This window comes from Homalodisca vitripennis, chromosome 2 (genome assembly GCF_021130785.1).
Source record: "Homalodisca vitripennis isolate AUS2020 chromosome 2, UT_GWSS_2.1, whole genome shotgun sequence".
NCBI classification, from domain to species: Eukaryota; Metazoa; Arthropoda; class Insecta; order Hemiptera; family Cicadellidae; genus Homalodisca; species Homalodisca vitripennis.
Window position 1 is genome coordinate 62205283 of NC_060208.1, and position 142158 is coordinate 62347440.

A 142158-nucleotide genomic window follows, 5' to 3' on the forward strand; every position below is an offset into this window, starting at 1 on the left:
AACCCAGAAGTTGTAAGGGGTTGCTTTTCATGTCAGGGGTTAAAATTGTTCACAGCTATGTTAATAATGCCAGAGCTTATATTGCTCTTAGCAACAAGTTGATCAGCATTCCTGTTCCAGGGATCTCTACACTGTCAGGCTGATTGGGGATGGCATTGGACGAATCCTGATGAAGTCATTATATCTCCCATGTGATGTTATAGATTCCACACCCTCCAGAGAGATAGGATAGGATATGAGAGATAGATATGCCTGGGTAGATCATGCTGGGAGAAGTGGTGTGGAGTTGATGATTGGCTGTGACGCTAATTTACACAGTGTTTCGTGGAGCAGCACCAACACAAACAACAGAGTTAAGCCACTTCTAGCGTATATAATGTTCCGTAGTCTAGTGATGGTAAACGTGGGTAAAGTTCCTGCGTTTCGTACATGGATATGTAGGGAGGTGATAGATGTTGGCATGATGACATAGGATATTCTTAACCAGGAACATGGTTGACATGTGTCTAACGAGCCTTCCCTTTCTGATCATGCTGACATCTGCAAAATAGTGTGCAGGGTTGTACAAGGCTTCAGAAGCTATTAGCAAAAAATCCCATCTCGCCATTTGGTGGTCTCAAGGAAGATCAAGGTAGTTATTTTATGAAACCGGAGGGAGTTCTAAAACTTATGATAGGAACACACTTTCTGGACTGTATCATTTATGATGAGGCTCAACTACTCAGCAGTAGAGAGAGATCTATGGGGTCGCTACTCACTCATAATGGAGTTTGGCGTGTTATGTAATAACCTTCACACACAAGGTTTCAAGGGGGTTGTTTTAATTTTGCTCGTTATTATGTGAACGATTACATCGTTTAGTCCTTATAAAGCTCCTGGGGAAGACGGAGTAAGACCGGTTGGCTAGCATCGGGGGTTGGATTTTCTCCTTCCCTGGCTGTTCAGGACCTCTGTGGCATCCAGGTATATTTCTCTGTCCTGGAGAGTATCCAGGGTAGTGTTTTTACCGAAGCAGGGGAGGTCTAGCTTGGATCAGCCTGTCTATATCAGTCCTCCTTTCTTCTCAAAACCATGGAGAACATGATTGTGAGGGCTTGTTTGAGAGGGATCTCTCTTGGAGCGCTCTCTACATCCAAGTAAGTATACTTACACTCCTGGAAGATTACGCGACTCAGACCTGCATTATTTGGTATGCAGGATTGAGAAGGCACTAGCAGCAAAAGAAATAGCCATAGGTGTCTTTCTGGACATCAAAGGAGGTTTTGACAATACACACTCAGGCGATTGTCAATGCGGTCTCGATACGTGGTATCGATGGACAAATATGTGACTGGATAAGCCCTACTCACAGATAATGTGGTTACCACCATTCTTATGTAAGCGAGCATCAGTACAAGGACTATGAGGGGCTGTACCCAGGGTGGCGTCCTTTCTCCCCTCGGAATCTAGTTGCAAACAACATGTCTTTGAGTAGCAGAGGTGTCTTCGCACAGGGGTATGTAGATGACATTGTGATTTTTGTAAGTGGCAAGTTGAATACAACAAACATGGAACTGACTGACCAATGCTGCTCTGAACATGGTGGGGAACTGGTGTGATGGGATGGGCTTTAGTGTCAACAACATCAAGGCAGCTGTGGTTACCTTTACAAGAAGGCATCAGTTGGAGGGTATTAGTCCATTATTATTGAGAGGCTCATTCCATTGAGTTAAAGTCTGAGGTCAAATATCTTGGTGTCATCCTTGATAGGGTTCTGAACCGGGGACCCCATCTGGAAAGGGTTGTCGCCAGAGGTCTCTGAAGCAATGCAAACGTGTGATAGGAGGGTCTTGGAGACTTTTGTATTGGGCTTTAAGTCTTCATGGTTAGACCTGCACTAATGTTTGGAGCTGTTGTTTGGTGGCTAAAAATCGAGGCTAAGATGGCGGTAGCTAGTCTGGCTTTTATCCAAAGGATGGCTTGCCTTGCTATCACTCGGGCTTTTCCAAGTGTGCCAGGTGTGGCTCCAGACGTTTCAGCATCACCTCCCTGGAGATTGTCATTCGGGCTATGGCCAGGAGGAGTGCCTACTGTCTTCAGCAGGTGGGGCGGGGCTTTGGTCAGCCTCAGGCTTCAACAGAGGGCACTGCAAAGTTACCATCCTGATTCAGGGGAATGCTCTGCACATGGTGTCTGATTAAATGCCACAAAGATTTACAATCAACAAATTCTTCAGGATTTTATACCTTCTAGGGAAGCTTGGTCGGAGGGAATGGCTCTTCCATCAGCGGAGCTTGAATGGTTTACGGAATTTCACAGTCTTTCATGCAGAAGTCACACTTAATATGGAATGTGTTTCATTGGTACAGGAGTAACACAATTAGCATTTTCACAGATAGCCAGGCAGCATTAAAAGCATTGAACTCTTATGAGTTCAACACTAAACTTGTCTGGGATTGCTATCAAGTCATTTCTTTCCCCGGCAGAATAAACAATGTGACTGTTTGTTGGGTTCCTGGTAGTATTGGGATCTCTAGGAATGAAAGAGCTGATGCCCTGGCCGAGGCTGAGAGTCCAACAACATGGGACCTCAACCATTCTGTGGTATTCAGATGTTTATCCTTTGGGGCTGTCTCGAAATAGGTTCATGATGAACATGAGAGAAGGTCGAGGCTGCATCTGAGTCCGAGAATTAGCAGTATGGTCCTACAGTCGCTTTCCCCCAGGGTGGCATCTGACTTTCCCTCCTTAAGTAGATTGGCGTCTTCTTGGATTATAGGTCTAATTACGAGACATGGTCACCTGAGGAAGCATCTTCACAGAGTCGGCATTCTTCAGGAGGATCCACACAGTAGAACGTGTGAGAGCAGGAGGAACCTGCTGAATATCTGCTCTTTGACTGTTCTGCAATAGCAAGGGAGTGCTACGCCATCTTTGGTAGTCTCTACAAGGGTGATGAATTTCTCCAGGAGGACCTGACCGGTTGTTTTTGTCAGTTTGCAGAACTGCTGAAACCATAGACCGATTGGCTTCATGGTATACTTCCGAGATGCGCAAAAGGCCCTTGAGACTTAAGTGCATAGCAATAGGAAAAAAAAGTTTACCAGGCGAAGTTAAGGCTAAGTAGCCCTTTCTCCTCCCCCTACCTAGAAAGAAAACAGGCCCCTAGGGGGGCTTAGTTAGGCTGCCCTTTAGAAAAAGAAGAACAATCATTTAGTGTTTCCACTAAAGAAGGCTGCTTTTTACACATCTAAATCCCTAATAGTATTTATAAAATTAGAAGTGAGTGTAAAAAATACGGTAGTAATTCCTCCTTTTCAATCCTAGGAAAGAAAAGGAAATATCCAGTTTAGTGGGAAGTAACAATTGACAGTTTTGACAAATGCATAATCAAAAATGATGTTAATTGGAGAGTTAAATATCTCTAAGTAACCAACAGCTGAGAAGTGACAACAGGAACATATTGTATATGGATGAAAGTTGGGTAAACTCAAATCTAACTTTCCAGAAATGTTGGTAAAGTGAACATGTAACAGTGTCCTGACTACTAACAGAGGAAATAACAGACTTATCAACATACACGTTGGCCCTAGTGATGGATTCTTGGACAGAGCAGAACTTGTATTTCAGGCTAACAGGGAAGTACCATGAGTAAATAAATAAAACAAGTTTTCATAAATGGGTAAAAGAAAAACTCCTGCTCCTGAACAACGATCCTTACAATAACATACAAATTAATAATAATAACATTGATAGTGTAAAATAAGTTAAAATGCATAAATATGTACACATAAAATAATACTTGCATACACTTAAAATAATTTACATTCATCATATTCTTTCTAGACTATTTTAAATCAAGTAACGTTCTTTTTCATAGAGAAGGTATTATTATTATTACATTACATAAAAAAATTTAAGTTTTTACTTCACCATAAACTGTTGTATTTAAGGATGGCAGACTTTTTTATAAAAACTTGTTAAATAAAAATGAGCGAATTCAGTATATATTGAAGTAAAATAAATGTTTTAATTATTGCTTACTGTACCGTTACGTTTATCTGTGAGTATTGCATTCCACCGTTTAAATTAAGAATATATTACAAATATCCATATTATTAACAACATTTTTTAATATTTTACGGCAATTTTAGACATCTAAAATTATTATTTTACAAGCATATTTGGTATCAATTTAAAGCGTTCACACTCTAATCACACTTTTATATAAAAATAAACTAATTTCTTAAAATTAACAAGCATGGTTACCTGAACTTGTAGTTTTAAAAATTGCAGATAGATCTCCAAATAAAAAAAATATTGGGATTGAAATATTAAATAAACTAGTGATTGAAACAAAACTGCCAATTGTTGGAACCAATTGAGTATAAACTAAACAGCAGTGGAAATAAACCATCTTTATTGTTCATCTTTAGGAAATGTTCAATTACCAATGGTTATTTTATTTTAATTTTCAAAACTTATCCATTTCCATAACAGATAAAAATTGTTTGTTGTGATCAGTTAAGGAGAGTTAAAATGAGTTAAGGAGATCAAACAAATGTTTTACTGTGTTTAAGAGGGAGTAGTGGAAAACTTTGAGAATAAAAACAATTTTTAAGGATATCCAATTATGGAGAGCCAATTATGAAAAATCATTGCTTGGCTATCTTCAACTTAAATGTATTTTTTATCTCATAAGTCATTAATTGCTACTTATTTATTATTATCAGCGGAAAGTTTCATAGATTTTTGGAGATAAATCTCATCTAAGATTCTGTGTAAAGATGAACAGTAGAACAAATATATTCCACGGCCAATGGTGTTGAACCCAGGGTGAGACCTTGAGAGTATCAGAGACCAGATACGAGTGACTAGAGGTAACATAACACGACAGGTGTGGACCAAGGCCTCTCTGATCGGTGGAGAAAGTCGTTCTCTGCTACTTGCGAAACGTCATGCCTGCCTCACCCGGGTCAAAAACAAGTCTGAATTCTTCTTTCTAGACTATTTGGTGATTTATTCATGCATCGGATGATAAACCTTACTTTCTGTAGGTGAACCTGTTGTCTCTTGTACTAATATTGTGAAATTGTATCATTAAACTGGAGTGCAAACCTGAAGATGAAGAATACAAATCCTATTGATAAAGTCTATGAACTTAGTCTGTATCTTTTTGCTTTGAATATAAAATAGCACTTTACAAACACTTCTATTCTCAATATGGTGTTCAATGACTATTTTTATCATTATCTTGTTGTTATTGTTCCTTTTGAAGCTCCAGAACAAACTATGTGCTCTGCCTCAAAAAATTCTTAGAATTTTACAAAAATTCATTGACAATAACCAACATTGATGACATTTCCTACCAATATATATATTTGTTATTGGTGTTTTTGAGAAAATATAACACCCTTTAAATGTCGGAAATATTTACTTTTGTTCTTGCTTAAATATTTCAGTACCAAATCATTAAGGCTATTAACTCTATTGGCGACTGAAAAGAGAATTACCATTAACTTTATTGGCTGAGCATTAGTGAAGCTTATCGCTCAAGGGGCTGGAAAAATACATATCTGTCTGTCTGTCACATATCTCTAGAATAACTGACCTACAGACTTGAAATTTTGCATGAAGCTCCATTTCTATATAGATGTCATCGAGATCAGTGATGGTGCATGGCACTCTATGGGATTTGGCTGAGTGTTAGCGAATATTATTACACTGGTCGTTTTGGTAATCATGGTGATAATTATGAAATCACACAATAAATCAATTTTGAAACAAACTGAGTTGGTTATATATTAAATTTCAATATTTGACAAGTATCACATGTTGCCTAAAATCCACAATATCTACAAAATATATATGGAGAATGATCTCATCAGTGGATTTTGCATGAAACTTGCATTAAATTTGCATGAAAGTCATTTCTACATAGAAAGTGTTACAGAATGTCCTAGTAAGAATCCTTTTAACAGAGTCCTTTAGTTATTTCTGAAGAAAGATGATATTATTATTTTCAGCAATTAATTATGCTTTAACATTTTTTTACAGTCTGTTTACAGTCATGAAGATCTTCATGCCTCAACAAGAAATGTTTCCCAAATATTAAGTATATCTCAAACAACATGTAAAGTTTTACATGACAGTGGTTATAAAGCATATAAAAGTCATTTAGTTCACGCGTCATTAGTTGATGATTTTGGTCATCGAATAGAATTTTATGAAATAATCATGTGGAACATTGATAATAATACAATTAGATGAAGCAAATTTCGTGTTAAACAGTAACTTTAACAGACACAATGCTCGTTATTGAGCTGATGTTAACCTTCATTGGATGAGAGAGCAATCAGCACCCTGAAAAATTAAAGGTTTGGCTTGGAATTGTTAGGGATCAGTTTGTTGATGGAAATCTTAATGCGAGGTATACCAGGAAATGTTACAAATCAGGTTTATCCAGCTATCGAAGTAGCAAGCAACCAACTGTAATGAAGTTTGGTTCCAGCAGGATGGAGTGCTTCCACACTTTGGCCTGCATTTCCATGAGTATTTAAACAAAATTTTTCCAAATCGCTGGATAGGCAGAATAGAGGATAGAGGAAGTATCGAGTGGCCACCAAGATTGCCAGATCTGTCTCCACGTAACAACTTAGTGTGGGGTCACATTAAAAAAACATCTATAAAATGAAACTCCAGTATATTAATAATGCAAGGGACATAATAGTAGCGCAAATCCCACGTGAATCCATACAGTGTGCCGTTTCAAGTGTCTACAATAGGCTTGGACATTGGCAAACTGTCCTGTGACAGCAGTTTGAACATTAATGTATAAAGCACAGGTTATTAAGTTTTAGCCATTTAATTATTACTTCATTAATTTCAATAGACTGCCATTTTGTACTGAGTTGAGATAGAAAGCTCTTGTTGCCACTGTTCTTCTTTTATAAAGGCCTTTCAAATGAGGTGTCACTTAATGGGTCTTTATATTTAAAACTTTTGAGCTGACATCCCAAAATCCCATTTTGAGGAAATGGGAAAAGGTGTAACATTGACTAAAAATTTCACATCTATTTCCTAGAAAGGTGTCCCAAGTTCCATCCCTCCATCTCTATCCATGAAAAACTAAATATAGTGTATCCACTCTTTGAACTCACACTGTATATTTATTTTCATGTTGAAATTTCATTGGGAAGAGAAATTTCAAAGTTGTATGGGGCAGGTGGATTTTATTGATCCTTTTAATATGAGTAAATTGTGTTTTTTATTTATTTAAAATGCAAATTTAATTTAATTGTTCTTTACTTAAAGTTGATGTTTTACCATTTTTCATGGATAAGAACAGTCAGAAATCAGAGCTAAAGTCTTAATTTTTAAAATTTAAAATCTTATAAGTTTATCTACAATCTATTGCATGGATTAAGAAGAGCTTTATTATGAAATATTGTTAATAATATTGTATTTATTTTACAGGTATGAAAGTATTTTTTAAATCATTACACTTCTTTTTAGTTACAAAATATTATCATTGTCCATACTTAATTTTTAAATGATATCAAGACTAAAATATTGAGTAAAATAAAAAATATTAACCATTTTTCCAACTTAATTTATGATTGTTAATCTAATTGATGTTTTAGACTTCAGTCACACATCAAAAACAAGGATTGAATTTGATCTTTAATGTTAAGACTACAATTTTTTAGGCAAACTTCTGATACAAAACTGAATCAATATTAGAATTAGCACGTCTGACTGGAAGAATAAAACTTCACATTTTCTCTCTAGGTTTATTCTAAAATCACTCGCTCAGTATTGCAGTTTTAGGCATCTTTGGTTACTTTTGCTCATTTTTCTCCACTATACACTAAAGGAGGAAGATTTAGACATTTTAAGACATCTAAATAAAAGGTGGAAGGGAAAGTAATGAAGCAATTTCATGCAATTTCCAGCTGTATTATAAACATCACAATGGATAACAACACTTACATGCAAGATCAAAATTACAATTTTACTTTATTTATACACTTTAGTTTTACGTACATGTATTACGAGAGAAACTTTACACAATTTACAATAATCCCATTTATCTATGCAGTTGAGGTACCGTGAATTGCTAAATAAATCAGCAAAAAATCTAAATAAAAATAAGTTATTTTTAAAATACAGACCTACTGGTTATTATAAAAGTAAAATTATTATTAACAAATACTATAAAAATACATAATATTTTGTCGTTTTATGAATTAAAATTATTGTATTACATTTAAAATTTGATATAAAAATGAATAGCACCACAAAATTAACATTTTTGTAAGTTTAGTTTGTTATTTACTGTAAAAGAGGTATAAAGCTATTGACCAGGGTGATATTAACATATTCAATATTAAGTGTTGTTTAATATAACATAGATTAAGGGTTGAAAATATATTTATTAAACAATGAAATAAATATAACAGGTTAAATTATACATCATAGACAGTACAATTAATACAGTAATATTTGTATATGATAGAATTATAGCCAGCCAGTGGCAAGTCAAAGAAAGTTGAATGCAAAGAGGCAAAACATCACATAAGATTTTTCAAAAGCTATTAAAACTCGAAAAAATAAACTCATATATAAAAAACTGTTCTATATTCTCAAAATGTCACTACAGAAAAAAAATTAATATGATATTGCTGTGTTAGAGAAATTTTGTACGACAAGGCCATTTTTGAAATAAAATAAAATAAGGTAATTTATACATATATCTAAGTACTATTTTTACTATGAAAATTGTATAATACAAGATAAGATTATTGATAATAAGGAAACATATATAATAAAACTGAATGAAACAAATTTTTAAATTTTTAATAATTGTGTTATAATACAAGAAGCATATTTTGTAAACTCTCTAACATGTACCACGAAATCTACTATTAGATATGAAATACTATTTAGATAACATAAAATATTTTTATATAATTATGAATGTATTCTTCCTCAAATTTATATCTGAGAAATGTGCTACATGAGAGTGTACTATTATAAATGTTTTATGGTCACATAGCCAACTAAGTCTGTGCTTTTCCATTAAATCAGAAAAGTGAATAGTTAAAAAAAAAATTAGACTCCTAAAGATTTCATTTTTAAATATACATTTACATATATAAAAAAATGAAAATGCTCTATAACTTTGAGAATAAATGTTAAGATATTTATTTCAATGTCTAAATAATGTGATTAAAAGGAGATGTTAATGTTCCATGGAATTAATTAAAAACAATAATAGAGTGAATACAAAAAAATAGCTTAAGAAGATTGTGCCAAAAATAGAGAAAAATGCATTCAACCCCCTAAAACATCTAAATACAACAACAGTAAACTATAATAATAACTACAACAGCAAACAAGATAGTTCAACAAGACAACAACAAAAGTACCCTAACACAAAGTATATAAACTCTCAGGTACTAAAATCCTGATCGACAACAAAGAAATAGTATTATTATTGAATTAAATATACACATTGTAAATAGAAAATACTCATTTTTGACATATTTATTTTTACTGATTTTATATTTATTTTACTTTTGTTAAATCTCTTCTACATAACTATTTTAAGATTTTAATCCAATTATTCCTCTAGAATATAACTATAGCTAGCTAATACGAGTATATTCATTTTAGAACTCTGATTAATAAATATTATTTTTAACTTATTCAATACAAGTTTGTAATTGAATTGGTTTTATATTTTTACTTGCAAACTACTGTTTCCTATCAGAAGAGTACATGCAAGAGAAATATATTTATCTGATATGGTTTTAATTTAATGTTATTTCATTTTATGTAAATTCAATAGATGCAAAATGCTTTAGCGATTTCTAAAATCTTAAAATTTTAAATTTTATACTGTTAAAGCTATTATTCCATAAGCGAAAATAAAAAAAGTTTGTTTGATCCTTACTAATATATTCTAGACTAAGTTATATACATTAAATACTATGGTTACGTAATACTTCAGTCTCTTTGGAGAAATCTCCTTCGCCAGGATGTAGAGTCTGCCCAAGAGGTCACCCCTTGGCTGTAGGGAGGGTAGGGTCTCTGTTCCTCAGGTTTTCGATGTTCCGGAGACCGATCCTCAGATGAAGGCCATCCTTGAATCCCTGGATATCGCTGGACCTGCCAGGATGGCCACCAGATCCTTGGTCTGTCTTCTTGAGGACGAGGAACATCCGGGAACCTCACATAGGATTGAATTTTGCGCACAGGAACGTAAGACTCAGAGGGAAATCTCACATGGGTATTGGGTTCTAGGAGAGGTAAACTGGTGGGAAGAGTGGAATCCGTAACCTCCTTTTCATCAGAGATGGTGGAAGTTTCTGGCTCACAATCACTAAAATCGATTAAATCGTCTCTTAATTTTGAACTCTCTGTGCATTTAGGTCTAACTGTGGTTGACAACCTAGAAATTACAGTGGGTCTTAGGGAACTCTCGTAAACGTCTCTTGTTTCACTAAAACCTTCTTCGTATTTCGTTGTTCTCAATGTTGTCGCCTCAGTGGTGAAGCTCGAAGTTTCGGTCGTTCCTTCTGTCGTTGAAGCGATTTCTGCAATAGTATCCTCCCTCTCTGTTGTCAGTGGTGTCACTGATGTCGAAGGGACGGTTGTCTCTTCGGGCCTTGTTGTAGGCTCATTGGTAACTATGATCACAAATGGTAGTGTCAGATTTTCTTTCTGGTTCTTTGGTGTTTCAAGGATTTCAGTACCTGAAGTGTCCTCTGTGCTAACCGGTTGGTCGCCCAGCATTACATCAGGGTCAAATATACTTTCAGTTGATAATTTTCCTTCTGCTGTATTATCTGTTGTAGAGAAATTCTCAGTACTTGTCACCTCCGGAGTCTCTGCAAACGTCGGAAGTGTGACTTCGGTCATTGTCGTCATAGTAGTCGGTGGCAGAGTTGTCGACAACGGTGGTGGCCTGATAGTTTTTGTCTCTACAATCTTTGGTGGTACTCGCTTTTTTATGATTATTTCTTCCTGGGAGCCCTGACTGCCGATAGGTAAGCTGATGTGGAAGGGTCCAGCCTCTTTCTGGGGATTCTTACTCGTAGATGACGGAGCGTACATGGAGTTAAGTCTCTCAAGAAAGAAGTTCCACTGTGCTTGTTTGGTCACCTGAAATAAATAATATAAGTTAAAAAACTTAACAGGAGAGTGACTGCAAGTGATTAATTACTGGTAACAAGGTCAATGTATTAGCTTTTTGAGGGGAAATACCTACAGTTTTCTTAATCTCTCATAAATATCAAAGTTTTATACACACACACACACACACACACACACACACACACACACACACACACACGTGTGTGTGCGTGTGCGTGTGTGCGTGCATGTGTGTGTGTGTGTGTAAAACTTTGATATATAACTAATACAGCTTCTTTATATATCTCAATGTCTCGATATATATATTATCAAGACTATACATAGGTTTAAATTGATTTTGATCCAAAATATAAATTTTATCTATAAACACTATTAAAACAAAAAATATTTAATGATTCTTCCTCATATTTTGGCCACCAACATGTTTTAAACATGAAGTTGCTGCAAATGTATGTAGTATTTCTGGGTTACAGAGTCATGCAACATCTTCAAAGATATTCTTATAATATTTGAGTATATTAGAATAGAAGATATAAATAGTTCAGTTTCAAAATAATCTAGGTATAGTAGGTATAAATAACATAGTCAATGTTCAGTTCAGCAGTTTAGCCTGAATATTAATTAAACAATGATTTTTTTTCACTCCGGAAATGGCTACTGATCTTTAAATAGTAATTAATAAATTACATCCATCATATATTTAATTAATAATTAAAATTATTATTTAAATTGCTAAATATTAAAAGCAATTGATTTAAACCCTCTTGATACCTTTGATTTCAAGGGTTGGAAATTTTCATAATAAGCACACTTGCCAACTAAACTGACCTGGACCAGTTTAACACAGCGGCCCAAAGCGTCCTGCTTGTAACCTTCGGAACAGCCGTTGAATGTAGGTGCGACGAAGACGGACTTGGGAGTGATCCTGCGTAGAAGGATGCTGGTGCCAGCCCCAGGGTCGTTCTCGTCGACAATCAGCCAATCCCCCCACGCCACCTAGTGTCAGACACAACACTATAGTATCTTCACAATTGCAATATACAAGCGTACATTAAGTTACAAACTTTTCAAGATCTAAATGATAAAAAAAAAATAACGACAGTTTTAGTTCACTGTTCACAAGATTTAGGTAGATTTATATTCTTAATTTCTAAAGACATAGGCTTTAGAATACTAAAGACAACAAACAAACTGGCTCCTAAAAGACTAATTTCTGAATGTGCATCACCTCTGGCGCAACTAATCTTTAAATTGGAATAGTCTCACTAGGATTCTCAACCTATATCGTTTATTGGCTTCTGGGATCATCCAGTAAAGATACCATCTGGTTACTTAAGGTTTTCAGTTTCTGGGGTGTTTAGATTTAGGGAATTTCTAATATAACCCTTTCAATGAAATGTTTCGTCGGAAAATACTGATAAAATATTAATATGATTGTGAGTAAATGTTACTCACATTAATAAGCCAAACATTTTATATTTGTTACTTACCGACAAATGAATCCCACACATTGTTTTAGGATAGCAAAGGCTACATAAGCAGTTTTATACAATATTGTACACAAGTTTTTTTTAGAATATTCAAAAAATTATCAAAGTTGAACATGACATCAGAAAACTACATATACTTCTGAAAGATAATGTTTAAGTTCTCACTATACCAAATTATGTTTTATATGTTTTTTGTATTATATTAATTTTAAAAATATATTTCATTCGCAAATTCCAAAGCAATGTTTTTTTTTTACTATGTGTGACTGTGTAGTGATATTTTCTTGTTAGAAATAATCCTTAGTAAATGTGATTGCACTACTTGCTAAAATATGTTTTTTTTATGACAAACCATACCTTGCTGCTGTCGGCAAGCGTCGTCGCCAGGAGAAATAGCACCAGCCAGAGCGAGAGGCCCCAATACATCCCCGTCACCTCGGAGCCATCAGACTGCAAAAATAACATAAATGTACATTTATTTGCTTACAAATGATAATTAATTTTAAAACACACAACAATATGTTTTAGACCAGCATTTTATTTACAATACTAAAGTAATAATTATGTTTTTATGGTGGCCTTATGGATCAGAGTTAGTTTCACTGCTATTTACTAACAAATTCTAATAGAACAGGGCTTTTAAGGTTGGTCCCTTACATTCATAAAAGATTATTTGCTAAAATATAAAATGGTATACTTCTATTTTGTTCCCAATAATAAATGTGTTTTAATGCAACAAATAGGCAACAATTTAATTCGGAAGGTAGATAAAAGCACACAATTCCTTTTAAACATAGCATGAGAAAACATGGAAAATTGTTATTTTTGCAAAGAACCTCTCTGGAAAATCAATCTTCTTCTTGAATTTACAAAACTAATGTCATGATTATCACTACTCTAAGTTTGCTGGGTTACTGTACATCACATTGAATAAATTGCTAATAAAAATCAAATTTGGAGATACTTCAGCTACACTGTAGATTAACACAATGTTGATTAAAAGCTTTAAAAGAACATGATTGGTCTTGAATAATGTGCATATTCAGCAAACAAATACAGTATCTAGTGGTTAACTCAGTCTACATAACATTATGAGGATGAGCTGAGCTTAGTAATGTACCTGGTTATCACCCTCTGGTGACCTAAGTTCAAATCCTTGTTTGGCAATGTCCTACCAAGTGATAATTTGAGCTTTGCATAAATTAATGTGATAAACAGATTCAGAATTTTTTTAGATCATATGCCACAAAGAAATAAGTTCCTCGTCATTATAAGGTTGAATATGAAATTATAACAATAATTAGTAGCTCATTATTAATTACATTTTCTTGATAATTGAGCTCTTAATTAATTATACTTGCATACATGATAAATACAATCAGATTATTTACATATAAAAGTTCGTCCACAGAATTAACACCAAACATTGAACATTAAGTCATGCTAATTGCATACAATTTTTATGGAAAATATACATTATTAATCACAAGGTGAAAAAAATCCTAAAATAAATACCGTATATTTTATTATTTTTGAAATAATTACTTATTACTGCATACTTAGCAAGAGAAAATGATCTATTGTTTTGCATCCTTAATATCTGTCCATTATGTTATTTATCTCATATATCCCTGTCCTGTAATACCAAATATATAAAAACAGTTATGTGTTCCACAAGATTAAGAAACTTGATATTCTTGTGTCTCATTCACTAAGGTTATTTCCTTAAAGACATATTATACACAGCAGAGACTATAGGTTACCCTTTGTGTGATGTATGGTAAAATTCCCTGTTTACTACTCATGCTTTTCCTTGACCTTCAGTTTGGAGAAAAGGTCAAGCCATCTGGACAATACTGGAAGAATGACTCAGCATCAACCTATCAGCAATTCTATACTAACCAATCAATACTAATGTATTTTATACTTTATTTTGCAACAATTTAAGCGTATATTTTAACTCCCCTCAAATAATTCTGATCAGTTCAGTGTTGACATACACTTGCATACATCTGATACAGTTTGTTTGTACCAGGGAATTAGTAACTTACGATTTGTAATTTAAATTTAGTCAGAAGCCCTTTCTTGTCATTAGTTATAAACCACAAGGAATGTTACAAACACATTGATTAACACATCACAGAAATATGTACAATTGTTTGTACATATTTTTTTTTAAATTGAGGTAACATTTATTAATAATCTTGGATATATAGGAATTAGTTTTATGTATCCAGAAATCAGATTCGAGGTGTTTCCTAAGAAAACCAATATTCATATGTGTTAGTAAAAGTGAATCAAGTACCTAGTCTTGTTCAAGTTTATATTACTGCAACACAGTAGATATATAAGGCAGGCTTAATAAATAATAATTTAGTGAGTTTGTCTTAAGAGTTAAAGCATTTGTTCTAACAAATTTAACTATTTCCCGAAATTTTAGTCTTCATATTCCAAACGACTATATCTTTGAATAAATAATTAATATTCACAAGAGAATACCTCGTCCTTAGCGGATCCAAAAGTATTGATAAAAACACATGTAAATACAAAATGTATCATTCACACACTCACTCTTATAGTCAAAATTAGCTTTGAATCAAGCCGTTAAAGGATTTTAGGAAATATTTACATGGTACATTGCCAATAAGTACACACATTAAAAAAAAGGTAACCCGGGGAAAAGTTTTAATTGAGAAGATATTTACAAAGTCAAACGTGTTTACACTTTTATTGTTTGAAAGTATATTTCATGCTAAAAGTAAATTTCAAAATTTGATTAGAAACTCTCTCATGGAAGTGAAAAAATAACCCAAATTTTCCACCATTGCAGACTATGACTTCTGATCGAGTATCATTCCAGATAGTTATATTTTATACAGCGTATAATATACAATATATGCTGGATCGTATATTATATCAAACAATTAAATTTTAATAGGATAACATTATACCATTAACGTAAAATTGAAGCAAGTAGCCAACCAGTGTAAAATTCTGGAGTATTACAGTTAGATCCACCACAGCCGACAACTTCATTCTCTTTGAATGGATATTTGTTCTAATCGCATTTCTCAAATGATGATTGTGTCCAAACACCATAAACAAATGACATTGAGATGTTTTAAACTACTTGGCAGGAAATATGAGTCACCATATATGTTGAAGTCAACGAACTTTTACATAAATGATATAAGTATGATGAAGCTACCATCTATTAATTGTTTGGAATACTATTTTCTCTTCATATACAAATATTTTAGCTTCAATTTGTTTGGACAGATGTTTTACTCACAAAATTTGACACCTAGAATTACTGCAGGAAACGCCCATTATTGTATTGACAAACGTTAACATACAAGATAGTGGATTAATATTTAAGAAAAATAGAGGCTGGACAAGCAGCAATGAAAATCGTAGTGAATCGTACAAAAACATCGAGGTTTTGGAAATTCCAGAACTTGGTTTAGGGAAACAACTCCTGTATCTGAATAGTAATTAGTGATAGTTATGCAAAGAAAAAACATATCTTACCAATAAAGTGGTCAACCTAACATTTTCGTCCTACTCGTAGGTCTACGGTCGAAAATGCGATCGGTGACTGAGTTTTCTCAGCTCTCCGGAAATCACCATTATCGGTAACCCAGATCGTGGAGAGGCGTTGTTCAAGTGTTTGTAACGCCAGAGACGGTTCATCGGCCCCCGTGATTGGGCATTATCCACGGTTACATCACCAGGAACTGGTTATCTGGTTGTATTCGGGCTTCTCTTTATCTTCGGGGATATGATCTTCGGTAACACTCATGTCGGTTTCGACAGGTGACGCTCAAACTTCGCCGTCGATCCCAGATAAGACCACTCGAGGAGGCATCACCGGCCGGGAGATTAATCGGTCTCTAATGCTTACTACACATTGTGAAATTTCCGGTTGGGAAAAGGGAATTCGCCGCTCAGGAAGTAATGGAGCAATTGACTTTTGAAGCGATTGGTGCGTGTTGAAATGTTTGAAACCATCGAAATTATTCACTGAAGAAACTTCTACTCGCACATTGTAGATATGTGGGGTGCGGAATCAAGGCTTAAGAGTAAGCTAGGCGAAAGATAGTTGACATTTTCAGGAAAATGGAATCTTAGAGCCGAGATTTAAAACGTATCTTTTAACAGATAACGTTGATGATTAGTTTCTTTCTACCTAATACAGCAAATACGTGGTCTGATACAGGTTTATTGCAACATCTTGACCTAGGAGAACCCAAATTTGGTGCTTGTATTGCACTGAAAACAAGGACCAATGAACAAAATTGGAGTGTTGCGCTATTTGCATTAAACGTTAGTACGTAGGTTTAGCCGTAGGATGGCGCTATGAACTATGTTCCAGTGAGACTTCTGTGTTTTACATTTTTTGTGATCTTGACTGTTTTAATAAGTAATTGTTCCCCGCGGCTCCCCCCCCCCCCCGCAATATTGATAGAGGAGGCGTTGGAGCCAATCTCTTACGGCGGCATCCGAAACTTTATGAAATTACTGAAATTAATTATTGTGATTGGATGATATTCCTGTCCTTGTATCTACTTCCCCATTTTAATTAAAGCCCTGAAATAGGAGAACAAAAATTTTCTATGGTTTATGTGCAAGGTAACATGTCTATGCATACTTTATGGCATTTTGTTGTTTAGGTCTTAAGAATTCAGTTGTTGTGATTAAACCATTTTAAGTTATATAATCAGTGTAAGTTCAGTGCCCTGAGGTCAGAGATTACTTATCTACGCAACATTTAATGGCAATTGTTTCAGTGTTAACTGAAACTGTATTAAGTTCTAACTACAGAGGCTAGTGAGCGCAGGCCTACAATCGAAGTGTGCAGAGCAGTTTGAAAGTGAGGAATATAAAGTGACATAAACGTCAGTGCACCATTTCGAGGTGTTTGGTTGAGTAGTTACTGATATTGTTTTTGTGTCATTCGTTCCGCAAATCTACCACGAAATCATATATAAGGAAACAATATTGCAATATCGAAGTTATGTGTCTTGCGAAACTCCAATCTCCTCTAGACGTAGGCTATTTAGACTCGAGTGATCCAGAACCATCACCGACCATTACATCTATAAGATGTTGGATCAAACAATTTTTGTCGAGTTTTGTGTCATTCAAAGTCGCGCTCAACACACATTCGTTGGAAAATCTTAAAACTTCAAATTTAATTGATTGGGGAAGCAGCCATAATACACACTTCTAACCATAACACTATGCGATGGAAAAGTAAACATTACATGATTTTTCTTTTAATAACAACTACATGTATTGGTAACCGTTGTGTTTTGTGCCCTTAATAAATGACAAAAAGTATTGCCATTCCAATAAGGAAAATTTATTATTACAGCGCAAAACAGGTAGCCTAGTAAATTAATTAAGGATGAAACAAAAAGGATCGTACTCGTATAGGTGCTAAAATATAATACACCTTGCATCCGCATAAGGATTGCCAGCAGAAATTTTGCGCGGATAAGTTAGTTCTGAGCGCTGCGCGACAATATTAGTTGACGATGAAACAATGACGAGTTTAATTTAGAGTTATAATTAATCTTCTACTAATGACCCCGTTTCGATGAATGAATAAAAAATGTTGGATTATTTTATTATTATATCAAAGTATACACAATATAACATGTACTTTTCTGTAATATATTTATAATAATATATTATAATATTATAATATAGTTGTTATTATAATATAGTTGTTTCTTCTGTTTGCTGCTAGATGGTTTCAAGTGGCAAAGATCATAACGTTGGATGGAAATCTGAAATATCTTCTTATAACAGACTGTTACATAATAAATGGTATAGAGAGATAAATATTTTTTTAATGTGATTTAAACGAAAACCGCTAAAGCTAGTCAAACTAATTTCTGCCTTAATCGAGAGACGTTAAGTAAACAGGTCTAATAATTTTACAAACGTGTGTGAGATTTAATCCAAGATACGAGGGCAAACAGCTGTTCCATGCCGACTAAGTGGTCTTTGTGAATACATAACCTCGAAATTTTACGATGTGGATCGTAATCATAAAATAAAACACGTTCTCCTCTAACCTTCACAGACGCTCGGCATAGGTGTGCGCTATTCTGCATTGTCCAAACTTGACCTAGTCCTTTCGTCCGTCAGCCTGCTCTGTTGTACGGTCATCTAAGATAATAAGTTTGTCAGGCGGTAAATGTTAAGGACAGCTGGTTCCTGTACTAGATCCGTATCGGGTTGATCTAACAGCCTAGATATTTTCGATTAAAGTCGCCGACTCTAAAGTTTATAACCGTACTATCTTATCTTATCTAAGAACACTCGTGCCAGTCGTTAACTACACACTAATTACGGCTACTGAGGTCTGATAAGCATAAGCAGAGAAGCAACATTTTTGAACAACAATTACTTTATATTTCTTATTTTATACAAATATGATTTAACAACAGTATACCGGCCGACTCCCAATCCGCTATATTTATTAATGAATATTTGTTTGTTTATAACATTATTTACTTAGTAAATAACACAGTAATTTACTTTCTGACAGTAAATTTGGTAAACAACATTAAAAAGATAAAGGAACAAAGTGGTGGAGGAAAATAATACACGAAACCCTTTGAGAGTTATTAAGTCTTCTTCTGTGCGCTTCTCAATGCTTGAGTGTAGAACAGCAGGATTTGGGATTTAATTTTGGAGAAGCCTATTTATGCTATTGCATAGAATAGCAATTTTTTATTGACATTCCCCTAGAAATGTCCTGTGGTCTTTGGCGATTTTTAATGCAATATTAAAGGCAATTGCGATATTAATATAACTAGATTTAAATAGTAAGTTTGTTGTTTGATATCAATATTGTACATTGCCTGTAGATTACTAATACTTGGGAGAGAAGCAAGAAGAGTCCTGTAAAACATTCACCACTGATGAACAGGATGTCCAATAACAAAATATAGCTTGTCTCACGAATGTATAGATAATGCGATGATAATATTCTCGCTCGAATAAAGAGGGATTTTACTCGTGTATGGCTACGTAAAAAATAGTATTTATTATGATAAATAGTAATTTACGAGCATTTTATATTAGAACATTGAAAACTGTAAATACAGGCCTGAAGGCTAACCGAAGCCACCAGTAGGAAAAGGAAAATGAGCTTTTTGTGAAGTAAAAAAATATTAACATTACCCCCTCAATTTAAGCCAGAGCTGAAAAACGGAGCCAACAAATACTGTCACACGTTATTAAATTCTGTTTTTGTTTTATTAGAGCATTATTCGTGTTGGAAACTTTCTCCCTGTGTTGTCAACAATACATGTGAATTGTCGTTAAAGATCAAGGAGTGTTGCCAACGGTTTTTGGCAGTCATGTTGACAGGTCTCTGAGATTTAGCTCATGTTCATAACAATCAGATCAGTTAAAACTATTTACTCGCGTAATTCATATTTTACAAATTTATGTTCTGTCACTGTGTTAAGTGTTCGAAGTCACACTTACCACCTGAAAGAAGTTTTCTTAATAATATCATCACACTTAATATATTCTGATTTTAAGTATGTAAAAAGGTAGACAGTCTACAACTGTTAAACGTTTCACTAAGGTTTAGTACTAAGACCAGTCAGTACAATCCGCTAGTTTTCCGCGAAGTCCCAAATTTTTTTATTAGGCCTGTCCGTTGGATCGCTTTGTGAACGGTTGTTTCAGCAATAATTCTGTTTGGTTTCTATGAACCAGTAAGTCTATGCCAATGTATTTTGCTCTGGCATTTAGTGAAAACCAGCCTAAAATATAAAACTAAATCCTCTATTTTTGTCTAAAATGACACGATTGCTGCGGCGAGCACAATGTTGCCTTTCATGCTTTCTTATAAAGTATATTAGATTGCGAATGTGGAATCTCTTAATCACTTTACCCTTTAGATGACATTGATCACGGAGCAAGAGAACAGCAGCATAGCCTTACACATCTTATGAAGGGTTAAAACTATCTTTAGGATATTGACACTGACATGATAGAACGTCTGGAAGTTCCGACCAGTAAACTCTATATTCCGTCCACACGCGGGCTACGTGATTCAGGCTGGCGTGTCGACAGGTAGTTAACACTGTTTAGATTTGCGATTGCGAACCACTTTCGATTCTTACCGGTACAAAACAAAGCTCCTGCTTCCAGAATAATTAACAGTGCTTAATTAGAATGTTTTACGTTTGAGCATTTCTAAATCAACAAACAGCTGGTCTAAAATAGTATTACAAAGCTGATAAAAAAGTGAATTAAACGAAACCACGAAACAGTTACTTTCAAAATGTCAGTAACATAACCTAAAAATCAAGCTTTAATTTATTTTTAAATTTTTAAGTGTACCAATGCCTAAATCTCGTGTTAAAAGACCGACGTTCCCAGTAGCATTGAAAGTGAACGGCCTAATTTTATCAGAGAGCTACCAGAAATGTAAAATTTACGTAGAGAAACTACGGAAGTATCACAGAAACGATTTCTTGGTACCGTCGGTTAAAGGGTTTCTCGAGGTCGACTGGCTGGAGTACCTGGCTCGGCTAAGGAAGGACATTGGAGGTCAAACTTGGGCAGTGACAAAGGGTGTAGTTGTTTTCGTAGATGGCATCTTCATAGGAGGCGAAGAAGAATTATTTTCAAGGTTCTGTTCTGTTTACAAGTTCAAACTCCCAGGAGCCGAAGCGATAAGGGCCGCTGCGAAGAAAGAATATTTACATTATCTTGACAAGGAAAATCTGATTTACGTGTATTTAGAGATAGCGGTTTCGGGGAAGTTTGCAGGTACCATGCTGTTTGAATTGAGGGCTGACATGTTGCCGAAGACAAGCACATGGTTTGCACTGCATTGTGACCCCTCGAACCACATGGGGTACAGTTATAAAGGGAGCAGTATCCATAGGATCTGCAAGAGTGGATGGTTTCAAGCAGGTAGGGATCAGGTTTATAATCCAAAGTTCATGGAAGATGAATCTTTCTGCTACAAACACGACCGAAGAGGAATTCTCTCATTCGCAAACGAAGGTAAATGTACAAATAGGACTGAATTTTTTGTTACTTTCAAACCTTCCATGTGGATGGATCAATATTACGTTGCTTTCGGGAGGATGGTAGAGGGCAGTAGTGTCTTGAATAGGATCGAGAACACGAAGTGTACTTACGAAACACCCGATGATCTCATTACCATCGAGGACTGCGGTTTGGCTAAGGTGGGGATGGGGAAAAGGATGCCTGAGATGCAGAGAATGAAGGGATTGACAATCGGAGAGCCTCACATTGATCCCGAGACCTTTATGGATCTCATCTTTGAACAATTCTGTGCAGTTCTTTTTGAGCGCTTGGATACAGAGGTGAAATTTAAGTTTCATCAACAATGGATCGGCGAGATGCTGTGGGAGAGGGTTCACGCAGTTCTCTACACTAAGATACCTCCTCCAGACGTTTTAGACTTGAAAGACCGATCTTCCAAGGAATACTTTATGGAACATTATCTCGCTGGTCTCTATGGACTCAGAGACATTCCTGACCACTACATCCACAAGATATTGAACCAATTGGTCGAAGACGCTGTGGAACGAAGTGGCATCATCGAAATGGCTGAGAGCATCGTGGAATTGATTCTAGATTTGGTAAAGAAGAGATCAGAAGCAATAACTCAGGGAATGGTTGATGATCTAGTGGAATATGTGATTAACAACGTTTACAGAATCGTTTTCGGACAAGATGAAGCAATAGACAGACCTCAAGAAGGTATGATTTCTAAATCGTTATCAAAAGTTCTGAGCGAAATTAAGTACACTGAGACGACTGTAAATGATCTGCAATCAACTTTTTTGCAAGGGAGCGAATTGGAAGGGCATTCAAGCACTAAAAAAATAGTTGTTGAATACATTTGGGAATCTCTTTTGAACTTTTTGGAGAACAAAGACTAGCACTTTAATGTTTACTTTTGTTTATTAAACTCACTAAACATCTGTATAGCGTATGTGGTATTTTTGAGGTTATAGTCTTTCCAATACTATCATAAATAGATGATTGAAAATTACGATAATTCTACAGCTTAACTTTATTAGTTGTAGATGTAAAACATAATAAATGAAGCCATCATTGAAGCGACAATGAATAGGCAAATCTGCAACACCGGTTTGAAAGTGTGGAGAGCGACGGAAATCGGGAAAGTTGTTTTCGGTAAACGTCAACAAGAGTGGCCAAACTTAATATTCTGTACAGAAGGAAAAGTCTTCGGTCATGACCTCGTATTGTGAAACCCATGGAAGTGTTAGATTGATGATGCATTGATCATTTGGACAAATTATAGCTATCGCAAAATCATTTTCATAATTGTGCGAAACTAATGGAAATTCTGCTAATCCTAGGTAGTAATTTTAGGTTGGCTAGCCATTCCATTGAAACGGTTCACGCCAAACTCACAATTAGAGTGTATTACCTTGATAATCGATTCCTAACGTTATTAAATTTTAGTAAGGTGGAGAGGGAATAGAGTGGAAAATACATTTTTCTCATTCTATTGTGTGTGATCCTTACTTGTGGGACTATATCCACCTCTTATATAAATTGCAGATACTTTTATTATTTGTGTTTAATATCTGGCTAGATGTTGCATTTACAAATTTTATGTAGGTTCGTTTGATTCTCTATCATAATTCTCTGGCTAAAAACCTCTACATACGCATTAAAGGCCTTTCTTGTCTTGTTTCGTACGTATTGTAGAGGTTGTACAAGCCTTAGGGTTGACAAAAAGGTATTCATCTTCTTATTCATTATTTTGCTAAGTTCTTCGAGCCTAGCGGTCAGCATGAATTTTAAATCTTCCTTCAAGTATTTTTGGCGTGAGTTCACAAACAGTTTTTATTTATAATATGCATTTACAGAACCCATGTGAGTACGATACTATGTTACATTCAGGCAGAAGAGTCAAGTTTATTAGAATTTCGATCAAATACTGTATATAGATTTCTGCGCTTCGTCAAAAATATCTTAAGCATAAGGTAATGTTAACTCAGTGTCATAGTAGAAACTCTAGTTACTCACACACAAAATATAAATAATACTAACTAAAATATGATAGAAGCCCTCTAGGCATCGGGCACTTCACGCCAACCTATGACACGACTGAATGTAAACTATTGACGACTAATGATAAAATTGACGAACTATCAGGCTGAACACGAGCAAAAACCAGATTTCACACACTTCATCTGGGGTTGAATATTTATGTGTTCAAACTGATCGGCCTTAAACCTACACATTTCATATATTATAGTTTACAATATTATCCTCTTTCTTTTATTTTTATTTTCTTCAATATAAATTCTACTCAAGTCGACTTAACTTCGTTGCGCGTGATTTTAATTTCATAGAAGTACAGTATTGATAAAAAAGAAAAGAGAACGAATAATTAGTTTACAATGATATAATATATTATTTTTTATGAAGTATAAATGCTTGCCTCTTACTCAGGTCGTATCGGCAAGGCGCTTTGCGGTACACATTGGTTCTGAGTGTTTTCTTCTATTTCTTTGCTAAATTTTGTAGGATACAAATTATTTGATAGATCTATACCGTGTGTCCCAAAAATGTCGGCCAACAACCTCAACTTTCGAATGGGTGAAAATATTTAAATCTTATTTGGTGATAAAGCTTAAACTTAAACGTTAAGTTATATTTTGAATTAAATTACTCTATCACTATTTAATAACACCACCTGAGGGTGTTTTTGGTAGATTTAAAAATACCCCCCCCCCCTCAACGTGACAATTCAAGCATTCTGAACGGATTCATCGAGCAATACATCGAACTAAAGGTCATACGACAAGAAATGTCTACAAGTTGACTCATAAAAATAGCATTCAGTAGTTCGATATTAAAATTATACACATTTTTGAAATAGCTGTAAAAGGTTATTTTCGTAATGTCATGGTTGTATCTCATGTTCGCTTTTATTCGGTGGGACACTATTTAAAATTGTCGAGATATTCCCACACTCCCCATTTCGGGAAGATGAGGATGACTTTGAAATCTAACAGATTCCCTAAAGGATATTATATAATTTCCCACCCTTCAAAAAATTGAGTGGTGCCCACCAGGACTATGGCACATCCATAATACGGTTCGGATCCCATATAAAGAATATAGTTCTATCTTAAAATCTCTGTTTGCTTCATTTTGAAACTGTATATTTTAGCCATTGTTTTTTAAAATCACTTTTCAGAAAAAATCTCTCAGTACGGAAGTACAGCAGATGTTGGGTGACTCGTGTGTATAGAACACCGACTTATCTGACAGATTGGCGGAGAATAAATCAACGGCTTATCGACAGACGGAGTGGTCCCAAACAATCAAAAGATATCGTAGAAACCGTACAAAGTCCAATGTGCCTTGTCTGACTCACGGTGCAGCGGTATAAATACCACCGTGCTGTAAGTTGCCTTCACTTAACCTAGGCTGACTGATCAATGGTGGCGGTCAGGTGCGGAGTTCCCCAGGGCGTTGTATTGCGTCTATTGATATTTAAAACTAAATATCACTCTTAATTTAATATACTTTAGAACATTTGAAATTCTATGTCAAACATAATTTAATTAAAAGTGTTTAAAATATCGAATAATATAATTTTAAAATGTCTGAGGAGAGTACGACTTTAAGAAAAGAACGCCTTTGAAAAATTAAATTAATCCTATTTTATAATATATTACATACAATTAATAAAAAACCCGCTTTTTGTTTGTTACTTATGTTTGTATACTAAAGTATTAACTATTGTGGAATACCAACCATAACTATAGATAAAACGATGATCACGAATATCAAAAAGATTGTGTTATATACATTAATAAAGATAGACCATGCATTGTTTATTATTAACTGGCATTACTTTTTATTTTTACTTCAGTTTATTACTGTATGGCGGACATAACTAACCTTAATAGACGAAAATGATAGCAAGGTTAGAATGAATAATCATTAAACAATTTTAAGATTTTGTAGGTATGAAAATAACCTTTTATTTCCTACAAAATTGTAATAATACAAAATGACGATTGTTTTAGAAAATTAAAATTAAACTATGGTGAAATGGAGCACAAGAAAACTCCTCTTTAAAAAGGGACATTTAAAGTCCTCTCGTAATATTCATATACCCCTTTCATCAAATTCTCATAAAACCTACATGCATTGTATTACACAATTTGGGAGTTTTGAGATATGCAAATCAATGTGTGGTTTCACGCTTTGGGTGGTTCAAGCTAGTATTTTGAACACTCAATAATGATATAATACACCTGAAAATGTGAATCAGTTCCTACAAGATGCTAAACCCGATACGCAACAGTACCGTAATTTTTCAGAATTTATGCGAACTGATCCTTTTTTTCCTTTCTTCATAGGCGATTGAGGCTAACCAAACATATCTATTGTACAAACAACTTGTTCATTCACTCTTTTCCACAAATAAGTTTTCAATGCGGAAACACTACTTAGGTAATCTTTTTAAAATCATTCTTAAAAGAACTGAAATCAGAAACATTTCAAACCTAGATATCTCACTGAGGTTAATAACTACGGCCAGTCAACAGAACTCGCTGGTGCTGCGCTAGTGCTTGTTAATTATAGTACTAGACCTAACCATCGGATCACGCTTTGAACAATTTTCTTCAGTGAGAATTATGAGTTTTATCTTTTCCGAGGCCGACATGTACATTTAGGCTACTAATTATCTACATTTTTATTAAACTGGATTGTAAACACTTAATTTGAACTGGTATTGATTTCTAAGTCTAACACACTTTGAAACTACAATGGAAGTAACAAATAAGAGTGCCATTGTGCCCAGCACACAACTGACTTAAGCCTTCCGCTTGGCGATCACCGGTATTGTGTTAAGATCGCATGTTCTATTTCTGAGTATGGAAGCTACATTTGGACGTACTTTTGTAATCCTGTTGCGAGACGACAGTGGTTGAGGAGATTAGTGGAATCGCTAAATAGAGGGGTTTAGTTCCACCTCACCTTCCAGCTATTTATAAATGACCCTTCTAAAGGGACCATAAACTGTACCTCAGTGTACTTTACACAATTTTGCACTCACAGATACGGACTTCTACAATAATACTATACACGGAATATAAATTTACACTTTTTGTGTAAACAGTGTAATAGCAACTTTTCATTTGACAAGAACCAATAAGTCTCCAAAGTGAGAGAAACGAAGTGCTTCCCTTATACAAACTGAGGGCTCAGATATATGTATTTATGTGTTTCTATGATCTTTTGTTCACTTAAGCACGTATTAATAAAATATCCGTACTATTAATATGTAAAAAATGTATTTATGATTTGGTAAAGTATATCTGTAAAGTCTTGTATTTCTATTAGATTAAATGACACATCGATAATTATTATTATCGATATGAATAAATTTAAGCTATTGTACTACTGGGTAGAAGGAAGAATACCAGAATATATCCTGTAATAAATATCAAATGCTTAAAATTTATCTAGTACCGTACTCGCCGCCGATACCTACGGTATTTATTCGGTACTCCCAAAAATAATTCCTGGGTACAGAGCTCGTGCATACATTTTAATAAAGTTTCATTTAGAACATGTCCTTTATTATGTACCTGTTAAAAATATTTTTGCTTTACACAATTGAAATTAACTACAGTTGCTAGTCTATTAGCGAGAAAGCTAACAAATGAACTATCGTATCTAGAAATATAATTGCAGTTTGCCCACAACGATGGCTATTTTTTCATTATATATTTTAAAATGTACTTACGTTTACATACTGAATCTGCTTAGCGATGATGATTTATATCCAATGCACTGTCACAGTACGCGCACTATAGCCACCTAACGTACAGGGATTCGCTCCGTGCCTACGCGACGAGCGTACTGCAGCAACTGAGCTGACTCCACACTCCACACACTGCCAGTGACAGTGACCGGGAGACTGCGAGCTCCGCGCCGGTCAGCTGCGCACGCAATACTGTCCTGCCATTGGCTGAGCCGCCAGTCAGCCCTACGACAATGACTACCAGGAACGGCATCCTTGGTTAAAGGGCACAATTGGCAGCAATAACTATCATCCACTTAATACCTAGGAAGTAGCCACCGGAATGGCGATGTACGGAAAAAGAACCAAAATAAATAAACCTAAATATTTATTATTTTTACTCCATGTCTTATGACAAGTTTGTTTAGCCAGTTTACCGTAAACTTAATATAAGGTAAGTCTAATATTCGGCTCGGATTCAAGGAATGTATATCTTGATTGGCACAAAGCAGTTCCTTGGATAACTCACAATAGAATAAACTTTGCATTGAAACAAGCAGCAGTTTGGCGGCTTACACAGCAGTGGTTACACCATATTAAAATCCGCTACGGGTAAGAAAAGCATCAGTGCTGTGGGAAATACAAACAAGATTTTAATTCGTTTTGTTCTATAAATAAAAACGACTGGCCATTAAAGAAATTGCTATACCCCTATCCTATACATATGAATAGAAGGGGGGGGAGACATCATTATGCCCCCTTATCAGACACAGCAATGTATTTGTTTCAGACATTTTGTTGATTAAAGAGAGGAACTCTCAGAGAAAGGCGGAAACCCCGAATATCTTGCCTTTAGGCCAACGACATCTCTAGGCTAAGAAAGCCAATTAGCAACTTGGAAGCTATGATAAAAACGAACTGATAAGCTCAGGATAATCGGCAGAAACAAACAAGCGTAATAGATGGGTTCAAACCGTGCTCAATGAGCCCCTGAGGAAGTCTGATTGGAGGGGTGGCTGCATATCTTGCAGAGCTGGAGAATTCGATGTATTGATGCCTAAAACTCTCTCAGATAGCGTCAGTAAGAGAACCACTTTAAATTAAGTTTCAGAAAGACCTGTTTGGAAACATAATGAAATCCTCTGACAAGATTGCTTCTATATTTAACGTTAAATAAAATTGCACATAAAACAGAATTTTTGGAATTTAAAACATACATACATACATATATATATATATATATATATATATATATATATATATATATATATATATATTGGTTTTGTACAACAAATATTATGACCAGCGCGACGCGATAACTCCTGAGTTGCAACCAGAAGCAATAAGCTACTAGGTATGTAACTGGTACCGACTCGTGGTGCTTATAAGACATATAGACTCGTATATTTAATTACACGATCACAACCCCTTTTGTACGTTATTACGATTATCTGTCTAAATGAATTTGTAATCTGGCCTAAATTAAATTAATTTAAGACTCGGGTTTTCTATTGACTGATCAATTTATATAGCTTGCATTGTTTAGAGTTTTTATGACAGCTGTAACCCTGCTCAGATATAACCACTAATACATGATTAGACACAGTAAACACCCCAGTTACTCCATGTTATTCATAGCAACTTAGTAGATAGAAACAAACTTGACGAACGTCACTAACTTGATATTGTGATGGACATACAGAAAAGAGAAAGATATCTATCGGCATGACAGAAGAAGTTTGTTTAATAAAAACAATTTAATATTTTCTCTAAGTTTAGGTCCACATTATCCAAGCACCCTATATTTTAATATTACTACACTAATGATTATCCAATTTTCCAGTACCAGAACCTGCCACTCAAACAATAGGTCAGCCTGTTTGTAGCAGACTCAAGGTGAAAAACATACAAACACGGCTCACAGTACTGCAAAAAATGCGCCAAAAGTCTATCATTATTTAACCATACGAATTCATGAAATGAAATTTTTACAATTGTTTATTATTAGCAGATGCTGGCTCTACCATGATATAAAAACAATTCGCTAAAAATAACTGTGTTTACCTTTGGGGTTTTGCAGTTGAACATACTTATTTGACTGGAAGCAATGCTCCCCTGGCTAAGAACTTAAAAATGTAAATATATCACAAATTCGAGAAAATTCATTTCAAAATAACAATTACAATTGTTAAGATGATTTCTATAAGCACTAAATTTACCATCGTTTCTTGCACAGAAAACTACGCTTCAAGACCTGTAATATGATCTTTTCTTTTCAAATTGAAAACAAGATGCAGACAATGGGAGGGTAGGACTGGATAATTAGTCCATTCTCTGAAATTTTTGGCAGAGAAAGGTTTCAGAAAATAGGCCACGGTAAGGGTGTTGAGGTACATATTTGTGCCATCTAAAACCATCAACGTGGCCAAGAGAATAATGCGATAAACCTTATCAATTATGACGTAATGACTGTATCCGATGGACAATTAACTTGGGAATTGGTCTAATTAGCTGCAGCTTATCTTCACAGTGACAAAGAAAGCAGTTTCGCGGCGTTTATACTCTTGTGATTTACCATGTATGTTGGATTTGAAATACCAAACTGATGAAGGAGTATGATTGCGCAACTATAACGTGTTACAATAGATTTTTATATGACTTTTATTAAAAAAAAAGAAAATGCTTTTTTGAAAAATGTTTCAATTCACAAAAAATAGGATCAATCGCAATATTTTTCAGAAATAATGTAAACCGAAATATATAACATCTAAACCCAAAGGATAACTCTGGTGGCAGTTATAACCGAGGACAGAGGCAGGACTTTAATCAATAAGCTATGACAAAGGCTGCAATGATTATTATAAACGTCTAAGCTGGCTTTGAACGAAAGTTAAAACACAAAAGTAAAAGTAAGTAACGTTAAATGTAAATTAATTAATTTGGCTAAAGATATTAAGGAAGAGCTAGGCAGTTGCAATTTTCAAATTAAAATAAAAAACAAATATATTTTTGAATTACGAAATAGTTACTTAGATCCGGTTTAGATTCACAAACTAATCATCTTTTCATTTGAAGACATCAGAAGAAACACTCGTTAAAATAATAGCTAGGCATAAAGTGAAGTCATGATTTTATATATAAAAGATGACTACTTTAACCTGCGGGACGCAATTATAGATTCAACTTTATATGTCAGGGTCAAAGAGTAAGGACATGATATGCCCTGCCCAGCCTGCGTGTAATTGTATGTATTAAGGTTCAGTTCTGGGCCCACCTGTTGTACAGCCTTGACTTGTGAGGAATACAGCGATCTTGTAGTGTTTGTTAAATCCAATATGTCAATATCAATGCTTTTACTACAACATTTAGGTCAAAATGGGTATTGGCCTGAACTAAAAGAATATCCACATATTGTTTTACCTGTTGTTGAGTTATCCTTAGAAAATTCTCATGGTTGGCTAACCAAGACATTTGCACCTTAGGAATGTATAAGGAAGCAAATGGATTACCTGCGATAAGTGGTTTACACGTTGCGGATTTTGGGTTAAGTATGTACATTCTCTTATATTTAAACGTTGGCTTACAACTAAATTTTATGTATAATCGTTTTTTCAATGAGAATAAATAGTTTTACAATAAAAACTGATTTGATACTTTATTTTAGACAGTAAGTACACATCATAATTAAACCAAACAAATTAACAATTTTAAATTTTACAGTTTTATAAATATTTTTAACTTATTGGGCCAATGACACAAAACTGTCTATCCTTATATAAAAAGAAAATACCAAAGCAAATGGGATTAGAGGAAAAAAGGTATTAAAACATATTGATCGTACATAGATAGAATATGGCAGTCAAAAAAACTGGAGTTTGTGGATTGTGTTTACAAAATTTAGTAAGCCTTACAACATCTCTCATATTTCAAGGAATGTCCTATGGGCAGCTAATCTACAAACCTATTTTGCATCAATTTTCAGTCCAGCAAAACTTGTAGACTGGTTCTGCAGTCGAGGTCACAGCAGGTCGCGCTCTAGTACGTCATTGGACACAGTCGCAGTTTTGCCACAATTAGGCGGGGGTGTAGTGGCACCACTTGCACAATAATGGCGTTCAATTGACGGGTAATTGCGCCACCTCGCCAAGTTTGAGGTTATGTGCGTTACGCCGGAACCAGCCAGCCTATTATTAAAGGCCATAAGTCACATTTCTCGCTGGTTTCACTGATAAATTCCATCTGTTGGAACATCAAAGGAGAGCATTTTTACGTCTATGTGTTGCAAGGCTGATGGTCCAGGAATTGAGGAGTAGTGTTGGATCTAATGATGTGTGATTGTGGAGACCAGTCAGCATTAAAGGCTATAAGTCACATTTAAACTTGCATTTCAGTGATATATTACATCTGTTGGAACAGCAAAGGGGAGCATTCTTACATTTATGTGTTGCAAAGCTGATAGTCCAAGAATTGAGGAATAGTGTTGGATCTAATGTGTCATTGTGGAGGCCAGTCAGCATTAAGGGCCATAAGTCTCATTTATATTTGCATTTCAGAGATACATTACATCTGTTGGAACATCAAAGGGGAGCATTCATACATATATGTGTTCCAAAGCTGATGGTCAAATAATTAAAGATTAGTGTTTGTTCTAATGTGTGATTATGGAGGCCAGTCAATATTAAATAAGTAATGTGTTTAAAAGGCAGAAGTAAACTAATTAATGTGTTCGTTTAGAAATTCTACCAGATATGGTATAAATCCAAAATGGGAAGATTTTGTCCTACAAAACTAACAAACTAACATACAGTATGCTTTCAATTCCTAGACAATATTAATAAACTTTACGCCAGAACCTATGTAGGCCCTATACGGTTTTCTAACAACACTTATTCTACTCCATCTGTTATTATTCTTAGTGCAAAATTTTAAACTTTAGTACGATATATGCAACTAAAAAATTCATAACTAAATTTGCTTCGTAAGATTAATCTATATTGCCTGATATGTTAATATTGATCCAGTCTATGACATTGTTGATATATTAACATTCCATTTGTCATAGGTCTAACTACAATATTTAATTATCATTTTCTACAGTATTGAAACGAATACTCTTTAAAATTAATTAGACTGCAGCGGTTCTCAACCTGGGGGGCGTGCCTCCCTGGGGAGGCGTAGAATATTTTCAAGGGAGGTGTCAGTGTATTTAAATAATAGGAAAGTGTTGAGGAACACGGCTTCCAAGCGATTCTCATAATGCTTACGAGTCAGTATGTTTATTGTGTGATTGATTCTTGACGGTTGCATGGTTCGTTAGTAGGCTAGTGTACTGAAGTTTGTTGGATCGTAAACATAAAAAGTGGGACAGACTAGTTTGTTGTTGTAGTAGGTCAAGTTGTGTATGACATCGTTTTTTGAGCGTAGAAAGTAAACGAAGAAACTAATAATTAACTTAACCGCATTTATTTGTTGGTCTTGTTATTGCACACAACTTTTTCCATTTACTCTTAGCTGTATCTCTTTCAGTTTCTAAGATCCCTTCAGTGTGCATAAGCTTTAGAACAAACTGTATACGTTAATAGGCTATAAAAATGACATGATTAAATATCTTTTGTAGAAATAATATTTTTATCACCGTATTCATCGATTTATTAAAAAAAACTCACTAGCGCCAATAAAGTATTTAATTTTTAAACGTGCTAGTCTGACGTATACCTAACCTACAATTGAAACTTTACTACTGTATTGACCATATAAGATGATGATGGCAGAGGGGACGCATAACTCAATTTTAGTATACTAAGGGAGGCACAAAACATGAAATGTCGAGAACTACTGAATTAGAGAGTGATAAAGTTCTTGAAACTTGCCATGACACTAATTTACAATTACATTTACAAAGTGCTATCCTAAACTACTTTTTGATTGGTTCACAGTGGGAATGCCATCTTCCATAGAGCAATATAAAGGTTCTTTTATATGATGGACATAGAATAAAAATAGTAACAGACATGAAGAAAACATTACCAAGCAAGCACAGAGGATAGAAACAAGAGGTGCCCAACCAGAGACCAAGTGGAAGTGGTAGGCTACAATTATTGGCGCTTGGAATGCTGGAACACCTGTTACCATCAAGGTGGCACTCAGACAATCACCAGCGGTAGCGAATAACTGCGACTCTCTGTCGCCTACAAGTCTCGATTCCACTTTCACAACGTCGACAACTAACGAGAACTTTGTCAGGACAGGTTGGAACAATTACAACTAAACTAGCAAAACCGTACTTTCTATGTAGAAGTAGATCTTCTATATTTAGATGCTAAGATTGTGTAAAACGTAAATACTTTTCAATTTTGTAAGTGAAACCAAAGTCTTAATTTTTAGAATCTAAAAATAAAATCTATCAATGGCAACATATACTTTCGGCCAAAAGAAAATGTACTTAAAAAATTACACAACTGCATTCTACAAGTGGCTGTAAACATTTTAATGGATCTCACATCATAAGAGACATTAAGTCAGTTTGCCTCTGTGTTAATGTAATATCATAAACCAAACATTTTCAAGAGACATGTGTCCATTAACAGATTACAACGTAATACAGAGCTTAGAAGAATTTGGTGACGAGCGCAATTCAAATCCCAAAAACATGAATTCTTAGAGGAGGACAAAAGAGTAACCGACACAACAACCATCATTCCTGGACCGTGCCTTGTTCTCGGGTAATTATATTCATTGCCAAGGGCGCCCGAACAAAAATAAGAGCGGGCACCAGAACAAAAGCGAAACAACCAGCAGGCCGCCACCTGCAGGCCAGCCCGTCGCGGCCTTGGGCTGATAGACTGATTGTGGAACGTCCTTGGCCTTTAGCTTTAGCGGGACAGTTACAGACACTCCTGTGTTTACGGTACTGGTATATACAGAGGTTGTAGTAATACAGAGTATGAGTGCAAGAGGTTACGTCACGTCGGCTCTTCTTAGGTCATTGTTAGGTGTGACTCCATTGGGCGTTCGACCTTCAGACGTTTCTTATGGAATTCGTCGATGATCTTACATTTAATAATATATTGTTACTGACTTGTTCTTATTTTAGGGGATGAATTATCATTCTGATGTTGCATGACATGATTCTAATGTTATTAACGAGTCTGTACCGTTAAGGCGTTATAACTGCATTGTTATAAAGAAGAACATTATATAGACTTAAAATTCAATTGATGCTAGTCGCTGAATAATCGAACCACTACTTTTAAAATAATAATCTCTGATTTTCTTATTTTATTCACTTTTTCATAAGTAGCTCGTATTTACGAATCGTAATTAACATAATAAAAAATACATCCTTTAAAGAAATTCAAAGATGTAAGTCAACCAATAGTCCAAGAATTGTAAAATGGGTATTGCATGCTTGAATTCATAAAAACCTTACTATTAGGGAGCATTCAAATAATCTACTTAAGGAAGCTTTCTTCTACAATAATAACTCCGTAACACAATTTGGAGTAAACGCTGTCAAATTTGTTTACAGCGTAATTACTTTCAGGAGGGTAATTTTATGATTTAAATATTTATAGTCTATTTTGCTTCTGTCCATTTGAATACTTAATCTCTCCATTTGAATTTTAATTCAAAATATTTGGCTGAGCGTTAGCTAAGCTTATAACTCAAGAGACAGGAAAAATTTCATTTTTCTCTGTCTATCCGCACGACATCTTGAAAACGAACTGATCTGTAAACTTGAAATTTCGCATGACCTTCATTTCTTGATGGCAACAATTAGTTAGACGATGGAGCACTCATTGCATAGGATTTAGCTGAACGTTGACGAAAATTTTACATCGGATTTTTGGGTAACCACGAGTGTAACCAAAAAATAGCAAAATAAATAAATATGTAAAATAACTTAGATCGATTATATATGATTTTAACATGACATATCTAACACATGTAGTCTAACAACTCCAAGAAATAAAACACCTTTTGGTGACATTATTTAAACGCTGCTATGAATCCAAAATTAATGGACAAAATGTGGTTGAATCATGTGACAAAATATCTTGACAAAGATTTCATCTGCAGACTTTACATTTGTCACGTATCTGCATTACCACATAGACAAGGATGCGTTCTATGATGGTGCATGTCCGACCATGGAGTTTGGCTGAACGTCTGTCTGCAGGACGTCTCGAGAATGGAATGAGCTATTGACTTGAAATTATGCATGCAACTTCTGTGAAGCCTGTACGCCACACGTGGACTCCTCTGCCTTGTAATGTTCTGGTGTCTCGATATCACCCATTCAATCCTGCCAACCAAGGTGTTAATTGGCCTGAACGTCAAGGCTCGCCTAAAGAGGTGTAACACCAGTATACATTCTACAACTGGAGATGGATGATTGTAAAATTACTCAAAAGCACGTAAGAGAGGAGTAGACAGAGGATGCCACTATGTTGTGAAATACGACTGTTTCTTGCATTAAGGCCATTGGATTGTCGGTCAACATTTTATTACTGCTTGAACGTCCCCAAACGTTTCTATGTTATTTATGACTGGTATAAAACTATTTAACGGAGTCCGTGGCATACGAAATTGGAGGCCACCTTTAAGAGGAACAAGGACACCTGACACACTTGTGACAAAGAATTGGGGAACACAAAAAATATTATTTTTACACGTAGCCTACAAACTTCGTTAAAATCTTTGACCGGAAATGTAAGAGAACCGAGTGCATTGAAAATAGTCTAAGTATTATGCCTTGCAATAGTTTAAGTTTTTTATGATATCACTTGTTTATTTTTGGACGCGGAGACATTCCTGGGAGATGCCTCTTTTTAAGGATATATTACTTACATTTGATATATATCTAAATGATTGAGAGTATATAAAATAGATTGCATTGACTGCCATTTAGACTATTTCGAGATTTTTGTACGCCACTTATAATAGGAAACAACTTAAGAAAACGTTGAGCCAACGCATTCGTTGCGTTTCACGTTTTCCACGGTTTTCACTTTGGACCTATGTCACGTGTTTATGACACGCGTGTCAAGTGCTTTAGAATGTATTGCAATTGTAACTTTAGATAATTAATTAATAGTCTATAATTAATTAAGCTCTTACATATTGTGGAAACATATGAAGAACGTCCGATATCGTTCTTCCAGGAAGTACGATGCTTTGGTCCTGGAGTGGACAGCGTGATCCAACGCACCGGCAAAATATAGTACAAAGATTGAAAGGACCCAGAGAAACAATAGCGAAATCTGTTGTCGGTTCTTATTAGACGCCTTGTGGTGTATTGTCTTTGCACTCATCTTAGCGAGTAATAAAGTTACAACTCACACGTCCATTATTGGTCCCCACACACACGAATTCCGTCGTCTAAAATTAAATCTTTTAATTGGCATTGATTGGCATTTTAAATTGTAGGACCTCACTGAGAATAGTATTACGGTTCCAGTAAGACTTCTCTACTTTATTCTGTGCTTTCTGTTATTTATGTAAATTGACGCAATTAGAATGAAAACAGTTTTATGTGTAAAACATTTATTTCTTCTAAACCCTCTGATAAAACCAACATTTAATCTGTTAAAATCTTGCGGAATCTCAAATATGTATATGGACATTCACCTGAAAGTGTTTTATCGTATCGTGGGAAAGATGATAAAACAATCTACAAAATGAGTGTAGCTATAAAATAATACAGCAAATTATTACTAGCCAATATAATTATATTAACATGAATCTAATGCAAATTCGCAACTCTATATACCATACAAGAAGATTGAGCCGTACGGTTACAAATTTAACGTTAATCTCTGTTATCCGGATATTTACGGTTGTTTGCTAACGTGTCGCCGAGGAGTGCTAAGCTTTTACCGGCCGGGGCTTCTGTGGGTCGAGATGTTTGACCACTCCATCCGTCTGTCTGTCTGTCTGTCTGTCGTCAGTCTAGTCTCCAAGTGGGTCATTTAAGACTTGATTTGTCCTCATCCGGACGTGCCACGTAGTGTCACAGGATCCGAGTCCAAAACGCCTTCCTCTAACTCCTACGATTCAACAGCGCAGGAACGGTCATCTTTCCGTGTCCAAGGGTTAGTAGAATTATACTTATCCTTTTTACTATTCCTCCGTTTTAACAAACCAATCAATGGAAATGCCATGCTGCTACGCTTAATATAAGATACGACGAAATGAATCCAAACCTCTCTTCAAAAAAGTTAACCTTAATTATCGAAAAAAACACATTCATTCGCTTTAAAAATCCAGAAAAAAATTATTTTTTTATTTCCAATTAACATTGTATAGTGCGAAAGCATAACATTGATATTACATTAATACATAGTAGTAATAAATCATGCTTCCCTCAATCGTCGTGTAAGGTTCTTCCCGTGCTGAACTTCCACGTCACGTATATAAAAATTATGCAAATTATGCTGGGCTAGTTTCAGGCTTGGGTGGTTATTGTTTTCTATAATCGGGATAATAGGACCTATGTACATTTAATTTAGAGTAATCCTTCTGTTGTTTTGAGATACTAAAATAATTTGTGCTCTCAACTGAGCGTACATTTTTTTATTTATATGCCACTACCCTAAACTTGTACTGTTGAGTAAAACATGGGAGTTAGTAGCTACACCATCCCTCTCTATCAGTGGACGTGATTGTAAGGGTGTATACCACCTGCTCCGGTGGTCATATTTTTAATACACAAGTTCCGCTGCGCAGCGCTTTACGCTGCTTGCTCTTTTAGAAAAAAAAAAATTAACTCGAGCTTGCAAAGTCCAAGCCCAGATCAACTCACCAGGCTAAAACTCAGACAGAACTAACGCAGGTTACATTACAGGCAAAAGATAAGCGGCGCGCGTTTATCACTGATGAGATAAGACGAGTTTATACTAGAAGTAGAGGTTGAGGTTGAGTGGTAGAGAGGGCTAAATAGCCCTAACTCCGCCTCTTGAATAAAGGCATATTTCATTTCATTTCATTTCAAGTAGTACCTGGACTACTGCCCTACGAACTAATAACACCAAAAAAAACGATAAAATGCACTGTCAGTCAGGTATGGTATGTTTGTAAGGTGCTGGCCCTTAAACGAAAAAGACCCCATTAATGATATCTTAAACAGTCTACATCGATGAACCACACAAATCTATGATTCATATCGGAAACATTTATAAGTGATAACCTTCTATAATCCAAGAAGTGTCCAAAAGAGTAAGGAGGAACTGTGCACGATGATAGAATTGTCATCATGACTCTCTAACTTGTTCAATTGATTTTATATAATGTTTATACTATTTATATATATATATATATATATATATATATATATATATATATATATATTTGTTGTTTCACGATATGGAAAGTAATGATAAATTTTACTCATGATATAATTTGTTAAAAAGTCGTATTAGCTCATTCTTTATTGTATTTGGTTTTGTATAGTATAGGGTTTATACAAAATTTAGTAATTGGAAAATAGAGTCAGAGGTTGTGTTTGTAATCAAATTACTCACGATAAAATAATGCATTATTGTGTCATGACCAAGTTAAGAATGAGAATCAACTCACCAGATCAAAAATTGTAGTGTGTGAAGAAATTGTGGATACTCAAGTCAGAATGAGGTGTATCTGAGGTAACCATAACAGCGGCCAAAACAAAACCAGCAGACCAGACTATCGCCACACCACTGACACCGACACGAAAACACGACTGAACAAGTTGGGGAGGGGTCAGGGGTGGGGGAGTTGAAGGGGCTCTAGAGAGTAGTTAGGGGTTAGGCATGACAGGTAGACAGACAGACCAACACGATCAGGGGTTCAGGGCCGGTCGGGGGTGTTAAATATTACAGCAGTGGAGGCAGTTGTGGGAGGGCTGGATAGAGGGGGTAAACATGAAACCGTTATCCCCCAGCGGATAGAGTAAAGCGGCCGAGAAGAGTAAATAATTGAAACAGCAAAACGACACGCTGCGCCGGTGAAGATCCTGATCTTGTTTCCAGGAATAATGGATTATTTATATCTGAATAATTCCAAGAAATATCCTCATTTCATCCTATAATTAATTTATACCAAGTTCATCTAATTCCACTGATAAAAGCAAGTCTGCTAATAAACTAGTAAAACTTAAAACTATAGAACTAAAGTCTAGTCTAAACTATAAGATCGTTTACGTCCCATCCAAACATAATTTCAACAAAACTAATTTTTATGCTACAATAAAATTCTTGGATTGAATTAATTTAGCCTTTAATACTATTTATTATAGGTTTTCTAAGAAATGTGTTTAAGGAATATCTCATTTATTTCTCTTGATTGCTTTACTAATTTTATTGCTGTTCTCCTTTTCTAATGATCATACACTATTCATTTTGATTTCTGTCGAGAGTACAAAACGCTTCTCGGTTTTTCTTCGTAACCTATTTAATAGAAAAGTCCCTACTTCGATTTGTCCGAGTAGTGCATATAGCGTCACCGGCGTATAATCTGCTGTTACAGGAGGACACGGAGTTGAGAAGGGTGAAAGAAAGTTGAAGGTCAAAGAAGAGAAAGCAAGGTTACAAAGCAATGAGTCCACCAGTTCGAATTATGACACCGGCGAGATAACAATAACAATAATAGGTAGAGTCCCAGCCTCGGACTTGTCCCGACCTGAGAGAAGATAACTGAGAGATATTTAATCTACAAGTTTTAAGTAAAAAATGAATTTCGCTTATGATTTACTTAAGATTATGAATAATACATACATACGTACATACAGCTACGTTTAGTGGTTTAAGAATAATCTGAATGAGAATAAAACTTATACAATCTAAATCATCGCTATATTACAAATCATAAAATACAGGAGCGGAAGGGTTTCAATTGAGATTTCAATGAGTTGAATCCTTCAAAAAATCAGTCAAAACAATACGAAAAAATTAGAAGAACTGAAGAATTATCAAATAATATTAGAGCTGTAGACTGCAAACCAGTAAAACGTACTAATGCTAAACACGATAATTTGTTTGTTAAGGTAATCCCCGAGGTTTACTACTCCGCCCTTTTTCCTTTGATGCTTTTTTACTCGAGTATCGTCCAGACCCTATATGGCGCGACGGGCAACTGGCTGTTGAATGGGCGACCTCGTCTCGTGTTATGAATGAAACTTCTTTAGGGGGGAAATTCTCTTAATAGGTACCTATACAAAAACAAGAGAAAGACGCCTGGAGTTTCCAACGTGATCTAGTTATAAATTAGTACTACACTAAATGTTAATTAGAACTTGTACAAGATTAAGCAGACCGATATTCTGTGTATTTTTGCGAAAATATAGGTTCAAAAACTCCAAAGAAGATAGACAAAAAACACAATCCACCCAAACGCATTTGATTAGATGAAATCAATTAATTGGGTAGCCGTAATAAGACTTTCGTAAGATGGTGTAATACTATACAGAGGATTAATTCGCTAAAGATTAAAAAATTATAAGAAATGCCAACCAAAAACAATTAAGTCAATTAACTGGGTAGCCCTGATAAGATGTTCAAGAGCGTAACGATCAGTGTAAGTATGATTGTTACAATTGTGTGTTTTTTATATATGTATACGGTAAAAAAGATTGATGACTTAAGGAAAAGATTAAAGTGATCAAGTCTTTCATTTTATATTAAAGAAAACCTACTATTGGACAGCAAAAGCGTACATATTCACTTTCCGTTGCTATATTGAAAACAACAAGTCTTCTTCGGTTTTTAAAACAAAGATTCTGCTTTAAATTCCAATAGAGAGCTACATTTAGACATTTTTGCTAGAATTCCGATTACTTTTAGGTCCATTCTCTTAGATCTTTCATCAGTAGTTAGTTATATTTCCACACAAGCCACTATGTTAACTCAGAGACGACGTGATTGGGAAAATACTCGTAGATGATCTCACCACCTGGTAACCGGGTTTGCTCAGTCGCCGCAACAGTGGCAGATCGAGTCATTCCGCTTCCACCTGCGGTTTCGACAGAATCCTTGACCTTCCGTAGACGGTAGACGCCGTGTACAAACAGGTGTTCTGCAATGTGAGACTATATCCGTTCCACTACCCACAGTTCGCAGTCCTGTTGCATCCTTGTATCACTTCGCACTCACTTCTTGCCTGTTTCCTTAGGGCTTAGTGACTCTCAAGACACTGATTGACGCGTTCACGTCTCTTAACCATTCCAGAGTGGACTTAATATTGACATGTGTAAAACAAATTAGGAAGAGGAGTAAATATCTGGGAAACTAGACAGGATCCTTGCGGATTTCCTGGTTACTCTTTTTTTTAGTTGCGATACTTATTTTACGCATTAAATATATTCTTAAGGACAATTGTTACACGAATCATTACTTATAAAATTACCAACTTATTACAATTTACCGATGTGAAAAGCTTTGAAGATGTTCCTAATGCACGCAACAATTAGAGTACTATATAGTTAATGTAAAAATAATAATCAAATATTGATACCTCACTAAATAGTTTGCAAAAATATAGTGGGTTGAAATGTCTTAAGATAGTTAAAAAAATGAATAAAATAAATCACTTAGTGCAACTCGTCCTTTTTACTAAATGATCAGCTAGACAATCTCATAGCTGTGCGAAATATCCTTTGTGGAATTTGTGGCCAACAACCATTATTAGTTGCTCTCTAACTAAAAGTGCCTTTACAACAATTAAGCGTTATGAACATCTCTTTTAGGATGACCTGTTTAGTAAAAAGTGACATGAGCCGTCTTCAACAAACCGTTAATCTTAAGTGTTCAGAATCTCCCATGGAGTTCCCATCTCAGTGTCCCTTGTGTTAAAAGCCATTTCGAACAAGAGAAAACGAACGGGATTTGTTCAAAAAACACAGTGATATGATTGCCACCAATTAGAACGTCTCTGGAGGCCGTGATACCGCTGAGAGGCAGAATCCAGTTCGAAATTGCTGGTGTCGAGCAGATCCTTGAGGCCTTGAGGTGTCGGGCGACGCCCTGCCGAGGCATTCTGGGTACAGAACCTGGCGGCTGTCGCGACTAATGGCCAGATAACTGTGGGGTCGCGCTGTGCTGCAAGCTGAACCCTGGATGACCGATAGGCCACCCCTAACGAAGTTGAAGGTCTCCGGAAAAGCCAACCCGTTATGATTATGGAATCGCAAGGCCATAAGGCAAACGAGAGTTTAATTAATTTTTGATAGGGTCGAAATCTATATTTAGCAAAAAACGCTACTTGACTCAATAGAAGTGCACTCGCGACTTCAGCGTGCCTTCTATGAATATTTAATGATTGAACTTGAAATACATCACATGGTCCCACTGCCGATAAATAAGTAGGACCGACAGTACGTGAAAATTTTGAAGTAGTTATTATACCAAGAGGCACGTATACTGATTATAATGGGTTTCCTCATACTGATTCGTCATCTCTTTCTTTTTGACATTGGCGGTATTACCGTTGGAGTAAAGAAAGTGCAAGTAACTAAATAAAAAGCTGAAATTGGAGTCGAATTCAAATCGTATAATTAAAGTGACCTTAGTAGCTTGCATTTCTACCAATTCTTGTTGGGAAATGATAAACGTAACATACTATTTTTCGCAGTTTTCTCCATAACTCCGGTAAGCTACGAGCAGCCAAAGCCTCACAGAAAGTGATGAGGTAACGCAGATAGTCCCGGCTAAAGGTCACAACCAATGGGAGCGCTTATTTCTGGCTCCCGGCCAATCAGAGCACACCTGCCCGACCCACGTGACCTATGACCCCTGACATTATACCTGCTGTTTCACACTGCCATCAATCACACGCACTGAACAACTTCTTAACATTTTCTACATTTCCAGTAAAACTAAACGGGTCCGTAGTCATAACGAAGAAATTCCACAAAACCAAGAATGTTACATTTCTCGTCTAGTCCTTAAACATATAAATTCCATCTTGCAGCATAAATGTGTTACCGCTCTGCATTATGATTGTGCAAAAGTTATAACTACATAATAAAGTTCGTAATAAAATTTCGTAACAGAATACGCAAAAAAACCTATTTTGAATACAGGTGCCATATTGCTTTGCTGCTGTATAGGCTATATATCGTACACATTTTACAATTTTATTTAAGGCAAATTTAACATGTTAATTATGTATTTTATTAAACCCTAAATTATTATTCAAAGTTAAAAAATAAATAAAATAAAAGTATGACAAAAATAATACATAGAGGCAATAAAGTAAATAGATGACACACCGTAAAATTATTCGGTTAATTGTTTATTACAATCTGATTAAAATTTCCCATATAAATTAAACTACAATTTGTGTTAAGTAAATTTGTGTTAAGTAAAATTGTGTTAAATTTGACATAAGAATCGTCATAATTTAGCTGGTTTTCATAAGTTGAGTGAAACAGTGCTTGAACTTAGCACTGGAATGAATTAGTGGCGGAATGTATTGGACTTAGCTTTGGGGGAAATCAGACATCTTTGCTAACCTTTCAGATATGATGCAAGTACTTTTTGTACTGAAGCAATTTTAATATTATAAGAAAAGATTTAGTCCGAGCCTAATCAACAAAATTCGCGATTCCAGCCAAACATAATTCAAGCTATGAGCGCTTTGGTTGTTTTCCAGATGCTGTGTCAAAGCTTATTAAAGTTGTAGGGTCTCCAAACAGGAAATGGAAATGGTGGCTCCTCACGTCATGTAAAATTGAGATGATGGAACACGTAATTTGCCTGAACAATATTATTTTTATTCCGTGACTCTAAAGTTGAACGTAACAACCATGTTCGTTAAACATATCATATGCAGTAGGCCTATACATGAGCCTTTCTTTGCTTTCCTGTAGATGAAAGTTTGTTACTACCATTTACAACAACGATTCCACCCTCTTCATTCATTTGAGGTAGGTTACCCTTTTAACACCTTTGGTAGGAAAACTGCACCTCTTCCTTTTATTTGGCCGACCTGTCACCAAAGCCGTAACTGATGGGCATATTGCCAGTTCCAAGCGCAAGCTCTCCCGCACTCGGGTTGGGGGCGTTTGTACAAACGAAAACCAAGGATAGAACTTTTCACAATAATTTATTGGACAGATAAATGTTAAGGCAAATGTGCATACTACACCGAATATAACAAAAACCTAGTCAGGAGGCTAAATACTATAAAAACCTAGTCAGGAGACTAAATACTATAAAAACCTAGTCAGGAGGCTAAATACTATAAAAACCTAATCAGGAGGCTAAATACTATAAAAACCTAGTCAGGAGGCTAAATACTATAAAAACCTAGTCAGGAGGCTAAATACTATAAAAAAAGTTTACAAACTTTCATATTAATAACTATTCCTTGAGAAATACATACATACAACGTTAAATAACATTTAATACATTTCGAGAGGTCATCTCTAGTTGTCTTAACTTGTATTTTAATTTGCATTTTAATTTGAATGTTCAACAAAATATCTAAAACCTTATCAACAGACATAACAATTTATCTACTATACTTTTAAATTCTTTAGATTTAAGATAACACACGCAGAAAGATAATTAATATATTATTAGATGATCAAGAAATGATCTTCATTCGTGCAATATCTGGAGAAACCATACTCTGTGCAATTAAAAACAGCTCAAGTAACTACATTTGTTAACTACTAAATAATAATGTTAAACAGAGATTCTTGTCAAGATAATAATACTTTAACCTAAAATGGTTTCACATAAAACAAAATTGCGCACTGAAACAGGAAATAGGGAAAGTTGTAATGTCTAGTATATAGGGCAAATCTGTATATGTTCTTGCACACCATTACTTTGATTACCATGTTATCTAGGCCCAAAAATTAGAAGTTTGATTTGAGACTTTACTAAATTTTATTATTTTAATAATTAATAATTACTACTATTAAATAGAAGCCAACCTGGCTTACACAGCACCGGCTTGAACTCAAATCTAATCAGCCAGTTTGGTTCAGACTACAGAAATCTAGTATCTATGCGGGAGGAGATATCGTTCAAAGAATTATACTATTAATTGATCTTCCTAAGGATGAAACGTTAATAATTTTTAATCACACAACACACGGCCACATTAATTTAACGCGTAATTAATTCCCTAGACGGGAGTTTACGGTATCACGGCCGAAACGAAATGTTAAAGTACCATTGAACAAAACCAAGGAGAGATCATCAGTCACCATGCAAGCCGAAAGATAAGACAATATTTAGGTGGAATGGTAATGTGACCCATTTATCCAAACTCACTTCCCCGTTTAATGTATCGATAAAGGGGGAGGGCGGAGCAGTAGATGGTTCCATTAGAGGTTATTTTACATGCAGATACAAGACCTGGCTTTTAGCTCGCTTCGCTCACTGGTGGGTACTCGGTGTTATGCGGGAGGTGGGGTGTTCTACAACAGTGGAATGGGATGGAGAGGATTATGGCATTTCAAGTGATTCATAATTTAACAGTGTAGAGCTTCCGGACTTTAATTTTACGGGTTTACCACCTCCCCGCGGGTGTTTATAACGAGGCTACGACAACAATTATTGTCTTTAACAGTTTTTAGAAAATATAGTATCATCTTTGTATGATTGGCCGATGATATTTTAGGCAAATTTGTAAGGATATCCAAAAACGACTTTCGCAATATTTTTTAAATTTGGAATTAATGAATATATATACATACATACATATATATATATATATATATATATATATATATATATATATATATATACTGTATATATAAACTGATATAGGGTATCATCAAAACGCCAACAGTTTCTGCTTAAAACTAATTCAAATCTAAAACCAACACTGAAACGCTAAGCCGTTGTTTGACTTCATGGGACAATATACATACATTCCTTAAGCACTGAGGGGATTTTCTGAAGTAAAAATCGATCGTAGGACCAAAACGTGTCCAGTCTTGCAGTAGACTAAGTTCACGTCTGTTTCGTGCTAGGAAAATCCCACGGACAGAAATAGACCTTGTGTGTACACATGGTGGGGGAGGGGGAGCGTTAAACAAATATCTTAAGGGTAGTGGAGTGATTCACCTTGGCGAGACAATAGAAGATCGAAGAGATAGCCTAAATACTGTTCTTTACTGTCTGTTCTCAGAAAGTCCAATATATATGGGTCGTAAATTAAGTAGACCTAGTTGTACAGGCACTGTCTTGAATTTTAGGTAAGAAAAGTAAACAGAAGCTTGAAAGAAAGGAGCCGCGACTTGAACATTTGAGTGTAAAGTATTCGCTTGAAATCGAAGATAAGAAAAGTAAATAGACGCTTGAAAGAAAGTCGCCGCGATTGATCATTCTAGTGGAAAATATTTCCATGAAATCGGAGATAAGAAAAGTAAATAGACCCTTGAAAGAAAGTCACCGCGATTGATCATTCTAGTGTCAAATATTTCCATGAAATCGAAGATAAGAAAAGTAAATAGACCCTTGAAAGAAAGTAGCCGCGATTGATCATTCTAGTGTCAAATATTTCCATGAAATCGAAGATAAGCAAAGTAAATAGACGCTTGAAACAAAGTCACCGCGATCGATCATTCTAGTGTCAAATATTTCCATGAAATCGAAGATAAGAAAAGTAAATAGACCCTTGAAAGAAAGTCGCCGCGATTGATCATTCTAGTGTCAAATATTTCCATGAAATTGAAGATAAGAAAAGTAAATAGACGCTTGAAACAAAGTCACCGCGATCGACCATTCTAGTGTCAAATATTTCCATGAAATCGAAGATAAGAAAAGTAAATAGACGCTTGAAAGAAAGTCGTCGCGATTGATCATTCTAGTGTCAAATATTTCCATGAAATCGGAAATAAGAAAAGTAAATAGACGCTTGAAAGAAAGGCGCGGCGATTGATAATATAAGTTTAAAATATTCGCTTGAAATCTGAGATAACAACAAACAATAAACGATTAATAGAAAGGCGCTGCGGTTTTTCATTTTAGTGTACAATATTCACAATAAATCAGAGATAAAAAAGTAAAAAGACGATTTAAAGATAGGCTCGTGGTTCATAATTTGAGTTTCAAATAACTGCTTGAAATTTGAGATAGAAAATAAAATAGACGATTGAAAGAAAGTCGCCGCGTTTGATCATTCTAGTGTAAAATATTCGCTTGAAATCAGAAATAATAAAAGTAAATATGTGCTTGAAAGTTTGGTACTCGGTTGATCATTTGAGTGACAATATTGGCTTAAAATCGAAGACAAGAAAATTAAATGGACGCTTGAAATAGTCACCACGGTTTGATAATTTTAGTGGAACATACTTACTAAATTGTATATACAGTTAGAATCATATCTGAATAGGGTTAAAGTCTCACACAGGAGGAGGGTGAGGATCCTCCGTTGTGTAGAAACGCACAGAAAAGCAAAGTGAGATATGGTTGTAACAAAACAAAAACATTTTACGCGCTCTACCATTTCTTCATTGATGCGTGCTAACTTGCAGGATGATAATTGTGTTCAATGTCAACATATAGGATTTCCTAAGAACTTTAACAAACCATTGACTTAAAACTAAAATAAAAGACTTATTATTTATTCCTTAGATGAATAAAAAAAAAACTTATTTAAAGTTTCGTGACTATGTATTACCGAAAATAGTCAGAATTGTATGTAATATGCTTTGTGGAAAATATAAACAAGTTCTGGATATTTATAGAATCGAATAAAAAATCCTCAAAACGATCAACCATTTAAAATATAATAGAATATATTCTAAAGGAAGAGACTCTGCAAGAACAATGAAAATCCAAAAACACGCTTTAATAAAATGCATTGGCGAGTTATAATGTTTGTCACGGTTGTAAAACTATTATAAAATCATAGTTTGAATGCATTAATCCTGGCATCAGGTACCGCAACCTATAACACAATTTTTAAAAGAGTTCAAATACACAATTTTATCTGGTTTTCATGCAAAATATTAACTGATTGTCAGGTGCAAATACATAATTGCTTGAGTACCAAATAACCAAGTCGTTATCACAAGGAAAAACCCCTGGACAGTTAGTTATTGTCGCCAGCTGAGGAGACATCTCAGAATGATGCAAGACAATATTGACAAATACGGCACATGTAAGAAACAAATACGTAGAATAAAAACTCACTTTTTATGCAAAAACTTGGTTTTATTTTTTCTTTCAGGTGGGGATGAATTTAAGTCTTGTGATCAATACAAAACCTATACTCTTTTACGGACATACCCCTTTACACAGTGTCTCCCAGACCCTGAGATTTCTGCAACTATCACTCTAGCCCTGACCATTGTGTTTTATGCATGCAATCCTTCTTACGGTTTGTCCTGGCTGCCCGAAATCGCAACTGTCCGCAAGTGTCACTGTATGCAATCGTTCGGATTCTGCTCTGGGAATTCCAATTTGTTTTCTCTCTCTTATGGACAAGAAGCTTATAAATTGCACTTAGTCCTGTAAGAACCTTAGCGTTGCTTCCGGAGTGACAGGATATTCAGGATGGGTAAGGTCAGGGGGTAGGGGCCGCCTCCTATCCAGATCCATGAGGAAGAATTAGGGCACTAATCTCAAAGTCATGTCTCCCCGGAAGAAGGGAAGGTCAACTCTGAACCAGCCTTTCCAGTCAAAGTAGGCAGGGGGGGTGGCACACTCTTGTTGAGGCTAGCAAGAACCTCTGAGGACCCCACCAACTTCAACAGTCATCTCCCGCAATAGACCAGACCTATCGAATTGCCCTTGAACCCAGAATCTCGACATTTGCTGTTAGTAATGTGCCGCTTCTGGAAATCCATAAGGTTGCCCAGATTTAAGTGACCCATCGGTTTCCCAGAATCCCAACCTACGGGTGTGGTGACCTGACCTGATGGAGTTCGGATCAAATTGAAATATACAATGGTATCGAAGTACTATATCCATCTTCAATCCCGATTAACCAGTGTTACGCTAAAATAGAACACGATGAAACCATATGATCAATGTTATTGTTGCGCAATATACGGGCGGGCGCACGTGTCATGTCGCCTACCTACCAAGTAGATGCGGGCTGCTGTAGAGGAGGCACGTGCGACTTGTGTGCAGCGCCGATCTTGATCTGCCGTTCGTCAATCTGCGAAAGCGAACCCACCAGAATCCGTACAGACTAAATAATGCTTTGGCAGTCAGCCAGAACTGTAACGCTCAGCCAGAACTGCACGCGGAATTGGCACGAGTCAAACCTTATTATTTAAAGACTTCAATTCTTTACACGTAACTAACCACACACTACTCTTCCACCTGTAGGCTGGATGTACATTCTCAATTTCATTGTGTATTATTTTATGTAATTAGAAATCTACAATGAAACAAATTCTCATTAATAGTATTTCTGCAAAACATATTCACAATTAACATTATATAGGTATTTAGTTTTAATACTAACGTTTCATTTAGGTTTTTATAAGCTATAAATCAATACCCATATGTATTACATAACATTCAAATAATATAACTTGCTTTTTAATTAATTATCAATTTTTAGAAAAATATGAACTGTGAAAAGCTCAAAAGAGCTGGCATTGGAATGTTAACAAAACACATCACACCAGTCGTAACTATTAAATGTATCTATGTAAGAAGCCAAAGTTAAATCACATGCAAAGAAGCCTTTGGAATGGTAACCAAACATCAACCCCAATAACCTTGATCACACCTCTTCTGTAGAGACATAGTGATATCTATCGTGTGTGTTTGACAGAATGGTCACCTCTACTAAATATCATTATGCAGCTAGTAATGTTTCTAAATATTAGTACTCCTCAGTTTATACACTACCACCGTTTGTCACTGTTCTGTAAGCTACATGGCACTGAGCACAACACCTGGTAGAGGAATCCTTTCATAGCTTTCATTGTAGAACTTTTATTTATATATATATATATATATATATATATATATATATATATATATAATATAACTCCAAAAAGCTCTACCCTTTCCAAACGTCAAATTACGAAAGTATTTTTCAAGTAACGTAATCATACAAATAGACGCTAATCTCAGCTATTTACAAAAATTATTCATGAAAATATCGTTGACATCGGGGCAATGTAATATATAATTAGATCTAACCATGTAAAATGAATTAGCTAGATTATACAAACAGACCACAGCTTCTACCATGTACTCGTATTAGAGTACCTAGTGGTATACCGCCTGTCATCTCCCAGTGTCCAACCACCTCTTTTGAGTTTTAAACTAGTAAATTCGTAAAGGTCGATTCACTTCGAAACTACAAACATACAGTAGGAATGCAAGTGAGCATTGCCTTATTTGAAGTGCTTGAAATATCTTCACATAAAATGTGACAGTTACAGCCTCTCAAGCATTTGGCAAACAATAATAAAAAAGTAAAGTGGGGGCGACATTTTGTCTAATCCAACATTATTCTACTTATATCAAGGATTAGCGATATTAGATTAATGTCCTTTCTTTTCCAAACAGAATTTTTGCTCTTTCCCAGAAAGTCTATTGTGATTCATGCCTTAAGACTCCAAAATCAAAGCATTAACTGTAGAAATAGCTGTTAAGTACCAATTAAGTTTTATCAACACACGGAAGAGATTATAAAACTGTACGAGAAGAACCTTGATAACCTCAGACCGAAGAGAGCAGCCGTTCATTGATGAGTAGCCTACCTTGGCGTCTTTACAAGGTGCTGGAGCAGTGGATTAATTACAGTGTTTATCACAGTCTGAAGTGAATAAAACGAAGAAGAGCCGATAGAATCATCTACTGGCTTACTGGCTGTATTAAGAGAAAAGGTAGTAGCATATACAATGAAAAATCTGGCCTTCGTACTGGATTTTTACCGGTCTGTTGATTGAAACCTGAATACTGCCTCAGGATATCAGGATATTTAGGACAACCTTGTAGGTAAAGAAGACCGAATAGGTAACAGAGCAAACCAGTGTCAAAATTTTTTTAGGTCACTTACAGATGATGCTCACGTGATTACCTATTAGGAGTGGGCAGGTTAATGCAATGTTAGAATTAATAATATCCGAACATGGTACCGCATGAACAGTTCAAATCTTTCCTTGCTCGGTGCCATGATCAAGAAGACAAAAGAAGGCACAATACCGCACTAAGAATACCTTGATGTTCTCTCACGCCATCACCTGGCCTAAACGGAGTTAAAAACAGAAACTTCCTTTGGTATAGATATGTTAGAACAGCTTTTACAGTTTTTATAACTGAAATAAAAACAGGATTTCGTACATCTGTTATCGTCATGTAAATGTTTCCTTGAACCAGCTTGTACAGAAGAGTATACCATGATGTTGTCTCAATGGAAGCAGACGCAGATTGTATCGCTTTTGAAGGGCGGTCACTGTACTATTGCAAACTAACTACAGTGATCCTTATAACCTACGAGAGAAAGTACAAGCGAACAATTACTATCAAGGCAAATACGTGCTAAACCAAGAGACAGCTCAAAATGACAATATACAGCAGATAAACTATGCGGATGACCTAAGGATACAATATTTGTGACGATACCATTCAGTCTATTCCAACTGTACGTTTCTGATTCTAAAGGGTTATCGTAAGGTTCTGGTGTCTCTTGTTTTTTCTGTTTTTCTTTTTTTTTTAAGAGTGTCAACTCAAAAGTCCATTACAATATTGATGAAACGTGCTGATCTGCTATACAACAAACGCAATTTCAAGTTATGAAAGGGATGTAAAGCTATCGAAAAAGTGTTATATTTATCCACGCTTACTTGGAAAATAAATAATTTTCTTGTGTCAAACAACTATGTTGAAAGAAATCCCTAATATAATATATAAATCTAATGGTGTATGTCTGCGTGTGTCACTCAATCACGTAAAAACTACTGGATAGAATGTACTCAAATCTTCTATGGAGATTCTTGGCGTCCCTGGATAACAAATAGACCTATTCATATTTGAAAAAAACCTTCGGGCTACGCCCCACTGGTCTTGAAAACTTCCTTAAAACTCCATTATATTTATGAACTTGGCTTAGTCAGCAGATAGTGAATGTGTTTTTAATCACCTGCCAAAGTCAAAAATAATATGTATAATAATTTTATACACATTTAAACAGGTGATTAGTAAATGTTTGTTGTTATTTGTCTGTCAAAATCAGTTATACTTTACAAATGTTCTGTGCAGAAACTTTTTGTTGTCTGGGTTTGTATTTGGATTTTAATCAACTACAGTGAAATGCCATACTTTATTACATAGTATGTTAACTAAAAGCTAAGGACTTCAATTTTAGCCTCCCTTAAGACTTATGATTTCTCCTCTCTGGCCTAAAGTAATTCAATTGTTACTGGAGTCCTCCAAGATATTCAATAGTCATGAAATATTGGAGAGTAATCCTAGAAATTTCACAGATACTTATAAAAACCCAATTCACTCTCCGACTTCAGGTCCCCACCTGGAAACTTATATGCTTATGGATGCTTATGGTGTCCCTGTTTTTCACAATGAAGCGTGCGAAGCCGCCAGACAGTGGTAATATTTGATACAGTAATCTTTTTTGCAGCTGATATTATACTACTTAACTATAATGTATAATATATTTATAAGTTGTCTGTAAGTAAATCACTAAATACAGACTTTAATGTATTGCATAATATATATTATGCCAATTTTGCTTTCTTAATTTAAAATTATAAGGTGATAAAACTAACATTGTAAAAATTAATTATCAATATTTACTTACAAGTGAGTATTTTGACAGTGAGACTTACCTGAAAAAGATGAAAAAACTATTAATACATCGTATGGTTGGATAAAAGTACAGATCGTTAACTTAGAAGTTACGTGTAAGAAGAGAACTTGTATGGGTGGGTTAATATGTATTTAAACGTAATCTTTTATTAACCTACATTTTAATGGCGATATTATCGATGATTTTACTTAATTGTTATTAGTAATATTCTTTTCTCAAAGTTTAGTTTTGAATAAATTTTTTCGATTAACCTTAAATTACTTTATAATGAGGCCCGTTTCCATTGCACGTTACATGAACATGTAAAATGTCCATTTTGAGTGTCCAACATGATATTGAATGGACACTGCTTCCATTAAAGTTGCCCAGTGATGTAGTAATTCTATATTCTCTCGTCATTATCATCATCTTTTCTTACAATAAATCAAAATAAAGATAATACTGTTAATATTTATCGGCTTCTAGTTGGTCATTGGTCGTCACCATGATTGAATCAAAATCACCAATTAGGCTACCTGGAACGCTTTTCTGCTCCAGTTGTATAATCGAAATAGATTTATGTTAGTAAGTTTAATTTATTTGAGGACACTTTAAATTCAGATTTAATTCGCAAATAAGAGATTAATGTTTAAGATGTCATAGATAAATTATTAATTTTTAGAAATATTTTACGTTTTGAGGAAATACATACCAAAAAAATAAGGCGACTGCATACTGAACTAGCAATACCTCATTTACGACATGCCTGCAGTTATAAAAGTAACAGTGATAAAGTAATTTCGAAAGAAATTTGAGATTGCGCATGATGAATGAATTGAAATTAATTTAATGCCAACTGAAGTTAATTTAATTTACATTATCCTAACTTAACATTAGAAGAGAACGAGAACACTCGGGAAAAGGCAAACTACGTCAGGTCCAAAACCAAATTTAAGATAAAATTGGATTTTTTTATGAATTTCGACTCTACTAGATGATTTTCGATTAGATCTTTTTGTTTTTTTTTTTTACGATATTGAATGTGTTGCGAGGAAACTGAAACTCGCCGGATTTGATTATTTATTTGTTACTAAAAACCTCCTTTCATTACATTTGCTTGTTCAGATCAGCGTTATGCAACCATAATTTTCTTTTTTCCAAATGTAACTAAAGGGAACATTTCCATTTTGCTTAAGCAAGTATGTTAAGCAATATCAAATAGAAAACTCCGATTTATGCCATAATATTTTTAAACCATTCCATTTATATAGGAGAGTTGAGTTTTTGAAAGTCTTTTTGAAACTCTCTTACTATCAATTTTGAATGAGCAATAACGTAGGTTTCATTTGTCTAACAATTGCAATGATCTGTTTCACTTTTCTACCTGTTCATAATTAGCAGGGGAAAGGATCTTCACCGTAGTTTACAAAGGGTAAGCATGGTAAACCGAACAAGTCACGGGTTCGGTTCCCGAGGACGTGAACGAAAAAATCATCAAAACTAATTTGCACCATTTCCGACAAAAACGTGTGGCTATTACTAAAATAGTGTCACCATTGTGGATAATAATCTAGGGGAAAAAATTAAAAGCCGTTTCCTTAAGTTTTTTTTTTTTTTTTTCCCCCAACAAAACTAGCATATATATTTACATTCTTTCTGTTTAAAAATTCTTCTTGTTTAAATTTTACTCTCAGATGAATCTAAATATAGAACTATATCAGTACTTTTTTCCTGTATTAGGCGTCAAAGTCCACTTCCACTTATGATTATATCGTACTACAATTTTGACATTTTTTATTTTGGTGGAAGAAACCCGTGGATGTCCATAATCTGGGACTAGCCCAAGACTTTGGCTGTTATCTAACAGAGTCAATTGTATCGCTACACAAATGGCTTACTGCGGTCGTCTGGCTTCTGCGTGTTTTTACACATGACTTGAATGGATCAAGTGAGGCAAGCCTATTGATGGTTGGGAAAGCGGAGGAGGTGAATCTGTCTGTCTACACTCACATTTTTAGAATTCACCTAAATAGAAGTTATCGTTTTAAACAAAGTATTAATGTATTATAGTTTGGATTCTATAAAGATAAAGTGCGTCATTCAATGACGGTTAAAACCAGTACGGGTAAAAACTACCATTTCTATCGCATCCGTATGGATTATTCAAATCTGCCAGATCTAGTGACAACCGACCGCGATATTTGCTTCCGCGTTAATCATGTACTCGTGTTTATCGATTGGTTCGAGCCAGACATAAACAAACCTTTCAGTGCCGTTCAAGGATATGTGAATACGTCGCCCTGTACTTCCCACAATCCTTATGTAAATAGATGTCAATTTACTCCAACGAATTTTCCAAAGGACGTGATTTTTTGCCATGTCGCCACTCACAAATGAGTCAAGAAATTTTTCTTGATGTCGACCGTTCCTAAAGTTTCTTTATTGCCACTAAACAATAAAAAAAACTGCGAGTATCGTCACTGCTGCGTTCTAACCCTGTAAAAAATTAAATTAAAAATGTACATCCGATGTGAGTTGTACAGACGTCTGCTAAATGTGTTGATTTAAATCTAAAAAACGCCCGTAAGCACCACCATTTATTTTCACCACTAATTCTGTATGGACATTAAGATTTCGGACATTTGACATCGTTATATGTTACAAAAAAGAACACCACGTTTCAAGGAATGAAATCCAAACTCCTCTTCAGATGACCTCTGCATAATATAAAAATATACAAGATATCCTAAGCTTTCGTTGAATAGTTGGTCCTTGTAATAAAATAACAGAGTTTCACTTAGAAAGACTAAATTTTGTTTAACTCCGAAATGAGATATTTGCTGATATATGTACACAAAAAAGCTCTAATTTACACGTAGAATCTTCACAAAAAGGTTTTTATGAACTAGAAACACTATGATTGTATTTTCTATGTTAAATTCCTTGATAGTGGTGATAACGTTTTTGGTATGACGTCTACCTGAATAAATAATAGAATAACAGTATAAATCTACTTTAACAATTTAAGCTAATGTTAGATGATGACAATAACACTATTGGTAATTTCATGTCTCGCGACAGTTTCATAAACAACACCATGATGTAGCGATTAGGATTGTAGTTTCATAAATAACTTGCATTTAATTTGTAAATTGTTGGCTGGCATACGGATATTTAACGGCATTATTAGTTAACTCACCCTGTCGTTATCACTAATGAATGAAACCGGCTGTAGCATTAATGGCGGAAGGAGGGAGGTAAGCGGCGTCTCTCTCCTCTAATTAATTTATACTGTTAAACAGCTGTTACAAACACAGACCAGCTGTTCAATCTTTTACTTTTCTGCCGCCATATTGGCGACTGCCAATCTCCAACATAACCTCAACCTTACGATCGCGATGGTTCAACTCATTGTTTGTTTTCCCCACTTAACGATGTTTGTCAGGACGGCGGGCGAGATGAACCTGTTTACAAGACTTCGTGACGGTCGTTAATAACTTATGACAATTTTATTTTTAGAGTTAAAAACACATAATGCCTTGAGCGTGAACTCCTCAACAACATAGAGGGAAAACAATAATTAAATCAAATTATATTCTAAAATCGTAATTGACGATAATGTGATAGCATAAACGAGGTACTCTAATTATGAACATTAGTTATGGTTGTATTGCAAACAACTGAAACACGACATTAGAAAAGACCATCTCAGAGTATAAGACCAGTCAAGGTAAAGGCAGGAGGAATATTTGTTTCAATTGGGAACTCCGATTAATTTAATTTCGAAATTAAAACCCAGAGAATCGTGTAAAATTGCCTTCAGGTAGCTTGGATTTTTGACCTTACCCATATTCTCGACGTCACCCTGTACTGACGATTCAAATGTAAACTGGTTCAGGGCAGGGACGTCCACTAGTGCGAGACCAGAGGCAGGAACAACTTCAGAACTGAACAGCATAGAACGACTATGTTCGAACACTTGCCATCTCAAATGGGTGTCAAGTTAATCAATAAACTCCCTGGAGATCTAAACGAATTAATGAACCCAAACAATTCAAATCTCAATTAGGCTAATACACTTTTTGTTGTCAAAGGCATTTTACTCCGTTTATGAGTTTATGATGGGCCGCTGGGATGAAAACTTTAGCACTTTCTTATTATTCTATTTATCCTTTTCTAATATCCAAAACATGCCAAATACAATGTATTGTTAGGTTTACACATTAATATGTGGCCTTGACTGTGCCTATGATAAGATAGGTTTAGTTTATAGATGCTTTAATCAATATGTTGAAATGACGCTTGCAATGTAATTTTGTTAATTGTTTTACTGAAATAAAGAATTACTATTATTATAGAACAGCCTCTATTATGAAGATATTTTCGTTTAGACGAGTACCGCAGGAAGAATACCGCAGATATTATCTTGTACGTTTCTTCCTAAAGATCCGCCCTTAGATTTCAACCAAAAAGAACTTTTGCTTGGAATTCCAGTTTGAGTTCATTCAATTCGTGAACGACCTAATTAACCGCCCCAGCAGTTCACCAAAGGTGGCACACGTTTCCAGTACCGGGTCGGTTACCACAGAACTCATTGTGGTCACATTAAACATCATTACGCGCCACAGTAGCTGTGGTTTTGTCCGATACTGGAAGGAATGAGGCATAGAAGAGGTCATTCGGGTTTGATTATATCGCCTACAAAACAGGATCTGCACAGTCAGTTAAGTTCCTGCGGTAAGTGAATAGCACCCTAAGGAATTAGCCACATATTGAGATAAGCAACTAGCCTTTAACCTTGGTTCTGTATAAAAAGTGTAGTTTCGGAACAAATGTCATCTTCTTATCGCGCACGATCACTCAGGGCGGAATCTGAGTTCGCTTCACGTCTTGGCTGCGTTATGGAATCATGACTGGACCTTTTAGAGTCAGTCATGTGAACTTAAGTAGCTGGAAAAAGGTGAATACCATCAGAGCTACAATGGTTGTACGAGTTAGGTATTCCGTCTAACCATTCTACGCGTAATGATTGAGTAAACTTTCCATAATTTATTCCCTTTTCTTTTTCATCGCATGCTTCAGTTTACGTTGCTGGCCATGTAATAATGTTGGAGTTTTAAATATTAACACAGCATCAATGTTGATGAACCAAAATAATTGATAGAAAAAATTTTCAATTCACAATCTCATTATCCCAGCAATCATCACATTATGTCCACAGAGCGATGAATCAAAGAGAGCGCCCTACGTAGAATATCTTTGAAAATCGAAGTCTAAAATTACCAAGATTAGTAAATCTCATCTATTTTGAGTTTTAAGTTCAAAATTAAATTTAAAAAACAAAAACCGGGTTCTCAAAGTAATAGATGTTGCATAGGCTTTGATCAACAAATGTTTAACATTTTGATGCGTTTTACAAAATATCGAGGGAACACAATTTATTCAAAGAGTGATTAAGCCTTTTTGTAAAATCTGTATAAATTAATACGAGACAGTTGGAGGTTTTAAGCTATCATATTTGACTTTCTAATAAGATAAACTTCAGTTTCAGATTCTGCATGAGCCATACAACACAGAAATAACTTTATTAAGAGATGTCTACAGGAATAGTCGGTATAGTACTACAGATTTCTTATTTACAGTAACTACGATATACTTTAAATACTAAACTTGAATACCCTCCCAAAACCTCACAATTTTTTAATATGAACTATTATACTTTTGTGAATATTTTCATTGACACATTACTACAACTGCCAAAAAATGTTTCTATCTTAATAAAACAGCCACATTTAAATCCAGCGTAGCGCATCAAAAACTTACTTGAGTTTTAGAATCGACATGGAGTACCAGTAGGTAAAACTAAACAAATGTAAATTGATTGTTTAAATTAATTAACTAATCGTCGTTTACGGCTGTATGGAACTAAGTGTTACATCGTGGATGAAACTGATAAAGGGATTATTTATTATTATTGTAATGACAATAAGAAGATTTAATGAACAATCAAGATATTGTTCCAGGCTCAAGGATAAGTGATTATAAGATTGACTACTCTGGACTACATGCAATTTTGAGAAAACATCTTTAATGTTGCATTATGGATTCACCACCCCCACCCTTATTAGCGATGATGGATAGACCGTATCTAATGTATCGTGCTTACTCAATCACAATCAATCAAGCATGCTGGGCGGGTTGGCGCGCACCCTTATCCGGTCATTTATAACCTCTCTAAGGGGAAGAAATTTGAAGAATTGCCCTTGTCATGGGATTATTCCACAGCAATTTTTCTTCTAATATTCAGGACAACCTTGAAGCGACTTTCATGACTCAGATATGGATGGTTACATTACTCCATACAATGCTCTATTATAAAGTACGGTAAATAAATTATTAATGAAAAATGAACAGTGGCAAACATAATCATTTCTTAACTTGCTGCTGAAAATTGTTATAATATTTATGAGTTCAAACATTTTCTCTTTACAAATATATATTAAAAATACAATTAAATTCTCCATTCCATGCAGAATACTTTATTCCTACGTGTTGCCATATACCCAAATTAGTTTTACATTTAAATTTCACTTCCCTCACAGTCGAACCATCTAGAAGTGAGATATTAATTCTGGTTATGGCGGACTGAACGTTACATGTTAGAATGGTGGGATTAGAAAAGACAGCGACGCTGTTCCACCTTCCTTGCAGGTAAAGTATTGCACAGTCAAACAGGATATTCAGTCCCAGCTATGGGATACCTGCGCAGATAGAAACCTTTCAGATGGGAAAGGTGAGACTAGAGTCGATCAGCAGGCCCATAGGCCAACAACGAATGGCACCCATACCACCGAATTGGCCTGTCACATGTAGTGCAGTCGATGAGGAATCCATTCTTTTGCAGCTTCCAAAGTAACAACTCAGCTTGTCAGTGGACTACCCAAGCAGGCAGCACGATAACACAGGTGTGATATATCTCGAAATCACCAACCAAGACCGCCAAAGATCGACCTGTCAATCTGGAGCAAACTCAGACAGCTCCGAGCATATACTGAGTGGCTCCGCTCAATCACTATCAAATATCTTCTCAAGAAGCAGTCATTCTCAAAGAACATCTAATAGTTAATTGAAAGTGCTGTAGGAAAAGGCCAAAGCGAAGTGTGTAGGACGAGCAGCTCTGATGTGGAAACTGGAAGCAGATACAACACAGTTTTTTAACTGTTTCAAAAATACATAATTGTTGCCACGGCCGTTAGTTGCGCAGGAAGACAATTAACCCTACTTAACCCCCTCTTAATTCATATTACAAAATACCAAGCTGTGCCAGCCACACATCTAATTCGGTGTATTGAATAAACGTGAAAGAACAATTATTTTAAAATCTTAATAATAATAAACGATAATGATAAAAGCGATCTTGTGTTTTAAATGTAGGCTTACATTCCAACCTATCGCCAGTTCGAGTAATACATTTCTGTTCTGTATAACTTTTCTTAGCTCTTTCATAATTATTCCTAGTAATATTAAATTAGGAGAAATATTATATTATGACAGATTCTCCGAACCTAGATTAAATAAGTCAGTTAACGTATAGAGTTCAACTGCCAATATTGATTGTCCTGTAATGCTTAGCAGCGGAAATATGACAACAATCCGGAGTTTTTGAATGGGACCTCGTATACATCACAATACAGTACGAATATAAACTAAACCGGACGCTAATGTAGATAGGCGAATTGTTACCAGCCGTTCGTTATCTCTAGTGAAAGGGTTCAATTCCTGCGGATGGGGACGGTCTGGAATGTGGCCGATACAGTCGAAAGGGCCTAACCTCGTTGTATACAACTGAAAAACAAGCAGTTGGTTACTAATTAATACTGGATTAGTTACGGATTAAGGATGTGTGTATATGTAAATGATTGGTTTCTTTCCTTTCACACCATATCTACTAATATAAAAGTTCTGGACAGCAACAAAGAACATCGAGTTTTGGTTGTGTTGATATTATTTAAATTCGAATAGAGACAGTCCTGAAGATGCCTTTTGAAAACTAGAACAAACATTTACTAAAACATTTCATAAAAATTTGTAGCTATTTCTAGTAGTAATTTAGTAAAATAATTGTAATTTTTAAAATAAAATTTCAAAAAACATCATTCATCACCCACGGACAGAGGAGGCGTAACTTTTGAAAGAGAAGGGGCGGTTAGATGATGTTTTAAAATTTTTAGTATTCAGTCTCTGAAATATCTTTTACATTACTGTATGTATGATGCAACTACATATATAAACACATTAGTAAAGGGAAAAGACATTATTGTTTACACCAATAGTGGCAAATGTAAAATATATTGTAGAGACTAAATAATAGTAAAATTTTAAAAACATAACGCCTAAACGTACTTCTCCCCATGAAAATAATCCATGTTATTAAAAATGTATATAATACATAAACAAACACAAGAAACATCAGAACAGCATTCTTCATAATGTACTGATCACGTCATCTTAAGTTGTCATTTCGATTAGTGAATATAGACTACATTGATACGATTGAATATCCACAATGAACGTACTAAATAATCTAGCCAAATTTAGCTAAAAAGCCTTGTTAAATATTATGTATTTTTTGCTGTGTTTCCACAAACATTTTCTTTCAAATTTCAGAGGTCAGTTTGGAGTTTGCAGCTGGCATTCTTCAACGTCATCTATGAGACGCCGAGGAGCGCAGATTCGTTTGTTATCATTTCTATTCGGAAGATTTCTTGGCATTCGGTGGGCGAAATGACCTAATAGAGATTGGATGAATTCTCTCACGTAGCCTCGCTATTGAGACATGAGGAGCGGAGCTGACATGCGATAGGTACGTGTGCCGCGACATCCAGCCAGTCACACAGGAAAACCCTAATCGCAACGTTCTCTGTTCTGTCGGCGTTTCCTACTGACTATCTGTGGCTACTTCCGAACAGGTGATTCTACGCTCGACTTCCTCCAGAAGGACTTCCGGTAGACGGTCAGGCGGCAGCTGTAGACCCCAACAAAGACAGTTCCAGTGCTGTAACCAGCGGAGCGGTCCAGGAGGGGCGGTCATAGAAGGGGAAAGGGAATGTGGGTACTTCTTGACAACTATTGAGCACAGTTGTGATTTCTATAGTTTTATTCCACTGATATTTTGCTTTGTGTTTTCGCTCTATAGAAAGTACACTCGAAGAAAGCATTATTCATGTGCAACGGCTTTGGGATCTGTACTAATACTTCTTTTTATGTCAAATGTTATTAAAGTCTTTAAGAATAAAGATGGTGTCTATTTATGTGCCAACGTGTAGACCTATGGTATCACTAAACTCATTAGTATCACTAAACCGATGTTGCTCGTATTAAGACATGTAAATATATCATCTTTCTCACATCCCAAGGGATTTGTTTCTTTCCTACAATCCCTTTATTATATTGTTTCCATTATAAACAGATTTCTCTCAACAAATAGTTGTTTTGTCTAGCATGTCTATTGTCAACAAATGTTTAAAAATGTATTTCTAATTGAGATAGAAATGTAACTTAAATTATGACAGATATAGTCAAACGTAGGCCTAAAGTAATACAATTTTAAGAAAGTTTGGAATAAGTACAGTTTTTTGTGTTAAATGTGTTCTCTTGTTAAGTGTATGGAATATTTGCTCGATGCATCATATATTTAAGCAACAAATGACACCTTATTTTAAAACAAACAAAAAACAACAAACATTTTGTTTAAAACTTTTAATTACACATTCCCTTTTCCTGTATGCAAATTTAATTAAACCCAATGAAGGCCAAAATGTGCTTCAGCCAACCTGTAGGTTCCCAGAACTGTCTATCAGTGGAAACCTATACTGCAATGTGTTCTAAATTAAGAAGAAATGTTTAGTATATTCTCGCTGTACTTAATTCGTGATATGTTCGCTCTTCCTGCAGTTGTAATCTGTGTTTGTCACTGAGGCTCCGGACACTCAGCCCCTCTCTTGCTAGCTGCGTGTTGGCCTCTCTGGGGGTCGGTGACTTTTCAAATGTCACGGAACACGGAGGCAGGGACCGTCTCGCAACGGTCCCCTTTCTCTCCCGGAGGAACTTGAATGAGCATAAACCCCAAAGTTTCGCCATGGTTTCGCGGCTCACTTTGCACAATTAACCCCAGGTTTGTATTTTCTACCTATTTTAACCTTTAGAACACGTTAGATCAGTTAGATTAGAAAACTTTATAAACCTGAACTACCTTTATGCCATAGCTCTCTACAACTCCCCCAGCTTAGAAAATACATAATGGTTAACTTCTTTTGTAAATTACTCTAAAACCGTGTTGTTTATATATTTCATCTTCGGCCGTAAAACCTTGTACACAATCTACGTAAGGCCTATGTATAGCTCAGACTCCAAATTTAGAAATAATTCACTATTCGGAAAAAGTACTAAAATGCTCATTACACCAAAAGACAAAGGAACCAAAAAGTAAAAACAAGTAATTCTGTTAATCACTGTTTTAATTATATATATTTTTCTTCTAGAAACATTGAGAAATAAATACTTCATTTTTATTTTCCTAATTTTTGAACCCTTCCCTTACGTTTTGGCCAGGCTAGATATAAAGGTTCCTTGCCGTATGAAAAGGTGCCCTTCGTCTTAACTCAGAAGGTGGAGTTAACATTGTTTAGGCGAGGTTTTACATCGAAAACCGGTTTTAAATTTAAGGACATTAAATATAAATTGGAGCAAATAAATACAGAAGCATTCCATTTAATACATTCATAAGATTTTCTGTTATTTAAGAAAATCAGATCAAATTTTAAAAAATGGGCGTTGAAGATTAAATTATCATAATTATGTTTAAGGGGAGAAATAACGTTTCCCCGAAGAATCGATCCGAAAAAAACGCCTCAGCCTGAGTTTCAGTGAAAGATCCTTAGTATTTCTCCTGTAAGAAAAATTAAAACACTTTTAGATTCTTCTTTCCCATCGTTGAATTATGAAAGATACTCAATTTTACAGACATAATTGAGCCATAATAAGAGCCATGCATTAAAAAATATTTTAGATTTGTTTTAAATCGTCATTAAAAAACATAAAAAACTATACATCGTATATGGATATGTATGAATCGTGTCTAAAAATAAAATATCTCCTTTGATGTTACGACTAAAAATAGGTGTGTAAGGGTTTATTACTGCTTTAAGGGGCTAAATTGAAGGTGGTCGCCAGTATAACCTTCTCGTCCTGTAAAATTCACTTTTCCATATTAACAATTAAATTTTATTTTGACTAGTAATTTTATTAGTGAATGAGTGAGTATATTAACTAACAATTGTACTTATCTGAGATTATTTCACATTAAGGTCTCTAACTATTTCTAAGGTATTTCAAGATATAGCCCTCTAACCAACTCGATAAGCGGACCACAAGTTTCAGTTCAGGGACCGGTCTTATTTGTACTTTTTACAAATGATCTGCCCAGGTATCTGGAAGAATTTGCAACCACTAAGCTCCGGGTTATACGTCATCCGAAGAATTAAGACATTAAGTGATGTTCAACTGCTAAAACTGTCTATAGCGCATTTTTTGAGGCACATCTTCGGTATGGTATTCTAGTTTGGGGAATACCTACTTCATTAAATATACAAAGAACCCTAATCTTACAAAAGAAGTGCACAAGAATACTAGCTGGGTTACAGCCTAGTTGTAGAGCTGCTTTTGTTGAACACTCAAATCTAACTGTACTGTGAATCTATATTCTCAATGTAATAACCTACACAAATGAGAAACCCCTGACCTAAGGAAGTGACGTACACCAACATAGACTAATATTCGCTATGCTGCAGACTTATTCTTCATAAACACTCTTCCTCTGCTCACTTTGAAAAGCCATCTTATATGGTAGCAAAGCTTGTTAACTCCCTGTCCCCTGATATAGTCTCAAGAAAATATAAAGAAAATACAACAACTGGTTTTTAAACACCCATTTTATTCAATAAATGATTTTTTTGTCTTGGAGAGCGGTTGACATGAACTTAATGTGATAAGTGACAGAACTAAATGGTTTTCTCTAATTATATAATATTGTATCTTTGAAGCACATGCTATTCTCTACGAATTGTGCAAATACAGTCTTATTCTCTTTGAAGTATGAACGTGTATGATTTTCTATTTTTTATCTAAAAGTTATTAATGTTTATTTATCTTTTTACGTACTGAAATAGCAGCTTCAATTGTTTCAATACACGATACACTTCTCTACGGCACTAAGAATAACTTTACTAGTGTTCAATCGAAACATTGACAATACTTTTATTCATAAGTGTTAAAATAGATTGTAGTTGTTGAGACACAGAACAAAGGAATTGCCAGTGAAAGCCGAAACTTGACTAAATTGTTCATTACATGAGCAACCACGCTTACTCACGCCTAGCGTCTGCTTAGTGTCAGATTAGTGATGCATGTTTCAGTAATGGAATTATTAACGGTACAATACCTGGCATGCTATCATGCAATTCCTCGCATTTACTACTTCTTGCCTGGCTCAACCATTACGTAATCATAGTGGAATATTCTACAGTCGACTACACCCATCTGTTCATAAGCTTACGAAGTCATCACTTGGCAATTGGCAGTTTAACAAAATTATGTTAATCTTACTGGTTTCACGCTGCCGTATATTGCATTTTTGCATTGCCAGATTTACAAATAGGTTTATAAAGAATATCGAAGAAGAATTTAATGTGCTTTTTAATCTTCTTGTTTGTAGTATGTTAAACATTATCTTTACTTCAAACCTTTTGCAAGCTAGAAGATGAACACAAACTCATAAAAAACACGATTAATAAAATAAATATGTGTGGCCTTTATATTATCTAGAGGTAACTGCAAGTTAAAAATAATTGTATTAATTTAAAAATGTGTTTATCTGCTTTTTCCACGATATTTTCCATTAAACTGTGTATAACATTTTCAAATAAAATTGTCACTGTAACACTGTTTTGAATATGAAATACCGCACGTTGCATTAATATGTACATCTAAATTATACGGTTTTATGGATATTTATTCAAATTTGTACTTTCATATTTGACAGTGACTTCGATAATCATGATAAACATAATATAACCTAAGGAAGTAAAATACTCAATTATTTACGAATCAGGGTTTAATACCCACAGCCAATGCAATACAACATCAACCCTTTTATGTTGGATACGTTTGGAACACTAAATGTATTCACGTAAACAGAGTATAGAGTCACGATAACAAATCAGGTAAACAGTTTTTAGGAACAAATCCCTTGAATAGGCTCAAAACCAAGGAAACTGAGATAACAACAGTTTAACTCGGGTTCCGTACCACTCATGTTGTGTTATATGAATGCTCTGACTGGCTATGCTTGAATCCAAAGAACATATTTTGCCAACCCAACGTCCCCAGGACCATGGTTTCTGTGCGAAGACTGTAGCAAGGAAGCACCTGACCTCCGAGTAGGATTACGTCACTCAAGTGCAACACACCCTTTCATATGTATAATAGGCTACGACCAAATTATTATAAAACATGCCAGAAACTTCTATCAGATATTGCGTTGTTTGATACGAATAACAGTATTACGGACGTTGAAGTCGTTAGGTGTTTGTCAATAATTAAACACTAATTTTCAAGAACTTATATTTATTGCCTTCTTCTGGCGTACTCTTCAAGCAATAAAAGCAAATCAAGAAGCAGAAAATGTAGTACAGAAAATGTAGGTTTAGTGACTCCACCGATAACGGTCTAAAACCACTTTTATAATGTTCGTAACGATGTAAACTTTATTACGCGAATGTTAACGCTGGACTTAATTAAAAGTGCCAGGTAACAAATTAAAACTACGAGGGCTCTAATCACGAATGCCTCCTAACATCTGTGCAGGCTATGGTAACACCTACAGCACAAATGAAAAACATCACCTCGAAATAGTACCTACCACGAAGATATTAAATTGCAGAGTGCGTGATCATGAATAGTTAGAGCATTTATACTTAGAACACCTTTGAAAGGCAATTCTCACATTTAGTCGTTCTCTCTGATTATATATGGATAATCGTTTTTCCATAATGAGACCATAAATTTACTTTTAATTAGTTTTTCCGCTAAAATTCTTTGTGCTAATTAGAGATTAATAATAGTACATCAAAACATCCGTAGTTTAAGGTCTAATTTTGACAATTTTTTACTGTTTCTTGAAAGTTTGAAAAGAAAGCCTGACATTATTATACTAACAGAAATTGGGATAAGTGGCAGTGAGGTGGGTCAGTACATTTTGCCTACTTTCTTGTTAAATGTTCAATGTAATAATAAGTACCGTGCGGGGGGCGTGGCGGTGTTTGTATCAGACCAATTGAATTGTGTACGTCAGGTTAAAACAACAATGGCGACGGCAGATGTCGTACACCTTCACTTCAAACTTGAACGGGGCATAGCTGTTGATCTTTTAGCAGTTTACAGATGTTCTCAATCAATATGTTTAATGACGAATTTGTCAGCTCCAATTTTTAGAGATTTAAATGTGTTACCGATAAAAAATCTGTATATCTATAAAGTATTAAAATCATTTTATAATCAAAGCAGCAGTTTTTACAATGCAAATTCACATTATAGTCAGAGAAGAATAAACGTTCAAGTTCCGAGACCCCATCTAACCTTGTTTAAAAAATTCTATCTTTTTTTAGGACCAAAGTTTTTTAATTGGTTACCAGAATATTTAAGAAAATGTAAAATCAAAAATAAGTTTGTTAAAATGCTTCGGCATTTTTTGTTATTAGAAGAAGATGTAGACAGGTTTTACAACACTATAGTATGATCATTACACTTTTAAATTGTAACTTTATATTATAATTTACCTGAAAATCTGATCAACATTTCACGTATATTCTGTTTTATGTTACTTTTTTTTAGAAGTTAATCTAGTTATAGTTGTTTCAGAGTGTATCATTACGAGGATCTGGTAGGGCAGTCCTTTTTTTTCGAGTTGCTGTTTCTTTCTGTGTACTAGTGTAATTCCCGAACAGGTATTTTGTTACCTCGGGCTTTATTGTTGATTTTAGTTTAAGATCTACTGTATGTAAAATGTAAGACTGACAACAATAAAGAAATTTTTCATTCAATTCAATTACATCCTTGAGAATATTGTAAAATTGATTTAAGACAGTAATCATTGGGAACACTTTGAACTAAATATAATATAATACATTCCGAAAATGTACCTGAAACCAACAAGAAGGAAATAGGTTTTCACACCGAGACCTGATGAATATGCCGCACGAGGCTTGAAGAGATAAAGCTGTAGACTCCAGCCAGGCGACAACCAGAAAAAAGAGTACAAAAACAAAATATTTGTTACGCTTAATGTCAGAATGCTCTGTAATGTGTTTAACCGAAACAAGTTAAATTTTATGCTGAATGTATTCGAGTTCAAGCTGGAGAAGTCAGTTTACAAACACCGCATTCAGTAGTTTCCACTGCGACTGTGACAATTGTCCGAAATACTGTTATTCTAGTCCGGAATACCGTTATTCCAAGATTAGATCAGAGCAATATCGTAAGATTATCTTACGAGAATGCAGAATTTCACATTCTGGAAATGTACAGACATCTTTTCTTGTTGTTGGTTTCAGTTACATTTTCTATTCATTATTTATTAATTTTTAGTTCAAAATGTAAATGCTACTTTAAAACTAGTAGTGGATTACCCATAATGCCCGATTGGTTTTAAGGCCGTAAGTAACAGAATAATACCTTCAACAAAAGCGTTATAATACACGGCACCATTATTACTCTTAAAAATTTGAATACTAATAATTTTAAAATAAAAGTAAGTACCTCTAGTGATTCTTTTATAATGTATAATAGCTTTGAGTATAAATTTATCCATTGTGTTGATTTATTGACCGTTAATAATAGAACAAGTATGGGTTTTCTTTTTAAAGTTTATTTTGTTTTCACGATCCCCACAAATAATATGTTAATTTTTATGTTTTCACATTCATAGAGGAGTTCGGGGAAACGACGAAATGGATTTGATGGAGGGTCACGCTCGGTGCTTTGGTAAACCTTTGTCCCAAAGAACTAAAGCAGTCAGTCTCAATTTAAGGAATCAATAAAAGACTTTATAATCAGTATTACAATGCTAATATTCAACATTAGGGACAACAATGCTATGTGTTTGGAAGAGAACCCCGATTAACTTGAGCTCAGGGATCCAAGGGAGTTTCTACAGTGCATAAACCACAAATCTACGTTTCCTACAACTGCCTGCCCTTGACCACCAAAGCAATGGTTCGCTACTTCATTCGTTTCGGTACAGCAACAGTCAGTCACCACCGCGGAAAATGTGATATAATCTACGCTTGAGTTGAACAAATTCGTGGGTTACGTTTGCTTTGTTCCAAAACCTAAGTTGGTACTCGGTTGTAATCGGTAAAACGTTTTGCTCTTACTGAAGCGTTTGAGGGAGAAATTGTTTTTGGGATTTAATTTTCAAAGTTGAATGTAAGATAGCGATCGGTCGATAATTGCCTATGTCACAAGTGTGTCATAAACTGTTGAAACAAAGGGAGAACTAGGTTTTGACGCAATCGTTGACGCACTAATTATGTTTATGTGGCCGTAAGCATCCAATGATCCGCTTCTAATGAGTAACTCTGTAAAGTTTTTGCAGTAACACGTCAAATGTGTGACAAAACTTTATTTTACAACGCCAACTATGAAATCTGTGTAGTGAAGAAAATGAATAAAAAAGAATATATAAAAGTGCTGCAAATAAAAATAACTAGATTGTTCTAATCCTATGTAAAAACTCATTCCTGCAGAAGTTTCAGCGGATTACTGTCATAATTTGCATCTTTATCATTTCCCATTTATATACTATATTCTTTCAGATGATGATAGACTTGACAATGGAGATCATCCGTAAAAATCTGAATCATTTCAAACCCTTCATCGTCAAAGATAAACCCAAAACGAATTATGTGATAGCCATTCGCATTTCAATCATCACCAATGCTTCTGCAACTCTTCCTTATTTGGCATTTACTTATGTCGTATTCAAAAATTCTCGCAACGAGCTTTCTTAGACTGTAGAATAATCAAGGTCCACATAAAAACCAAGTGTTATTATTCCCAAAATACTTATGCATTCCAATACTAGATTTTAAAATTAGGACAAGACTAGAAATCGGGTTTAATATACGGATTATTGTTTTGTTATGAAAAGAAATCCATCCGAGCTACAAAAAGTATTACTCAGTTACCAATTTGAAATTGACCTTTAGAATGATCGATTCGCCATCTCAGATAGCCGTATTGACTTGAATGAGGTTTCAGTATTAAAGTGGCAATGAAGATACCAGATCACAGAGACTTCTCTCAGTCTGATGACCTCAGTTAACCTCTAACTGCTCTGGCAAAGTCATCACAAATCGCTGTTGACCGGACGTGGAGAACTAGTGAAGAGTTGTGTAAGGTTTATGTAGCAAACACCCTATATATTCACATAATTACTGTTCTTTATACACACTCTTTTGGTTACGATGTTGTTTTAGGTGCCACTGGGGCTAAGTAAACTGAAAATAACAACAACAAAAAACCGGAAATAACATCATAATCTGACTAAAAGATTGTAGATTTACACTACATCTTGAGTTTGAACTATGAGTCATTGTCGTTTTGATCATTCTGCTTGCTGTTGCTTGCAAAACATAAGTGGTGTTTATGAAACGTTCCCAAAAGATAATATGTTAATGTTCATATGTAAGTGTTCAGCCTCATTGGACAATATAGCTTTGAGCAAGAGTAATCCTACAAATTTTTTAGACTTCAGTCCGAAAATTATTGTAAAACCATTTAGAGATATTTTGCAACTTAAATGGAATAGTAAAATTGACATCTTAATAAACATTTATTCGTAGACAACATTCCTTCACTGGGTTAGTGACTTTAGTAAAACAACTAACTACTTTAGTAATACCTATGATTATATATAAACTCTTGGTTAAAATTAAGGCACGCCTTTATATTTTAGCAAATAAAACAATATAAACAAAAGTTTAGTATTGGTTTACTTTCATTTGTTTATTGTAGCTTCCAAGAACAACATATAAGAGATAAGGAAATAACATTCAACCCAGATAAAACCAAAACTAGTCACTGGGGAAGGTTACCCTTATAAAAAAAAACAGCTTTGTCCAGCTTATCTCATCTCTATTTTTGGCCTCATAAGGGAGGCTTTCTCAATCATTTTTATTCAAGTGTCGTGTGGAGTGGTTAGTTTTATGTCATTATGAATCATATAGTGTAATCGCCGGGGATAAGTGTATATCGCACCACAGTTAGAGTAGATCACCCTCTCGATTCCGTGACACCGGTTCTGATTGTAGACGGCGTGGGCAAGGCCGTCCCAGAGCCACAAACCGAAGGGATCATCAGTTTTTGAGACTTAGTACTTTGAGAAATCGGGCCGTTACAAGTTCTGATCTACAGGCATTAGCCAGAAATATCCGTGGTCTCAATATTTTTGCTCGAACCATTCGTCACCGTCTTCGTGAATCTAATTTACCTGGTAGGAAACTTTCTACATGTCCAAGACTCACCAAAGACCATTGAAAAGCTCGCCTACAATTTGCTCGAGAACATCGGAATTGGACATTGCAAGTTTGGAAGCGGGTACTTTTTACAGACGAGGCCAGAGTCAAACTGTTTGGTCCTGATGGGCGTCAACGTGTGTGGCGACGTGAAAGACAAAGGTTTTCTGAAGCCTGTTTATCAGAAAGAGGGCCTTTTGGCGGTGGATGGGTTGTTTTGGGGTGGATTTTCTTTTGAGGCTTGCACAGAATTGGTGGGTTTAAGTAGGTCAGCTCTAAATGCTAGTACGTATGTTGTAGTTATTCTGGAACAACATGTGGAGCCATACGCCCCTTTGTTAGTGATAACTTCATGTTCATGCACGACATTGTGCTCCACACAGTGAGTGCTCCGAGTGGCCAACCAGAAGTCTCGACATTAATCCCCTAGAGCATGTTTGGGGCGAGCTGAAAAGGCGTGTTCGCACCCGACAGTCAGCACCTAGCACCATGGGTCAACTTCAAGCCGCTATAACAGAAGAATGGAACAACGTACCTGAACATTGCAAACATATCATCAAAGGAATGGGAAGACGTATGCAGGCCATCATAAATGCGAGAGGGGGAAATGCAAGATACTGAGAAAACAGTCCTTCAATTATCCTTGTTTTGAGGTGCGCTTTACTACTTTTTAATTTTGTTTAGAATTTGTGCTGAATGTTGATTTTCTAACCTCTATTACTCGATGATAAAATAATAAACATTATTTCCTATGACATTTTACATATTTAACTAAAAATATTAACATAAGCTTTGAATTAATAGTGATTTACTATCCAAATCAAGAAATAAGGGGATGTGTAACAAGTTTGTCCAGGACACACACACACACATATGTATATATTTATGTATGTATGTTGGAAGTCGGTCGTTATTTCCTTTAGTAGTCAAAGTTTAGACTTCTAATTAAAATAGAACTAATAAGTCTAACTGGGCGGAAATTTACAGGTAGCGTATCTTTATGGGAGATTCCCCACTCTGAACATACCACAACGATCAAAAATAAAAATGTAAACGATCCTTACCCACAGTACAAGACGCCATAGCTTCGGGGTGTACGATTTATTCAAATCTGCTAACAACTCTATACATAAAGAACAATATACATACGGAGCGTCGAATAACTTTAAGGTACCGATATTCCTTACTAAGCAATAAATAATATTGGCTAACTAAGCAGAGTCTATGACATAACGGTTCATTCTTGCTTAATTTATACTAATTACCTCGGCTTGAGGCAATCGCACGCTTAATTACTTCTAATTGGACGACTCAGCCTCTTGTGGCCGTGAAATTGGACATCACGGCAGTGGTAGGGCTTAAAACTTTAATTGAAGCTATTCGTATGCTAAGAACTGTTCTTCTTTAATTGGTCTTTATATTTATTTCCCACCAGTGTTTAGATCACGCGGTTGTACGTGCGACCAATCTGAATATGGATTAGCGCTTGTTGAATTGGCAGTATTAATTAAAAATATTAGTACCTTGAAACTAATATTATTTTTTATATTTATACAGCAGGCATAAGGCATAAAATGTAATTTCAATAATTAACTAATATATACTTGTTTTGTTTTATGTAACAGGTTATTTGTATTCAATAATGTATATTTATTTTCATTTATGAAAGGAACGACAATATCAATGTTGAAAATGTCTTCAAGTAATGTCTTCAATATTGAGAGTAAAGCATATCATAAAACTTTAATGTAGTTAAAAGTATTTTCTGACCCAACGTATTTATTCATTTTCTTCTGCTACGGTACGCAAAGAAGTATTAAGCTTTGGTTTCCAAGTAGTTGAAATTGAAATTCATTTAAACTAAAAAAACTTCAGGGAAACGTATAAAAAGGAAACGGGGAAATTGTCAAGAAAATAGTACGCAAAAAGCAACAGCTGAGCATTGTTCCGTATTGTTTGTGACTCCAGGGACATCCGCACCGCTATCGACTGTCAGGCTGACAGTCCTGTCTCACGGTTTAGGAGATATTATCACCCACAAGGTTACAGCCATGCTCTAGACCACACAACATAAGCCTGTGCTATTCAGGGGAATACTTCATTTAACAAAAGGAAATTAGTTGAAATATTAGGACAATACTTGACCATGTCAAAAATTGTTTTCAGGTGACGATATTTTTTTCTGGGAGACTACAGGTATTTCTAGAATTTTTTTCTAGCCTGGCTAGAATCAGAGGTTAAGGTTAGGGCAGAGGCTAAATAAATTGTAAAATAACATTTCATATATCTGTAATAATCAACAATGATAACAAAATTAATATTCAAGAGTGTTAAAAAATAATCACGGATAAGGCAAAGTTTGCCAGATGATTGACAAGTAAAAAGTATAAGCGACCATTCGGTGTTAAAGTAATAGAATCGATAATCGAATATATTTATCCGGTAGTACTGTTCGAATTATGATAATTATGCTTATTCAAAATGGTAATCTGATTTGTTGACACAAAAATGAACGAAACTAGTATTAAATTAAAATTAAAATCACATACAGATATGAAACATAAATTTTGCTAATTCGATCAAAACATGACCTTAATATACTAGGGGAAAATCATTAATAATCACAATGTCTAAATTATTTTAACTTTCATAAACATATTAGAGGTCATTATTGGAAAGTGCAAGTGGTTCCCTATTTTTTTTTTTTAATTGTTGACCGGATCACAGGACTATGGACAAGAAAAGGGGTCATCCGTAGGCCATTCCGTCCCTACAACTACTATTTGTTATTAGGTTATACGTGGGTAATATAAACGTACGTATTATATAAATAAAAAGTTAAAGTCAACATTTATGATCGTTCACGAGATCTGAGCTTGAATTTAGGTACTGTCTCGAGGGATGTTTTTCTTTTTCGTTCGAAGTGCGGGGTGACGCCACTGAAGCCAAGGGAATTTCCGATCGGTACTTTCCCGTCTTCAGATCGCGTCCCAGGTCGTCCAAACTTTTCGACGTCAGGTCAGATCTATTCAAAATCTTAAGTTATCATTGAAGTTCGACGAGCTCAAAGAGGTTCCGGAAACGCATAAATCACCAACATAAGGGGCTTTATTTTATCTACGAACAGTGAAGATCACTTCTACATGAACTCCCGGTCCCTGTCCCAGCCAACGGTGGTATAAACAAGGTGACTTTGCATTAAGAATAGGTTAAACGATAAAGCACAATGTTATGAAGCATAAATAATAAAACAGCACGACTAATATTACGCAAAATAACCTTTCACTACATGTTGAAGATTCATACCTCTCAAAAAGGTGTAGGAGGGATGATTTTGCAGGTAGAGGAACTAATACAGTTCGCTGCTGTTGAAGAATAATGTAGCTCGACTACATTGTCCTTTGTGTAATTTCGTCATCCACCAAGCAATTATCTATCAGATAAATAGTAAAGTTTAAATTAAAACAAAGTAAAATAAAATAAATGAACCGTTAGTATTTCGCGAAGGAAGCTGTTGTGCGCTCGACGCTAGAACGACGCGGCGACGCCACGCGCGCTGTGCGGCAGGCCGCAGAATGTCTACCAGCGCCGGCCGGCTCGTCTATCACGGGGCCGGCCAGGTATCGATGTCGAGGACGGTGTGGCGGCGGCGCGCAAAAACAACGGTTCGCGGTTTTGGTTCAGCGGCCGCGACGCGGTCAAGCAGATGGAAACTGCGGCAGGCCGCACTTGCTCCGTAGATATCTCTTGTGGCAACCGTACCCTATATATCTTGTGTAAATTACAGATCATTCTAAAAATGGAAAAGTAGCTCTTCCAAATCTGGAATATGATCTTTGAATTTTTTAATGGAAGGAATCGTATTTCCAAACAAAATTGAAATATTGGGTATTATGGTGTAATTGGATTAATGTTACTGGCTATGAACTTATTTTTGGACTATCTAAAACTGAAAGGCATTTCCGAAATTTAAAATAAAAATAAATCTGGCAATTGTGGATTGTGTTAAGAACAACGAATAAGTTAATATATTATCTATAATATACAGTTCAATATCAATCTTAATTTCTTTGTGGAGAGGGAGCAATATCATTCAGTGGTCTTTCATATGGACCTATCGGAGTTAGAATATATATCTTTAAGGCGGTAGTGGATGTTTGAAGGCGAACAACGATGTGACCAAATAATCAATATGTATTTGAATGTATGTTACCAAACTAGATTGCTATTGAAGTAATTTACGAATTATGATCTCTTTTTATGGCGATAAAACCAAAAATATCAACACTAGATTAGTTTCCATGGTCCTTTACTAGAAAAGGCATTCTAGGCCACAAATATCCTTTGATAGTAAATAAACAAGGATGGCCTCCACAGTGGATCGATTGGAAGTGGATATGATCTTCTAGAGTTTTGAGACGATCGCGGCTTTTTGAAGGTGAGAACAGATTTGACCACATTGCCTCATCAAAAGTCCTAGGTGATCCATCCGTTGAGGAATTGCTGTGACCTCACTCGAGTGATGGTGGTGATGAAACGATTGCTCAAGGCAGGCAACTGACGATGGAAGTGACATTCACGGTTTCGAAACGTGTCTTGTTACTTGAGGTCGATACTACCGATATATCTTATCAGTGACCATCGAAGGTCCTGTTTAGACAATACATAAATCATAATGTAAAAGTTCAGTTCCAATTTTACGATTATTCAATGCCTTTCGTATTTGTCTCTATATGTCGAATTTAATTTTAAAATGAATTATTCCTTCATCTTTAACGTGACCATACGTCCCGCTTTGTAGTAAGTAGTCTCACAGTCCCCACAAATGACCGTGGGACGCTTAAATGTCCCACTTTAAGGGTTACACATTAAATATTTAGTAATGAATAAACTATGTATATGGTATAAGATTCCTTCAGTTAATGTAGAAATAGCCTCAGTGAAGTCAAATCTCTTGACAAAACTCAATTTCGATTTAAGCTGCCAAGACCTATACGCAGAGGTGCGATCATCGCCAAATATAATTAAACAAATAGGTTCAAGTGACAAATATAAAAAAGATTTAAATAGACTTCAGTATCTATGTTCAGTTTTAGCAAAGTCATTTTACATTGTAAAGTAAAACTGTTTATTTGATGTGTTCTTATTTTATTCTTGTAAACCTCACTATTACACAAATCCCCACCCCCTCAAATGCTGCTTATTTAGGAAAGTGTCCCGCTTTGGAGTGAAAAATATCTGGTCATGTTATTTATTTTGTATATAATTCATATAGGATATTGTAACCTGTTTATTTCTTCAGTTGTCGAACTGTGAACTCAAACACGTAAAATCTACTCTTTCAGTGGTCAGTACTTCCCTTCACAACGGGTCCACCTTAACAATCAGTAGTGGATATATTCTTCAACTCCCAGGTCAATATTTCATGATGCTGTGAGGATACGAGCAGTCCAATCAATCAGTAGTGGATATATTCTTCAACTCCCGGGTCAATATTTCATGATGCTGTGAGGATACGAGCAGTCAATCAATCAGTAGTGGATATATTCTTCAACTCCCAGGTCAATATAGAAGTGTGAGGATACGAGCAGTCCAATCATCAGTAGGTATAGATTTGTGATCAGTCCAATCAATCAGTAGTGGATATATTCTTTCAACTCCCAGGTCAATATTTCATGATGCTGTGAGGATACGAGTAGTCCAATCAATCAGTAGTGGATATTATTCTTCAACTCCCAGGTCAATATTTCATGATGCTGTGAGGATACGAGTAGTCCAATCAATCAGTAGTGGATATTATTCTTCAACTCCCAGGTCAATATTTCATGATACGAGTAGTCCAGTCAGTTGCAACATGTTAACACATTTGTTCACAGCCATTACTGAATAAAATATAAATGTCAAATATGTATTTATATACATTGCCAAGAGATTAAAGTTGAGAGTTTTATTTTCAGCATTGATCTTTAATCTATGTTCCACAAACCAGCGTTGGATGCATTGTTGCTATTCTATTGTTTTATGAATAAGTAACTTTCGAAGAAGCATCTATATAATATTTTTAATATAAAAAATTATGGTAAAGATTTGACTCATTCCAACATGTTCGTCTGATATAAAACACCTTTATACCTATATGAGGTGTATATATACACCTTTCCAAACCTTTGACGAAGAAAACAGCTATTAGAACACAAAAAAGATCTCTGATGGAAAGTTATGAAGACGGATATACAATTTTAAATAACCAGGAAGTCTGTTATAGCTAGGCGAATTATCTAAGAGACAACAGTTAAGGTTGCCTTCACTGAGGCCGCCTCACCAAGGAGCTCAGATAGGGTATGATTGTGAGGTTGAAGGGCAGTCCCACATAACAACCGGGTGACACCTTGAGAACCGGAAGGAAAACGGTTGGTTAGATGGAATCTGATTAACGTAATTCCCAGGAGATGGGTAATTCAAGACATCGAATTCTCAGAATTTAAATGTAAACCCCCTCTTGTTATTTCTGTATATACAATGTTCAAATTCGTAGCTTACTGGTTTTAATAAACTTTTTTAGTTCTACTTTAATTGTTGAGCAAAAGTAAGAAAATTTGAAAGAGTAATACAGACATTTCTTCAGATGTTACTATGCGTACTGTATCCATTTGAACAATACACTAGTTTACCCTTCTTGTTTCAATAAAATACCGAAAATGTCAATCGGTTACCTCCTGTTTATAATCTCGATCCAAAGCAAAGCACTGACGGTCATTTATGACAATCTGGATATTCCCACTATTTTATCTTTTTTATATTAAAATAAACTTAATGGACCAATTTGAGTAGGTGGGTTGCATAACATATTATTTAAGCATACTAGCACATACGTAAATAGAACAAACATATGATGATTATTTGATTCTGAGTAAGGTAGAATCTATTAAAGCAAACCACGGAACATATACAAATGACATAGAAGTTGGCTATGTCGTTTCTCCCTTTGCAGAGTTGCAAAAGTGCTTGACATAATTCACGGCTGCTAACCAGCAAGGAAAATATAGATCTAAAGACAGGATGTGGATGATGCCCCCTCAGTATGTTGCCAACTGGCAAAACACGTGTGGCGATAGTTTTATTGTCATTAGGCTGAGTTATATTAGACTCTTCCACTCGCCAGACATTATACTTGCCAAGAGACTCTTTCAAGGTTTGAGGTTATATTTTACGTATGTGGAAGGTGTTGGTTATATAAAGGCTGGAGATAGAGAAAGAGCCTGGAATAAACGAAACGACTGCGAATTTAAAGGTATGTTTTACAAAAGTTATATTTTAATACGAGTAAGTATTTACATATCTACAACACATCGATCCTCAATACTCCGTTAATGTTTTTACGATTCAGAGCAGGCAGGATACGGCTGCCATTTCTCATTGGGCGTTTGATTAACTATACCTTCTAGGGAACTGTCGCCCTTGTCCAATAACAAGACCATCTGACGTCTACTTAAAGGTTGCCCTACTGATCATAGCCTACTAAAAACATATTCAAAGTGTGGTGAATGAAATTGTGAAACCAAAACTTTAGGTGTAGTACACTTTTGTGAAAAGGGTGAATATTTCATACTATTGTTGAATTGTATAAATGCAACTAATTATATCACCCATTTTATCTAATATAAATAAATGATCGTTGGTTTCCTAAGATAGTACAAGTAAGTACACAATATTAAATAAGATTTTTATTATAAAAAAAAAAACAATTCAATGTTTTTACCTATTTAATTTCAAACTTAAATAAATTTCAGTTCTACAATAACCAGTTTTTGTATTCTTTGTTATCCAGTTACATACGCCAAGAAGTGTTTTTTCCTTTAATAAAATATTGAAAAATCCCTTCTTCAACAGTAAAACAAAATGTGAAAAATCACTAAAAGATTCATCAGTAAATTTCCAGATTTCTAACATTATCTATGAAGGGACAAGTAGTACTGAAAAGTCCTAGTAAGCGACATTGTATAGATAAAATGAAGATGGCGGACAAGAACCGAACAATGCTATCAGCAGCCTTCCCCACAGAGGTACTCAGACTGCAGCCTTCCAGCGAAGGTTGATTGAGTGGAAACGGAATTGAAATCGTGACTGACCCGATCCAGTGACAAGTAACAAGGCACCGAACTCACAGGTGACTCAGAGACAGGTGGGGTACACAGGAGATCAGGGAATTCAAGGTGGATTCACTTGGAACGAAAGTAAACTGACCAAAAACGCTATATGTTACACTAAGGACAACTAAGGGCACTGAAGATCCTATGGTTCAATTTATTAAGGTAGGTACAAACAAATCTTCTTGGATTTCTGAGAGAGATGTCAGTTTAGCAACAGATTCTATTCAAAGTAATTATATTTTAGCAAATGTTCAGTAGTATTTGTAGTAAATAAATCAAGTATTTCCAAAACTCATTTTCATACTAAAATTATGTTTGGTGTTAACACTATCACATAGTATTAAATTAAAAATAATTAAGTTGTAGCATAGTTTAAGTAGTAAAGAATAAAAATGTAACAAAGAAGAAAAATAGTAGAATCTAAGTAATATCTGTGTATAGGCATATTTAAATTAAAATAATAACAACTATACTAACCAAAAAGCAGCAATCCTACTTAAAAATCGGAATGTAGACCTAACAACATATATATGAACAGTGTGAGCAGTCCATAGACGTTTAGGCTGGAGAAAATGGATAGCGGATCTCACGAAAAGCCCACGATTACCGCTGGGGATCTCACGAAACATCGATTAGCGCGCGAGCACGGAAACCTCATGGTAACGAAATGGAATGAAGGAAAAAGAGCGGGCAGAGTGCCGAGCCATGAGATACACCAACGTTCACTTTCACTGACAGCCGTCTCGTGCCGGATGAGTATTGGTCTTAACTAATAGTAAACTAGATCACTTCACAAGAAGATTCATCCGGTATTGCCGTAAAAATGTATTGAGTGATCTAACTACGTCCATCCAAGGGAGATTTCTGTCTTTTATGATTTTTCGTAGTTGCGTTGTTTATACAGCCAAACAACAAAAGCCTTCAATTAATGGATAAAATTAAATAAAAGCTCAATTTTAGAATCTGCTAAAAATAATTTTTCATGATTTTTTATGCAGAAATACGTGAAATGTATTCTCTATTGTACTCGTAATAAATTCCAATTTTACCTATACATTCTGTTTTCCATAAAACAAATAAAGTAAAAAAGAAAAAGTAATAGAGTGGAAAGTCAACTACTACGTTGTTACAAAGATTTGAATTTAACGCACTCTTGCGTTGTCGTACCATCCCTCCCTCACCGAACACCAGAGGCCCTACTTTCTCGTTGCATCATTTGAAATTTATGCCATATCTATACTAAAAATAACTAGTAATAACTCTGTTGAGTTTTGTTTGTAGTCTTGCTCCAATTGCTAATTGTCTTAGATTGTGATACCTACACTATTCTCATACAGCGTCAATTGCCATACTACATTTAAAGGTGTTAAGAGAACTAAACAACTTAGTGAGTATTATAAACACAGTTTTCAATAAAATAATCTAAACATGAATAATTATGGAAATATGAATAATTTAGCTAATAGATATAATTCAACATCAGGAACTAAAAGAACGTAAATGACGAAAACCTGTCCTCCTGCGTAGAATAATGGTTATAGTCTCGGCTCTTTAACTGAGAGATCACGGGTTCAAATCTCGGGGAGGGCCAATCGTATATAAACATGAAATAGTGTGTGTACATTGAAAATAAACCTGTGTACATTGAAGCCTACATAGCTGAAGCTGAGGCTTAAAAGAGGATAAAAAAAGGAATAACCATATGAATTTATTTTGATAGCTGATATTTTGATATTAATACTGCAGTATAAACCGTAAAGCCAACCAGAAACGAGGTACCATGACTACCTTTCGGTATGGTACTCAAGCAGTGCCCATAACCGAAGAAGAAAATACGAGTATGAATCACGGTCCCGCTAACCATACAAACCGGATCTATAAAATATCCGTGACCACAGTTGTGTAAATGGAAAAAAATAGTGGAGTACGAGTATTATCATTGTACATAATATATTAAATAGCACAAAACCACAAAATCAACGGTTTTAGCATTATTTTGTTCCACCAATTAACTTCAACTAAAGAATCAAATTAATGTTAACATCTAACATATTTCCTATAATGGACAATGATATACCGGTTTTTAGAGATTACTGTAAAACTGCGAGGCAGACAAAGCTATTTCCAGAATTTGCTAAGGAGCTTTAAAAGAACAGAATATCATGTCGAGGCCAAACACGCGCGTGACTCTGCACTCATTTCGTTGAGCTCTTGCAATGCGGTCTGGCCTGGCAAGCTGCTCTGAGTGATTTACTGGACGTAGGCAACGCGGCGAAGTATGTTACACATTATCCCTTGCCTCACTCAACCAGTTCACAGTGATAGTAGGCCTCTAGAGAAAAGTAGCTGTTTCATTAGTTTAACTGTTGTAACAAACAACGAAACGACAGTTATTGTTGTTGCAGCTAATATAACGATTAATAAAAGGTGCCATGTAATAATATCAAGCCTAAACACATTGGCAAGTAGGACACCTATTGAAAATATGTTTGTGGTGTTCATCAAGGTCAAATAATGAATCCCATTTAACCTGAATACGGGACGTGACTTTTCTTTTTCAGATGGATGCAGAAAAACCTATTTCTTCGTCGAGGTGCAGACGCTGCCTCGAGTCTTTTCTCGTAGGGTCAGAGGGCAGACTAGGGCGCGGAAGGAGGTCACTTTCAGTCACTATTACCCTTGACACCCCACCTGGGAGAAAGTTAAGAAGCGGAAGTCCGGCATGAACTCCACAAGGACTGGTACTGAAAATTCGTCACATTTTATAAGATTCTATATCAAAAGAATGTGTGAGCAAACGTATACTTGAATTTGTAAATTATAAAATGTTAACATGTATGTTTTATATTCTCTGCACTCTTGTTGACAATGGATTGCAAAACCTAATCAACCTTGAGGATATTCTCAGGAGATTCTGAGAACCGCACCGCTGCCGCATTCTGGCGGTTATCACTGGCATTAATTAATTGTGCCCAATTAAGAGACAATTAGCGGTTTCACAATGTCATTGTTGACTGCACCGGTTGCGGAAACCAACAATGCCCCGTTAACCTTTTATGTGCAGCGAGGATCAACATACATTCTAAGCAGTTTTACTGTCAAGGAAGTACCACCAGAAATTACAACTGTTGCTTCACGTTATGAAAATTACTTTTTAATTGAAGGCCGCCATTCAGTTGGATGGTTGTAACTTCTATTATAGTCGACACAGCTTATTATTTCTCTATTGGCGATAAATGGTTTATTTATAAGCTAAGATTTTCCTTGGCCAAGAAAGACTGAGGAGTTGTATGCGTATTGAATAATAACAAATTGACACTGGTTCTCGAACAGAGATATCACGGGTTCGATTCCCGAGGTGGGAAATTGCCGGTTTTGGAGTAAAAACCTCATTGTCAGGTTATCAAACTATAATATCAAGGTTTTCTAAAAACTTATATAAAATGTTAGTTAAATAATCAAAATAACTGATGCCGGATTTAATTCAAGTAACCTTTTTTTTGCGTTATGCTCAGTTCCGGAGACATTAGCATGAGTAAATGAAAAGGGTAATCCCTACGATTGTAACCGATTAACATTATATTAGTTTAAATGCATACAAATTATCTAAATGAATATATCCACCACCGGTCAGTTGATTGCGTGTATTAAGCTGCAAGGTAAAGACTAGGTGAATTTCAAAGTTCGTCTTGCACTAACGTTTATTATATCGGGAAAAGAAAATTGTAATAGGCCAACAAAAAAGAAAACATGTAAATAAAAAAGGATCTTTCTTAAAAATTAAAGATTTTACTAATTATACTGTTCGTGAATCATGTATCTGTTCGTCATTTCCAAAAGAGCTATACACAAATCGTGGACAGATGAGATGTCTGATAAACAACATCAAAACTGGACCACCAAAGAGGTGCAAACCAGAGCATGGCGCAGCCTCACCGCCTTGAGGCCATCTCTGGTTTAGTTCGATGATTTATGGGTTTATTTCCGACCCACTTGAAGCACCTCTGGTTCTAATCACTTCTGAGAAGATGCTGAAGTATACAGCCAGCTTGTTGATATTACCGTTAGTCTACTTTGAACATCTATTATTGTAATTTGTTACAATGGAATCCAGACTAAACTGGAAGAAAATATGGAGGTTTTCAGGTCAACGGCGCCTGCAGTCTGGAAAGGTCAAAAGCAATCACTGCTGAATGACACATATAAAAACATGCTATATTATATATTTATATCTAATATAGAAACAATATGTTGGTTAGTCGTTAAAATATTTCAACATTAACTTTGTTGTTAGATCGAGAAGGATTAAGAGGCCCAACACCTCTCCGAAGTATAAATTTGTTCAGCCACCAAATATGAAATGCATTCCCACACAACATGAGACAATTGTATGATGATAATCGTGGGATTGATATACTAAGACTACTAATGGATGGTGACCAAATCCCATGTTTTTGCACTACTCCACCAGCAATCTAGGAATTCTTTATCGATTACATGATGTTCGCTACACACAGCTAGGCTGGCCAAGTACTTCTCTGCGAGAGTAACAGCTTAGTTATATTTTCTAATGTTGCCCTGCAACGATATCCAGCCGTCACTCCTCGTGTCAACTGGGTATGGAAAATAAAATAGACTGTCAAAATAAAAAAATTTGAGAGGAACCAAAATTTATATAGATGCTCTGCCAACTCTACATAACTACAAGGCTACATACACGTTACTGTTAAGGGTCCTTTATACTATTGTGAACTTCACAGACAAAAATTACTGCCTCTTAATTGATTATAATCACTTGATTTTATTAATAAGCCATCATTGGAACCATGTATTTTCTGAGATTTTGGAGCTACTCTAAAAAATATTAATATTAAGCTGAAGAACATTATAAAACTGGCATAAAACAACATTTTTAACTTTGCCATTTTTAATGATACGTTAATGTAATTTACGTGTAACAATAATTTCTGTTTGTAATATAATTATTTGATGTCTTATAAAGAATGGCATTTAAAATTTAGAAGAAATAATAAAAACCATAAATATCTTAAAACAAACTCCAAATTTGTTATAACCACTTTAGACAATTTAACATATTTTATGATAAATTTTAGCATTATGAGAAACAGCAAATAGTCTTTATCTTAAACTCAAATTAGAACTCTACTGAAAAACTAATTATGGCTTACTGAAATACCACTGTTCATCGAAAAGGATTTATATTACATTATTCAAAGTTGTGCAAAAACATCTAGTACCATGATTTTCGACTGTCTTAGGTAACTACAAATTTATTATTTCAAAATGTACTGACTTTATGAAATAGCATATAAACGTATCTAGAAAAAGACTCTTTAATTCAATCCATTTGGTACTCTTAGACTAGCAAGTATCAAAAAATGCTTAATATTAAGTTGCAATCCTTAAATTCCTTCGTAGCATTAATCTTCCGGAATGAAAGTCAATTTCTAATATTTTAAAATCGAGAAACCTTCTGCCTTAGATACACCTTGATGTACTTTGATAAAATTCGAGGAATGGTTTATTACTCCTTGGGCCTACTAAAACGGGGTCAAAGAATAACCTGTAGATTGTATTCAAAGCGCACAATACTCTTTAGTCTTTTTAAACCCTCTCTAAAAGCCTTTCATCTTTCGAGAGTGTCCTGAGTAACAGCCAATCTGCAGACAATGCGGTTAGGTAAGTGAAATGAGCCAGTAATCAATAACGGTGGGTAATGGAGACAGGTTATATAATGGGGGAATGTAACATGAACACCAGTTGGGGATAATGATAGGTTGTGGCAGTGTTGTGCTCTAGGCTCTCCTATATATAGCTACTTTCACCCGAGGTGTTGGTTCTAGAGCTGATATTGTCTTGGATCTTCCGCATATTGGATGGAATCTTCTTCAAGGTGAATGGTAGTCTGGTATTCTCAGAATCGATTACCTGCAATGCATTGTAATAACTATGGTACACAATATTCGTTAAAAAGTTCATCGTCCTTCTTCCCAAACATTTGTATATCTTATGTATTCCTCTGTATAATCTTACTGAAAGCTGGTTCTATTATCCTTACGTCGCGAAGGATCTTTCACATATTATTTCTTTGCCTAATACGAGATAATTGTGAATGTTGGGTTTAGCTCCATTTCACCTGCAGTGTCTGAAATCCACATCAGTCTGGACATTCTCTCCTCGTTCAAGTCTGTCTGAAGATAATTGTGAATGTTGGGTTTTAGCTCCATTTCACCTGCAGTGTCTGAAATCCACATCAGTCTGGACATTCTCTCCTCGTTCAAGTCTGTCTGAAGATAATTGTGAATGTTGGGTTTAGCTCCATTTCACCTGCAGTGTCTGAAATCCACATCAGTCTGGACATTCTCTCCTCGTTTCAAGTCTGTCTGAAGATAATTGTGAATGTTGGGTTTAGCTCCATTTCACCTGCAGTGTCTGAAATCCACATCAGTCTGGACATTCTCTCCTCGTTCTAGTCTGTCTGAAGATAATTTTGAATGTTGGGTTTAGCTCCATTTCACCTGCAGTCTGAAGTTAATTGTTGGATTGGTTGGTTTAATAAATTGCTGTTGATGTTTTCTAAAGACTGGAAAGATATTATTCCGGTGCGCAGTTGAGAAATACGAGTATTCTGGATGTACGGTCAAAGTTTATAAAACACTAGCAGTTACCCGCTGATTCACAGGCAATGTTGTAGGTTTTGCACATAGCACTTCTGGTTTGAAGAAATTATATTTCGTGCCAAAGTTGAGTTTGCCTTATTGCTACGAGCAAGAAAATCTGTAAAAAATGTTTATTTATAGCCGTTGTAATTTGCTCCGGTGTTAAAAATGTTTGTCCCATAGTTCACTTTGCCTTGTTTAAAAAAATATACATACATATACAGGTCTGAGAAGCCTACTTCAGTCAAAAAACGACTAAGATGGGTTTTGCGGGTCTTTAAATTTATAGTAAAAGTTAGTAACTTTGACTTTTAGGTCTTGTGATTTTTCGCAACTTTAGAGACCGGGCGTAGCTCGGAGGGATTTTCGAAATAATAATAGGCCTGTATGTTAACCAGGGACCCTAAGAATGTCCGTATTAAATTTCAGTACAATCGGTATCGAGTGAAAACGTAACAAACAAACTCATTTTCGCATTTAGGATATTAGTTATATATTATTTTTATGGAAATTCGTTATTTGCCACGGTATTAGAATAACTTGTATGCACTAAGTTGAAATTTCAATCTCTTAAGGAAATATGAATTCAACAAGGGTCCTCATTATGAAAAAGGTGTGTATTTTTCCTACTCTAATAAAAAAACTAAACTATAAGTACTGTATATGTGTAAATTGTAATAATAATTCAATGGTATTCAATGTTTAAAACGCAAAGCCAAGCAGAGAAACAACTTGAAGTTACCGTACGTTGTTACTCAACGTTAAGTGTTTTTTTTTATCTGATGAAGCCGTCAGATGGGATATAAATGGTTTAATTTTTTAAGTAAATTTGGAAAATCTTTCCAACAAATTACTATTTTACTTATAGAGTCAAACCAGTTAGAGTTAATTGAAATTCCAAATTTGGAAAACCATAAACATATTATACAATTATGTAGTAGACTACTAATTTCTCTTTAAATTTTCTCTCCTCTCAATCACCTGTAATTAGTCACCATTATCATCATTATCGAAGTTAGGTTGCTTTTAAACGCATTGTAATTAATGTGTTTGTTCTCTAAGTGGTTGTAACCTTGGAAAGTTTGACCAGCATGTCCTCAACTACTACGGGTTGATGTGGAAGGCTGACACGGTGGGAAACTAAGTTGGTGCTTTTGAGATAGCAGAAACTACAAGCAATAGTAAAACTGATGCCAGTATCGTGCACTACTGCGTCACGACCTACAGCAGGTATACACGCGCATGAAACAATAGACAGACCTACACAACAGTAGACTGCGACCCTGCGGCTGTTTGAAAAGTCAAGGACATTCTCAGATAATGAGGCAATGGCAATCATGGAATTTGTAGCAATATTTGCTACACATATTTAGACAGTTTAGTAAAGGATTAACCCTTATAATGTAGTTAATCTTAAATGCTTCATTACTTCTCAAAAAGGCCAGCACTAGTGCGAGATAGATCCGTGATAGTGGATTTGCACTAGTGACAATATAGATCTGTGGTAGTGGATCTGCACTAGTGACAACATAGATCCGTGGTAGTGGATCTGCACTAGTGACAACATAGATCTATGGTAGTGGATCTGCACTAGTGAAAATATAGATCCGTGGTAGTGGATCTGCATAGTGACAACATAGATCCGTGGTAGTGGATCTGCACTAGTGACAATATAGATCCGTGGTAGTGGATCTGCACTAGTGACAATATAGATCTATGGTAGTGGATCTGCACTAGTGAAAATATAGATCCGTGGTAGTGGTTCTGCACTAGTGACAATATAGATCCGTGATAGTGGATCTGCACTAGTGACAATATAGATTTGTGGTAGTGGATCTGCACTAGTGACAATATAGATCTGTGGTAGAGGTTCTGCACTAGTGAGAAGATAGATCTGTTGTATTCAAGTGAGAAGATCTTTGGTAGTCTATCTCCACTAATTGTAATATATTTCTTTTGTTTAGATCTGCACTAGTTTCAAGATAGATCTGTGGTAGTAAATGCTGGGCAGTGGACGAGAGTTGCCAGTTATTGACGTTTGCTCTCTCTCTCACACACACAAACACAAGTTGATGCCTATAACATCATCTTGTCGGATCGCGAACACTTGGTATGGACTTAATCTTAGAACGCGGAGTTCTTGGTGAATTTGGACCTAACGGCTTTGCTGTCGCTGGACACACAATCAGAGCTATCTATGAAAAATCACGATTTAGGTTCTCCGAATTATTCACAAGAACCTCATTCAGTAAGTTGAATCTAGTAGAGACAAGAGCTGTAGAGACTGTGCCGGGTGTTTTAATCGAGTCCACCTCTACCATGTGAATACAAGAGAGGGATTCCTGTTATGGTACCAGTTAACTATTTACTGACCTTACTTAAATAACTAAAAACTAATTTGAATATGTTCAATACGACGCTTCATATGATGTTACTTGACCTCATTCTGGTTATGACGTGAACGTGAACATTGACCGTAATTGTCACGGGGCAATCTACACCCTGACCAAACCTCAAATCTTCCAATCACCAGACCTTCGCAAGGCCGAATATTAGTGTTCTTATATGGTTGTTAATCAGGGTCCGGTAATACTAGAATAGCTTGTATCCGAAACAGCTGAATTGCTAGGATATAATTTCATTTCATTCTGAGCTAGTGTGACTTTAACTTTAGGGTTTCATTCGTTCAAGATTTGTTTTCATTAAAAGGGAAGATTATCTTTAATATTCTTTACTAAGTGTAAACTATAATTAAAAAAGGAAAACGAAGTTTTATTTTATTGACTTATGCGGTACTATGCTAAGTGGCGTTTCCCATGAATCTCATCGGCTTCAACAAGAGCGGGATTACAATCCAATTGACAAAACAACGAGCACAACTTTCCGGTTGAAATCCTCCATAAACAGGGCCTACCGCTACTTGTAGACAATGAGCTATTATGATTGTTTGTGTGTAGTTACAATTGGGTCGGTAAAGACGTCATGCTCCTTGGTCCTTGGCGCCGCCCCAAATTAGTCTGCAGTAACTTCACGCTTGGTTAGCTCAATCCTTCCTAGTACCTGTATGTGTTTCATGCTTTTTTGAGATTTAAAGACTTAAACATCTAAACAGTTTATAAACAAAAACGCCTTAAAATAACTTAGCTTTATATTTCAATTGAGCGCCCACATTTATGCAATGAAAGTATCCTTACGTTCCGGTTTTGCTCTAATAACCCAGTATCCTGTAAGAAACTTCTCTACTGGAATTGGGCCAAAAAATGGGAAAATATTAAAACTTTGTTGTCCTTAAATTTTTTTTAAGCGTTTATTTTCAAGAAATATATACTTGAACATGGTTTTGGCATATATAAATACTTTCGTATTCATATATGCATATATAATAGCATATATAAATAGGTTTTGGCATATATAAATACTTGGCTTTAAATACTTTCGTAGGACCCCGATTCGAGATTTCGTACGCAATGCTGGACTTTTTCTGGTTTTGAGGTCTACTCTATCTATGTAATATACTTAATAGGCTTTTGTATTGGATTTCTATTTATAAATAAATCTACCAGCTCGTTACTCAGTGTCAGCTGAGACGTTGTAGTGTAAAAAGAACACGGGTTTTCTGTTGCAATAGTTTGAGAGTAGACCTAATACGTTTATATACGAGTATGTCAGCAACCTGTAAGCATAAGATTTAAAAACTCTTCAAGAAAAAAAAACAAATAAAGTAGTACCAGGATTATTTTACACTATAGATAAAACAATTGGTAATTCTTTTATGAATTAAATCTAACATTAGGTGGAAAAATTACTGAGCAGTTATTTAGTTTACTAATTATTTAATTACTAATTAATTATTATTTAGTACGTTACTGTTGGTTTTATAAATTGCTAGAGCACTTTTACTAGTCTGACCAGCTCAGTTAAACTATATGTAAGAAAACGAGTTAAATATCTTTAAAAATGAATTCATCCTTTCATACTATAAGTACAGTTTTACGTAACAGTTTAAATTAATTTATAAACTAATATATTTCTGTAGATAATTTTTAGATTTAGGAATGGATTATTTACTATTTATATCAGCAACACGAATTTATAATTTATGGTTCGCGGTTCTACTACCTAGACACTAAAGTAGATCTCTGATTGTTATCTCTCAGATCAAATGTATAAAGATACGGTAGTTAAGGCTTCCTGATGTACTGATAAAATCTTGTTCAATTACAAATTCAAAAAGTTTAAATTCAATATATTTTTTAAATTAAGTGCTTTAACATGCGGTATTCCTCAAGGATTTAATGTATGGCTAATTATTATTAGTATATGTAAATGATATCACTACTCTACAAATATGAGAAACTAATTCAATAACATGCTGACGACAACACATTATGTTTAACTGCTTGATACCCCAATTATATAAATTAAAACAACTTAATATTTATTAAGTTATATATTTACTGTGCAAAATCACTCATTCATTTAGAAATTTAGTAACCAGTTAGACAATTAAAAATATTAACTATATCAAATGTATTGGCTTTTATATGAACAAAATATGTGTACGCTTTATCAGACCCCTCATCCACCTTTTTGACAGATGCTGCTGGATCGGTGCCGTTGGGCAAGGAAGCTCCTTTCCAGTTCACCAGTATACTTGTTTGCTTTCCGTTTCAGCGAGTGTTCTGAATAGTTTCACCATTCATCGGTTTTAGAAATACCACCCATTTTTAATCGACTTCTATTATATTAGAACATATAAGTTTGATCGTTAATGTTTGACCTTATTATTTTAAATAGCTATTGAACTTTAATTATTTAATTTAAATTATGTTAAAAATATTAAAGTATATACAATACCTAATTATTGCTGTACTCTAATATCCAAACGTAACTTTGTTTCTGGCGGAATCTGTACTGACAATAAGGGAAGTACAGTACTGTTGAAAATATACTTAAATTTGTGGTTATACGCTTTCTTTACAATAAGTACCAATTAAAAACGTAACGATGTAATATTGTTTTAGAAAATACAAATAATAACTTCTTCTCAAACTTAACATTGTAATTTGATTTACTCAGCGTACAACACTAGCCCTTGGAGCAAATACTTAACGATTAACTAGTCAAATTTACGCGTGTGACGAAGTTAATTTTTGAGAATCGGAAACACATCAATGTTTATGTCTGTATGATTTTGATTCGACAAACCTGATGAAACTAATTCAGTTATAAATGGAAATGTTAAGTTACCATGAGCTCTCTTCTCGGATAATTCACAAAATATTGTCGCTTGATTTGGTAAATGGTAATTATCAGAAGTGAAGCAGCAGAGATTTGTGATTGGGTCAAGGGTGCTTTTATCGCAATATAAAACATTCTGCATTTCTTAACTCCTATCTTTACTCCAAATTAGGGATTTGATATTTGCATTGAGAGATTGAAAAGGTGGTGAAATGTTGCATGCTCTGGTTGGTAAAGCCTCCCTTCGAATGAACTCAACCGGGTTTAGAACTATAATTTTGAGCATGAATAAAAGCCCGGATTCAAACCCGAGCTTTTCATTTTGAGCATGGTAAACTAAAAGACAATCGAATGGTTTTGTTTTCTCCAATTTCTACAGATTAACAACAAAATACTTTCTAAAAGACAAGAAACGCAAGAGAAATCCTAGTTTGGTTCTGGGAGTGAATTAACTGATCAAAAGTGTTAACAAGAGTCAGGGGGGAGGGTCGTTGGACATGTCGATGAAGCTGTTAAACGTCTCAAAAGATTGTGTTACGGCTCTTTATTGTTTGTTAAAGAACGTTAAAGTAAAACAACTATTACATTATAGCGTTGAAGTGCTGTGCCAAAATGATACTGAGCTCAATCCTCGATGAACATACATTTTCCAAACACTTTCCTACGAGATACGTTTATATACATTTCTCTCTAGAGTGGTTTTAGAAAAGTTACGATTAAGATAAGTTTAAACTAATCAAATTTCATAATAAAATTGTTACTTTTATGAGTTTTTACATTAAAAGTTTGTAACAAAATATTTCTATACGTATGAAAACTTAAATGTCCTATTAGAATATTAAGAAAGACATTTTACAATGCAATACTAAATAACAAAAATATAAAAAACACGGGTTCTCATTTCTTGATATAGGAACACAAACATGTTTTAAAATTGCTTTTTTAACAAAAATGTGTTCTTAGATATAGTGATAATGTTTTAATTTTAGTTGTAGATTTTTTAATAATTTAATTTAAGTAATTAAATCAAATAATATTTTAATTAAACAAAACACATTTTTGTTGCAGAGTCTGATCTCTGCTCAACGCTTTCAAATTTTGGAACTTTTATCCAAGAAAATACATCAAGTGTATCCCAAAACTCCCCTTTCTCTATAACGTTAACTTTTGAACAGTGATCATTTTCAAATATTCTTTGAGAATATGGAGTTATATTAAAATTACTTATGGGGTTTTACATGGACTTCCAAATTCAGTAATAAGTATACTTTAAATTGGCAGTAAAAACCTTGTACTATTGAATTTGGTTTTCATTTCAGCAATAATACGATTTAGTATAATAGGATAATGTAGGGTCGTTTGAATTGAGTTGCCCGGCGATAGTTTATTATATTTATAACTAAACATTCGCAAGTAAAACACAATACGTAATATTAACTTATGCAAGATACACAGCACTAGGAGGAAATAAATAAGAGAACTTGACGACAGCGTACAAAACCTTTCACTGCTTAACACCTTGGATGTCGGTACACGTCATTCAGCCTCGTACGCTTTTGGAGTTACAAGATCAAATACATGGCTGCCAGATTTCACAGCAAAAAGTTAGCGAAATTTCTCTCACGGCACGTTTCTTCGTATCGACCACCGTGATTCAGAAGGACACAGCCAGTTTTGACTGCTGACATGAAACAATCCATTTCCTAGATAATGCACTACTAACATTAATATTAACAGTTAGACAACCTTCTCCAAACCCCCCCCTCTCATTCTCAGTAATCTGTTGTCTGTCATAATACAGGTTTGAATAAAACTTAAATATTGTTAGGTAAGTTTAGAATCTGACATTAACGACTAGAAATCTCCAAGAGAAAGTGATAACAAGTCGGTGACACGAGAAGACAAGTCGTTAACGACTTACTTCAGGCTCTGGGATTTCTGTTTGTCGCTTAACTTCGCACAGCGCAGTCTAAAATTCGAAACACTTGTTTTAGATTAAATGTGTGCTTGACAAGTCTACACTTATCCATACAAACGGCCATACCTGATCACGAAATAACGGAATGCTAACTTTCATCGGAACGATCTAGATTGGTTAAAAAAAATCAATGGACCTTTAGAGTCATCAATTTTAACAATCAGCTCTTTCAACAGCCAAAACCACTAAATTGACGAGCCGAGCTATTGGGTCAGCCGGTTATAACTTATCATTTGAGAGATAAGCTTGATTTGTTACGTGTTTTTCACGCGACATGACTCTCTGAGGGAACAAAACATCGGTTGGCAGCGAGTTTGATAACGCTGGCAGCCTTCCAGCTGGGAATCAGCGAGATTGTGAAAACTCCTTATCGCCCGGGGTCAAAGTTTTTGTGTCTGTTTTTCGTTTTAATTGATTTAACTTAATTGTCTTCAGAGATACTCGATAAGTGCTGACCCCACGTCAATATTGTTTCATTTGTGTAAATAATTAAAATGAGAACCCTTTGGAGATCTAACAAACAATCTAAACAAGGGGATTCTCGGTAAACGAGTTCCAGTAGCCTAAATGAAGGGTTGAATAGGGTTAGCTGACAGGAATCTGAGAAAACTATGCGGATTAAATGTAAGTATAGGTGGAAGTGAGTATACTTTTGACGGTAGACATTGTATGTGGAGGAAAATTATGGACATAAATAGTATAGTCTAATTATTTGTTTTAGAGCAATACACGACTTCGCTTTAATTTTAATGAAGTTTCACATAATAGAAGAGAATACCCTATTAAAGGAATAAGAGGCATGTCCCTAGTTTTGTAACTAATTTAATGCTGTATACGTTCATACGAAGTTATTATATGAATTTGAAAACGTTCTACATAAGGACAATTGTGAACCACCCCCATGATGCTGACACACGGGAATACTTATTTTGCAAATTTGCAAACAATATTCTATGTACAAGCACGCGTAGGTCATTCAAACATTATTGTAGGTTACATTGCGTGATAAACTAAAGTATTATATTATAAACTGTTATAATTGAACGATATACAATACTTGTGTAACTACTGCAACACACTGTCATCAACTGCAGTTTAAATCTTACGTTTGAATTTCTCATCACAAAAACAGCAATTTAAACAAGAAACCCTTAGCTTGCTGTGTTCGTTTGTTTTTTGTTTTCGTTTTTTAAGCATGGTGATGATAAAACAATTCTAAAACCTAAAAATATATTTAAATTTAAAAAGGCAGTTCAATTCTTTATAAGAGTATATTTTAAAATATTTACTTTGTATATAAAATTTACCTCTATTGGTCTTTTTCAATTGGAAAGCCACATATTTCTGATTGTATCTAAATATCAGTTTATTAGAATTGACGATGTACTTCAAACATATCGAACATACATATGTTGTCTGTCATTTTTGAGCTGTGAAAGCCATAATATTTTGATTTTTAAACCTGTTGAATTCGGCTTGGATTTACAAAATATAGATATGAACAGCATAATCCAACTTTATCGATAATTGAATTTACAATTTGGCTACTAAGATAATGGGGATAGAGTAATAGACACAGTGTGTTCTCTTGATGTAAGGCCTAGGGTTGAATCTGAGTTATGTATATAGAGCAGAATCTAATTCTTCCGGAACAGAACACTTGTTACCATTGTCTCTTCCTCAATATACTGACTCTCCTTATTGTGCCTTCTCTTCCTTTTGGTGAACTGACTCTTCCTCTTAATGTACTGTATTGATTTCCCCTCTTATTAACTAGGCTTCACCTTTCACCTTGTATTGTCAATTCCTTGTTTGTCATCTCCTTACGTAGATTTGTTGTCTTTGGAGAATTATAATAATTTTACTTTAATGCCCCTCAGAGAGTGTTTGATATATTTAATTTTTTTCCAACAAATTCTAAAAGAAGTTTTATGTTCTGTTAGAATACTCTTTTGAAAAGAAATTACATTTTCGGGTTCAGTAATAAAATCACTATAAGTACTATCCCACTAGACCATATTTGAATTTTAAACAGTGTTCTAATCCCAAATCTGTTCATATTTGCTCCAGATGGATGTCTTACATTTTAAAGTTAATCATACTACTTTTCCAACACACACAGCGAATGTCAAAATATTACAGTACAAATAAAAGGTGGAATTTGTAGAGGAGATCAGTATCATTTGTCAAAAAAGTTGGAAAAATCACACCTTGATTTACGTACTAAAACACAATACACGTAGCAGACCATTAATCATTGAACTGGTCAAAGACAACGAAAATAACGAAGCAGTCGACAGACAACAATGGACAATAGTTAGGTTAGGGCGCCCATTCTCAAACGGCGTATCAAAGAGGTTTAAAGTGAACCGAAGCCATCTGGCAGGACACCTGCCCGTAGTGCGGTTGCCTGCCAAAATCAAAGACTGCCAAAACAAACTTTCCACGTCTGTATTTTTAACAGTTTAACCGAGGCGTGGCCGCCTCCGCTTTTTGAAAGTGTTTTCTAAATAAACGTCTGAGGAGCCAGTGTGTTCAGAGTGGAAAACAAACAAACAAAGTAATATTTTGTGGATGAAAGAAATTAAAACATGAAATAACACTTCTAACCTATTGATTTTCAATTTTTCTAGTACCATCAGAACTGTGCTAAGCCATTGTTTTTAATATGTAAGTTGGGTTTAGATCATTACATGTTTTTATTAAGTTAAGGTCCAAAATGTACAAGGTAAGAAAAAAAGTAAATATATAATAAATTACTGTACATTAATGTTTTAAGGGTGATTCTTAAATTAAACTGGATTATCTTATAGAGCCAGAAAAAAATCACAAATTCTAAAATATTTATATTCCTATACATACAATATATTTAAAACCTCCTTTTGTATATGCAAATATGAGTAACCGTTTGATCAAACAATTAATTGCATAACAAATCAAGCAAATCACTCTTTAAATTATTTTAAACTACCAAACGTTAGAGATTTCAATAACATAACGCATTTTAGCTCTACAAATATATTCTCGACTCTATTGGACGAGTTGTTCAATGGCTTCAAGAAAATAAAACTATGAAGTATGTAATATTTAGACAATTATGATAGTAGGCCTAAGTATGGTAAACAATTATGATAATATGGCAGAGACAGTATGCGAGCGGTCTAAAACGTCGGATTGTGGATTTGAGTTATACCGATAGGCACAGGTATCCTATCTGTGACAGTAGCACTTATTACAGTATCAATGACGTTGTACACTGTACCGACTCTATATTATTCCATCTGATAACATCTTTGCACCGGCCAGTGGTCCATGGCAGAACAAGGCTTAAAAAGCGAACGGCTTCATCTCTTTTAAAAACTGTAAAATGCTCAAGATGTTTTACAAGCACTAAAGTTTTCTTTACTTTCCTATCTCTCAAGACACACATACGGTTGTTTCCACTGTGAGAATCAGTGCAAGCATAAGAAATGGAGTCTTGCGTATCGCCTCTGTTGTATTAGCCCAAAATAGAGTGCTTACATGTCTTGAGTATAATTAAACGCATATTTAAAATTACCGAAAGAATGCCCTCGCCATAGACTGCAGTGAACTATCCAATAACTCGGAATGTACCATCAAGTTCCTCACCATATAGTGACTTGGCCAACATTCACCTATCAAGTTCCTCACCATATAGTGACTTGGCCAACATTCACCTATCAAGTTCCTCACCATATAGTGACTTGGCCAACATTCACCTATCAAGTTCCTCACCATATAGTGACTTGGCCAACATTCACCTATCAAGTTCCTCACCATATAGTGACTTGGCCAACATTCACCTATCAAGTTCCTCACCATATAGTGACCTGGCCAACATTCACTTAACTACATAAATAAGATAATTAATTCCCCGGGTGAAGAATTAACCTCCTACTAACATTATAATGTACACTGTACAAAAAAATAATTAATGATCGCCATAGGAAGAATGCAGCATCTCCTAAGACCTACTCTTACATTATCATAACCCTAAATATAATAAAATAAAAAAACATAGATTACAGGGTTGTTTACTAAAAACCTTGTAGTAATATAATGCAGATACCGGTCTAGTAGCCCCAAGATAATGGCACAGAGTAACATACTATACCATCAAATGTTACATACAAATGGTACAGTACCTAAACTTATTGATAAACGAACCTTAATTGAGCCAAAACAAACAATCGCTAAATTCAAGGCTTCTAGAAACCAAACTACACCAATAATTAAATCTTATTTATTTATTTATTTCATTGTGGTATAGTTATTATTAAACGTAAACATTGCCTTTTTTATGCTATAACCAACGATCACAATTTCCCCCTGTCTTCTACGTATCTCGAAACAAAAATACGGATCTACGAAATATATTTGACAAGATAGCATACATACTCTAACCTAACAATTGGGTTACGTCATGGGCAGAGCGATAACAGGAACTGACGAGTCAAGATCTTGGACTGAGTGGGCAGCCGCAATAGAGATGATTGGAAAGACAATTGGTCTTGTCTGACCATGTCTGTGTGGTTCTAGGTCAAGATGGTTCAGTTTATTATCAGGATTCATTGTTTTAGATTAAATTTGCACAGATTCCTTACTGACTGAAGGTTACGGTTGTTACTAGCATTCAAGCAAGACTAGTCTTCTGGACAAAAGCGATGAATAAATGAGCAGAGACTAAAGTCCAAACAAGTTAGAGAGCAAGTTTCACTTGTACTTTCACTCGCACATATTCTTGTGTCACATTTTTGTCAAGGCGGAGTTCTTGAGTCAAATACATTTCTCTAAGTTATGTAGAATATTTGTTTTTAGATCCTCAAAGCGTTAAACAGTAGTCATCCAATCATACAACAACTAGAAATGATATCGTATACAAGCAAAATTACATGCTAAACTGACTGGGGACGAATTTGTAATGTACTTGACATGTCTGGCAGTATTTATTGTTTTAAATACTTGACAGTTAGTATTGCAAGTATTGTATAACGGCATTGATTTACCTTTCACCAAGCGATAAAGCTTGATATGGGGTTCGAAACACAATATAATTAGAATGCTTGCATTATTTAATTTATTGAGCGGGCTTTAATGTTAGCTTTAGGGACAACTGCTGAAAAGAATTGTGTCAACGTAGGTAGATGCGCATGTTAAATTGAAAAACATGTGTGTGTGTGTGTGTATATATATATATAATTTTCAAAAATTCCCATGACGTTTAATTTAAAGCCGCACAATTTAATTAATTTCTCGTTTAGTGATCAAAAACGTCCTTCTTATTTTTATTGTCTTTAGGAAAAGTATCGATTAAAGGGCTGTAACAATGCAATATGCAGAAACAAATTGAAAAAAAAATTGCAAAAGAGAAAACAATTACATAAACATGAGTGAAATTTTTATATTGTTTATGAAGCACTTTATAAAATACCCTTACAGTAGTAATTTAATTTTCTTCATATTGTAAACTAATCACATATGTGTACATATTGTAATGTTTCTCGCACATTTACGAGAAAATATAAACTTTTTGATATATGGCAACACTTTGTCAGCTGTTCCGTAGTTGTTTGCTTCATTGATCACGCGCCAAAGGTTGGAAATTTAGAGTTGATAAACAAGTCTCTCTGTTGTGAGTTGAGAGGGAACGCTTACATAATCCCAACAGCCTTGTTAGTGGTGTAGGTTTAGACAAACAAGTTGATTTGGCGTTTGAAAATTGTAACCAAATCCCAAAGCACTCGTTTACAAACCTTAACACTTCTTTCAAAATGTAAGATGAAGATTCCTTGAGGCTTCGTCAGCACTTTGGGTTAGAGGTCCAAAAGTCATATTATTGTAGTTTTCATTACTAAAATTTCCCCCAAAAACTCGCTTTTAAAATATTTAAACAACTATGTCAGTTGACTTGAAAAATGTTATTTTCAAACACTACGATTATAAAATACTCGTTTTCTAAGTCTTATTAATAGAATATACTTAGAATAAAATAAATTTACACTTGTACTTCAACATGTTTACTTTTTTGGTTGTATAAAAGGCCTTTCCTGTGAGTTTCAGTGCATCAATTAAACGATTTGTACCTAATTAAAAATTTACAATAATGAGCTCATTTGCATAGTGAAAAGAATGTAGATATTTCACTAATTGTTGCCAACATTTAATATTTTAACTGTAACACACCAACTGATCTAATTAGCGGAACACAAGTGGGTGCTTGTAGGTTAGATATGTACCGTATCGTTAAATCCACACGACCTCAAAGTAAAATATGCGCGCATATTTCCTCGCGACTACGGCATTTATGGGTTACTACAGTTGAGAACAGAAGCTGACCGCCAGCGCGGGAGAGGATTTACCGCCATGATTGAGGTTAAGGTCATCAGCTGTTGAGATCATAGGTTATACGAGACCAGTCGCTAGCCGACGCGTCACCCGGTATAACGAACACAATACCGAAACAGTCGTGATGAAATTGGATAGTTCATCCTTTTAGGGGAAACAATGGGAAATAATAGGCACGTAGTTGACCTTTTTCGATGCGTGAATTTGATCACTACTATTCACTGCTTGCGCCACGTAATCAGTTTTTGTTATTTTTGTTAATCCATTTGAATAACTTCTTTATACAGGAGTATTCACAACGGATTATGTTATTACATTTGCACGCTAATAACATGAAATAAGATTCGGTAAATGAAAATATATAATGGTTCTCATGCATGATGGAAAAAATGGTTTCTAAAATAATAAATAATATTAATTTGTTTTTTTCCTATCGAGCGGGGGGCTGGAAAATACTTAAAATATTGTAGAAAGCTTCATTTCTATATAGGCAACATGGTCGATAGTAGTCGATGATGGTGTATGTCACTCCTTGGTATTCGACTGAGCGTTAGAGGATATTTTTACATTGGTCTTAAGTGTACGTATCATGAAGAAAACAAACACACAATAAATAAATTTGTAAACATACAAGAATGAGTGCAGTTATGTGATTGTTTAACATGGTAACACAAGTAACTATAGACTTAAACTTTGTACGTAGCCTCAGACTATATAGTATGACTCATCGGATTGCATTAGAAACAGCGAATTAAACAGTATTTGTTCACACTAATTGGAAATCTGGTTTAATTACTAGATTCCACCATTATCTACATGCTAGTGTTATTATTTAGAGAAAATTAATTTCAGATAACATTCTACTGGTATAAAATTATATAATTTTAATGAATACATATTTCTAACATGCAGATTAGAAAAGATTCACACTTCTGTCAAGTGTTCTGATGCTTCCAGAAAAATTAAATATTTCCCAATTACATTAAAGAAATTTATTAGGTACTTGACAACATATCACTCAAAAGTTTTTATATTCCATATTTAAAAACGATCAAATCTAAATTATAACGACGACTAAATGAATATGTGTTCTGTAGTTAAAACTACGATTAAATATTTATAAGACGCGAGTGGAGTGATTAGTAAAAATCTTTTTAATATAATACTTGCGATATGTTGAGTGCAGATTTGCGTTACGTTAATGTTCTTGTTTAAAAGCTATTTTGTAGCAGTTTCTGCACAGAAAATATGTAGCAACTGCGCACTTTACAAACAACAAAGTGAAAAAACTAATCCAAGAAATACCATAACGGTTAGGTGCCGGTTATACTGGCAGTCATCCTAGATTGTAACTCCATAAAAACAATGTTAGACGCTCTTGTTTTATTTGTAGGATTGTGTGATGTATCTTCTTTTATATGTATTATTCATAAGCATCCAAACAGATTAGTTGTTCAAATATTTGTATCGGTTGCTCAGAACAAATTTCATATTTTGTACTTAAAAAATATACTTACTTCATCTTTTAAATAAATTAAAAACTAAAAAGCGATTGAATAAATATTTAAATTATATATAAAATGAGATATCTCCTTAACTCTACGACCAACACGAGGATGTAAAAGGATTTGACTTTTAACGCTGTTTTTATGGGACAAAACTCAAGTAGTTTATCTGCAGCTGGTTCTTGAAACATTTCATTACCTGCGTAATGTATATTTTTTAAATATAATTCATACAGTATAAGTTTCTAAATGATTATTTTTGGTTCTGAAACTTTACTAAAATGTTTACCAACCATTGGCTGAAATGGCACAACGTTCGGGGTTGACATCTCTCTGAAGTTCTTTGATCTAGACTTTGTTCGGAGAATGTTCCATTCAATTGAGACGTTTACGAATTACCAATAGACAAACAACCGTGGCCTTGTTTTTGAAAAAACCGGGACACCAGCCGATGAACCCACATAGTTAGCGATCCAAAGAAACAATCTGAAAAGGTTAGTGTAAAATGTAACACATCTTACACATTACTCTGTTTATGCCCATAACAAAAACCATTTACTTATAAAAATCAGTAGAGCGTAATTCTTATTATTCATGTCATTTTTTACTCGGAAATTTTAATTTGTCTATAGATACATATGTTATTGATCAATTTCATTTGGTTAAACCTAGCAGTTAGTTCTATGAAACGAGTTTAACGTTTATAACATAAAAATTAACTTTTCGTTCATAATACTATTCAGAGATTATTGTATATAATCTCATAATTTCATTTCCTAAAAACTTTTTTACCAATTTGTGTCTGATACAAGAGATTTAACACGACGAGCTACTCTATTATACAACAGAATGTATGAATCAAGGCGTTGTGTATAATTTTACGTGGTTTAACATATATTAACCAAAGGTAAAATAGAACCTAAGGTAAGTTAAGATTTTATGAGAATGAGTTTAGTAATGACTTCAAATAATAAACATGCCTGGATTTTGGACAAACTGTTTAAAAACATGGCTAGACATCTTAGAACTTGATCCAAATGTATTTCACGACATATCTCGAAATGAAATGAAATGAAACGTTTATTCTCTCTTCACAATCAATTAATTGTAACAAAACAACAACAATATTATACTTCTATACCTAGTATTTGATCAAATAACGTGTTAACTAAATAGGATGTGTTTTTCTATTATTGAAAAGAAATGTTATAATAGAAATTATTAAACAAAACAGAAATATAAGCTGATGCAGAACTGCTGAGAGAATAAATACACACGCAAGAGAAGATAAATTCTTCTGATTTTGCGTGGGAGTCACCAGTATTTTATATTTTCAATTTGGAATTTTACTGTTGTCTCCTGTTAACCACACACACACACACAAAACACATATCCACACATCCAATATGAAAACATATACTATCACATGTAATATCATTACTGTGTCTACTATCTCTCTCGAGGCAACTACATTTGAGGCAAAAATAATTTACGCAAAAGTAAATTTGTTTATAACTTTATTTCCTTTTTTTTAGATAGATTTTTTACTTATTCTTTAGAGGGACATATTATCTTACCTGTTTGGTTATTATATTATTGTTTAAGAAAAATTTAGTTATTAACTAGTTTAATACAGCAAACAATTGTTCCAATTGATTAGAATCATGATTCAAGAGCCAATCCTTGACAAGGATTTTTAAGGTTTTCATTGTGGGTGAATTTATAATGTACACAGGTAAACTATTGTAAAACTTGGGTCCGAGGTATATAAAAGACTTCTGTAGCAAAGAGCTATTAACTCTCGGTGGCCTGATCAAGCCGATCTGCCTGGTAATATATCCTCGATGTGTTGTTTGCAGATCAACAGTGACTCCTGGATTACCACTAATTTGGAAATCGATCTTAACATCTCGATCTCGATCTTCACTGTTCTAAAAATAAAAAATATTTTTCGGCCTTTTGTTTCTTCTATTATGTCTCACAGAAATACAACCATTTTAAGATATGTTACGGTTGTAAAACACATTTTGAAGGTCACTTAGGAAAAAACAGGTTTTTGGCGATGCTAAAATTGTTGCTGCTTATTGTGATTGAAGATGAAACAAGTTAAAAGATAAAACAGTGTTTTAATGAATATTTGTCTCGGTAATGATGGTATCGGGCTGTAAGCAGAACATTCGATAATTGGGCCTTTCCCAAAGGTGGGATTTTAACCGTTGTGTAAGGTTTTGACATGGGAATTTGGCCCATAATATTGTCAAATCAATTTCTGTCACGTAAAACCTTTGTAATAATAAAAAATTAGTATAAATGGAAGACAACTCCTCCGGTACACAATGTTCGCCTCTAAAAGTTTTGAAATAACAAGTGATTTCCCCACGCTATTTGTGGAGGATAGGAGAAAGTAGATTGATAAAGAGATAAGCAAGTGACAGGGAGTCTTCATCATTTTCAGCCGATCTACAAATATTTACGTACACCTCGAAATGCGATATTGAGAGAATTACTCGTACACACTTTTGGGCTTCTTCCGTATTGATCTAACATTGTACTTATAATATTGTACTTATAGCACAAGATTATTAAGCAACAAGATTATAATATCATTAATAAACGCACACACAATTTGTGTTAAGTGATAGCAGGTTTTACGTAACGGCCAGTAGAAAATATATGTATTCTACTTCAAAAATTTCTACAAAAAAATACATGAATGTCTTAGTGTGATGTTATACTATGTCCTCTTTGTCGAGTGCACTTTAAATCTCAGGTATTAAGCTCTTCAGCCATTATACATAAATTATTTCTTGTGGTTGTTGGAGTATTCTTTTTTGCTTAGTATTGTGGACCCGTGCTTACGTATTTCAGAAAATTACGCTGCTAAGAAAATTGTATTTCATGTTTCTCATGAGCACTTCAATAATTTTATTGTACATGTTTTGATGCACATTAATAATACACAAAACAGTAGTGTTACGTTATGGTATTATTTCAATTCATGAAATGATGGCCAATCAATATTTCTTTGATATGAATGTATACGTTAATCCGGGCAGAAGTAAACTCTTTCCGAAAAAGTTCACTTTGACTGATTTCTACGGTACATTCGTTGTTGAGCATCAATGTTAGTATTGCAGAAACATGCCCAACAATTAAAAGAAAAATCGTTTGAAATGGCCAAAAGTTCAGTTATTTTAAACATATCATTACTGTTGGTTTTAAACAAAAGTAGGCCAAAATTGAAAATTTCGATCCTTGTCGATTTACTTCCCAGAGCGCATAATATCCGCTAGAGCGCGCTATGCGTCGTTATAAAATACGGATCGTGCGGCAACCTCTTCTTAGACCCCTATTCCACATATAACGTGTTTCTATAAAGGAATACGTTAAACATCCAAACACACCTAATTAGACAAAAATTCTAAAACATACAATAGTTAATAATATAATTTTCCTTTGGTATATATGCAGTAAATACATTTGAAAATGTATTTTGTTACCTGAAATCAATTTTGCTCTCAATAGTATAACAATAAATTAACTATACAGTATACAACGCATATTGATACCCACACTAATATTAATTTATGATATTCCTTTAAAAAACTTAAAACAGATATATTCATTCTAACATTGAATGTTCAAAAGTTTACCAGAGATTGTTGTCCACAAAAAGACAGCAAAATATTACATCTAATATATATTACATCTTCTTCTTCATATCCCTTTATAACAGTCTCAATAAATATTTAAAAACTTTTGAATTTTAAACGATGCTATGAAATTAACCTCAACTAAACAAACATTCAGTTGAAAATTTAACGTTAATATATTATTGCAATGAAAATCAGCACTGCATTCACTGAAGGATGCAGATTTCAAATGCACTACTTTTTTGTCAAAAACACATGGAATTGACATGAATAATGTGTTTGTTAATATTAAAAGAAATTCTCCCTCTTCAGCAAAGAGTAACTAGATAATGTCCAATATAACTTTCCTGGATTTTAGGTTTAACTCAAAATTTGATGGCTCATCGCTTCAAGAAAACCTATTGCCCAAGAAATGGAATTTTGGAAGTGAAATGCCAATCAGAGGCGCTTTAAGAAACGTTTCAGTGGTTGAAATAAAACCACAGAAGTATCATGGATTGAAATCGTAAATATTCAGTAGGCTACTTTAGGTAGAAATAAAAAATTGAGGATGACGATCCTGACGTAAGATTTGATGGCTCATCGCTTCAAGAAATCCTATTGCCCAAGAAATGGAATTTTGGAAGTGAAATGCCAATCAGAGGCGCTTTAAGAAACGTTTCAGTGGTTGAAATAAAACCACAGAAGTATCATGGATTGAAATCGTAATTATTCAGTAGGCTACTTTAGGTAGAAATAAAAAATTGAGGATGACGATCCTGACGTAAGATTTGATGGCTCATCGCTTCAAGAAATCCTATTGCCCAAGAAATGGAATTTTGGAAGTGAAATGCCAATCAGAGGCGCTTTAAGAAACGTTTCAGTGGTTGAAATAAAACCACAGAAGTATCATGGATTGAAATCGTAATTATTCAGTAGGCTACTTTAGGTAGAAATAAAAAATTGAGGATGACGATCCTGACGTAAGATTTGCCAGATTTTACAGGTGGAATGTATTAAGAAACAGCTTTTAGTAAGTTTTGTTAACTATTAAATATACCATCCTAGCTAGGCAAGTGGTTAATTCAATCAGAAATAACATTCAAAGGATCTCTTTTTCTATCAGATCCTTACATTTTATTTCTGATCTAATCAATTAATTAGCCAATTAACTGAGCGTTAACTAAAGATTATCACTCCAGGGGCTAGAAAAACTTTATTTCTGTCCGTACGATATATCGAAAAAGAACTGATTTATAAAATTGAAATTCCCCATGAAGCCTCTTTCTATATGAGGAACACTGAGTTCAATGATGGTGCTTGTCACTCCATGGGATTTAGCTGAGTTGTCTTAACTCGAGTTATGATAAAATTTAGAATCTAAATGTCAATTTGTAAATAAATCTAATTTTTACAACATGTCATAGAAGTGTGGTTTAATTGTATATCCAAGCATTGAAGCACATCTCCTTAATTTTTTCACATTTTCAAAATAAATCACAACGTTGTCACTGGAAGCTAATGGGATTGCATTATTTGACAAGTCTCTCTCTCATAGACAACTTTTTATTTGGATTTCTTTTTTGTACATATACGTCACCAACTGTATAAAAACGCTTTTAACCATTGTATACAATGCATTTTCAGTGAAATGCTTATTAAAACATAAAATTTCATTCTCTTTATTCTTATACATACAAAGTGCTGTTTTATATTATGCTGTAATTATTTCTTTACATTTTACTAGAAATCTAAACATTTATGCATATATGAGTAGAATTATAATTTTTGTACATTACTATTCACTATGATATAATTAAGATAGGTGGAAATATAAGAAACCAATAGAAAATCTACATTCGGCTGAATAATAATTACTAATTTCTTTCATTACATCACTATTGGTAAGACCTGTACTCATTTAGAATCGCATCTAAAAAAATGCCTTCATAATAAAAGTTCTAAAGACTTTGATTGTAGTCTTACTTTAGTACCTATAGAGTTAAAAAAATACCATACAAACCAAAATATCTTACAATTAGGCTAGGTGAAAAAAATAAAATTGTGTCAATATGTGAGCCCTTTGCTATGAATTTTATTGATCAGGTTAAATTATAGCTTCAAAATTAAAAAGCCATCCACATGCAAATTTGCATGTACATTGAAATCTAGTATCAACAAAGAATATCTGATGATGATATTGTCCTAAATTTCGTTTTTGAAATATCGTATTTCTATGTCGGGCATTTTAAATGTCACGAGTATCTAAAGGGCGATAACTGTAGCATACAGAGGAAGCTATAAGAAATTGATACTTACAGTTACTCAAACTTTCTGCAAAAGCAATCCTCCCAAGGTGCGAGCGTGAACCAAATACAAACACATATACCCGCATATCCCGTAAACCATCTTAGATGAACAGAAACTATACATAAACACAAATGAAACACAATCCTTCACCCTAACACACAGAAAACACAACAAATTCACGAACTATACTGTCACGACAAGACAAACGTTATTACTGAGAGAGAGGAAGCTCTAGTACTGGCAACGTCTGTCGCACAAGTAAACAGCTGTTCGATAGAGGGGAAGGTGGGAAGGGGGAGGAGGGGGCACCGAACTCTACTCCCGCCATTTGATCAATTTAATCAGCTGATCAACACTGCTTTCAGCTACGCCTTCAATTCGCGTTAGGCAGAAAGTGATACGGACTTGTGGTTAAAGGAGATCATTTCAGATAATACAAGAAGGCTTTTTAAAGCTAGACATGAAAATATCTTTTATCCTCTTACAAAATTGACTAAATTTTAACATTTACATGTTTGTGTTGTTATGAATTTGTACGTAGTCAACATGCAACATATTTGTCTATATTAGTATATGCAACAGAAATCGCAACATCCAAATGGTGTCCCAACACTTTCCAAGACTCTCTGATAGTGACCAACGCAACGTCATGTCGCATGTACAAGGAACTCCTGGCACCATTTATTTGTATCAAATACACTGACATGATTGTCGTACCCCGTAGAAGATATCTCCATCACAGAAACAACTCACGAAATATTTAACGTTTAAGGATCTCTGTTGGAGCCACGAAGTTATGCTATCGCTGTAGAGTATGCCTTTGAAATATTGCATGGACTTTATTGTAGCATTTTGTGAATTTTAAATATAAACCCCAGAGATCAACCCTGAAATAGGAGAACTTGGAAGCGAGGCGGTGCAGATATAGATCCATTCCATTACCGTGCGCGAATAACCGTGTCTGTTTTATATCAATTTTTAAGCAGCTCCAATGCCCAGTCACCCCACAACACCGCTGCGCCCCGACACCGGTCTGTAACAACATTGTAAACAAGAGAACGCTAATATTCTTCTGTGCATAAAGCCTGGCACCGTGTATCCTCCTTTAGACAGCAAGTAAGGGAGGAGGATCTAGCTATTTCCAAAGCTATCTACCACTGAAATGTACAACGACGTGTAGATATTTACCCACAAGCAACAGTTACAGTGAATTTAATCTGAAAAATTTATAATTAATGATTAACAACGTATTCTGTAGCTTAGAGAAGTATCACATTGTCTGCGGCGGGCACACACGACTACTATTCCGGTTGTCCTAAAGTCGGTACATCACTAGTATCGCAGTGAAGGTGTTAATGTACAATTTTATTAGGGTGATTTGCAAGATGTCTGTCATACACAGTAACTTATTTCAGTTTTATTGGACTATAAGAAACAACAAATATTAGATAAAATAACGAAAATTAAATAGAACTATTCGTATACCTGATGGCGTCTACTTTAACGAATAAAGTAAATTACCAGTGTCAATTAAGTAAGTAATCAGTGGCCCTACTTACTTGTGTTTAGATATTGACTTAAATATCAATTAATCAAAATGTTGCTTCCACCCAAAACTGTTAAATTGACATTTAAATCTTGCAGGGATATTTTTGTTGTTAAAGCCCAATCACGTGCTAACACTAAAAACTATTTTATTTACCTTTGTTACAAATTAAAAAAAAACAAGGTATTTCCAAAATAAATTATAAACAAAAATATATGAACTAAACATGAACGTTTTATTACTTAATTGCGATAATCACTAAGAAAATTAAAATTTACTAGTTTGAATAATTATTTTCATAAAGTGACAACTGAGTTAGGAATTTTTATATTTTCCTATTTTATTGTATTATTTTGTTGGCGCTGTATAATAGCCAGTTTTAATGAAACAAGTTATACACAAAAAAGATATTTCAGTGAGAATAATGAATTTGGCTAATCATGAATCTGTATTCGTTGTCAATAAACTTGACTAAATTTGGCCTTATTCCACGACTTAACAATAGACTCAAATGGACACTTCAATGAAGAAGTCTTAACAGAGCAATGAAGATGTAGGTTGGAGATGAAGCGACCTAAATAGAACCTTTTTGCAAAGAAGCGACGTCAAAGCCAAAGCTGACGTCAACGTCACGGCAGCTCAGCGGGACAGCCATTGACGTCCCTTGAACTGATGAGCAGATGAACAGACATGAGACCACTGATAAGGTCTATAGAGGTCAGCGACACGGTATCGGCCCATTAATACAACTGAAGGAACGTCTCAACGAGAGACAACTTGAGGTCTGTGTAAATCGTAGCGAGGTCCTCCGGCGACATAATAACGCTTCATCTAAGAGAAATTACTAAGCCATTATTAAAAAAACCTAACGAGTTAACGAGAATTAATAGGTGTTAGACATTACTAGAGGCGAATTGATGATGGAAATATATGTTACAAAAATTATTGCATTCGTTTTATGTGGATAACTTACAAATTGTGTATTATTTTTTGAATATACACATTACATTAATACATTTGAGACTTTCACATTTATTCTTCACGTGTTGCAAGCAATAATTTATTTTTATTGGCTGCCCTGGCTATATGTCTCGACATTTTGTCTTTGTATCTAAAATCAGTTGATGTAACACTGGAGATGGACATTTCTGCTATGGACGCCAGTCCGTTTGTGACAACAGAGGTGACAATTATGTGTTTATACCTTTGGTTATGTAAAAGTCTATGAGAATATTTCATTCAATGCTAAAATCTGTTGCCACTTGAAAAGCTGTGGGTGAGCGCTATGTAACGGAAACGAAAGAAACAATGATTCTAAATGTATCACAGAAAAGTATGAAACCTGTTTTATTTTGAGTGGTCTTACAATAATACTCAACATAATAAATTTAGTTCCCTCAAAATGAGATTATTAGCAAAGAGATTGAAACGGATTACATCTCAAAATAAAAGGATTGGCATGGAAGCGCTATATACCAATCGCCGAACACAATTGCTTTTAGAGAGCAAGGCTTATGTTCTTTTAATGTCAAAATTCGTGCTTATGGGTGAAGTACGTTTTCCTTATGGAAAGTGAAGGAAAGTTAAACAGGGAACTAACAGAACAAATAAATTATTATTAATTTTTAGTATTTTGTTTGAAATGATACATCGTATTTGTTAGAAAGTCTACGTTAATACCATTGTTTACCTGATTAAAATATTTAATTAAAATTCCAAAGTTTTAAATTTTGGAAATTTAATCTATTTACCGGCATGATCTTGTAGCCTAGATACTTGGATGTTAGATTTCAAGGTAAGGAAATGTTGGAATCGTTTTTTCTGGATACATGACTTCCGTACTTTATTCTTCGCTTACGTAAGCTTTGTATAAGTTTTGGATGACGAAGTGACAATGTAGAACTCAAAATTGGATTTCAAAATCCACATATTTAGAGAATTAGATACAAAAAATACCGTTGTTCATACTCTACCTAAAAACATAGAAATTAGTTTCTTTATATTGTTATTAGACTACTTCAACGCATCAAAGAAAACGTTGGTCTCAGTTCCGTATCGCTTATGCATTACGCTCGTCTCATTCACATTAACATTGAAATTCTTGCATCGGTAAGTATGCACGTCATGTTGATTACCAATAAGAACAATTTCTAGAATTTAAACATAAGAATATTGGAAATAAAGATTACCAATACCATGTAGAGTTCGAATTGGTGCTAAGCATGAAAATTAATGAATATTTTAAGTGGAATAAACCATACCAGACGACAAAACCAGTTTTAACTTTTGGGAAATTGATAGTGAGCTTCTTAAAAATGTCTGATTCTTGATCGCTTATCTCTTCTGTGGCCATTTTATAACATAACCAAGCGACACAACTATAGTACAGTCACTAAGAGTTAAAATGAGGTAAAAGCTCCCAAATTTTATTCGGATTGCGTGGATGTACTTGAAAATTTGCATACCACCTCATCTGACCCTCAACTTCGAGAGTAATACTATCTCGATGTGCGCTCTTTGCAATTTGTGGGTAAAAATGCCCTTGTATAGAAATATTCAAAAAGTCCAGATTTACGAATTTTAAATATTTCATCCATGATCAAATATGTTAAGTATGAATTTCAATTACTTCCTACCCTTAAAATCCTTAAAAAACTACTCTTTTATGTCTGAAAAAGTAAGGGGAAAAGTGTATAGTAGCTTAAAATAAACTTTTTGTACATTCACAATGTATAATATCTATTATATTATGTATAAGAAAACTTATCACTTATTAAAAAGTTGCATTCCTTAAAAACCACCCTATATAATAAAATAAAGACAAAAAATGTATTGAAGGCGTGTAGTGTTTTACTGGTATACATATGATATACATGTTGACTTTTCAAAAGTTGTCAGTCGTTATATGCTTATATTGTAACATTTTAATTCCCCCAAAACCCCTTACAGAAGACCCACCCCTTATCAAAAATATTATCTCTTAAGGAAACATTGCTTTAAAATTATATTTAAGGAAAAATTGAGTATGAAGTATATATATGATACATTTATCTTATTTTATTTATTTTCGATTTCATTTATAAAATTATTACAAAATAATTTTTAAAAGCATGTATGAATAAACATTTCATAATAGTTGACTAATATTTGTTATTATATACGTACATATATAAATAAAATAATAAATAATAATGTATAGTACAGATCTGAGTTTTTAAATGAACTCTTTTGGAGTGTTCAGTTAAGGAATCAAATGTGGGGCCTAAATTTAACAGCAGAATTTTGTTTTGCTGTTGCTTTCGTGAATGGATCATAGCGCATTCGCTCGAGATATACTGAAAAGTTTTCAATTTGATTGATTTTATTTAAGTGTGTGTCTTTTTCAGGGCTATATAGTACCGTCGTACAGTATTTGTTAACTTCTAAAACATCCTTTAACTCTGAGCTATTCTGGCAAAATAGGTCTATACAATCTCTCAAATCAGAACGCTATTCAATGAGATCAAAAGTAACTTGTTTAATTTACATAAGTTATCAATAAGTTAAAACGCCTTTTTGTAGGGAATTCGAGGAGCTATGAGTCCTATAATTTACATTTATTCGAGCATTTACTTTTTTTCTTTATAATTTTGAACGGGTAAGTAAAGTTAGTCGTCGAGTTTAGTTCTGATACATCGTGCACAACTCAGTAAAATAAAAAAAAAACATTCTTCATTAAAACAACCCTAATATTTTGTATTGTATCATTATATAACTTTCTCAGTTTATTAAATATTTTGAAAAAATTAACTTTAAAAATTTAATTTTGTTAACGAATCTCAATTTTTTCAAATTTAAGCTTCTAAATCTATTCAAACTCTCAAAACTTATTGTTGAGATAAAAATAAAATAAACTAGTGATAAATTACGCTTAATTTCAATGTTTGACGTCAAGTAATGTTTAAATTTTTTTAATTTTAACATTATCTTATGTGCTATTAAAAGGTGTAAATAGAATTCCAGCTGTGTTCGTTGTTATCCAACTATCCAAGCGCCACAGCGGTTGGCAGAGCTTGTTCTTGGAATAAGCCTTTGAGTAAAGAAACTAGAAATACTCGTGAGGAGAGAGAACTGATGATGGAAGGGAATTCCCTTCATGCAATATTAACACCTGTGAGTTCAAGGGTCAATATTATAAATATTAAGTTTAGTCCAAGTTTTCCTCTCTGAGTGCCTAGTTCTTGACCATTCTGTTTCAATTTACAAATTATGGTTAAATTGATTTCATAAAAAATTGCAATTCTTTCTATCAAAATACACCGTATTTTTAAAAACAATGTTTTAGTTTAAAATAATATTAATGTGAAAATGCATAATAGTAAAGGCGGGCATGTTCACTACAGCGACGATAGCAGTAATCTTTGAAGTTACATGGTTACAAATGACATATAGAGTGGTAATGTAATCGTACCGTGAAGATAGAAGTGGCCCAAGAACAGATGTTTGCGGAACTCTAAAAATGATAACTTAAGTGTTTTCATTCCGATTGCCTCCTGACATGATATGGCCCTCCAGATGTTCTCCCATATCCATACAATCAAACATAAGACAGTAAAAGAAGTAGACTGAAATTGTGTAAGGCCAGGCCACCACAAATTGTCCTAAGTCAAATTTTATGAAAACTTTCAAGCGATATACAGTCTAAATAATATTATACAAAATGTGATAGTACCTAGTTATTAAAATCAAATAACAATTACCTGGAAAATTGATTTTTAATGTTTAAAATAGAACAATTGTTAAGTAAATTACCTTAATTGCGATTGATTCGGAGCAGATGTTCGATCTAAGATATGTCTTATCATATAGTAAAATATTATAAAAGTATGGTAACAAAATGTTGTGTTATTTATTAATTGGTATTTTTACAGCTGATTTAGGTATCATGATATTTACAATGATACCAAATCTTTTTATAGGCTTCCATTTTTTATGAAAATATAAAAGCCTTACGAAATAATGAGTTCCTGGAACCTATAGTAGTATTGTAATGTCTCTACATATTTGCGTCAAACCAAGAAACAATATAATTAAAAGAGAGTTCCGAGACACATTGGTTTGGTCATTGACCGGACTAGGTTGAGTATAATAGTAAGATTTTCGTAGTTTGATAAGTGTGAGGTTCTTCAGCCTTCCAAGGAAGAGGAGGCAGAGTGTTGTAGACGAAATTATTGCATGTAACCAAATGTTTCACAGACTGGCGCACGTCTAGGCTGCATGTAATATTTGAGGTTATGGTACCCATGTCCGGGTCCGGGTTAAGTTGGGTTACATAAGCGCACCTGACTGCCCGAGTATCATGTCTGGCGCGACTCCACAGTGACAGTGTTGTAACGAAGAAAGTGTGAAAGCGTCTGTAGACAAATGGAAGACAAGGTTACAGCTAACAGCTTTGTTGGCAAAATAGTACACGTAAAGTTAATTTAATGGGCAAGTAATTGGTTGGCCTGTTACAATAAGATAGGTAGTATTCAAGAGGAGTACTTGTAGACAATGATATTTATAAATTGGTTATTGTAAACTAATCACTAATTCCACAATACTAATTGCTATGTTTATCATTCGTATACTGTGCATGTGGTAAACAAATCACAGGCATATTTTGTGTACATTATATTGTGCAATATATCAACACACCAAATTTATACGCTATACGCCTACTCTTTTATGTAGTTTAATTTTAAAATTTGGGGGAAGGGTCACGAACTAATATTTATATAGTCTACTTACGGTAACACAAAGATTTACAGTTTTAATTTAAACTTGGAGTAGTTTTAGGTAGATTTCACAAAAATATATCTATTGAATTTCCTCATGACGGAATTTCTTAAATATGTTTGCATTTTCACTGATCATAAGGCTCAGAACAGAAACCCACCGTAATACGAAAGTCTTTAAAGGGTGTAATGCGAGAGGCTGGTACAACTTTAAAGAGTGATAGTAGATACAAAAACAAACAAAAATGCACGTCTTTTTAAATATTTTGTAAAGGGTTAATTATATCAACAATTTCACCCGTTGTATTTTGTTGGAGATTTAATGACACATCGAGCAAAATACTATGTAGGTTGTTTGGTATATAGTGTAATAATAAAATTTCTATTTAGACAGAAATAGTAATTTTTTAGTTAAAACAGCTGATGCAAAGACCAATAATTATAGAATGAAAGCATAAATATCCAGGCAGAGAATGGAACACATAGAATGTGTACAACATAACTTCTAACTGATTGCAAAGAAAACCTTACGTCCGTCGTTAGGTAAAAATGTCGTTAGGTCATAATTACTTATATAGTTTAATGTTTCAAGAGAATGAATTTTCCATTCGATAATGCGATTGGAAATGGCAATAGATATGAAATATACGTTTCTCCCTTTTGCACCGGAAGTTATATTTCTCGGTGTCAAAAAAGTAATTGACAAGATAAATATTAAAAATTCAAAAAATGTCAATTTTACTTTTGTTAGAATATACATGTTTTCTGGCATAAGGGCCACGTCAATTGATGTTGGGACCCAAAACCTTTTTCAAAATGTTTAGGTAACATTTTAAGCTGATTTGCAGAATTAAGCCATGATATAGAATAGATTTTCTAATATTTTCTCTTTCCTAATTAATTAATTTAACTTTCGATTTATTCTAACATTAAAAACGGCTAAAAATGTAATATGGACAAAATATTTCTTGCTGTATAATGTAAATATGCATAGCTAACGAAATAAATGCATATAAATCAAAATAAAACATTCTTAAATGAATTATTATAAATTCAATTTTACAGCCTAAAAAAATCTAAGAGGAGCGTACTGAGAAGATTTACTTCGAGGATTTATATTATATTTGATTATTAGTTTAATTATTATTTTATGGTTATGTACAGTTATTGTAATATTAACCGGTTGCTGTTGAGATACACAACTATGTAGGCTGTACAGTTACCAAAATGTCTTCCTTATTACAATAGACATCTCTAGGGCGATTTAATCTTCTGCTTGGAGAAAAAAACAAACAGTTTGCCCAATCAATGTGTAGAACAATCTACTATAGAATACCGATGGACAAAATTAATTATGAGACCTACGTGATTTTTGTTCGGTTTTTTAAATTTACAAAAATATAAATTATAATTTCAATTAAATTTTCTAAATTGGGAACGTATTCCTGAACATTTAAAAAATTCACATTTATTATGCTACTTACTATCCTTTGAAAACAAGCAAGGCATCAACATTTTGTTTTTACAAGCTATCTTTTGAGTGTTAATGATATTTTATCTCCTCGTCCCATTTAATGAAATTTCTATTTAAACTTTTTTAAATGCTGCCACTTTGAACTATGAATATAGACGTGTTTCTTTCAGCGGAAAGTTACATCCTAATTGGACATACAAACATGCCAAATTACAACGTTTTTAGACACGTGGTTTTGTTGACAACACAGACAGACGCCAAACGAAGCGAAATAGACAACAGTTTTAGAGAATCTATTTTCTTGATTTTCATCTACTGAACCATATTCCGATTAATTTCTAATCATTTTGTATTAAAGACATCACTTAAAAACCAACAGATTACTTATTGAACCGGATGCTACGACATTTTCCATATGTATGTTAATACTTCAAAGATGGACAATAGAAAAAAGTTCAGACTCTAGCGCCCAGGCTCCGACCCACTGGTCCCAAATTTATTAACACTTAAAAATATAATTATAATTAGCAGATCAACATAAGAATTAAAAAATCAAAATCAAGTATCGCGTGAGTAACGAATGAAAGAATGTCTGGTTTCTTCATCAATGGGCACTATCGAGAAGAATTCCCGGTTTCTTCACCAACGGGTCACTATCAGGTTACAAAAAACTGGATTTTAAGCACATTACTGTGTTATTAGTCACTGTTATTCAGTTGCGTAGTTGAAACTCCTACTCCTCCCACTTCGAACAGTCGGAAGTTCTAAATTCTTCTGGTAGGATAATGTTAATATTACTAATAAATGTAAAGTGTTTAGTTCGACTAATCATAGCGTATATGCTAGTTGTCACCCGCTGTATCGCGTACCCTTACAGAACAATATTGACGTCATAGGGTCACAGTTACGAAGTATCTTCCAAGTAGTCATTGGAAGGTTTCGCAGTCCCAGGAGTAACTTACCAATGTTCAAGATAAAAGCTCGATGGTTCTATCCCTGCAATTGGGGGCTTGCTGTTTTCATTTAGCATCTCTGGAATAAAATGAATACTAAAACACTTCATGGCGTTTGCAGTTCAATAGTTGCTACCGACCCTTTAAAGTCAGAGAAGCGGAGCCCTAAAGTTTGAAGAACGTGAATCTGATGAAAGATCGGTCTTCTCCCCGTTCCCTTCCAGTTTCACCATGGGTTTAAATGAAGGATTCATAATTCAATAGGTGGGATGGGGGGGAGGGTTAGCCCTTACACCAATTATGGAATACACCACTACCACGAATGCTCTGATCAAGTTTACCGTAAATATAATACGCTGTTTGCTGGAGGATGTAGGAGCAAAAAGACAAATGGGGGTCTGCAGATTAAAACACAAATCTACAAAACAGCTTTAAATATTTAATTTTTTCCAAACCGTTTATCTAACCTACATTAGTTAGATATTTGTTGAGTACATGGTAGCCGTCCAAACTGCCTCTTCAAATGTTAACTTTTTTAAACAGTGTCACTCTTATCGAGTTCACCGGGCATGTGATATACGAGTCCTCGTATACAGTCCTTGCTGAAGGGGGAAGGAGCTAAAAATATCAGCGTGCTTCAGAACCCCCGAATGGATAGGTACAGCCCTGTTGGTCTCGGGGTCCTTTGACCTTAAACTATATTACAAACAATATTGTGGTTGTTAGTCAAAACATTGCATCTATTTTGAGATTATGGAGGAAGGGTGAGGATGAGATCCCTGTGTAGTATAACCCTCCGAACAAACAGTAGTTGTCATCACTGAACATACAAAGTACGGTATTGTCGGCAGAGTAAAACACAAATGTACAAAACAGTTTTAAGTACTTATTTCTTCCAAACAATTCACATAATGTACATTAATGTATAGATTTGAGTGCATGGTAGTTGTACGCTTATTTAAATGCTAAATCTTTTGAAACATTATAATTTTTTTATTACTGTAAGAGTATAGTTAAAATGTACTTTTCATAAAAGATGTATACATTAGTTATTGTATGGTTTTAAGATAAAACTATAGAACACAAACAGAAGAATAAAATGTGCATTTACCAACAATTTAAGTCGCAGCATGAATTAGTATTTATGCTTTATTGTTAATGTTATTTCTTACTTAAAACACAATTTATTTTGAATTTAAAATTAATTTAAAATCCACTCTTGGCCGAGTCATTTATAAGTGCAGTCAATCAGTGTTTAAATCTACTTTATTTTAAAATAGGGTTTTAAGCGCAGAAAATTTATTCAGTGATTCTGTAAATTTTTATGTGCTAAATCCAAATTTCAAGTTTGCTGTCGTCGGCATCACATTGAAAAACGTAAAAGAACTTTAGTAACTTTAACTTATGAAAATATGGACCTGAGATGGGAGGAGTCGTTTTGCCTGTAAGGCGCGGAAATATATTTAGTAAGGTTCACTTAGCTCCGCCCTCGTGACAACATTACAGTTAAAGCCGCCTCTTGCAGGAAGCTTAACGTATTTTCACGACGAATTCTTTTTTTCTGTTTTGCCGATAACACCTGTATCTCTACAGTTGCACATTTAAGAATTTATTGTAAGCCAGCAAACTTGAAATTCGGATTCAGTATCCCAACAACGTTCAGGAACGCCGAGCCAAAACATGCAATTTGTCATGGAAAGGCAATCCTACCATTAGACTGGACTAGGGACCGACCTATCAAAATCGTTCGTCTGCTTTCTGAATAATACGTTTTCATCACTTTTTGTCTTAAAAACATTAAACATGTCTTAACCTACACGTATCTCTAAATTCAGCTATTAACACTAGTCAGTTCAGTTCGCTGGTCACCGTCGCGCGGACCGCGCTATGACAGGTTATTACGGACAGGCGTCTACCGCTATCTTGTCCGTAGTTCAAATTTTGTGTTTCCAATGGTTAAACTAATGACTCATACTTATTAAAATCGATTAGCCATTTTCTTTATCTGTAGAATCACAAAACAATCCCTCAAGGAAGTATTTTTACAAATCTTTAGAAAGAGGAGGCGTCTCTGAAGTTAAAATTAACTTTTATAAGGAATCACAACCTGTATAACCATTTAAATCCAACATTAAAAAAAAACATGATTATAATGTTCACAGGGCCCAACATTGGCCTTATATCTTATAGCATCTTTACCATGGTGTGCAGCATGATCTGTGTCTACATTTAAGATTTTCAGTCCGGTCCAACTATCTAGTCCGGAAAAACTAGTTTTTAAAAACGGTTTTAACAGTTTAGTTTAACAGTTTTTTAGTTTTAGAAAACAAGTTTTTATTATTCCACGAAGAGCAGGCGTGCACTGACGGGGGGGAGGGCGAACGGAACCTTCCCCTCCCCCAAGAGCATTTTATTTCAAAATAATCGATCGTCTAATAGTCTATTTTCGACTAAAATAACATTCAAGTTGGACCTTTGAAATCAATCATAATAAAATATATACATTCGAAGTTTATAGCTATTTCAATTTACTAAATACACGACATTGCGCATATTATAATTCAATTTTGTTCAAAACGCCAAATATTTGAATTTTAATGTCATGCAGCAACTACGAAACTGATGTTAGTTCTTACTATTTCTTGTGGCTTCTACCTCTCCTTGGTATTTTTTAGTTACTTTTTTGAGCGCAAAATGGACTCGTACTGATTTAAAATTATTCGTTATAGAGTAATCATAAAGTGGAACAGGTACTCGTTGCAGTACCATGTTCCATGTCGTACTGTTAATTTTAAACGAGTTCGTCCTGTGTACCAGGAACGACGGTAACCGTGTAAAGTACCGGTATCGTAAAAATACGTGTAACATTAACCTGTATCGGGTGCTTTCGGTTAGCGGTAACTTTTACTCTCGGGACAGACAAGTACCAGGTACAAAGTATCTGTTACAGTAGTCCCGACGTGATCAGTTGTCACAGTAGTGAGTGAGTTGCCGAGCTCTGAGCAGTTCTGAACTGTGTTAGTTTGTTGTCATTCGTTGTCACTACAAAGCACAACACGTTGCGCGTTAACACAAACATTGGTCGGTTACAGTCAATGAATAAAACCTGCACAATGTAATCTGTTTAAAAAATTAAACGTTAAATTAAAATTTAAACTAAGAGATCCAAACGTAATTAATGGCTATTTTTGTGGACCATCCGGTATTTTATATAAATGTTAGATTAGAAATTAAAATAACTTTTTTCTTGCTATTCTAAAATTACATACTCAGTTACAGTACACGAGTATAAACATGTAGTCTTTATCGGATCATAAGTGTCCGAGTTATTAATTTTTAAATTTTAAGTTTAGATGAAAATTGCAAAACCCGATTATTTTTTCGTTGTTATCGAAATAAATACTTGAAGTTGTTGTTAATAAACAGTTGTATATATGTAAAAAAAGGCAGAAAGAAACAAGCTACATTTCAGTAAGCGTTCGTTATTGTAGCTCTATTAGTTACCTAGTTTTTTGTCAACTCTTAAACTCGGATATTCATACTTATTGATCCGAGAGTAGACATCAAAATTTAGCTTTGATGATTTGTGATTTCAAACTAAGTATTTTGTGTAATATTTTGTTAATGTCATAATTAAATTTGGGTTTAGCTCCAGTATACATTATAAATACCTGTATAAACTGTATTTGTTGCAGATTTTAATTATTCCTGTATAAGCTTCCTGGAATTGGTGGTAAAGTGGTTTTACTGTAAACTTTATACGGTCTGATCTGATCTTTGCCCTCCCTTTATTACGTAGTTCGTAAGTACTATAAAATATAGATTTTATTACCTAATATTTCAAACATTTCCCGGGGGGTGACCCCTGGACTCCCCTACTGATATGGTGGGGGGTTTCCATACCCTCCGCTCCACGGTGTTCCGGACAACACCACCCCCCCCCCCCCCGAAAATATTTCTGGGTGCGCTACTGACGAGAAGTGGTAGACATTTGAATCAGAATCATAGAACATCTTATATTCGGGCCCAACGGAAAATGGTTGAAAATGAAGTTTTAAGGTCACTTATACAATATGCGCATGAAATATCTCTTGAGAAAGTGACTATTTGTACTTATTAAAAAAGTAGCTGTGCCTTTGGTCGGAATTTCCAAAATCCGTAGGCTTCTTAGTAAACAAACTGATGATGTAATATGATGGAGCGTTATGATATTTTTTTAACGTAAGTAAGCATCAGATACATATTATTTCAATATTCATAATTGACTCTTATGCAATGTCTAGCGCATATTGGAATCTGAATATAATTAATTCATTTCTACTTCAAATTAATTAATTTTCGACATCGCAGCTAGACCTCCTTGTTGTCACTTAGATCTCGGAAACCTACTTGGGACAAAAAGCGCCTCCTACCGGACTTGGTAATCTAGTTAATCTTGTGGTCTTGGATATTTCCAGTGCCTTAGTTGAGTCTGCCTTGTCTCGATGAAGAATATATTCGGACTAAGAAGCCTACTCGGTCAAATGTATCTACTTCCGGTATAAGGGGCAAAAACCTTACTATGCTCATGTAGTACATAAATATAATTGTTTATGATAGGTTTTGCGGTATAGAAGTCTTAATGTTTTTCGGACTAAAGTCTGAGAAAAAATGGCCTGTTTGAGTTAGTGTTTATTTCTCTGATTTTCTTCACGCCACTGTGAAGTCCAACATCACAATGTACAGGAAGCCAACTAGTTTCCTGTACTTCATGTGCAAACACTCAAAGCATTTTCACTAATGCAAGTTCCATACCAGTGTGTAAAAGGTATTTCCAATGCATTATGTAGTTTAAATTGGAAATTAAATCAAATATTTTAGTAAAAGTAAAATACTCGTATTATATTGATCTTTGTTATCTGCATTACACTGCTGATCGTTTGATATATGCTTAATATGCTCTGAATTTTGAATGTAAATAAATGCTTCAGCCAATATTTGGCAAACTATAGCCGAAAATGTCAACAGCTGTTTAACGTCTTCACCAGTTTATTCAATTAACAATAAAATTAATTCATTTAACATTTTTACATTGATTTATAAAACATTCAATTTCGTTAAAAACTATTAAAACCAATTTAATTTCCTTAAACCACATAAAAAAATATAAAACTATTCGTGTCGGGACGTGCTTGTCTCAGCCAACTATGCAGTTTTACAGCTTGAGGTAAGACCAAAGTTCGTTCACTAAAATCAACACTTGCATAAACACGCACTTAAATCGGTGAACCAAGTTCTTAATGTACGAGTCAGGAGCGCTCTAGTGTGCTGCAGGCAATGGCGTTTTGTTAAAAAAGAACTCTCGTTGCTAATTTTCACGGAGTAAATAATCCAAATAAAAACTTCATTCAGTAGATCTACTCTTACAAACGGAGTAGTGAAGGTAAACATTTGTTTATGGTAATCAGCCAAGTCGTGTTTGCCCTTATCGTGACCTACTGACACAACGCACCGCCTTATCAGTGTGACCTTGCTGATAAGACGATTCTCCAATGTCACAAATGTCCCGTTCTCCTTCCTCCATCAGCAACCTGATAAGGCACGAGGAGAAAACTCGTGCTACTTTGTCTTTGGAAGATTGGAATGTCTTTAATTTGATAACAGAATTCTGTCATGAAGGGGTTCTAGATTATTATGTGTAAATTTAGCAAAACAACGGTGATTTCCTTACATGTAAATATACAAGAATGTAGTACAGATTATTTTGAATATATTAGACTATCATGAACAGTCGACTATACAATGTGCAACTTCGTTGATATTATTAATAGTTTCAAATAAATAATTGTAAATTTCCATAACAAAGTTGTACAGTTTACGTTAGATCGAAGAGGTTTATTTACGATTTTTACTTAATCAACTCGTTCATTCAGAATAATTCTCCTGTGTTTAGTGTTTAGTGAGATAAAGAAAAATAAAGTAAGATTTATTATTTTGAGTTTTAAATATGTGATTAACTATGTAAACAAAATGTAAAATATAATGGGGTTTTACCGATAAAAAGGTTTAGTCAATGGGAACATAAAGCTAGTTTCATCTTTAATTTGAAAAAAAAAAACATTAATGCTTATGTAAAGATTTGATTTTAGGATTAATCTATGTTATTATTATTACTGTTGTTAATTCTCTTTGCTCTGAAGAAGAATCAATATGCCTTTGATACGAAAAATCACGCATAACAATATTTTTGGGCTTGAAAATATGTAGAAGATTGTAAAAATTGTTTAGTAACATGTTTTTTAAATCTAAATTTATTATCAGTAAGTACAATAGTTAATTCATAATCTATTAAATTTCTAATTTCTAACTCTGCAACGCAGTTGTCAGCAACTGACGTAACGCTTTTTTAATATTGTTTAAATAATAAAAAATATTAAATAAATAATAAAAGAAATAATAACAAAAATTGTACAAAATAAATTCAGAAGTAGAATAAAACAAAAATTTGAATATAAGGGTAGTATACATGAAAAAATAGAACTAAAATATATTAAATGGTTAAAAACTTTCCGCCAAGTTCACTTAGCATTGTCAAATATATACTTTTCTGTATTTATTTCATTTGATATAGGGGCACGAGCGCTTCTCCCCACCTTTCCACCGACGTTCCCCAAAGCTTTACGCTCATGATAAACACCATCTGACCACCCCAGTGTTGTTTATGTCGGCACTTCCAGAGATGCTTTGTCTTCTTTCTCTTCAGGCGATGAATCAGCATAGGTCATTCATTCGAAGGATTCCAGCGGACAATAGAACTGCAGGAGCCGACTGCCCGGCTGGAGCTGGAACTGGATTCCAGGAAGATGACTCGCAGACTCCAGTAATACACACCTGACCCCCGATGAGTGAGTCATCTTTAATCGTTGCGTCTCGGGGTAAAAAATGGGGCCTAAGAAAAAACGTTCTCCACTCCAGACACCGACCGGGGGCTTGAGTGAATCACTCACTCAGACGTCTGTGATTCATCCTGGAAACTCTCAAGAGAAGTATTTCCGACTCTAGTGCCAATTTTGAAGGACTCGTTCCATTAAACTACGGCCGTTATTGATTTGTGATATTTCATGACGATCTGGAGAAGAGAATATCGTGTTGGTACTTTATGTGGTCTCCGGAACTCAACCGTAACTTTGAGTCGGAGTACATGATAATCCCTTCAATGTTTTGTCAATGGTATGTGAAACCCTTTTTATTTGTTCCATTTATAACTCCAAGAATTCTGAAGACACGTCATTGGCGAGCCTTACGAATTATCACAATATTCATAACTTCATTCAAATCATTAAATGTCTAAGTTTAAATGCAGCGTTAGTGACATGAACAATTTCTCAAAGCACTTTCGAATATAACAGTTATGGTTCATCCGATTGAGTAGTTTCTGATGTTTCTAACTGTTAACGAAACAACTTGGTACTACTAGTTGGAGATCGCATGAATACCAGTGAAAATTGCATTTCGATCAGTAGTTCATATCTTTACGATATACCAAGAGTGTCTTACTTCAAACATAGGAAGAACCATGGAATTGGAGAACTATAATAACATTTCTTACTGATGGCTATTAAAAGAAAAACATTAGTAGCAATATTTTATCTTATCACTGAACGAACTAAAGGTTTGTTTAATTTCATGGTTCTTGTCGTGTTTGAATAAAATAAGCAAATATTGTTGTTGTGCTTTTAAGTATGACTGAAGTATACATATCCTTGGCCGCTGGATGAAACAACATAAAGCATTCCGTAATATAAAAAATATTGCTTGAATCGAAATCGTGTTAAGTGCTAATAGTAATTATCAATATAACGTAGGCATACATTTATTATTAAATTTATAAGACTTTTTGTCAGATAAGCATTTAATTCAGAATCAGTCCATTGAAATGGTCCAACGATGGATTTATTATTAAATTTGTTTCCATAGTCATGAGAGGTTTAAAATTTATTTTTGAAGAATCACCGTTTATGCGTGGCGCTCATTTTTGTTCATAAGAATCCGGCGATTTTTGGCTTTACAGACAGTAGTGTTAAATTAATTATCTCTAGATTTCATTATGCTAGAGCTTTTAAACCAACACCATTCTTTTGAAAAAGATCTCTTCTACAATATATTTTTTATCTTCTTTATAGCTTTAAACGCAAATTTTATTCCTAAAATAACCTCCAAAGTTTGGGGTTGGAAATTGGGAAATTTCGTCTTGCATGTCGCCTAGGTCCATTCGAACTCAGCAGGTTTTGAAGACTTCATGACATTACTTTCTTAATTTTAACGTACAACTTATACAATACGTTCTCCTGATAAAGTTGTGTACAAATGTTATATTTATTAAACACACATACTCGTAGTAATATGAGTGCCTCATATTTTAGGCTTGTGAACAAAAGAAGTAAAGTAGACATTTGAATCCCCCTCTCAAATAACACGATGCTATTTAAATGTTATTCACCAACAAACGTTAGAATAGGAATCCTAAAAGAGAAATCAAACACGTTTTTTAAAACAAAAATGTCCTCGGTATTGTTTCACTGAAGAGAAAGTGGTGGTTGTTGTAAAATGTATTAGGTGAAACTAAATACAACCCCTTTTACTTCAGTTCCGTTTGATTAATTAGACGAACTGAGGTTATCCAGTCCACTTTCGGGTAAGGAAAGTGGTGTCACATAACCTATTGTGACCATGAAAGTGGTAACCTAACCTCAAACTGCTAACAACCAATTGATGTCTTGCGTTCTTCTTTATAGACCTACCTAGTGTTGTAAATACACAAGGCAATGCTAAGTAATTAAATTTATTGGTCTGATGTTTGTGTAATATAAGAAAAAAATTGTATTTGCCTTTTTACTATATTCACTGTTTTGAAGCTTGTTACATATGTTTGACTCGTAGCTCGTATTTATCTGATTAGCAAGGTACACTTTTCTTATTAAACTGTGTTATATTTTATTGTTTGTTCTATTAGTATATTGTAAGTAAAAATGAACAAATTTTAAATTTGAAACCAATTTTACTTTTTGTTTAATTTATTAAACTTCTAAAACTGTTATTTTCTAAACATGGCGAATAGCCCAAAATTAAAAACTTCACCCGAGTGCTTGTTCTACCAAATTTAGATTTAATTTATGAAAATAAATATTTATATTCATGGCATTTTTGTAATAATCCCAATTTACGGAGTAGCGACTACTCGACTGTTTTTCATCTAAAATAGATAACTGATGTTAATGGCACTTTTGTTTTCCTACTGCTTAATAAGAATTGTTACTGTTCAGTAACATGTATATAGACACACACTTATATTTCAAATAATTAATTATTGTAGATATTAATAAATATGTGTGAAGTTTAAACTTGAGGAAGCAAAATATTTGCGCAGATATCTCAAGTTATGAGTATTTCTGCTCCTTCAAAACTGATAAACATAAATACGAGTAACTGGGAGTAAAATGACCACTCCCCCAACAACGGATAATTTACTAACTTCGCTAACCAATAAATTACTGTTAGTTATATTCAGGGCCGCATTTACAAATTCGGCGCCCCTAGGCCTACAGACCAAAGAGCGCCCCCCCCCCCCCCCCCCCCAGAGGACTCTGATTACACTGACGTAGAAATCCAGTAAATTTCTTAATTACGTAATTTTGATGAAAGATAATTACAATAGTATATATATATATATATAGGAGTGTTTTGAATAAATAAAAGCAATGAACCAATGAATGAGTCAACGTCGCACCCCGGACCTAGTTGACCTTGGCCACCCGCCCCCGCCGAGCGCCAACACCACCCGCCGCCGCAACTTTTTTCTTTTGTGTACTTTAAAATTTATGCGCCCTAGGCCTGGGCCTAGTGGGCCTATAGGGAAATGCGGCACTGGTTATATTTAAAATGTAGCCTATCTGTGTGACGAGTCACGTGACCCGTTGTACAACAGCCGGGAAGCGCCACATGTGAATCTTGTCAGCGGTGTCAACTCAGCTGTCACCGCCACGAAGCAGATGTGGGCGGGACAGCGCTCTCTTTGTGGGACAATTTGGCGGAATTTTCCGCCCCGGAGTTTGTCTCTCGAGGTCACCATGACTGGTGACTGCAGCGACCTCTACTTATCACTTCACTGGTAACTACGAGTAAGTATGTACTGTCCGGAGAGCTGAAGAATTATACCGTTACCATTACAATACACTCACAGACCTGGCCGGCGCCGCAACTCTTCATTTGTTTTTATGATTGATTTCATGTACGTAAGTAATTATCTGAAATACGTAATAAGAAATCCATTAAGAAATAAACAAAACGAGTCTTACATACATGTGATATAATAAAACAATGGTATTATGATTTTATACAACCCTATATCCATTTTATTTCATTTGATACGAATATTAAATACTACATTATCAGCTACCCGCAGATTCGAAAATAATTTCTTAGGCTTTGCACGTGTATGACCATGTCTGGTTCGAGTTAAATGTATTTCCGACGTCAGTGAATGTTGAGTTCTCTTTGTTTCTCCGATCAATAAAATATGAAAAATAAGTGTGTATTGGTATATATGTATATGGCCATTGTAATTTATTTATATCGGTCTTAATATTTTTGTGCCATCATTGATTTTACCTTGTTTTTCCCGATGAAGGATAGATGTATAGATATCTCTCTCCCTCTCCCTTCCCCCTCTATCACAGGCTGTTGCATGGCATAGCAGCAATACGCAAAACTGTATGGGCCAATTCAGTACAACCTGTCAATGTACGCAGGGCACACAATCGATGATCCAGAAATCAGCTCAACCTTACACTCAGTTTCGCAACACATCGGCTCGCTATCTCGGCCTGCCTCCACACGTGTCGGGTCTGACAATGACTCAAACTACGCTTTTTCTAAAATCACCACTTTTCCTTCAAAATTTTATTACAAATTTAACCAGAAATACACATTGCTTCTCATTTAATACAATGTATCTTTTTTGCGTCCTCACTACCATACAGTAAAACATGTACCCATATTCCTCTAAGATTTTTATCCATGACACTAGATATTGAGCTCAGATATAGCTCAAAAAGTGGAAACACAAAACAAGTATTTTTATATATATATATATAAGGGGAGCTCTACTATTACATTAAAATACTTATTTTGTGTTTCCACTTTTTGAGCTATTTATTTAAGACCCTAAGTTACCTCTTCGGTTACACGCTCTGTACATTACTAGGCGTCGTTATTCTCCCAATCCGCAGTTGCCGTAACTAATTCTGAAAAAGAAATTAAATTGATATTATACGTTTAAGAGATTTTTTATTACGATGTATGAATCACTACAAATCTGTCAAAACAGTTAGAACATGTTCTGTACAAACAATTACATTACTTTGTCTATCGATCAGATCACTATTAAGTAAAATTTCTGAAACAATATTTTTGAACGTTTAGATAACTTTCTAGATTCGACCGCATTATCAAATAAACAATATTGATATACGAAGAAAATGTGTGATATATGCGTCAGGCACTCATATACACTCATTGACAGGTCTTAGGAAAGGTCGTGACCGTGTAGTAAAAACACTGCTCGTACTTTCTCAGTGGATTCGAACAAAATACTTCTCCATTGTTAAAAATTGTGTTTTTAATACTTGTATCTGCAATACGTTTGAAAAATAGCACACCGTACATTTATTACGTCCTCCTTCAGACGAAGATAGTTTGGTTGAAAATTTACAGTCATTGAATCAAATTTGATATCGTACATACAGGCGATCCCAAACTGCGATGCGAATAACTACAGCGCATGCGCTAAAGTCAAGACGGTTGTTCTTTGTTCTTCAGCACGCTATGAACAGACGATGTGGAGCGAGGATGGAACATTTCCGGACGGCATGTCACAGCTAAGCTCTTGATAACATAATTGTTATTCGTTATCAGATGGGTTTTGTTCTTAGTAGACTATGTATATTCCTTGATACACTAAAACGCGTTTCATTTTTACGGTATTGAAAATTGAGTTTTTCAATGTTGTGTGTTCTTCACTAAGATACAAATTATTCCTTGAATATAAACTTAAAACATAACATTATGAGTTTTAACTACTGTTATGTAAACTCTATCTTCGGACACATTGGTGGAACTCAGCCCACTTTGGTGGGCCTCAAGCCGAGGATTGACATATCACGAGATTTCCCCGAGAATGACCGTTTTTTAGTGTAAAAATGTAGCTTAGGGGAATTTTTAAAACTAAAATTCTTCTCTTCTACCTATATATATATATATATATATATATATATATATAAATATATATATATATATATATATATATATAAATGAATGTTTGTGTGTATGTCCCTTATGGAATCGCAAAATATTAGACAGACCATTATGAAAATTTGTATGTATACGTATTTTTCCACGGAGAAGGTTTATAAGCTATGCCCATTGATGTAACTCACCACCAAGCGGCGCTGCAAAAGATAAAAGGTTTCAAAGAGCCTGCACACTATAAACTGCAATTACGAGACAGTTACGTATATTACATAGCCAAACACTATTTGAAGGCGCTAAGTTATTATTTATATTTGTCTTTGAGATACATTTCTGATTGAACTTAAAGTTTGAGTGTTAGACCACTTTATAATAAAGTACATGTACGTGCACAATGTCTATAAACATAGATTTTCTTGATCGTGGCAACAAGGCAAACTCTACATCGGTGTTGTAAATGAATTCAATTAAACCAGAAGTTCACATACACGGGTAAAGCTTACGAAAAGCGTGCAAAGCCGTGGGAAACAGCTAGTTTTCTATAAAAATACGTTACCTGACAGATATTTTGTGGTGAGATGACATTTGCGAACTAGAAGTATTAAATGTTAGTAACTTCTTCACATCATGTAATGAATGTCACTCTCCCAATAAACTTAGTATATAGGCTTAGTTCAGCAGGTAAAGTGTTAGCGTTCACAAGTCAATGATCGTTGAGCATATGAACATTACGGCGACACGAGTGAACCAAACCGAAAATAGGATAAATGAACCGAACTGATAACAGCGTATTGGTATCTGTTCGAATGCGACTGGATGCAGCATCAAATTGTTATCCTTAACCTCTAAGGCTTCATGTTTATGACAATTAATGTTTGTTATGAATTAATTGTGACTGTTATAGGAAACCAAGAAATAGACCAAAGTAATAAATGTAAAAAAAGCTCTTTTTAATTAATTTTTGAGGAAGGATTTCATAATTTGCATCTATCATCCTAATTTTATCTTGTCTGTTCAATGGAAAAAATACATTAACAGTAGAGTCACTTACTATAATACATACAGAATACGTAGTTAACACCTTCACTGCAACACGAGTCATGTACGAATTTTAGGAAAGCCGGGGTAATCGAGAGGTGTCTATCGCAGTCATTTTGTTAAACTGTAATACATCTTTTCATACAGAATATGTAGTTAACACGTTCGTTACAACACGATTTATGTGCCGACCTTAGGACAGCTAGAGTAGTCGAGTGGAGCATCCACTGCAGTCAATTTTTTAAGGCATTTAATGTGTCAAATATAGGTTCAGATTATATTGTTGTACTAGAAGTATCTTTTCACAAATATTTATTGAAAAGATAGTGTACACAAACAAGTAAACTTGATAATATTCCGTCATCTCATGGCTCTTGTACTGGCTTGATCCTCACAAATGAGGGGCCGTGGCCTTCCAGATGGAAGTAATAAATGTGATTAAGTTTGGTATATCCTCAAATAAGTACAATATTTCATTAATGACTAATAACCTAATGGTAGTGTCGATAGAAAACAGAATTTGTCACTGCAAGTTTATAATGTAAACTAATTTTAACTAACAAAATATTAAATATTAGCTGCTAGCTGATAAACTGTTTTTGAACACAACACTTGTATTTCTATATTTGCTACTTAACAAGGATATTAGTTACCTAACAAATAGTATTTGTTAACAATGTGGGATTTTTACAATTGTACTTTAATAAAAAATATTAGCAAAAGAGGATAATTGATTTCCCCCAGTAGTCTCTGCGGTTCATACCAATAAAATTAGAAAAAGTATATCCTATTAATATTTTAATGCGAAAGTTTGTGAAGAATATTGTTCCGGTATTTGTATGTTTCATACTCAGTCACCCAAAATCTATTGGACATATTTAGATGAAATTTGACATTTATATTGCTTACATATCATAACAATACATAGATATATTGTCTCTACTTATTATAAAATACTCATTCCAAAATTTCGCATTTGCAGGAAGTTTGTCATAGAGTGGTGCAAATAGTTATGACACGAATAATAGTAATATCATCTGACTTTTACTATAGGTGGCAATAGTGACAACATAAACATTCCTTAGTTTCCAAAATGAGTTTCCTTTTTGTGAATTGAATTTTTACAGTAGCTGAAGGAACAAAAACGTAAGGACTGGGCAGTAATATGACTAAATGAACTATTCACTCTGTGAGTACAATTTGAGAAAACAAATGAGCACTGCAAGCCCGTGACCGTTACAAATGAGATCTCAGAGCAATGCACCACATACAGTACAATTTATTATAGCAGAAAACCATTGAAGGGGCAGTGAGTCCATTTTGACACTAAAGTGACATTCAGTATTAATTAGGTACATACAGATTTATATATTTCCTAGACTGAACCAAGAAAATAGGATGAAGCAGTGAACAGGGATTGAAAAGCAAGGGCTGTAGTATACTGTATCATACGATTTACATATATTCATACCTTTGAAAAACTAATACTGAGAATACTAGGAAAGACAGCAAGCTTGTTAACCCGCAATTCATATCTTTTTCACTTGAAAGTCTTTATGTATTTTATTTATTAAAAATTTATATATTTATAAGGTTCTAAGAATATTTTGTATTGGTCAGTTTATTGAGTAATGAATGACATAAATTATTATTTGAGGACAGGAAGAGATATTTCTTTTACAGTTATGAGTCAAAACTGGAATTTTTCAGAGAGTGCTTTGATTTATACAAGTCGTTCTTTGTTATAAACTATATAGGCTTTTGTTTGTTATTAAATAATATTACTAAACATGTTTTATATAATATATACAAAAAGTATAAGATTATCTGTTTTCTAACTGTTGAATTTGTAGTTATCCAAAAATGCTATAACTTGAAAAGTTTGTTACATTATAACTATAATTCATACATAAAAACACTCAATTGACTATAGTTGCTCCAGAATTAGAGCTTTTCAGTGATACTATTCTGTAGTTTTTACAATCCACAATACCTTTATAGAATTTTTAAAAGTTACTGAATTTTGTTGATGTAAATGACTACGATATATCTTGATAGCAGTTTTTCTTTGATTGTTTGTAAACAAATAAAAAATGGCCAGTTATACTTTATATACAAAATGAAAGTTTTGTATCTCATCTTTTCATTGATATACAGTATAATATGTTTGTGTGTAATGCAACCTTAAACATTAAGTCATGGGTTAAAGTAGAATAGTACAATATCACCGGAAATCCAATGATTGCCACTTCTAGAGTTAATTTTCCTAAATTTTATTGAATTAATGCTGAGCTCTATTTCTAATTCTCCCACCCTTAAACAGTTAAAGCAGTTAAAACATCTCTTTAGGGATGTGTCATAATATTACCAGATGTTTATGATGGATTTTATAATTATACTCCCTGAATTGAGTTGACCCAAGTAATGCATCAAATCTCAAAGATCTTGATAAAACGAATCCACCAACAAGAAAACAATTAGGTCTATATTCAAAAAGAGATATAGACCTAAAACATAAACTATATTTTAAAGTTTATTTTCCATAACAAGTTACTCAAACACTTAAATGTAATTGTATTGTTTTTTAAGTAAATCTATGCATAAAGAATATACACAATTGTAAGGATGATGGAAGATTGTACATAATTTCCTGTATATATATATATATATATATATATATATATATATATATATATATATATAGACTTGTATGTATGGCATTTATATTATAATTATTGTAAAAATGTTTATTCTGTCATATCGGATGTAATTTTATGTTTGTCCCTGTCAGAGGATTTAATATAATCCTCTTATCGCTAACATTATCTTACTAAATTGAAATTCTGTTAATATGTTGTTACTTCATGACAGACAAAGGTATGCAGTACCCAGATATTTGTGTTTAAACCAGTTATAAATTTAGTTTATATTAACATAATTATTACAAATTTTTAGACACTCTAATTATAATATTTATTTGTAAAATTGAAAGAGGGCATTAAGCTGGTGGAATTGTGTACTCAATTTTAAATCATAAACAGTTATTGATGTATAGAAATGTAAGATTTGATTTAATTTATGTAGTTAGTTTTTGTGTGTGTGCACGAGTGCGTGTGGGTGTGAGACTGTCTGTTCTATATGCGATGCTTGGTGCAGATCTGTTAATCAAATATCAATATTAATAGCAATTGTTTATCTCAGTATAAATTATTTGTGTATTGTGCATTTATTAGGCAGCGTTTATACTTATACAAATGTATAGAAGTTATAATAAATGTTATTGTATTGTTTTCAAGTTTAATGTATGTTTTACTTCTAAATTGTTTCTAAATCAATAATTATGACTTCGGAATAATATAGGTCATAATATATAGTGAATCAGTAGGAGACAATTTAAACTCAATAAATGGAGACAGCTAAACGACTTGGATATTGCTAGTACAGTTGAATGTCTAGAATTTGAAAATAGTTTTGATTTTAAGTCTTTTTTTCTCTAATAATTTAAATAACGTAAACGTATATTTTTAGGCGACATAAATTTTAACTTACTGAACACTAATATGTATACTGACCATATCTATTTTTAATCATGATAACTTCTATAACATTCGGACAGCTATCTCATATACAGGCATTACTGATCACTACAGCACTGCGGTGGAGATACAGCTAAGTGCGTGAGGAAGGAGGGTGCAACAGACAGATAATAGTTATAGATCCAAGTATTGTTCAGAATATGTTAAGAAATGAAAGTTGGAATTTGGCCATACTATCAAATGAAATTGAACAAGTGCAAACAATTTTTAAAATATAGTTGACGAAATTATGTGCAAGGCAAATGAACCAAGTTTAAATAGTTCTCTTCTCACTAAATTAAAACCTTGGATCACGTCTGGTTTAATTAGGTCGTTTAGAAAAAGAGACAAGCTAAGCAAATTGATTAAGAAACAACCTTTTAACACAGAACTTATTAACTATTTTAAACGCTATCAACATTTCTGAAATGACTGCTTAAAACAGACTGTTGATTTATTAGAGAAAAAAATAAATCAGTGTGGAAATAATTAACGTTTATATTGGAAAACAATTAATGAATTGTCAGGAAGAAATAAAAATAAAGATTCTTTCCCAATAGAGAAATATATGCAAGGGACCGACAGTAACACTACTCACTATGACTATGTGAATATAGCCGACGACTTCTATAACCTTTTTCAACGGTACTTGGCAACTGCAATTGATTCAAGTAGCCCACCAGTGTTATGTGACGTGGTTTACTCAGCCGACTCCACTTTTACTTCAAGTACTATAACTTAGACTGACATTACACTGACAAGAGGAGCTTGATGTTCATGTCATTAACACAGGAATTTCCGATCACACAGTCCAACTATGCACACTAAAACTAAACAGCACAAAACTCCAGGCACCTTCTACCATGGAGCGTAGGCACATGAACAACAGAAATCTTTATAAGCTCAAAACATGTGTCGGCCAACAAGACTGGACAGAAGTCTACAGTTCTCTGGAGGTTAACGATGCCTACAACAGATTTCTTCAGATACTGACTGATGTAATGAACGAGGCTTGTCCAATGGTTAAATCAAGAACAATGCCAAAGCCAAGTAAATTAATGTTAAATGACCCTACAACAATTCACCTAAAAGTAATGCTGGTTAAGGCCCAAGACCAATACAATGCAACAGGTAGTGAAGAGCATAAGAGAAATGCATCAGCGATAAAAAAGGAATATGACTTGAGATTAAGACTACTTAGACAACAGGCCACAAAAAACGCTGTGGCCGAAGCTGATAATAAGACAAAAGCTTTATGGAGGGTAATCAACTCTGAAATAAAACCTAAAGAAAAAATAAACCTCCCGACTGAACTTGACATACAAGGTACACTCCCATCTGACCCAATAAAGATGGCAGACTATATGAACAACTTTTTTGTCAACATAGCTTATGACACAATCCATAACAATGGACAAACTACTGGCCAAGCAATGTTACTACCAGTTGACAATCCAGATATTCCTGTATTAGACCTCTACCAAACAACCAGACAGGAGGTGTCTCGAGTTATGGATAGTCTGAAACCAAAAACTTCATCAGGCTATGATGGAATCTCAGCAAAGCTTTTAAAAACTTGTAAAGAAGAGCTGATTGACCCCATAGTAAACAAATCTTTTTTGTCTGGAAACTTCCCATCTGCTTAAAAATGGCCAAAGTCTACCCATTGTTCAATCAGGGATCCCCAACCCAAGCCTCAAATTATCGACAGATTTCTCTAGTTCCAACATTCTCTAAAATAATTGAAAAACTGACACTAACCAGACTCATAGATCATGTAATGACAAATGAGCTCCTTACAATCCAGCAACATGGATTTCTGAAAGGCAAGTCAACAACCACCGCCCTAATCTGTCTGGTAGAATTCCTTATTGATCAACTTGAAGACGGCAACACCACCACTGCTATACTACTAGATTATAGCAAGGCTTTCGATTGCCTCAGCCACGAACGCCTCATGGCTAAGCTTAGTGCGATAGGTGTAACAGGGACTGCCTATAACTGGTTTCACAGTTACCTGACAGGGAGGTGCCAAATGGTTGATCTTATGCATAATAGCAAGGGGATTATGCAACAAATCAAATCTGAACCAAAAAGCATCACACGGGGAGTTCCTCAAGGGTCTGTACTGGGTCCAGTACTTTTCATTTTATTAACCAATGACTTTCCAAGATATCTAAAAGACTATTGCAGATCTCTAATGTATGCAGATGACACTGTATTGCTATTGGGCAACAATAATCCAAAACATCTTGAAGTGACCTCTTATATTGCTCTTAACATGGCAATTCAGTATTGCCATAGGAATGACCTTGTTGTAAATGAGACAAAAACTAAGCAACTTATTTTAGGCAAGCACAGAGAGGCTGTAGGCAAGTTACCTGACCTTGAAGAAGTTACTGTTGCCAAATACTTGGGAGTAACAATTGATGAAAGCCTCTCCTGGACCCCCACATCGATCTCCTGTGCAACAAGCTAAGTGTAAGCCTGTTTGTAATTCGCAGGATTAAGAACATCTGTGACGTGGATACAGCCAAGATCGCCTGTTACAGCCTGTTCGAGACCCATTTACGCTATGGTATTGAAGTATGGGGAGCAACTACAAGGGGTAATCTAGAACGAGTGCTCTTGCTCCAAAAACGTGCTATAAGAATACTTGGAGATCTCCAGTCAAGAGAAACTCGCAGAAGCAAATACAAAGACCTAAAAATCCTGACTGTAGTAAATCTGTATATCTTGGAAGTTGTAACATACTCACATCTGAAATCATTAAGCCCCATAAGGACCGCAGCTCAGATTCATGACTACAGCACAAGACATTCAGCCAATTACAGCCTTCCTACACACCACCGCACAATGACTGAGAAGAAGCCCAGCTATGCAGGAATGTCCTTCCTCCAGAGCTGAAGACTGCAAGCATTCAACAGTTTCGTCACTTGCTGAAGAACTGGCTTCTTGAACACCCATTTTACTCCATGACTGAGTTTTACGGATGGTGACAATCACAGGAATTTTGATCCTCTAGAAGAAACATTTTTCACCATTCTATTTACTATTGTTATTGATAGTATATGTTGTTTTTTATTAATGTATGACGCAAATTCTGTACTTAAAGTTCATGAATAAAGCATGCTGACTTCTGAAATTATTGAACAGGTTAACAACTTACATGGACTGTCCGTGCCTGGGTGTGATGGTGTATCAACCTCCCTTCTCAAAAATAACATTGAATTTTTTTTAACCATTATTGCATATTTTTATTTTAAACATTATTTCAGGCAAATTTCCACGTGATTTTAATTGGTAACAGTTATTTTTCTCTATAAAAATAATGATTTCAAAAGTAATTACCGTCCAATATCATTATTAAGGGTTTTTTCTAAAGTACTTGAGAAAATAATTAAAAATCAATTCGTTAAGTATTTAAATAACAATGATATTTTAATTTCACGTCAGTATGGATTTAGAAGAGAGAAAAACATAACAGATGCGTTGTACATGCTGACTAAAGGAATCAACGAAGCGATTAGTTTCAATAAGTGTTGTCTCACAGTATTTTTAGATTTGGCTAAAACATCTGACTCCATTTCACAGAATAAGCTTTTACTAAAGTTACATTGTATAGATTGTCGAGGTAGCACGTACTAATGGTTTGAGAGCTACCTGTCGGACAGGAAGCAATATGTATCAATCTGTGGAACAAAGAGTAGTGAACCGCAAGTAGACTACGGAGTTATCCATGGAAGTACGCTTAGTCCCATTCTTTTCTTGATTTATATTAACAATCTTGCCTATCTTCATATGAAGGGTGGGTCATTTCTCTGTGCAGATGATTCTGCTATACTATATGAAGGAAAGAATTGGGAAGAAATATAACTAAGGCATTACATGGCTTATACATAGTAAAAAAAAATGGTTTGATCAAAACTTATTATCTTTAAATGTTTCCAAAACAAAATTCTTGTCAATTTCATTACGAGCCAATAATGATTTTAATGACAATAGTCTAAAACTTCATTCCTGTGGCAATTTATGAGTGAAAGATGCGGTTGTGACACTATATGCAGTGTCGATTCATATAAATATCTAGGAATTATGTTTGCTAAACGGATGCGTTGGGCAGCGCAAATAGATCACATGAAAAACAAAATGAGAAAATATATTTTTGTATTTAGGCAGCTACGTGAAATTTTAATGAATTGAAACTAGCTTATTTTGCTTATTGTCAATCTACTAATTCTCATTATATAATGCAAATTTTGGTTAGAAAATTGCAGAGACCATTAACAGACTTTTATAACATGGAAATTGGGATGTATAAGAAGCTACTGGTTAATTGGCTTGGATTTTGGTGGAGAGGCAACAGAGAAGGTTATTGTGTCCAAATACACATAGGAATTTTGGTAATTCTAAGCAATATATGGGTCAACCTCGATTTTTCTCATATTACAATATAATGTTCCAATAGTCAATTAGAAAAGGAAATGACTAGAATTTCTTGCCGGAAAGCAGTTATAGGGAGCAGGCAACCGCCAGACGGTCATAATATCCGAACGGCTGCACATTACGATAGCAACTGATTAGGACCGGCCGCCAGTGACTGATAACGCCGCGCGGACTGAAATTAATTCAGTATATACCCAGATCACGCACGATGCCTGCCCGCTGCGCAGCGCTGCTTGCTCTTTTAGAAAAAAAATGAACTCGAGTAGTTCCAAATTTGAAGCCCTGATCACGTCAGTGCCCCTGATCACTAATAGGTAATTCTAAGCAATATCAATATATGACCGTCTGGCCTGCTCCCTATAACTGCTTTCCGGCAAGAAATTCTAGTCATTTCCTTTTCTAATTAACTATTGGAACATTATATTGTAACATGAGAAAAATCGAGGTTGACCCATATATTGCTTAGAATTACCGGAATTTTTTTTACCTAAAGCCCTTATCTGTTGTACAAAAAATCTTATGTTTTTGTTTTAATCATATTTTAAAAATGTATTATAAATTAGTCTACTACGGAATTTTAATTTCTTCATTTGGAAATAAATAAGTTTTTTGAATTGAAGAGAACAGTTTTGAATCCGTAACAACCCTAGTTTAGCCACAGCACACAGGGAGATGTTTGGTCCTCACACACAGGGCTCATTTCTCACTTTTATTATCTGGGCTGATACAGGTAAGAATTACAATTACAACTGGACACAATGTTGGATAGAATCAACCTAGAGATCTCTAATTTTTACCATTGTTCTTAAGGAGACTATGTTAAAGCAGGATATTCAAAACAAGATCATTACACTACGAGATAATTTAAAAAAATGTGGGTTTATTAGGAAAAATGATATGATTTTTAATTGTAAACCACACTGTGTAACACCTTATTTTTAAAATTAAAAGAAAAATGCTTCAAACTTGAGGATTCGTCGTTGACTCCATTTAATATAAAATTGAAGCTGGAGTTTTACTTATTGTTTGTATGTGACCCACTCATGGACAAGTGATCAGAAAGAAGTATTCCTGGTTTGATTGGTTTAGTCTCATCAAGACCTTCAATTTGAAGTAGCGCTCAGTGGTGAGCCTCTCGAGAAAGTGGTCTGTGGAAAAAAGAACGCTACAAAGGTTTAATTCTATATTTACTTAATGTAATAACATTCAGTACGTACATTCACAGGAGTCAGACCAAACAAACAAAATGCCAAAAGCTGTTATAAACAATGGAACTCCAATAGCTTGTAATAAATTAACATAATATACAAATTTTTATGTGAAATATTACATTTGTATAAATAGAAATAAAACTTGACAAGTACATTTACTTATATCAAAAACAAAGGATAAACAATGATAAAAATTATATTGTTTCTCAAAGGTGTGAAAAAAAAAAAAAATATATATATATATATATATATTTTCTTAGATATGATTCAACTAAACAACAATATGTTCATATTAATATGTTTATTTTCTGTACATAAAGTAAATGTATTCAATATTAACCCTAGATCTGTGCAATATTAAATATTCAAAATGATCATTCCAATTTCACACTTTGAGCAAGTTTTTTTTTAAATTGCCACGCATAGAATATTTGCTCTAACTGTACAATTTATACATAGTTTTGGCTCAGGAAATTTAGATTAGGATTATGTTAAATAATAATAAATTTAATATGAATTAAAAATAAATTTTTACACACAGTAAATTATGTTTGTTTTCAAATTTTACAAAACAAATTCTTTCTAGCCTTATATTAGTATCATCATAAATATTTTAAACAAAATCCAAAATATATAAAAGTTGCCTAATTTCATAAGGGATGTAGAGATATAATGTTTTTAATATGTGGAAGAAACTTTTCCTATAAATTATGTATAGAGGTAAAATTTAACAGTGATAAAACCTTTCTTTGTTTTATTTTATTAACTATGAACGTAATATTGTATCCAGGCCAGTGAAATCTAGGTATGTTATGTTACGAAACCTCTTTTTCCGATTTGCACTGAAATAAACGGACTTTTCATTAAGAAATTTGATAATATTATGAAGAAATGTTATTGAAACCACATAAAACAAATCCTAGAACCATAACTATCAACACATTAATATCAATGCAACAGATCTAGCATTAATAAAAAAAACAATAATATATTGTAAATTAACACATAATATTTGTCTTATGCCAGGGCTGTAAAAGAATATTCAAAAAGTAAATTCATAGATAAGTTATACATGATCTTATAATCAAATAAAAGATCAGAAAATATTTAAATCTAAACTTATTATTTAATGGTATTTCTTGTTCAGATCATATTATAAATTGGTTTATATTTAAAAATGAAACAATGTCAATAATTTTGTTTGTTTAATAGACTTTTTTTATTTTTCATTTATAAAACGACCAAGAGATATAAATTTGTCCTTGAAAATAATGGTCGATCAATACATCTTACTATTTGATATCAGACATTAAGTGGCAACTGTATGTACAGAGACCTTGTTAATGAATTGAGAGTACTTAGGAAAAAACCTATTATAACTGAATTTCACCAGAACTATATGAATTTACATTTAGTTGAAGATTTAAAATATAAAAAACATATTCAGTACAATTTAATTAATTACAAGCAAAGTTTAAAAAAGTTCAATTTTAATTTTCTAAAAAGAAACCATGATAGCTTGTCGAACTGATAAATTGATTCGAACTGGAAAATCAAATATAATTCAACGTTAGGTATTTACAATGATTTCAGAATTTGCACAACTTGGAATCATGCAAGATTAGTTTTTTGATTAGGGATCTTTTATTATTAGTTCTTATTTATTAAATATTAATATACTAGTATTACAGTCTTTACAAATTATATATAAAAAAAACCGTTAAATAGAGAGACCTTCCAATCATAGAATAGAACTTTACTAATAAATAAAATTATTTTAAGTAACGATAGCTTGATTTTGATAATTTATTCTTAGCGTTATCAGGGTATCGACAGTTCTCAATATCACAGCTCTTTATACTTGATTCTGATACCAATATTTTCAAAGTATTCTACTACAAAATAATGAATAAAATCTAAAGGAGTGTTTAAAATACGCTTAGAAAGTCACGATTTTACAATGTCACGATTAAGTAATGTGTCGAAGCTGAATCTCAAATCCACTGTACCTTCGAATAAGTCTATTTGCGAACAACAGCTGATCGGCAAATTACTGAAATATGTTATATTTTCTGTGTGTAAAACACACATAGATAAAATAATTGCCTTAATTATTTTAACTCTTTAACCGCCATGCACAAGATATATCAGGTAATGCTACTTTTGTAAACAATAACCAAGCCCAAGATGACTCATTTCAGCTGTGCTGTTTACATG

General features: G+C 34.4%; 2 protein-coding genes across 3 annotated transcripts; one reads left to right on the forward strand and one right to left on the reverse strand.

The window, feature by feature from the left end:
• Positions 1–7917: 7917 nt before the first annotated feature.
• Positions 7918–107925, reverse strand: LOC124354049. 2 transcript variants are annotated; one of them, XM_046804217.1, is made up of 4 exons: positions 107667–107925; positions 12987–13079; positions 11968–12135; positions 7918–11148 (listed from the first exon to the last, which is right to left on the reverse strand). In XM_046804217.1, the coding sequence occupies exons 2-4, from the start codon at positions 13053–13055 to the stop codon at positions 9991–9993; spliced, it is 1395 nt and encodes a 464-aa protein (XP_046660173.1). In that variant the 5' UTR covers positions 13056–13079; positions 107667–107925; the 3' UTR covers positions 7918–9990. The 2 variants fall into 2 exon arrangements, with proteins under 2 accessions (XP_046660173.1, XP_046660174.1); XM_046804218.1 differs by lacking the exon at positions 107667–107925 and adding an exon at positions 27454–27646.
• On the forward strand, positions 20906–22631 carry LOC124354048 (probable inactive peptidyl-prolyl cis-trans isomerase-like 6). Its single transcript, XM_046804216.1, has one exon. It carries the CDS (start codon positions 21008–21010, stop codon positions 22583–22585), a length of 1578 nt encoding a protein of 525 aa, XP_046660172.1. The 5' UTR covers positions 20906–21007; the 3' UTR covers positions 22586–22631.
• Positions 107926–142158: the final 34233 nt, after the last annotated feature.

Bases quoted from the DNA above. Each gene is read 5' to 3' on its own strand.
- LOC124354048 (XM_046804216.1), top strand. From the start codon at position 21,008: ATGCCTAAATCTCGTGTTAAAAGACCGACGTTCCCAGTAGCATTGAAA.
- LOC124354049 (XM_046804217.1), bottom strand. From the start codon at position 13,055: ATGTATTGGGGCCTCTCGCTCTGGCTGGTGCTATTTCTCCTGGCGACG. The intron at 12,136-12,986 runs GTATGGTTTGTC...GTCTGACACTAG, and splicing joins CGCTTGCCGACAGCAGCAAG to GTGGCGTGGGGGGATTGGCT. The intron at 11,149-11,967 runs GTCAGTTTAGTT...TATTTATTTCAG, and splicing joins GCTGTGTTAAACTGGTCCAG to GTGACCAAACAAGCACAGTG.